At 45.6% G+C, this 103,707-nt stretch overlaps 1 protein-coding gene across 1 annotated transcript; it reads left to right on the top strand.

Annotated features, from left to right (window-relative positions):
• The first annotated feature begins 15,587 nt into the window (after positions 1-15,587).
• On the top strand, positions 15,588-85,927 carry LOC120981045 (malignant fibrous histiocytoma-amplified sequence 1 homolog). The gene is made up of 10 exons (XM_040410512.1): positions 15,588-15,674; positions 44,008-44,881; positions 55,758-56,052; positions 76,031-76,217; positions 78,942-79,129; positions 79,463-79,953; positions 83,530-83,687; positions 84,403-84,571; positions 85,032-85,102; positions 85,681-85,927. The coding sequence occupies exons 1-10, from the start codon at positions 15,635-15,637 to the stop codon at positions 85,764-85,766; spliced, it is 2,559 nt and encodes an 852-aa protein (XP_040266446.1). The 5' UTR covers positions 15,588-15,634; the 3' UTR covers positions 85,767-85,927.
• Positions 85,928-103,707: the final 17,780 nt, after the last annotated feature.

Raw genomic sequence — 103,707 nt, 5'->3', positions numbered from 1 at the left:
CCACCACCCTTCCCTTGGCCGACACGGCTTCCTTGTCTGATCCATCGGACAAGAAGATAGACTCCCTGTCAAAGTCTGCATTCGTGGCAGCAGGTTCCGCTATCCGCCCCGCCTTGCTGCTTCATGGGTGGCAAAGGCCTGTGTGGTCTAGGCCAAACAGCTTGTCCGGTCCTTGCCCCCGGATTCTAATAAGGGGAAGCTCCATCTCCTTGCTTCTCAACTTCTACTCTGTGGCCATTCGCCGCACGGTCTGGCTTTGTTCCTGGGGGGCCGGATGCCGCCTCCAAAAAGGCGCTCAAATCACTCCCCTTTCTGGGTGGTAGGCTTTTTGGGAAGCATTTGGAGGAACTTAGTTCTGAGGCCACGGGTGGGAAAAGTTCTCTCCTGTCCCAGAACCGTCCCCACCGCCGCCCTATGTCTGCGACGCGATCACAGCGTTTTTGCTTCTTTCGGGACGACTCCTCCCATCAGGGCAAAAAGACTGTACGTCCTTCCATCAAGGCCAAGCCCTCCTGGCAGGCCCGCCCTAAGCCTTTCACACCCCAGTCTGCAAAGCCATCATCTACATGACTGTTTTCCCCCCGCTTAAGTCGCCCCCTCGAGTGGGGGGTCGTTTGCTCTCCTTACTGGAGCGCAAGCGTGTACAATGCCTGGGTTCTGGAGGTAGCTTCCTCCGGATACAAAATAGAATTCTCCGCCCTTCCCACAGGTCGGTTCTTCCAATCGTCGCTGCCCAGGTCCCCCTCCCGGGCGGCCACTTTTTTTCAGGCCATTCATTCCCTTCACACGCACGGAGTGATTGTTCCTGTCCCTACCTCGGAACGTTTTCAAGGGTTTTACTTGAACCTCTTCAATGTTCCCAAGAAGGACTTTTCTCTTCACCCCATTTTGGATCTAAGGTGCTCAATTATTTCATCCGTGTCTGTCCCTTTAGCATGGAGTCCCTCATGTCGGTGATTGCTTCCCTCGAGGTGGGCGAGTTTCTGTCGTCCATCGACATCCGGGATGGTTATCTGGATGTCCCCATACAGTCAGTTCCATAAATATTGGGACATCGACACAATTCTAACATCTTTGGCTCTATACACCACCACAATGGATTTGAAATGAAACAAACAAGATGTGCTTTAATTTGAGGGTATTTACATCCAAATCAGGTGAACGGTGTAGGAATTACAACAGTTTGCATATGTGCCTCCCACTTGTTAAGGGACCAAAAGTAATGGGACAATTGGCTTCTCAGCTGTTCCATGGCCAGATGTGTGTTATTCCCTCATTATCCCAATTACAATGAGCAGATAAAAGGTCCAGAGTTCATTTCCAGTGGGCTATTTGCATTTGGAATCTGTTGCTGTCAACTCTCAAGATGAGATCCAAAGAGCTGTCTCTATCAGTGAAGCAAGCCATCATTAGGCTGAAAAAAACAAAACAAACCTATCAGAGAGATAGCAGAGATTAGGCGTGGCCAAAACAACTGTTTGGAACATTTTTAAAAAGAAGGAACGCACCAGTGAGCTCAGCAACACCGGAAGACCACGAAAAACAACTGTGGTGGATGACCGAAGAATTATTTCCCTGGTAAAGAAATACCCTTTACAACAGTTAGCCAGATCAAGAACACTCTCCAGGAGGTAGGTGTATGTGTGTCAAAGTCAACAATCAAGAGAAGACTTCACCAGAGTGAATACAGAGGGTTAACCACAAGATGTAAACCATTGGTGAGCCTCAAAAACAGGACGGCCAGTTTAGAGTTTGCCAAACAACATCTAAAAAAGCCTTCACAGTTCTGGAACAACATCCTATGGACAGATGAGACCAAGATCAACTTGTACCAGAGTTATGGGAAGAGAAGAGTATGGAGAAGGAAGAACTGCTCATGATCCTAAGTATACCACCTCATCAGTGAAGCATGGTGGTAGTGTCATGGCGTGGGCATGTATGGCTGCCAATGGAACTGGTTCTCTTGTATTTATTGATGATGTGACTGCTGACAAAAGCAGCAGGATGAATTCTGAAGTGTTTCGGGCAATATTATTTGATCATATTCAGCCAAATGCTTCAGACTTCATTGGACGACGATTCACAGTGCAGATGGACAATGACCCAAAGCATTCTGCAAAAGCAACCAAAGAGTTGTTTAAGGGAAAGAAGTGAAATGTTATGCAATGGCCAAGTCAATCACCTGACCTGAATCCGATTGAGCATGCATTTTACTTGCTGAAGACAAAACTGAAGGGAAAATGCCCCAAGAACAAGCAGGAACTGAAGACAGTTGCAGTAGAGGCCTGGCAGAGCATCTCCAGGAATGAAACCCAGAGTCTGGTGATGCCTATGCGTTCCAGACTTCAGGCTGTAATCGACTGCAAAGGATTTGCAACCAAGTATTAAAAAGAGAAAGTTTGATTTATGATTATTATTCTGTCCCATTACTTTTGGTTCCTTAACAAGTGGGAGGCACATATGCAAACTGTTGTAATTCCTACACCTGATTTGGATGTAAATACCCTCAAATTAAAGCCCACAGTCTGCAGTTAAAGCACATCTTGTTCGTTTTATTTCAAATCCATTGTGGTGGTGTATAGAGCAAAAATGTTAGAATTGTCGATGTCCCAATATTTATGGACCTGACTGTAGCTCTGTCTCATCAAAAATACCTTTGCTTCGCAGTAGGTTCTCTGCATTTTCAATTTGTGGCATTGCCCTTCGGCTTGGCGTCTGCTCTGAGAGTCTTTACAAAGGTGTTGGCTCCCGACGTCACACTTCTCTGTACCAGGGGGATTGCAGTGATACCCTACATGGACAAGCTTCAGGAGGTGGCTGGTGAACCACTCCAAGTCCTCCCTTGTTCCCAGCCAGAGGATGGAATTCCTGGGCATGGTCCTCAACGCTCGCCCCGAACGAGTGTTCCTTCCCCAGGACAAGGTAATGTCTCGCCTTCACGAGCCATCTCCTCTGTCTATCAGGGCATGCATGCGCGTTCTGGGCTGGATGGTTGCTGCCTTCGAGGCAATTCCTTATGCCCAATTCCACACCCGGTCCCCCCAGCTTTCAATTCTTGCCCGGTGGAACAAGTCTCCGTCAGGCCTCGATCCACCTTTCCCCTCAGGTCCACCGGGACTTGCTTTGGTGGCTTAACCGAACAGTCTCCCTCAGCAGATCCTTCCTTCCCTCCCATTGGCAGGTGATCTCCACCGATGCCAGCCCGGCAGGCTGGGGGCAGTCTTCGATCTCTCACAGTCCAGGGTCAGTGGTCAATACGGGAGAGCTCCCTGCAGATCAGTATCCTGGAGTTCAGGGCCATTTACCTAGATCTCACCTGTTCCTCCCCTCCTCCACTGTCATCCTGTCCAGATTCAGATGGACAACTCCAGTGACAAACTGCGGTGGCTTATTTGAACCACCAGGGGGGCATTAGAAGCGCTGTGGTCCTGCAGTAGACAGAGAGACACGTTCCCGCTCTCTCTGCTGTGCACATCCCCCAAGTCAACAATTGGGCAGCCGACTTCCTCAGTCGCCAACGTCTCGACCCAGAGGTGTTTCAACAGCTCTGTCAGCGTTGGGGAATCCCAGACTTGGCTCTTTTTGCCTCCCGTCTGAATCACAAACTTCTGCTTTATTTCCACATGTCTCTGGATCCTCAGGCTCTTGTGTTGGATGCCTTGGTGCGCCCGTGGTCCCAATTCAGTCTCCTGTATCTCCCCCCCACCCCCTACCTTCCACTTCTTCCTCGAGTACTCAAACGCCTCAAAATGGATCGGGTCCCGGCGATCTTGGTGGCTCCAGACGCAGTGCGTGGTACGCAGATCTCATCTTCCTGCTCGCCGACGCTCCATGGGGGCTACCACTGTGTCCCGACCTCCTTTTGCAAGGTCCACTGTTCCACCCGAGTTTACCTCGGCTTCATTTTAATAGCGTGGCTGTTGAAGCCTCGGTACTAAGGTTCCGTGGCCTCTCCGAGTCAGTCATCCAAACCATTCTTCACACACGTAAACCCCAATCGGCCAGGATTTACCATTAAAGGCTTATTTTGCCTGGTGTGAATCCGGCTAGGTTCACCCTCTCCTTTTTTCCGTCCCTTTCTTCAGGCCGGGCTTGAGAAAAGTCTCTGCCTGGCCTCTCTCTTAAAGGTCAGGTCTCGGCCTTGTCTGTTCTTTTCCAAAGGCCTTTTGGCTTCTCGTTCCCAAGTGAAAACCTTCCTTCAGGAGGTGGCTCATCGAGTCCCTCCCTTCCGTTCTCCAGTGGAACCATGGGATTTGAATCTTGCTATAACTTGGGTTGGGCGGCACTCCTCTTGTGTCGTTTCGTACGGTGCTCAATGGTAATGGAGATCATACAATGAGAAGTAAACCACGGCACTCGTAATTGTAATTCAGAAAATTTGTATTTTCATATTTTCATTACATTTTTCATATAATTTATCATTTCATTTGCATCCAGGAATATTAGCAAAACTGGCCAACGTTTCGGTCCTAACACAGGACCTTGTTCACGGCCTTAGTTGTATGTAGCATGTAGCCTCTGGGATGCGCATCCCAGAGGCTACATGCTACATACAACTAAGGCCGTGAACAAGGTCCTGTGTTAGGACCGAAACGTTGGCCAGTTTTGCTAATATTCCTGGATGCAAATGAAATGATAAATTATATGAAAAATGTAATGAAAATATGAAAATACAAATTTTCTGAATTACAATTACGAGTGCCGTGGTTTACTTCTCATTATAGGATTGTCACGGCCACAGTTATGGTCGTGACTCCTTGGGAGTCGCATACAGTTGCCCGCGGTTTTGGTTGTTGTGTCAACCGCAGCTGAGGCATTATGTAGTTGGCCTCGGTGCGGTTGCCGCGGACAACAGCCTTGTGTGCGGTTCCCGGGGAGTTGTTTTGGATGCACGTTTGTATGTCTGGTGTGCACTGTGTTTTATGTTTGTGTGCGCACGGACATCATTCCCCGCACTGTGGTTACCCGTGGCAACCTTAGGTGGTATTATGTACATGTGGTGGCAGTGTCCCGGCCTTCGGGCTGATTCCCTGGACACGTGTGCCACCCATGTCGTTGCTTGCGGCAACGGCCACAGTGTGATCTGTTGGACACTTTTCCTGTTTGTGAGTTTCCCTTCTGTGGTGTGTGTAGGGTTAACTCCCTTCCCAGTGTGTGTGTGATGTCACTGGGTGTGTCCTTCCTTTGGGTGTGGCCACTTTGGGCCTATATAACCTCTCTCTGTGGCAGGGCTCAGGAGGTTGCTTCAGCATGCTTGCTGATAGCAGCCTCCTGTGTTTTTCCATCTGCCTGTGAGAGCCACCACTGTGGTCATAGATTTAAGTTTATGTTTATGCTTCTTGTATGTCATGTTGTGTGTGATGTTCTGTTGGGACCTTCCTTGTCACTTTTGTGCAGTTTACGGTTCTGGATTCCTGTTGCTCAGGGATCCAGTCAGCAAGGCTGTGGCAGGTTGGAGGAACTTCTAGTTCGCCTGCCATACCCGTAAAACTGTTTGTGTTCCCCTTTTTCCCAACAGCTTGGCCAGTGAGACTCCTGCTCCTCCGCGTCTAGGAGGAGTAGGTCGTCTTACCCTGACTCCTAGCGCAGGGACCGGACGGAGGGTGAGTTAGGGATCCGAGGTTCCTGCGCATGGGTCCTCCTACCTTTAAGGTCGGCCCATGCAGTTAGGAGTTAGGGTCAGGGTAGGGACGCTGTTAGGAGGTGACCTGCTCCCTATCCTGTTCTCCTGGCCGAGTAGGCCTACAGCATCTGGCATTGCACGGCTGAGGATTTCCCCCATCCTCAGCCGTGACAGTATGACCACAGCGGCATCTCATGTGGCGTTTTTCCCTCGAAAGAGGGTAGAGCATGCACCGCTATCTACGGATGGGGTGCATGCGCGCTCTTCGGAGGTAGAGCGTTATGGGGGGTTTCGCCGCTTACGGCGCGGTGAGTGGCTTTTCCCCGCCCTTTCCTCACCGTGTTCGTTTGGCGTCCCCTGTTGTTTTTTATCCCCTCACCCTGGTGTTTTTTGGTGTGTGGGTGTTGTTCGGTATGCGTGTGCTTACTTTCGGAAGAGGGTGCAGCATGCAGTGCCATACCCTTGTGGCCTGCATGCGCGTTCTCCGGAGGGAGAGCGTCCCTGGGGGTTCTCCGTTAACGGCACGGTTGGTGGCTTATTCCCCGCCACCTTACCTTCCGTGTCCGTGTTGGGGATCCCTCGTCCCTCTCCATGTTCCCATCTCTGGTCGTCTGCTGGCAGCACTCCGTAAGTGGTCCGGCTGTCTGCTGGTTAGGAGTGTCTGCTGGCAGCGACTGGAGTGGGGACGTGTGTGGAGAGTCCCTTCGTCCATCTCTCAGTGGTTCTTTCCCCTTTGTTGCTGGTGCGGGCTGCAGTCCTCGTCGGACTGGCTAGTGTGAGCCGGGAGAGGATGCAGCTGACAGCGACCCCTTTTTAGAACCGGTACTGAGAGTGGACGTCCCCTTCTCCTATCCCCTTGTCTGAGTCCCTCACGTATTTTTTTTTTGGTGGGGGGGCTTTGAGGGGTGGGAGTGTCACGGCCACGGTTATGGTCGTGACTCCTTGGGAGTCGCATACAGTTGCCCGCGGTTTTGGTTGTTGTGTCAACCGCAGCTGAGGCATTATGTAGTTGGCCTCGGTGCGGTTGCCGCGGACAACAGCCTTGTGTGCGGTTCCCGGGGAGTTGTTTTGGATGCACGTTTGTATGTCTGGTGTGCACTGTGTTTTATGTTTGTGTGCGCACGGACATCATTCCCCGCACTGTGGTTACCCGTGGCAACCTTATGTGGTATTATGTACATGTGGTGGCAGTGTCCCGGCCTTCGGGCTGATTCCCTGGACACGTGTGCCACCCATGTCGTTGCTTGCGGCAACGGCCACAGTGTGATCTGTTGGACACTTTTCCTGTTTGTGAGTTTCCCTTCTGTGGTGTGTGTAGGGTTAACTCCCTTCCCAGTGTGTGTGTGATGTCACTGGGTGTGTCCTTCCTTTGGGTGTGGCCACTTTGGGCCTATATAACCTCTCTCTGTGGCAGGGCTCAGGAGGTTGCTTCAGCATGCTTGCTGATAGCAGCCTCCTGTGTTTTTCCATCTGCCTGTGAGAGCCACCACTGTGGTCATAGATTTAAGTTTATGTTTATGCTTCTTGTATGTCATGTTGTGTGTGATGTTCTGTTGGGACCTTCCTTGTCACTTTTGTGCAGTTTACGGTTCTGGATTCCTGTTGCTCAGGGATCCAGTCAGCAAGGCTGTGGCAGGTTGGAGGAACTTCTAGTTCGCCTGCCATACCCGTAAAACTGTTTGTGTTCCCCTTTTTCCCAACAGCTTGGCCAGTGAGACTCCTGCTCCTCCGCATCTAGGAGGAGTAGGTCGTCTTACCCTGACTCCTAGCGCAGGGACCGGACGGAGGGTGAGTTAGGGATCCGAGGTTCCTGCGCATGGGTCCTCCTACCTTTAAGGTCGGCCCATACAGTTAGGAGTTAGGGTCAGGGTAGGGACGCTGTTAGGAGGTGACCTGCTCCCTATCCTGTTCTCCTGGCCGAGTAGGCCTACAGCATCTGGCATTGCACGGCTGAGGATTTCCCCCATCCTCAGCCGTGACAAGGATTTGAATCTGGTCTTAGAAGCCCTTCAGTCCTCTCCCTTTGAGCCATTGAAGGAGATCTCCCTTTCTTACGTCTCTCATAATTTTTTGCCACTGAGTAATAAACCCATGCGGTTTTGAAACGCGTCTGGGTATAAGAACTGAATTCCTATAAAATCCTGTGATATACCTTTAGAATATCAAATCCCAGATTACTGCAAAGAAGATACAATTTGGCGATTGGAAAGTTAAAGTACGCATGTGCAAATTTCACTATCGGAGAGAAACAACGCCGTGAGCGTCCGGAAACTCGTACTGCGCAGGCGCGCAGTGTCTCCATCAGCCAGAGATTACCCGAGGAGCTGCCGATGTACAGCTTGAATATGAACAGGCGTCACTCCGCAGATACCCACAAGTATCTGGTAAGAAGCGCGTAGCGCTATACACCACGCGAAAGGAAAGCTATCCAGTAATCCCAACTGTGAAATAAAAAGTTCCATGGAGCTTGGGTAAGTGTCCAGTATATTTGCGCACAGACGCATTTACGTCTGTGCGCAAATATACTGGACACTTACCCAAGCTCCATAGAACTTTTTATTTCACAGTTGGGATTATATCAATACAGAAAATTACAACAAAAAGTATAAAGAATTGCAGTCATAATATGAAATTGTAAGCTGCGAGAGCTCCGCAGCTTATTATAAAGGAGGGAACGTGACTATTGTAGGCACACTGATATTTTACATTTATATTACTTTTATATTGCTATATGTGTATACTTATGTCATTATCTTTTGGTTCACTATTTATACACTGCTCAAAAAAATAAAGGGAACACTTAAACAACACAATGTAACTCCAAGTCAATCACACTTCTGTGAAATCAAACTGTCCACTTAGGAAGCAACACTGAGTGACAATCAATTTCCCATGCTGTTGTGCAAATGGGATAGACAACAGGTGGAAATTATAGGCAATTAGCAAGACACCCCCAATAAAGGAGTGGTTCTGCAGGTGGTGACCACAGATAACTTCTCAGTTCCTATGCTTCCTGGCTGATGTTTTGGTCACTTTTGAATGCTGGCGGTGCTTTCACTCTAGTGGTAGCATGAGACGGAGTCTACAACCCACACAAGTGGCTCAGGTAGTGCAGCTTATCCAGGATGGCACATCAATGCGAGCTGTGGAAGAAGGTTTGCTGTGTCTGTCAGCGTAGTGTCCAGAGCATGGAGGCGCTACCAGGAGACAGGCCAGTACATCAGGAGACGTGGAGCAGGCCATAGGAGGGCAACAACCCAGCAGCAGGACCGCTACCTCCGCCTTTGTGCAAGGAGGAACAGGAGGAGCACTGCCAGAGCCCTGCAAAATGACCTCCAGCAGGCCACAAATGTGCATGTGTCTGCTCAAACGGTCAGAAACAGACTCCATGAGGGTGATATGAGGGCCTGACGTCCACAGGTGGGGGTTGTGCTTACAGCCCAACACCATGCAGGACGTTTGCCAGAGAACACCAAGATTGGCGCCCTGTGCTCTTCACAGATGAAAGCAGGTTCACACTGAGCACATGTGACAGACGTGACAGAGTCTTGAGACGCCGTGGAGAACGTTCTGATGCCTGCAACATCCTCCAGCATGACCGGTTTGGCATTGGGTCAGTAATGGTGTCGGGTGGTATTTCTTTGGAGGGCCGCACAGCCCTCCATGTGCTCGCCAGAGGTAGCCTGACTGCCATTAGGTACCGAGATGAGATCCTCAGACCCCCTGTGAGACCATATGCTGGTGCGGTTGGCCCTGGGTTCCTCCTAATGCAAGACAATGCTAGAACTCATGTGGCTGGAGTGTGTCAGCAGTTCCTGCAAGACAAAGGCATTGATGCTATGGAATGGCCCGCCCGTTCCCCAGATCTGAATCCAATTGAGCACATCTGGGACATCATGTCTCGCTCTATCCACCAACGTCACGTTGCACCACAGACTGTCCAGGAGTTGGCAGATGCTTTAGTCCAGGTCTGGGAGGAGATCCCTCAGGAGACCGTCCACCACCTCATCAGGAGCATGCACAGGCGTTGTAGGGAGGTCATACAGGCACGTGGAGGCCACACACACTACTGAGCCTCATTTTGACTTGTTTTAAGGACATTACATCAAAGTTGGATCAGCCTGTAGTGTGTTTTTCCACTTTAATTTTGAGTGTGACTCCAAATCCATACCTCTATGGGTTGAAAAATGTGATTTCCATTTTTGAATTTTTGTGTGATTTTGTTGTCAGCACATTCAACTATGTAAAGAACAAAGTATTTCAGAAGAATATTTAATTAACTCAGATCTAGGATGTGTTATTTTTGTGTTCCCTTTATTTTTTTGAGCAGTGTATGTACGATTGGTCAATTATAGGCGTGATTTTACAAGTTAGGAATAAATAAGTTTTATTTTACTTTACTTGGCCATTTCTAATTTGTTATATACGATTAGCGATGGAATGGTAGCAGGCCGTGCTCTTTTCTGGTGAGCTTCCCATAATCATTTGTATATATATTCTCTTTTAAGGTTGCCTTTGAGCTGGCGGCGCTCTCTTGCCGGTCTCCTTTTTTGTTTTTTTACAAGGTTGTCCTGCACCCGGGTTCCCTTCTTTCTTCCCAAGATGGTTTCCTCCTTCCACATTAATGAGGAGATTGTACTGCCGGCTATTCTGTCCCAACCCCTCTCATCCCACAGAGCGGTCTTTCCACCGTCTGGATGTGGTTCGGGTGCTCCGACTATATCTCCAGTTAACGGAGTCCTTCCGTCGTTCTAACTCTCTCATAGTTGTCCCTGAGGGCTCATGTTTGGATTGCAAGGTTCTGCAAGCAGCGGTGCGTTAGGTTTTTCACATGGCTGTCTCTTACCACCCTCGGGCACTGCTTTAGGACATCCCATAATGCTGTGTCCCCCAATGCCATTCACGAGAAAAATTTATTTTTGTACTTGCCATAAAATTATTTTCTCGTTGGATGCATTGGGGGACACAGATCCCACCCCTGTTGCTTTTTCTTCGTTCAGTTTACCGAGACTCTTGGATATTGGCCCTCTTCCTTGTTTAGGCCATGTTGGCTTAATTTTTCACACTGGATTTTGGTGCTCCTACTGCTTTAGTATCAACTTGTTAGTTTAGTGTCTGTGCAGAGGGTATAGCCCATCTGGGTGGAGCCAACACTTTTCCTTTCTAGGGTCAGCCGGGCATATACCCATGGTGCTGTGTCCCCCAATGCATCCAACGAGAAAATGATTTTACGGGAAGTACAAAAATCCAGTTTTTGTGTAGCTGTCAGCATCAGGCTTGATGTTTAGGAGAGCAGAGAAAACAGTGTTTCTCCTGTCCATGGATGATGTCTGGTATTTCAGGCAACCCCCCAGCATTAAATGAAATTGGGTAGAACTCAGATCATTGCATTACTTTCACACTTTGTTCATAAAGTGTGCACCATGAGAAAGAGTCCCAAAAAGAAATACACACTGAGGATTGTATTCTAAGAACAAGCTGGATTTTTAGCTAAGGCCTGATTCCATACTAAATCTTTATTCTTTGTTGTCCGCAGACTCTGTCTTTCAGCCATATACAATACGTTATCTTGTTTTAGGTCCAAGTTCCATACAGTCCAGAAGGTCACAAATGCAGGCAGAGTTCAGTGCAAGCACTTGTTCAGCTGCAACTATTTATTCAAAAGGAGGTAGAGCAATGTCAGCAGAGTTCTTCATAAATAAAATATACCATTACACTACATGACAGATAATGGTTTTCTCACAGCACAACTGAGATCACCCTACCCTGTAGGGATGGGAAAAATACACTTAGAGGTTAAAAGTCCCCTCCAACTTTGGTTATTTATTAAGCACCTCCAAAGCAGAAGTTAGGCCAATTAAAGTAATACTCAAGTCAAATATAGGTGCGATAGTGGAGCCTTTCTGAAAACCATTACCTTTTAAGCGTAATTGTATTTTTCTCATGTCATCTCCACCACAGCACCACTGCGATATACAAAAGAAAATATGAGGAGGGACCAAACAGAAAGGCATGCTGCTGCTCAAAAAGAGTGCTTTTTTTTTTTTTCTCGTGTAAACCCAGCGGCCGAGGTACAGAGGAAGAAGAAGAAAAACACGCCGATAGAAAAAAAGCTAAGGCTCACAGGCACCAAAAGGCCACAGTACAGAGGCTGAAGGCCCAGAACCAAGTGGATCTTGAGCCTGGTTGCATAAACTCACTCTGGAGCGCTGTGAGGGGTGAAGACTCCACCCCACCCATGGAGACTAGCATTGGTAGTGATGACTGTCCATGAAATGGGGAGGAAGGATTTTCCAAAGCTCACTGCCGGAGACCAGATCCACTATATGAAGGAAGGAAGAACAATGGGGCGCTCCTGGGAGGTTGGATTCCGGTCACATCTCTCCAAGATTGCACGCTGGATGGGGCGGGTGTGAAACTGGGCAAATTGGATTGCCTTAATGGAGATAACCATCGCTCCCAAGATCCGCATGCAGAGACTAATTGACGAACGTTTCAATTGAAGAAGAAGCTTGATGGTCCACTGGAGAGACATCCGTTTGTCCTGGACGAGGAGGACTTTGGCCATTGTGGTGTTGAAGTCCATGCTAAGGAAGGTTCTTCGTCTGCTGGGATACAGTGACGACTTCTGGAAATTGACCATCAAAAACGTGCCAAGGTGATGTGCAGGCTGTCCCTGTTCTGAGAAAAGGAGCCTTGATGAGAATATCGTCTAGATAGGGGATTAGTGATATCCCTCAGGACCAAAGGGCATCAAAGAGGGGGGCGAGAATCTTCGTAAACATGCACGTAGATGTCCCCTTACAGAAAGGTAAAGCGACAAACTAGTAATGGCAAGAAGACCCCGCAATGTGGATGAAGTGCCTAGGCTGCACAACAATAGGTAAAGTGCATCTACCTCCTCTAATTATATTTATCCTGGAGATATCACACCATTGAGCACCCCTGTATCTCTTTTCCCTGAAGGAGAAGGGAGTGCAATGCATGAGAAAAGGCAGAGGCCTGAATCCGATACCTTGGGGGGTTAGACAGGAGGAAATGCTTAGAAGGTATGGAGGAGAATTCTATCTTGTAACCAATTACAAGTTCGATCATCCAGGTGTCATCTACGAGGGACTGCCAGACTTCCTGGAAGAGAAGGATCCTGCCCCTAACCCAAACGGGTGGGGGCGGCCCTTCATGCAAAAGGGTTGGGAACAGGAATCCCAGGCAGGTCAACTTTTGAAGGAAGGCTTCTTTTTCTGGTCCGGTGTAGGCGTTTTGAAGGCCGTCCCTCCAGAAGCATGGGAGCTGGGAAGTTGACAAAAGGACAGGAAGCCAGTCTCTGAACTCCTGGGATGAGAAGGGTATCTGGGTTTGTTCTGGGGGAGATGCGTACTCTTGCCGCCTGTGGCCTCAGAGAAAAGAGCAACCCTGTAAGGGAATGCTTTCAGGTAAGATCCACTAGCCAAACTTTGAGCCAGATCTCACAGCACATAGTGACTGTGGGAACAGTTAAGCGGGTAATTAGGGTGTTTGCTTCCAGGGAGGCCACACAGAGGTATTTGCCAGACTGTGAAATTTGTCGTGCCAAAGATTATAGACAGCAGCGGGCATTACAGAGGAACTGTCCTGATGAGGACAAAGGGCCCATTCAGCCTTAGCAACCCATGCCAAAGTGAAGACAGGACGAAGAGTGGAGCCTTCCGCTTCAAATGTGGTCTTAGCAAAAGTGACATTCCACCGGAACCCAAATGGAGGCCCCACCTGCAACCAGGATAGTGGTGTGTTTGTCAAGGGCAAGGGTTGACTGATGGGTCAACCTTTGGAGCGACCAATCATTTAGAGACCAGATCCACTGGAAAGGGATATAGGAGGTCTAGGCGCTTTGAGGAGGCGGTGGTCCAGATAGTCCCACCCTTTATCAATGTCGACTGAAAAATCGTCATGAAGAGGGAAGGCTATAGGAATGGGCCAGGATCAGAGAAAGGAGACACTCTGGTGGCTAGTTGAGGGGGAGTCATCCTGGATCTGAAAAGTGTTGTGAATTGCAGTGACTAGGCTGTCCACCAAAGACGCAATATTGCTCTGGGTCTAGATCCGAATCTGAATCTAATAGTTCTCCCTAGGACTGAATCTTGCCTTGAAAGGAGAAAATGCCTCATTAGGCCCCTGGTGGAGGCAGAGAAACTGAGGAACCTGAAGAGGAATGATGTCTTGTTCAGGTCTGTTTATTTGAATGTCTGCCCCTGGGTTAGTCAACTGACAAGGGGGTCTGAGTCAGCTGCGTGAGAAGCCTTTGATTGACCAGCCAGCACATCAGGAAGAGGCTGGACTGACAGACCTTAGAAAGTTTAGCCATGGCTAAAGACAAAACCCGGGCGCATTCCAGTTCCATTTGGTCAAGGTGGGAGGGTAAATGCTCAGGTGGCAGAGAAGATTGTCTGGGAGCCCGGCAAGCAGAGCAGAAGGGGTCCAGCTGACCGTGGAGGAACGTGAGATCACACCTGATACAGGCGTAATAGGTGGGGGTGGGGGTGGATGCTGGACAGGCTGAATCACTTAGGTTTGGACATGGCTGAGTGGTTAAGACTGCAAGAACCTACTAGCTCATCTTGGGACAAGAGAGGAACGGTGGGGAGGGAAAGAAAAATACTGTCCTACCAGGGAGCAGGTTGGAGAAAAGCAGGATGTACCCAGGTCCTGATGTCCCTGGAGAGAAAATGGTGAGGCTTTGTGCTTTGGATGTAGCAAGAGGAGAAAGAAGGAAACAACCCCTTGCTGAAGCCTGGGAATCTGAAGCTCCACCCCACAGAGGAACATATAGTGGTGGCAGAAAAAGAAGATCCTACCTGCAGGTAACGGCCTGAAGGCTTTGGCCTAGTAGGTCGCAAAAGCCGGGGGCTTGAGTTGCAGGCAAGCCAACCATAAGTAACTTCCAGTCTGCCAGGAGACACAGGCCCAAGTGGCGGGCCCCAAATGGAAGAGCACGCAAAAGGCAGGGGGTTTGATTTGTTTGGCGGGGCCAACTGGAAGTTCAGGATAGCACTGGAAGGATTAGAATGACCCGATCGAGAGAAGACCGTAGAAGCGGGGGACTGGAGTTACTAGCGGGGCCAACTGGAATGAACTTCTGGTCTGGCCAGGAAGCGTCGGCACGACAGAGCAGCAGCTGGCCCTGAGGACAGGGGAAGGGGGGGGGGGGGGGGTAGCAGGGTAATCAATAGAGGGCTGAGGTACAGGAGTAAGCCAGTGAGGAACCAGTGTAAAGGAAGAGGGAATAGAGGTGTCTACTTATCCAGGCCCAAGTTACTCACCCTCTCTTCATCTTGTTCACTTCGCACTCTCTCAGTGTAACAGCAGGGTTACCTCTTCAGCTGCTGGCACCAAAGTGGTAGCAAGCTGGAGTGGAGTGAGGGACTGCTGAGATACAGGTGACCCCCATGGCTGGTGGGTGACAGGGGAGCTGGACTGCCCTGTCCCAATTTGTCTTCTTGGGGGAGGTTAGAGCGGTGAGGGGGATTGACTCGTTCATCCTCCCTGGGTGAACAGGGAGACGAGGTGACCCTGTTTTCCACCTATAGAGAAAGAAAAAACAATAAATAAAAATGAAAAAATGATAGAAAAAGGTGCCCTGCATAGCAGGGAGGTCTGCGGCCTATGACACTTTTTTATATTTTTTTTTAGCTTAAAGTCACCTCCTAGTGGCAGAAGCTATACCCACTGTCCTGTGTCGCCCAATGATACGAGTGAGAAATAAAGAAGTCATCACTCTTGGACTTAAAAAAATGACTACAACATTAAATACATAAGTTATCTTCCACTGGCTTATATCTAATACATGAAAGTAAAATACATTTAAAATACATGTTACAGATTTTCTCAGTCCTAAAGTAATAGGATATATTATACTGTAACTCCGTGAGAGCTGGATTTCATAGTCTTGCTTAAGCATTTGCTGGCATGATGACAGAAGTCGTTAGCTGTTAAAAGCAGTGAATCTGTAAGGAACTGAAACTTCATGTGTAAGAAATGGAGCCTCGCCTAAAAGATGAATCCATGGAAGCAAAAAGTAAGTAATTCAGTAATCTACGTACTAGTTAGCTGGTGGTGCTGATAGATCATCTGAATTAGTAAAGCCTATTGTGATAACTGATTTATAAAAGTTTAAAGGGAATTTCATTTGCGTACTAGGGGCAGCTATCTATGAGGGCTTCGCTTTGAAGTAACTTCCTTCTAAAATGTGCTTTACGGAAATTTAAAGCTCAAGAATTCATTCATGGAAGGGGTTGTCTGCTTTGCACAATTCTTTTTTTTAATTTTATATATATCAGAAGAGTCCATTGAGGATAAGCTGATCATGGATTGTCCTGCTGTTGGGAGCCCTACAGATCAACAGTAATCTGTGGGGGAAACCAGTAGTTCAAACATGCACCAGGGGTGAATGAGAGTTGTACACAATCAAGTGCCACTCGAGTGTTTCCACCTGCTGCGGATTCTTCCTCCTCTTTTTATTTTTCGGAGGAATCCAGGATGATAAGTATAACCCAGGAACAGAACATATACACCCTCCCCTACTGCAGGTTACATACATCTCACCTAAAGAATTATTAGGAACACCTGTTCTATTTCTCATTAATGCAATTATCTAGTCAACCAATCACATGGCAGTTGCTTCAATGGATTTAGGGGTGTGGTCCTGGTCAAGACAATCTACTAAACTCCAAACTGAATGTCAGAATGGGAAAGAAAGGTGATTTAAGCAATTTTGAGCGTGGCATGGTTGTTGGTGCCAGACGGGCCGGTCTGAGTATTTCACAATCTGCTCAGTTACTGGGATTTTCACGCACAACCATTTCTAGAGTTTACAAAGAATGGTGTGAAAAGGGAAAAACATCCAGTATGCGGCAGTCCTGTGGGCAAAAATGCCTTGTGGATGCTAGAGGTCAGAGGAGAATGGGCCGACTGATTCAAGCTGATAGAAGAGCAACGTTGACTGAAATAACCACTCGTTACAACCGAGGTATGCAGCAAAGCATTTGTGAAGCCACAACACGCACAACCTTGAGGCGGATGGGCTACAACAGCAGAAGACCCCACCGGGTACCACTCATCTCCACTACAAATAGGAAAAAGAGGCTACAATTTGCACGAGCTCACCAAAATTGGACTGTTGAAGACTGGAAAAATGTTGCCTGGTCTGATGAGTCTCGATTTCTGTTGAGACATTCAAATGGTAGAGTCCGAATTTGGCGTAAACAGAATGAGAACATGTATCCATCCTCTGATGGCTGCTTCCAGCAGGATAATGCACCATGTCACAAAGCTCGAATAATTTAAAATTGGTTTCTTGAACATGACAATGAGTTTACTGTACTAAAATGGCCCCCACAGTCACCAGATCTCAACCCAATAGAGCATCTTTGGGATGTGGTGGAACGGGAGCTTCATGCCCTGGATGTGCATCCCTCAAATCTCCATCAACTGCAAGATGCTATCCTATCAATATGGGCCTACATTTCTAAAGAATGCTATCAGCACCTTGTTGAATCAATGCCACGTAGAATTAAGGCAGTTCTGAAGGCAAAAGAGGGTCCAACACCGTATTAGTATGGTGTTCCTAATAATTCTTTAGGTGAGTGTACATCTCACAACAGACTTAATAACTCTTTCTTTACTGAAGAGAATGCAGCAAATAAATCTCTGACAACTGAAACAGCTTTATATGCCTATAGACAGTCTTTGTGTGTTTTAAACAGCAATCAGGATAATATAATGCCTCAACAGTTTCTGCAGTAAAGCAGTCATAGGACAATTTCAGAACAGTATTGTCCTCATACATCAGGGCACCATTTAAGGGGCTTGTCCTGCAGAAAGCCCAGGAGGAGCACAATCACAGTGGCCTTCCTCACACTGTTGCTCCCTAGGGTCTTGCAGTGAGAGGAGGGCACACCCTTTCTTCCCCCAGGGCAAACCCTGAAGTTGGTGCTCCTGCCTGATGATATTTGGGGTGCCAGAGATATTAAGTGTTTGTATGGGTGCAAGGCATTGTGTGTAGAGTGCAATGGCCTGCGTATAGTGCAGGAGTCAGTGACCAGGCCAGATGTAGCAGAATAAATGTCTCTCTTTACTGAAATGCAAAACAGGAGTTGTATTATATCCAACAACAACAGCAAAACACAGTTACAACTGTACACAGCCCATTTCTTCCCAGAAAAAGATGTCTGGATTTAGGCAAGGCTTGGGAGTTATGCCCTCTTCTCTCTGTCTCAAGTCTTTTCGTGCAGAAATAATGGTGGGTGTCACAGCGGGGACAAGTGAGATGCTGATCTAGCCCAACCACTGTCCGTAGCTATTTAACATAGTAACATAGTTTATAAGGCTGAAAAAAGATATCTGTCCATCCAGTTCAGCCTGTTATTTTGCAAGTTCATCCAGAGGAAGGCAAATAAGTAAGGTAGAAGCCAATTTTCTCCACTTTAGGGGAAAAAAATTCCTTCCCGACTCCAATCAGGCAATCAGAATAATTCCCTGGATCAATGACCCCTCTCTAGTAACTATAACCAGTAATAGTATTACACTCCAGAAATACATCCAGGCCAACTCTTTTAGTGAGCTCACCATCACCAGCTCTTCAGGCAGAGAGTTCCATAGTCTCACTGCTCTTCCCGTAAAGAATCCTCTTCTATGTTTGTGTACAAACCTTCTTTCCTCCAGACGCAGAGGATGTCCCCTCGTCACAGTCACAGTCCTGGGGATAAATAGATGATGGGAGAGGTCTCTGTACTGACCCCTGATATATTTATACATAGTTATTAGATCTCCCTTCAGTCGTCTTTTTCTAAAGTGAATAACCCTAATTTTGATAATCTTTCAGGGCACTGTAGTCCACCAATTCCAGTTATTACTTTAGTTGCCCTCCTCTGAACCCTCTGCAGCTCTGCTATGTCTGCCTTGTTCACAGGAGCCCAGAACTGTACACAGTCCTCCATGTGTGGTCTGACTAGTGATTTGTAAAGTGGCAGGACTATGTTCTTATCACGGGCATCTATGCCACTTTTGATGCAACCCATTATCTTATTGGCCTTGGCAGCAGCTGCCTGACACTGGTTTCTACAGCTTAGTTTGCTGTTCACTAAAATTCCTAGGTCCTTTTCCATGTCAGTGTTACCCAGTGTTTTACCATTTAGTATGTACGGGTGACTTGCATTATTCCTTCCCATGTGCATAACCTTACATTTGTCAGTGTTAAACCTCATCTGCCACTTCTCTGCCCAAGGCTCTAATCTATCCAGATCCATCTGTAGCAGTATACTGTCATCTACTGTGTTTTATTAATTTACACTTTAGTGTCATCTGCAAAAATTTATATTTTACCGTGCAAGTCTTCTACAAGATCATTAATAAATATTTTGAATAGGATAGGGCCCAATACTGACCCCTGAGGTACTCCGCTAGTGACAGTGACCCAATCTAAATGTGTGTACTGTTAATAACCACCCTCTGTTTTCTATCACTGAGCCAGTTACTTACCCACATACACACATTTTCCCCCAGTCCAAGCCTTCTCATTTAATATGTAGTCCCCTAGAGCAGGGAGTACTTCTTACTTTTTCTCTTGAAAGGGTTAACTTATACTGTTTAATACTGTGTACCTGCATTTTATATGTTGTGATATATATCCTGTTCATTATCACTGTATTCACATGGCTCTGTGGAAAGGGTTAATAAATACTGAGAGACTGTTAGGGCTTTGATTGAAAAGCTGGTCACTTTCCACAGCTGCCATAGGGTTTAAAGAAGACCATGTTTTGGAGGGAAATACCCAGAGTTGTTAACCACCAAAAAGCAGACAGCCTCTATGAGCTCGCTCCACACAAAACGTAGAGAGATCATAATCCGCTCCCAATGTTTGCACCAGCCACTTTTGCACAAAGTCCGCTGGGTTCTCTTGTTCCACCCCCTCAGGAAACCCTAGCAATCTTATATTGTTCCTCCGAGATCTATCCTCCAAATCTATCAATTTATTTTTCAACCCAAGAGATTCCTGCTCCACATCCTCAAGACGTTTTTTTGTTAAACCCAACTCCTTTTTCACAGCCCCCGTCTCCAACTCCAAATCTTTCACTTTTGCTCTTAATTTTGTGATTTCATCCCTAATTATGGTAATATCCCCCTGTAATGCTGCCATTGTAGTTGTTAATTGGAATACGGTGCTATTAGTCATATTCACTGCCCCCAAAATTTCAGCTAACTTTTTGTTAACACTCAGCAGACCTTCCCTATCAGCCTCCCCAGTTTCCGTAGGCAGAGGCAGGTTTATTTCCTGCCGCTTCAAGGTGGGCAGCGGCCTTTTGGGATCCACCCCTAGTTTTGGGGGTTGGGGACCTCAAAAATGTATCTAAGCGTGCCTGAGGGCTACTCCCAGGGCCTCCTCTCAAGGGGCTTACCCCCCCCCCCCCCCCCCGATTTCTGAAACTTAGGGGCCATTATACCTAAACTACACCAATGAAGAACGCGCCACAAAGCCTGAAAAAAAGGGGGGGAGTTCAGCTCATACAAATCGAATCGAACAACACATAGCTCTAAACATAATTTCTAGGCATAATAAAAAAACACATATTACAGAGATAATGAGAGATGGACTGGGTTAGGGGTTAAATATTATTATAGCAGGGATATAGACAGAGCAGTCGGTCCAAGTTAATCTTTGTTAGTGAATGTAGTATGTTCAAGATTAGATAGCTGAAAAAGTAGAGGTCATACATCCAACATCACAACAGGGGAGAACCTCTGCAGCTCTCACCAATCTTCAGCCCTTTTCTCCGGTTTTCAACGCAGTGACAGTATAAAGACTGTCAAACGGGCCTGAAAAATTCAGACAATATATTCAATAAAGTTCAATGCTGTTCAGAGTAACACAAGCAGGAGAGAAAGTGCATGCAGGTTTCTCCCTCTCTCACAGGGATCCAGTCTTCTTCCCCGTCTGGGGTGATGCGGAGGACAAATTAGTATGTTAGTGTGTTAGTTGTACAGCTAAACCAATACCGGGAGTAATATGTCTGCTCAAATAAAGGAAAGTTACTGCCGGGTAACGCCACCAAAGAGCACGGTGAGGCACCACCAGATCCAGCTATATGCTCACACCTGTAGCCGGGCCTCCACAGCCTCAAGTCAGGTGCCTCAGAGTCCAGCGGAGTTACCACCTCCTGAAGCAGCTTAGTGCTTATTGTAGTAGAGAGTTTATAAGGCAAGGAGATGAGAAGAGACAGCAGACGAACTGCCCCCAGTCATCAACTACCATACGGGGGGCAGAGTTGCATATAACAAACATATAGCCAACAGCAGGAGGTCATCTGGGCACCCAACCGGCTGCATCAGACAGCCAAAACGATTGAGGCAGTCAAGCACCTGTCTAGGGGGATGGAGCACTGTGCAGCGGCCTCCTCATCTTCATCCTACGTCCGGCATCCAGGCATCCAGCATACAGCATTACCCAGACGCTCAGAGAGGTGCGGCGGAGCTGGGAGCGGAGGTACGGGGGCGGGGCGCAGCCCCTTCCCTCAGGCGCACCCCCTCATGCCTTAATAGCTAGACTGGTTTGTTCCAAGGATCGGGATTGGGTACTCAGACGTAAAAGAGAACTCCATAAAGTTGGTTTTGATGGGAATGATATTCAAATATACCCTGATTTTTGCAGTGATACACAAAATAAAAGGCGGTCTTTCTTTGACGTTAAAAAAAGATTAATCTCCGCACATATAAAGTACGCAATGCTGTATCCGGCTAAACTCAGGGTGGTCTATAATGACTCTGTGCAATTTTTTCCCACACCTACGGAGGCTGCACGATGGCTTGATTTGGCCGGTCTGTAGCCTCCGTAGGGATTTTTCATCTTTTGAGTATGTTTACATTTCTATATGCTGGTTATATGGTGGTGTGGAGGGAGGAGTGGGGTTTGATCGGGAGTGGGGTTGGCGAAGTGAAAGAGGCTGACGGGGATTATATTCTCTGTGAGTCAAATGGTGGGTTGGGTAATGGTATGGGTGGGGGGTGGCTATTAGTGATTGGGAGGGGATGGGGGGGTTGGCTGCTGTCGCTGGGCCTCGGGGGCCCCGCTTCCCCCTCTTGCCTGCCTGCGGTGCGTTTTGGTTTCGGATAGTTTAGAATGACGCGTAGGGTTTTGTGCTGGAATGTGCGAGGGTTGGGGGATAGAGTTAAATGGACAGTGGTGTTTGATCTTATGGCTCGGCACCTCCTGGCAATTGTGGCCTTATTGGAGACGCATGCAACGGCTGATAAGCTCCCCCAATTAAAGAGGCGTTGGGCAAAATTTGAATACCACTCATACCTCTCATCATACTCGAGGGGTGTGAGTGTGTATATTCATCATGGGGTTGATTTTCAGCCGCTGGATGTTAAGGTGGATAGGGAGGGCCGATTTGTTTTCCTCTATGGCCAGTGGAGTGGACAGGAGACTATCTTAGCCTTTGTCTATGTCCCCCCCTTTCGCCTCCACTGCTCTATCTTTGCTGTCTATGTTTATTTGTAGTAAACCCTCGTGCCCGTTGCTGCTGGTAGGGGACTTTAATTCGGTATTGGATCCGAGACTGGACAGGTTATCTTTCTCCCCTGAGCAGAGGCACTCTCGGTCTCTCCTGTGTAGCATTACCCAGGAACTGGCATTGGTTGATGTTTGGCGCCATTTGTATGGAGAAAAAAGAGTTTATTTATGCTTTAGCCGGACGTATAGTTGAATGTCAAGAATTGACTTAGCATTTGCAAACGGGGCTATGTCTGATCAAGTGGTGAAGATGAAATATGAATTGCATGGAATTTCTGACCATTCCCCGGTATTGCTTCTGCTCAGGGAAGTGGGGATGAACATGGGCCCCAATAGAACCTTCAGATTGAACCCCTATTGGTTGGGAGTCATTGGTGAGAGGGATTTAATCAATGCGGAGATTCTCGAATTTTGGCATCGAAACGAGGGCTCCACCCATATTCATTTTGTATGGGACGCTTTGAAGGCCTATATCAGAGGCCTTTATTGCGTTAAAATAAAAAGACAACAAGCGGAGTTTCATAAGCAGGAAAACGCATTGAGGGAGACAGTTAGGAAGTTGCAGGGGGCTTTGACGAAATACGGTATGGATTCACTACGTATAGAATTGAAGGAAGCCAACCAACAATATAAGACTTTTATGGTAAATAAGGCCCAACATAAACTCTTCTTTCAAGGACAGAGACGTTTTAGTGAGGAGGGGAAAACGGGGAAACTGTTAGCCACACTGGTCGCAAGTCAAAGGGGTAGGACTAAAATTAGGCATATTAGAAACACTCGGGGTCAGATAGTTAAGGATTCAGACTTGATCAGACAGGAATTCGCCGAGTATTACTCTGGTATATATAGATCTGAAACGGCATGTAGTCCCTCAAAAATTGACGATTATCTGGATCAATTAGAAATGCCCTTCCTCTCGCCTCAGGAAACCAGAATGCTCGATCATCCTATACGACAGGCAGAGTTATAGGATGCTCTTCGCTCGGTTAAATATAACTCCTCTCCTGGGGCAGATGGTTTGCCATTTGAACGCTATAGGTACCACGCTAAGGCACTTCTCCCTATTCTGCTGCAGGTTCTAAATTAATCATATAGCTACGGATCCCTCCCTCCATCCTTCAGGGAGGCAATTATCATTTTAATTCTTAAAAAAGATAAGGACGGTAGTGAGGTTGTGTCTTATAGGCCCATATCACTCCTCAATACAGACTATAAGATTTTTGCAAAATCCTTAGCAAACCGTATTAAATGAGAACGGTAATTGGTTCATTCTAATCAAACAGGATTTATTCCCGGGAGACAGATTCAGGCGAATCTTTACAGGGTGTATCTGAACCTGTCGGTAGGGGGGGGGGGGGGGGTCCGGACCACTCCATCTTGTCATTGGATGCTGCTAAAGCGTTCGACAAGGTGGAGTGGTCCTTCCTGTGGCGAACTATGGCACATTTCCGATTAGGGACCACTTTTATCGCAATGGCTAAACTGCTATACACCCAACCAATAGCCCGAGTTAACATTGATGGGGTTCACTTCTCTATAATTGAGCTTCAACGCGGTACGAGACAGGGTTGCCCGCTCTCTCCCCTCTTATTTGCGCTATTACGGAGCCGTTGGCTTGTAGCATCCGTTTGAATGATCAGATTCGGGGCTTCGGGGTAGCGGGAGAGAGTGATAAAATTAGGCTTTATGCAGACGATGTTATCCTCTTTCTGGATCAGGGCTGGAAAGCCGTCCCTCATTTTATGCAGGTGATAGAGGAGTTTAGTCTACTTTCTTGTTATTTAATCAATTGGGCTAAGTCCTCACTCCTCCCTCTAAATCGAAATGCCCCCAAAGGGGGTTCCCGGGTCCGGATGCTGTCTTTGGATGACTCTCTGGACTATCTGGGGATAAAGATAGGTGTCCCTATAAGTAGATTTTACGACTTAAATCTTTCCCCGGTAATAGATAAAGTAAAGGGGAAAATCAGAGCCTGGCAAAAATTGATAATATCGCAATCCGATCAACTGGCATTAGTTAAAATGATCATATTACCTCTGGTTTTGTATCCGATCTGTGCCTCACCCATCTGGATAGAGGATGCCTTCTTTTATAGACTAGAAGCTTTAATAAACGACCTAATTTGGAGGAGGAAGAGGGTTTGTATAAAGCAGAGGTACTTGTGGCTGGCCGAGTCAGAGGGGGGATTGGCACTTCCTTTCTTTCAAGGGTATTTATTTTCTGTGCAGCTACAAAGATGCTGTAACTTTAGAGAGAATGCACTTGGGCAATATTTAACTAGGGTAACTGGTAGGTCACTTGATAATATTTTTTCGCACTTAGAAACAGCACAGTTTAGAGGTTTGGACACTAGTTGTTTGATCCCGAGAGCTCTCCAAGAGTGTCTGGGATACATTGAAAACGACTCTGCAGGTGTCACATCTGCTTAATTTTACCCCGTTGTGGGAGAATCAGAACTTACCAGAATTTTTGAAAATAACTGATTACACTTATTGGAGTCGTAGGGGTATCACTAGAGTGGCACATTTGTTTGTTGCAGACCGTTTTAAGGTATTAGGGGACTTCAATTTCAGAAATATTTAGTTTTTAGACCAGTTTATGTATGCACGCTTAAAACATGCATACGAAGCTACACTTAATAAAACATATATGATCACCCAACAACACTTACTTTTTGATTATTGTTTTTCTCACTTAGGGAAAAAGATAAAAATGGCACAGATTTATGTGAAATTGCGAGTTTCACTGTCCACGGTGACTTCCTTTAAAAGTATGCCTAAATGGGAACGGGAGTTGGGAATCTCCCCTCTCCCCTGGCCACAGATTTTTAAAAATACGAAAAAGGTAATTTCTGCAACCAGTTATAGATTGATCCAGTTAAAAATTTTGCATAGGTTGTATTATACACCACAAATGCAGGCTAAGTTTGCTAATGACAGAGGTCGTGAAATTTTCTGTCGAAAGTGTGGCAGCCCTAACGTCGGATATATCCATCTTTTATGGGAATGTTGTGTGATAAAGCGTTTTTTCCTGAAATTCGTATCGAATTCCACTTCGTCAGCTTCGATTCGCTCATCTCTAGTCATTGCCATTGAGTATCATTGAAGCTCTAATGTAAGTCTATACCAGACGGGAGCTGAAACAATGTATCTGTGCTGAGTTTCTCCACTCCACCTCCACTAGAAGGCTCTAGTCTAACAAAAACTGTTTATAAGGAGACCAGTCCGAGCCCCTAGGCTGCTGCAGTTAGGGACCAGTGCTTGGAGGGGAGACTCATGCCAGCCTGCATGAGTGATCAGAAGAAGACTCTGAGATGGGGGACACTGAGCCACAGACCATGGGTCATTAGCCCTGTGACCAAGGAGCCACCCGGACGACTGACCTACAGACCGTGGGCCCTTGACCAGGATGCCAGCCTTCTGAGAGAGAGAGGGACAGCTAGCTCAGGCCTTTCCTCAGCATCAAACCCTTATTCTTCCAGGGAGGATACTCTGCCAGAGTGACCAAAAGAAGACGCTGAGACTGGGATACGCTGCCACAGACCCTGGATCACCAGCCTTGGACCAGGGTACCAGCCTTCTGAAGTGAAAGATGGACAGCTAGCTCAGGCCTTTCCTCAGCATCAAACCCTTCCTTTGCCAAGGAGTAGACTGGAGAAGCCAGCCCAGTGCCTCGGCTGTATTGTTTTGTACCTGAATTCCTCCAGTAAAAAAGCACCCTGGTTTACTGCAGACCCTGACTCTCTGGACTTATTTCCCATTGGGTGCACCACGCCTTACCATCCCTTCCGGAGAGCAGCAACACATAGTGACACCTCAATGGTGTCCGGGAGTCCCAGCGTAGCGTTGGGGCCACCTCCAACCCGGCCACTGCATATGTACTAACCTTTTTTGTGGTACAGTGTCAAATGCTTTGGAGACTTGCACAATTCGTTCCTAGTTGATGACCCACAACTGGTCGACAGTCCCTTATTAATTAAATGCTGGGGCCTATATGGGAAGGTACAAAGGGGATAAAATAATAAACTACTGAAAGATCGGCCAAAGCTGAGTAAAGTCAAAGCAGAAACAGATAACAGGCAAACAATGCACAGAATCAGAAGACACAAATCAGTAACCAAACTACATCAAAGTCAATACCAGAAGAGGCAGACAGGACAAAATTTTGAGAATAATAATCAGAAACAATACCAAGCCAGGGGTCAACACCAGGAAGTCACATCAGGGTCCAAATCGTCAGGAAAAGGCTCAGTGTCTGAATCCAAAGCCAAGTCCAAAATCCAAAAGGTCCAGAGCGGTATAGAAAGGCTAGTGTGGATCTTCTCAAAATAAAAAATAATCACAGGCAACTGTGGGCAGCAGTTGCCTGTTTAAAATAGGTTGAGCTACCGTCACATAACGCATCTGGTGTCACGTGACCCTGACGTCACTATGCCGGACCTGTCGGCATGATCCCCAATTGATCGGCTCTCCTGCTTGCGGAGGCCAGCCTGTTACCCCAGTCTGGTTATAAGAGTGGGCAATGCTAGTCTTGCAATGGTGGCTGTAATGTCCACTGAGAGATACAGAGTTTTAGAGATATGACTGGCCATGTAATGTCCAGGTGTGAAGAGTGTGTGTCTTAACAGTGTCCCTCACTGCGGTCCACACCTAATCTCCTACAAGGACTGAGCCTTGGCTGTTAACCCCTGATTGTGCTATCCATACATGGTTATACTGGGTACAATACATAGCATGACGCAATATTAGATTACATAACATAAAGAAAATAATAATTTGCAGATACCCCCTTGCTCTGGGGTACTGCAGTCCGTCTCAGAGATAAGACTTGTCTGTGTACTCCAGTAATGCTGAGGCTGGTGCACTCTTTGCCAACTTTAAAGGGGTTGTCCGGGCTTTTACTATTGATGACCTATCTCAGGATTGGTCATCAATAGTAAAAGCCTGAACAACTTAATCAATATTAGCTCATCATATCAGGCTGACAAGACACCTTGCATTAAATACCACCTAGGTACACTCTACAACTGATGGCATTCACAGGTTAATAAAGCAATCTAGGTAACGCTTCTTCTAAGGTCATGGAATTGTTAGAACACAAGAAGGCTCTTATTAAAGTAAAGTTTTAATATATAAAAAAAGGACAGTGCATACAAACAATGGGGTTATCATATAAAATATACAGACATATACATATAGTGCGAAATAACAGTTTGGAAAATAAAATGGATGAAAACAGAACTTAATGCATTATATGACGTTGCCTGGGAAAGCAAAAATATTGCATGTGTTAAAAAAGGGTCTGTAGGTTTTCCCCACAAACTCCTACATCCCCCTCCCCGGCCTGTGATATAAGAGGAGACCAGTGAGTATGGTAATGACCTTTTATGACAGTTTTTACGACCTCTGCTGCCCATCAGGTCTGCCTCAAAATCTTTGTATTAAAATATCTTTTCGGGCATTTATCCTAGAAACTTCATATTACCTCCATCCACTCCATCCTAATGTCCCACACACTGGCGTACCAAAGATGGAGGAGGTAATAGCAGGATAGCTTGAGTTGTATAATTTCTCCCTGTTACTGAGCTGGGATCGATTTCATTTTGATACCGTAGACGCATATACATGGCCTGAGGCTACTTCGAAATCTGTGCTTTCCCTTTCCGCTATTGAGATCCGTCATTTAATCTCAATAGCGGGGAAAAACACTTCCGTTTTATCCCCATTTATTGTCAATGGGGACAAAAATGAACTGAACGAAAGAAAGTGCACCAGAATGCGTTCCGTTCCATTTGGTTGCATCCCCATTGCAGACAGAATAACGCTGCAAGCAGTGTTTTTCTGTCCGTGATGTGGTGCGGAGCAAGATGGATCCATCCTGACACACAATGTAAGTCAATGGGGACGGATCCGTTTTCTCGGACACAATAGAAAATGGACCCGCCCCCCATTGACTTTCAATGGTGTTCATGATGGATCCGTCTTGGCTATTTTAAAGATAATACAACAGGATCCGTTCATAACGGATGCAGACGGTTGTATTATCAGAATGGAAGTGTTTTTGCTGATCCATGACGGATCCAGCAAAGACGCTGGTGTGAAGGAGGAAGCATGTGGCCACGTATTTCTTTGATGTATATCGCAAGATAGGGGTTTCATGTGTGACCTCGGCTGGAAAGGATGCTAGCTTGTTCCTGACCCCTCTAACGGTTCTGGTCTGTGAAAGGTTAGTGTATGGCCATCATGCTATTTTCAGGTTTTATGATAGGAGTCTCTGGTCTCTATGAAGTGCTTGCCTACTCCTAAAAATAATTTTAATATCTGGATACCTCTATCATCACAACACCATTTTGATATCTGTGATTAGGCTTGAGCGAATCTAGCTTCCGATCATAGATCCAAAGTCGATTTGTTAGAAAACTTTGTTTGTAATACCGTTTCCGTACAGCATTAAAATATATGGGCTCCGTGTAGCAAAACTTCGTCTCAGCCGAAGTTGCGCAAGACTTTGGTATTTCTATCTGCATATTTAAAAACATTTAAAAATAGGAATCCAAAATCATCTTTGGTACCGAGGTACCAGCCAGTACCAAAGCCCACTTCAGTTTCCTATTTTATGTTTCAATGGGGTATTTTTTTAAAAGATTTATGTAAGAAAAATCATGTCAATTCATAATAGAATATGTTGTAAACATGAACATAAGTTGAGGATACAACATTATTGGGTGGCATTCCTATTATAGCATATACATTAGTTAAAGAAAGGTATGCAGCATCAGCGATTTACATAGCCAATATGCAGTACAGTTTCAATTGCCAGGAATTCGAAGAAAACATCCAGCTAGGTTGATATCAATCACAAAGTAATGCAATAACGGAGATCTGTGGAGTGGGAGGAGGACAGCCATGGCTCCCAGAACTTTTCAAAAGTAATGAAAGTATCCATACGAATAAATTGCTATTCGGAATTAGTGACTTTTAAAAATACCTTTATTTTGTTATAGTGTGGGTATAGGTATGTTCATACCAAAAAAGGTGTACTACAATTTCAAAAGGATTTATATATAAATTTCCTTTGACAGGGGAGTAGTGACCCCTGGTAAACACATATGCTAGTGACACAGAAAAAACTGTCAATCAATTCAGGCGGATCGAGGATCAAATTGAAAAATAGTACACGGTCTGAGGAGGGCAGGGCAGACAAGATGCTTACCCTAAAAGCCCTAAAAACTGCTCAGCCCAGGGTAACCCCCTGATGGTGGAGGTTCCCTGTCCCCGAACCTAGGACTGTCAAATCCCTAGATTAACCCTGACCAGGGAAAGATAATGGAAATACGGTGACAGTATCAAAAAATAAATGTATATATAACGGAGGGGACCGGTGGTTCAGATGACCAGGGTCACCACCCTTCCTCTCCGGAATTCAAAAATAAATACAAACAAGTGGGTGGCAGGGGGTCCAGATGCTCTGGGGATCACCATTCCACTCCAATACACAGTACGCACGTTTTAAAATATGCCCATCTTATAACACAGACCTCAACGCGTTTCACCTGTATACGAACAGGCTCATCAGGAGGTGGTTAAACATTTGGACAAAGTCCAGCAAAGATGTAGATGTGACCAATGATACAAAAATGACAATATAATTAAACCGATACTTAGCTATAGATGGTCAATGGAGGGAGCGTAGATATAGTATTACCAAGGGCAAGATAACTACATCAACACGTGATACCTAGAAAGAAATACGTATAAAGGGGACACTTCAGTATAAAATAAAATAATATAATCAGTCACAGCTCAGTAGATAACTCTCAGGAGATATAAGAAGTATAGCAAAACTTACATAGTGCTGGTGCTGGCCAAAACTCCCCCAGTAGCCTGCTTTGGGCCCAGGTAAGGTGCCAGTCAATATAGAACCCATTTATAGGGTCTGGTCGATGCGTCCGGACGCCGGAAAAAGCACTTCCGGTCTCCTGGAACGCATAATGGAACGCATAGGACTTCCGGTCCGCGTCACTTCCGGTGCCGTGGAACGCATCGTGAGCCGCATAGGGCCCGATGCCGGCACCGGAGGACAGCAGAGGCCGTGCTATCAATGCAGAATTGGTCATAGGGGGTTTAGATTGGAAGAACGGCCAGTATGTTAACACTGAGAGTGACGGCTGTGAGTAAATATGTCCGAAATAAAACTGTGCTAACGGATCGGGAAAAATATACCCTGGGGGCACAGTTATTTAAAGAAACCCACAGTAACAGCCTCCAAAAAGGGACAGACAAGAATCACAGAGCAGACAGTATATATAGGATATCAATCATGATGGATGACAACCTGCCTCTTTATTAATATTGATAAAATTTAGGAGGTAACAGGTAGTATTTACAGATATGGGGGAATCAGTCTTGAATACCCCCCTTTTTTTTAAATAAAATGTGGTGCTTTTCGCACTGATCGGCACAGAGACCAAGGGTCACATACCAGTGATACTGAGAAAATAAACTTACTGAGGAGCGTCATGGATTTAAACACGAGACAAGGAGGATATTAAATAAAGCATGCGAAATTGAGTCTTTCATTGAGACCGAGGGGGGACTGGGATTGGAAACGGTAAATCCAGGAGGACTCCTTTTGAAGAATCCTTCTGTCCCAGTCGCCCCTCCTCTCAGGAAAGGGGACCACCTCCAACACCGAGAAACGAGCAGAGCTCACATCTCCTCTGTGGCAATTATTGAAATGATAAGCCACCGGGGTATCCTTTAATTTTTTAATATCGTTCAGATGTTCACAAATTCTTCTCCGTAATTCCCTCTTAGTTTTACCAATGTAGTCGAGAGGACAGCTACATTGGCAAATGTATACTACGCCTTTGGTTTTGCAATTGGCGAAGTCACGAATCGCAAAGGATCGTTGAGTTACCGAGCAAGTTATTGTTTTAGATGGGTTTATGAAGTTACACGCTTTGCAGGAACCACACTTAAAGACACCAAGGGGCCTACGGTCTAGCCATGTGCCTTCTCTCTTTGGGCCATACGAATAGCCGATCATATAGAAGGATCCTATTAATCCTATCTAAAACTGCTTGATAACTAAGTGAGGGAGATCGCCATTTGAAAGCTAAATGGATTCTTGCTGCTAGGAGTATGAATTGTGAGCCAGGAGGGTTTGTCTCCTAGGAGGCATAATTGGAGAGATGTAGGGTAAACACAACCCAATACGGATGTTAATAGGTTGCTAATCTGGTTCCAAAACCTCCTAACTATCAGACACGTCCACCAAATGTGGAGCATTGTACCATCCTCCTCACAGTCCCGAAAGCATCTGGGAGATACTTCAGGATCAGTTTCCTATTTTAAAATGTTTTTAAATACGCAGATTGGAATACAAAAGTCATTCACCGAAGTCTCGCCCAACTTTGGCCAAGTCAAAGTTTTGATACACGGAGGCCATACATTTTAATGCTGTACAGAAAGAGCATTACAAACAAAGTTTTTTAACAAATCAACTTGGGATCTATGATCCGAAGCTCAATTCACTCAAGTTTATTTGTGATGGATCACGACTCCCAGCAAAATAACCCAAACCAAAGATTGGGAAGCAAATGCACAAAAAATTTCTTTGGGTGTGGACAAAGCTTTCATATCACATGACTATAAGACTCACCGATGACACACATGCTGACATAAATTCTTTCACTGCCTCCCATGTAAATCTATAAAGAGGAAATTAGGCTTATAGCTATTAAAGAGGCACTGAAAATGGCAAACTACTGACTCACAAAGAGTCACCCTTCAGCCCTTGGGGGAAGAAAACCTCTAGAGAACCATGTCTTAATAATAGCCCCTCCCTTCGGCTTAGAGGGCTGATGCCAACATGTGTGCAGAGACGCATGTTACCATATTTACAGTAAAAGACATAATACGCACCCATTATAAATATGATAGTAGCAACATAATAGTGGAGAGGGTCCCCGTACAGTGTGAGAAGAGCAGCACTGTTTGGACAGAGTCAGACACACCCGCTACTAGTAACACCAAGCAGTACCTTTACTGCAGACTGCTGGCAATTTATTTGTAAACTACTAGCAGGAATAATACAGGAATGGCACATCACAGAGTCATAAGAATAGATGCTCCAGAATTGGTATCACATGGAGAATGCAGCTTAGGAGCTAAGAAGTTGCAGTATCCACCAGGTGCCTGCTGTTTTATACAGTAGTCACTTGGAGGCAGAGTCAGTGATTGGCGATAACGCCGATCACAGATGTTTAATCCCTTAGATGCCATGGTCAATTGCGAGCATGACATCTAAAAGGTCTTTCCCTGGGGGCCAGCACTCTTAGTCCCATTTAAGTGAATGCGGCTGACCTGCAATACTAAGCATAGCCTGTCACGGTTGTAGTAGGGGAGAACACCAAAAGACAATCAAGAAGGAAGGGGAAAGACACGGCCTCACCGCTAGGGAAGCAAAAGGGTCACCACCTATAAAACCCTGCTCCTGGCCCTAACTCCTATCCGTATGGGCACCTCTCGATGGTAGAGATACCCATACACGGGGACCTAGAAAACCCTGGTGACCCTCAGATGCCCTAAAGATAATGACAGGGCGGAGACCATCCGTTCCTTCCCTGGTGAAGGAAATAGTATCTCACTGAGGCCTAGTAAACAACCAGGGGGGGGGAATACAAAACACTACAAGCGGAACACTTAACTTTAGAGGATGAAGGATGAACAGGACTTCAATACGAACCACACTCCAGCTCTTCCAAGACTAAATGAAGCTATTCCAAGCAAGGAGTGATGGGGAAAGTCTGACTAAATAGGGCGAGGTAAAGGTCACATGATCCACACCTGAACAGGAGGTGTGGACATACCAGCAACACACAGACAAAGTGAAACCAAAAGAGGCTGTCAGATCACTAATGCGTAGATAATCTTTCAGACCTTCTGAGACCTGTCACAGATGTGCCAGTACCCCCCCTTCTACGGGTGACCTCCGGGCACCCAGGACCGGCCTTATCAGGATGAGCTCTGTGGAATGCTCTCACCAGACGACTAGCATTAACATCGGTCGCTGGAACCCACATCCTCTCCTCTGGTCCGTACCCTCTCCAATGAACGAGATACTGGAGGGATCTCCGGAGAACTCGGGAGTCCCCAATCCTGCTGATCTGAAATTCTAAAGGACGGCTCAACAGGTTCGACACATTTATTTAGCAACGATTTATGAAATACGTTATGGATTTTCAATGCCTGAGGAAGTTCAAGACGGAAGGCTACAGGGTTAACAATGGCAGTGATCTTATATGAACCAATAAATCTTAGGCCCAACTTCCAAGAAGGTACCTTAAGTTTAATGTTTCTTGTACAGTTGTGGCCAAAAGTTTTGAGAATGACAAAAATATTAGTTTTCACAAAGTTTGCTGCTAAACTGCTTTTAGATCTTTGTTTCAGTTGTTTCTGTGATGTAGTGAAATATAATTACACGCACTTCATATGTTTCAAAGGCTTTTATCGACAATTACATGACATTTATGCAAAGAGTCAGTATTTGCAGTGTTGGCCCTTCTTTTTCAGGACCTCTGCAATTCGACTGGGCATGCTCTCAATCAACCAATTCCTGACTGATAGCAACCCATTCTTTCATAATCACTTCTTGGAGTTTGTGAGAATTAGTGTGTTTTTGTTTGTCCACCCGCCTCTTGAGGATTGACCACAAGTTCTCAATGGGATTAAGATCTGGGGAGTTTCCAGGCCATGGACCCAAAATGTCAACGTTTTGGTCCCCGAGCCACTTATTAGTTATCACTTTTTCCTTATGGCACGGTGCTCCATCGTGCTGGAAAATGCATTGTTCTTCACCAAACTGTTGTTGGATTGTTGGAAGAAGTTGCTGTTGGAGGGTGTTTTGCTACCATTCTTTATTCATGGCTGTGTTTTTGGGCAAAATTGTGAGTGAGCCCACTCCCTTGGATGAGAAGCAACCCCACACATGAATGGTCTCAGGATGCTTTACTGTTGGCATGACACAGGACTGATGGTAGCGCTCACCTTTTCTTCTCCGGACAAGCCTTTTTCCAGATGCCCCAAACAATCGGAAAGAGGCTCCATCGGAGAATATGACTTTGCCCCAGTCCCCAGCAGTCCATTCACCATACTTTCTGCAGAAGATCAATCTGTCCCTGATGTTTTTTTTGGAGAGAAGTGGCTTCTTTGCTGCCCTTCTTGACACCCGGCCATCTTCCAAAAGTCTTCGCCTCACTGTGCGTGCAGATGCGCTCACACCTGCCTGCTGCCATTCCTGAGCAAGCTCTGCACTGGTGGCACTTCGATCCCGCAACTGAATCCTCTTTAGGAGAACATCCTGGCGCTTGCTGGACTTTCTTGGACGCCCTGAAGCCTTCTTAACAAGAATTGAACCTCTTTGCTTGAAGTTCTTGATGATCCTATAAATTGTTGATTGAGGTGCAATCTTAGTAGCCACAATATCCTTGCCTGTGAAGCCATTTTTATGCAACGCAATGATGGCTGCACGCGTTTCTTTGCAGGTCACCATGGTTAACAATGGAAGAACAATGATTTCAAGCATCATCCTCCTTTTAACATGTCAAGTCTGCCATTTTAACCCAATCAGCCTGACATAATGATCTCCAGCCTTGTGCTCGTCAACATTTTCCCCTGAGTTAACAAGACAATTACTGAAATGATCTCAGCAGGTCCTTTAATGACAGCAATGAAATGCAGTGGAAAGTTTTTTTTGGGATTAAGTTAATTTTCATGGCAAAGAAGGACTATGCAATTCATCTGATCACTCTTCATAACATTCTGGAGTATATGCAAATTGCTATTATAAAAACTTAAGCAGCAACTTTTCCAATTTCCAATATTTATGTAATTCTCATAACTTTTGGCCACGACTGTAGACAACCACACAGAATCACCCACTCTCAGGTCCGGACCACTCATACGTCTCCTGTCAGCCACACACTTATACCTGTTGCCCATCTTTTTCAGGTTATTTTGAATTTTCCGCCAAATAGAAGACAAAGAAGAGGAAAATTGTTCCTCCTCAGGAATGCCGGAATTTTGAGCACCAGAAAATGTACCAAACTGTGGATGGAACCCATATGCCCCAAAAAACGGCGACTTATCAGTGGATTCCTGTCTACGGTTTGTGACAAACTCCCCTCTTTTGAGTTTGCCACGAGTACTTGGAGAGGACTAGTTGCCAGCTTCTTACCATGTGATTACGGTCCCATGTTGAATGCACCGGTTTTATGCAATAGTTGCATAGTTATATAAGTTCATGTATTTTGCGGTCTTTTGCTACCATGTGGCTAATGGAGTCTTGCCTCTGTCCTTGGGAGATAAGTGGATCACTTCTCAATTGTCTCCAGGACAAAAGACTGTGTAGAACCAGTTTTGGACAAAAAAGCCATGAGTACAGCCAGGCCAAAGAGACTTTTACTAACTTTTGAATTCCTAGTCTAATTCGTGCCATTTTGGGATGTGTTAAATGTCTATGTGTATTGTAACGGGTGGGACATTGCATATTTGAGTGTGATGTCTGTCCTATTGTCTCCCCGTGTGAATTGGCGATTTCCCTTTGTCCTGAGAGATAATGGAATTACACCTCGGTCGTCTCCAGGACAGAGGACATTGTGTATTGTCCTGCCTGGGATAATTATGTTAACCATTGTGTACCATAATTATATCACAGGCAGAGGGGGGGATGTTATGTGGGTGGTAACCTTTGTGTTATGGGTTAATGTATGTTTATTGTGGGTATCTCCCTTGCATGGGAGCAGGGGATAAAATAAATTGTATGTTTGAGTGCCTGTGTGCTTCCAGTAAACGTTTTCCAGCATTCAGCTTTGGCTCATGTATGGACTTATAGGGCGATACCGGCGATACCAGCGATAATAGCGATTTATTGCTCTGAGGATTATTTGGCGGTGCTATTACATGGGAAGAAGGGAATACTAGACGGTGACACAGATGATACCGTCACACGGTTATTTATAGCAAACTCAGCTAACGACAAAAATGAAGACCACTCTCCCTGATTCTCTGAAACAAAACATCTCAAGTAAGTCTCCAGATTCTGATTAGTGCGCTCCGTCTGTCCGTTCGACTGAGGATGAAAAGCCGAAGAGAAGGACAATTGTACACCCAGACGAGTACAGAACGCTTTCCAGAATCTGGAAACAAACTGAGTCCCTCTATCGGACACCACATCAGAGGGAATGCCATGTAGTTTCACGATGTTGTCGACAAACACCTGTGCAAGAGTTTTAGCATTGGGTAGACTAGGTAATTCAATAAAGTGTGCCATTTTACTAAAACGATCTACAACCACCAGAATCACAGTTTTTCCTGAAGAATTCGGTGAATCCGTGATAAAATCCATGGACAAATGGGTCCAAGGTCTGGACAGGATGGGCAATGGAAGCAGAGATCTGGAAGGCCGAGTATGTGTCACCTTAGCACGTGCACAGGTACCACAGGCTGACACATAGTCCTCAACACACTTACGCAACCCCGGCCACCAAAATCTGCGAGAGATGAGATCGACAGTCGATCTGCTCCCAGGGTGCCCAGCAAGCACCGTACAGTGATGTTCCTCAAACACCTTGTGACGTAATTCGGAGGGAACAAACAACTTCCCCGGAGGACAAGAGTCCGGAGCATCCTCCTGTGCCTCCAACACCCTGGCCTCAAGATCAGGATAAAGAGTGGATATGACTACCCCTTCAGATAAAATGGGACTAGGGTTATTAGACGCACCCCCCCCCCCTTCCTGGAAAGCTACGCGACAAAGCGTCCGCCTTGACGTTCTTAACCCCAGGGCGGTAAGTGACGATGAAGTTAAATCTGGTGAAAAACAATGACCATCTGGCCTGCCTTGGGTTCAGTCGCTTAGCCGACTCCAGGTAGGCCAGGTTTGTGATCTGTAATTACCTTAATAGGGTGAATTGCTCCTTCCAACCAATGCCGTCATTCCTCGAATGCCAACTTAATGGCCAGCAATTCCCTATTCCCCACATCATAATTCCTTTCAGCAGTAGAGAGTTTTTTTAGAGAAAAATGCACATGGATGCCATTTACTAGGTGAAGGACCTTGCGACAAGATTGCTCCTACCCCTACCTCGGACACGAACAACCTCAACAATAAATGGCTCACGTCCGGTTGCATCAGAATAGGGGTCGAAGCAAAACATTCTTTCACAGCAGAAAAGGCCTGTAATGCCGCATCAGACCAGACTGAAATATCCACACCCTTTTATCACGGTCGGCGTGACTATCACATACGTGACACAGAGGGAGGGAACAAGGAAGGCCCTGCCCAAGTGAGAGGGAAGGTGGTGACCCCTGACTCACCTAGCGGCTGGCACCTGGCTGCCCTGACGTCCCTAGACGGGTTCCTCACCCGTACGCCGATCACGTGCCTAAAGCCCTGGCTTTCCCTAAGCTGAGCCCTAGATAGTGAACAGGGCGGTGGGAACACTAGTCCGCACCACTAGCTCTAAAGGAAAACACCAAGGGAAGGACAGACAATACAAACTCAACATATAATCCCAGGTGGGCGACAACAGGAGACAACAAGAAGCCCCAACAGGGATCCGGAGGGTAGCACTCTGGAACGACAACCAGGATTCACAACTCCAGTGGGTCAGTATAGATGTCCAGGCAGGAAGCTCTATAACTGGCAACTAGAGAAGTGTGAGGGGAGAATATAAGGAGGTTGGGAGTGGCAGACAAGAAACAGCTGAGGAGGAGAAGCTACGGATCCCTGATTGAGACAAAAAGGATAGCAAGGCAAACACAGAAAACAATCCCTAAGAAACAACGTGATCTTTAGATATAGAGCGCGCAGCCACCCGCTGCGACCTCCTGACCCCGGGTATAACGGAGTCAGACGTGGCTCTTGATACCCTCGTGACACCTTTCTAGTGATGTCTGTTAAAGGTTTAACCACCGATGAATAGTTCAAGATAAATTTACGGTAGCAGTTGGTAAACCCCAAAAACCGGGATCCATATGAAAACAGCAAATACACACTTTTCCATCTTAGCATACAACTTATTCTCTCTTAGGATCTGTAACACCTGTCTCACATGATCCTGATGAGTCTCCATATTAGGCAAATGAATTAGTATGTCATCAAGGTATACAACGACAAACCTCCCCACCAGATGATGAAAGATGTCATTGACAAAGTGTTGAAAAACCGCAGGAGCATTGGTTAACCCAAAGGGCATGACCAGGTTTTCAAAATGACCCTCAGGGGTATTAAATGCGGTCTTCCACTCATCCCCCTCCTTGATCCTTACCAGATTATATGCCCCCCTCAGATCCAACTTAGAGAACACCTTGGCACCGACAATCTGACTAAACAAATCAGGAATCAAAGGAAGGGGGTAAGGATCACGGAGGGTAATACGATTGAGCTCACGGAAGTCCAGGCATGGTCTCAGGGTACCATCTTTTTTTTTTACAAAGAAAAACCCAGCAGCCACTGGGGACTTGGATGGTCTAATATGTCCCTTTGCCAAACTCTCGGTAATATACTCTCGATTTGCCTTTCTTTCGGGTTCCGAAAGATTATACAACCGACATTTGGGCAATTTAGCTCCGGGAATAAGATTGACGGGACACTCATACTCCCGGTGCGGAGGCAACTCCTGATTACCACTCTCAGAGAAAACATCAGAAAATTCTGAAATGAACGAGGGTACAGTTTTACTGGTCACCATAGAGAATGATGCATTAAGACAGTTGTCCATGCAAAAATCACTCCAATCGAGAATCTGTCTCGCTTGCCAATCGATGTTAGGGTTATGTTTGCTTAACCATGGTAAGCCCAACACCAACGGAGCAGGCAGACCCTCCAATACATAACAGGAGATAGATTCATGATGCAAATCACCTACTCTTAAATGAATGTCATTCACTACCTGCGACAGGCATTTTTGGGTGAGAGGTGCTGAGTCAATTGCAAAGACAGAAATACTTTTCTCTAATGCATTAGTAGTCAACCCATGAATGCGTACAAACGCTCCATAAATCAAGTTAACTCCTACCCCACTGTCGATAAATGCTTTGATTTTCACAGTTTTGGACTCTAGCGCCACCTCGGCAGACAGGAGAAAATGGGTACTACCAGTAAAAGACAAAAGTAGGTTTTCTTGCTTCCCATCCACACCACCAATAGTAATTTGGGGATTAAAAGTTTTTTTCTTTTTGTTTACACCTTGATGCTGCAAGTACGGACAAATATTTACAAAATGTCCCTTCTTGCCACAATAAAAGCAGACTCCTTTCACATGACCCAAGCTTTTGCCAGGAGTACCTCCTCCTAATTGCATAGGCTCATCACAAGGTGCAACTACCAGTGTCTCTTCACCATAAGTGTCAAAGGAAGCAGTACCCTTATTGGACAGTACGTCCTGAAGGTGAGGACCCCTAGATCTATCCCTCAGGCGTCTATCTAGACGTATAGCAAGGGACATAGCTGCCTCCAATGACACAGGATTTTCATGAAAGGCCAACACGTCCTGCAGTCTCTCAGAGAGACCCTGACTGAATTGGCTACGGAGAGCAGGATCGTTCTACTCGGTATCGGTAGCCCATCTCCTAAATTCAGAGCAATAGGTCTCCGCGGAACGTTCTCCCTGCCGCAAACTCCGTAACTTGGTCTCGGCCTGAGAGATCCGATCCGGGTCATTTTAGATGAGACCCAAGGCTCTGAAGAATTCATCTACCAAACGGAGGGATGGTGATCCGGTCGGCAGAGAAAAAGCCCAAGATTGGGCGTCCTCTTTAAGCAATGAAATAATCATACCCACACGTTGACACTCATCCCCAGAAGAGTATGGACGCAGCTTAAAGTATAATTTACATGACTCCCTGAACCGGATGAAATTGTCACTACCCCCGGAAAACCTGTCTGGGAGAGCCACCTTTCGGTTCAGAACAGGCCTGGGACCCACCATCGGAAACAGCAGCCTGTGGACTCTGAATCTGCAAGACAGTTGCGCGGAGGTCTGCTACCTCCAAAGTCAGATTCTGCATCTGTTCGACCAGTGCAGACATAGTATCCATAGCTGCACAGATCAGAACAAAAATGGCGGTATCGGCTTGGGATAATGTCACGGATGTAGTAGGGGAGAACACCAAAAGACAATCAAGAAGCAAGGGGAAAGACACTAGGCCTCACCACTAGGGAAGGGAAAGGGTCACCACCTATAAAACCCTGCTCCTGGCCCTAACTCCTATCTGTATGGGCACCTCTCGATGGTAGAGATACTCATACACGGGAACCTAGAAAACCCTAGTGACCCTCAGATGCCCTAAAGATAATGACAGGGCAGAGACCAACCGTTCCTTCCCTGGTGAAGGAACTAGCGTCTCACTGAGGCCTAGTAAACAACCAGGGGGGGGGGAATACAAAACACGACAAGCGGGACACTTAACTTCAGAGGATGAAGGATGAACAGGACTTCAACATGAACCACACTCCAGCTCTTCCAAGACCAAATGAAGCTATCCCAAGCAAGGAGTGATGGGAAAAGTCAGACTAAATAGGGTGAGGTAAAGGTCACATGATCCACACCTGAGCAGGAAGTGTGGACATACCAGCAAAACACAGACAAAGTGAAACCAAAAGAGGCTGTCAGATCACTAATGCGTAGATAATCTTTCAGACCTTCTGAGACCTGTCACAGATGTGACATAGCCGCTGTCCAATGGATGGTGCTGTGCTTATCGAGCTGCGAGGGGGCTGTGGCACTCACTAGAGTGCTGCTGCCTCCTAAATCAGCTGCTTGGCAGGGGTCCTTGGCACTCGACCCCCACCAATCTGATATTGATGAACCATCCTGAGGATAGTTCATCAATATTAAACATCAGTAGCTCATCTACTCCAGTCTGTAAGCGAAAAAGAAGACATCCACCTAGCCAACCAGATCATCCAAACTAGCCGGAGTGATTAATGGGGTGACATCTTGCAGCCAGATCTCCTTAACAACCAATATTAGCTGATTTACCATTATATGTCAGGTCTGCAGAGGTCAAAATTAGCTAATATACAGGGGTACACAAGACCCCTGATTTACCCCTAAATGAGTTCCCCAGCCAGTGGGACATGTGAAGCGAAACATACTTACATACTAGGCTGACTGCACTGTACTTCTGCTCCTCGTTTGTCAACATCCACACAGACAGGGTCACATGTGTCTCTGCAGCCAATGTAGTGTAAATGCTTCAGTCAGTTCATAGTCTAGTGCAAACACTGCAGTCAGTCAGTCCATAGTCTGGTGTAAACATTGCGGTCAGTCCATAGTCTGGTGTAAACATTGCTGTCAGTCCATAGTCTAATGTAAACATTGCTGTCAGTCCATCCATAGTCTGGTGTAAACACTGCAGTCAGTCCATCCATAGTCTGATGTAAACACTGCAGTCAGTCCATAGTCTGGTGTAAATACTGCGGTCAGTCCATAGTCTAGTGTAAACACTGCTGTCAGTCCATCCATAGTCTGGTGTAAACACTGCGGTCAGTCAGTCCATAGTCTGGTGTAAATATTGCGGTCAGTCCATAGTCTAGTGTAAACACCACGGTCAGTCAGTCCATAGTCTAGTGTAAACATTGTGGTCAGTCAGTCTATAGTCTAGTGTAAACACTGTGGTCAGTCCATAGTCTAGTGTAAATACTGCAGTCAGTCTATAGTCTAGTGTAAACACTGTGGTCAGTCCATAGTCTGGTGTAAACACTGCGGTCAGTCAGTCCATAGTCTGGTGTAAATATTGCGGTCAGTCCATAGTCTAGTGTAAACACTGTGGTCAGTCAGTCTATAGTCTAATGTAAACACTGTGGTCAGTCAGTCTATAGTCTAGTGTAAACACTGTGGTCAGTCCATAGTCTAGTGTAAACACTGCAGTCAGTCCGTCCATAGTCTAGTGTAAACACTGCAGTCAGTCCGTCCATAGCCTGGTGTAAACACTGCTGTCATTTAGTCAATAGTCTGGTTTAAACGCTGTAGTCAGTCAGTGCATAGCCTGGTGTAAATGTTGTCAGACAGTCCATAATCTAGCATATAGCTGCGTTCAATCAGTCCATAACATAGTGTAAATGCTGTGGTCTGTCAGTCCATATTCTGGAGTAAATGCTGAAGTCAGTCCGTCCACAGTCTAGTGTAAATGCTGTGGTTAGTCGGTCTATAGTTTGGTGTAAATGCTATGGTCAGTGCATAGTCTAGTGTAAACACTACAGTCAGTCCACGGTCTAGAGTAAATTCTATGGTTAGTCAGTCCACAGACTAGTATAAACCTTGCAGTCAGTCAGTCCATAGTCTGGTGGTCCACTCCTTCCTTCTTTCCTTTTGTTACTTTTAAATAAAAGATGTGATAAGTTAGGAAATTCTTGTATAGTTGAAAGTAAGTTAAGAATTTATAAACATATGACAATTTACACATAGAAAGCAAGGAAAAGCTCTCTACCACTTTGGCTCCTGCTTGCATTTTGTCCCTCAACACTTTGCCCATGATCTTCTTTTCTTTGTCATCCTCATAGTCTTGAGGACTGATTTGATGACTATATGTTTTTTACCAAATTTCTTTTCTTATGACATCAGACACTAACTATTTCGATACACACTTCAGGCAACAGAAGATGATGGTACCATTTAAATACATAGTAATAATGATGTTCTTTCTAATGTTTATGAAATTTGGGTAGGTTCTGAGCAAGGTGGTTCATGCCTGTGCGTAGAAGTTGTTACAATGACATTATACAGTATTTGCTAACTTAATGCATATATTTCATAATGAATGATTTCTATGCGAAATGTATTAGACAAAGGGAACCTGATTCAACTAATAAGAAAAGTTTTTTAATAATTATTGCATTCATTTAACCCCTAACCCAGCGATTTTCTGTTATTTCCTTTTTGTTTTTTACTCCAGAAGCCATAGTTTTTTTTTATTTTTCTGTTCATATAGCTGGGCTTGTCTTTTTTTTGCAGGACAAGTTGTACTTTCTAATGGCATCATTTGCCATAGTTTTATGGGCTTGATTTTTACTGCAGTCCCTATGCGGTAAAAGTGTTAGCTTCATTTTCCGGGTCAGTATGATCACAGCAATACCACATTTTTACATTTTTTCTTTTGTTTTAATACTTTCTAATAAAAATTAATAAATTTTCTTTGCATGCTATATTCTGACCCACAATAACTTTTGTATATCTATGTTTACAGAGCTGTGTAAGGGCTCATTTTTTGTGGGACAATCTTTAGTTTTTAATAATACCATTTTGGGGTGTATGACATTTGATCACTTATTAGATTTTTTTCTGGGAGGAGAAGTAACCAAAAAATGTCAAATCTGATATTTAGATTTTTTTTCTCGGTACACTATTCATGCTACAGCATAAATACTTTTACATTTTAATAGTATGGATGTAATGATGTCAATGATCTTTATTATTGTTTATTTATTTATATTTTTAAATGAGGAAAGGGGCGATTTGAATTTGAACTGTTCTGTCTAGGGTAGAGCAGCGCTCCCAGGATAAGATTGCAATTGACTATCGCATCTGAGGGGTTAAAAGTCCATTATCGGTGTAATCGCTAAACACACACTCTGCCACTAGGTGTCTGATGTGTAAAACAGCAGCAGGCACTCAGTGACTATGGCACCTGCTCAGCTCCTAAGTGGGTACCATCTTTAAAGACCGAACATGCACTGTATATGTCCAGAAGGGGTTACAGATCAAAGCACTCATATAATCCATGTGATAAACAACCTTCTCTCGAATAACCCTGTCTTCCATGTTCCCAAACAGGCAAAGAAATGCTGCATCTAAAGCAAATAGACTTGTCTCTCAGGAGATTGAAGGTCATTCCATCAGACATTTTGGTGGACACCAAAATTCAGACCCTTAATCTTGACAGGAACAAACTTAAAGGTGTCTCTGGAATATGCCATCTTCAGGAGCTCAAGATTTTAATTCTCTCCAAAAATGAGCTAACTGATTTCCCCATGGAAATCCAGAGTTTGATCCATTTAGAAAAGTTGGAGCTAAACCAAAATAAAATACAGACCATTCCCACTGGTATATTTCCCAACCTAAAGGATCTTAAACATCTGAAATTAAATAACAACCGTCTTTCAAAGTTACCAATGGACTTGGGTAGTTGTTATAAACTACAGTACCTAAACATATCCCACAATCTATTTACTGACTTTCCTGAATGTATCTTAGAAATAAAAAGTTTGAAAGAAGTCTATCTGGAGAACAATAAACTACGAAAACTGCCTGCTGAGCTCTTCCTTGGTCTATCCTTGAAAAAGTTCAAGGTTTCCTGCAACCATCTGAGAGAACCACCTGATGAAGTATGTGTGGGTGGCCTCAAACAGATCCGCAGTTACTTCCTTCAACTACAAGAGACCCAAGCCAAGGAGGAGAAGAGGGTGAAAGTTATTTTTATAGGTGCAAGTATGGCTGGGAAGACCACAGTAAGCCGGAGCCTCACACAAGGTCACACTGTTCCTGTATCTCTGAAGGAAAGAACTGTAGGAATAGAGATTAGTGAATTTCACATTCAAGACGTTGCATTTTTATTCTGGGACTTTGCCGGACATCTAGAGTATTATGTCACTCATCATGTTTTTATTACTCCATATGCCCTTGTCATTCTTGTTGTTAATCTACGTAGGTAAGTTGAGATGAAAAGCAAGAAAGATACAGAAAAAATGAGATTGAAGTTTGAATTTTTGAACTGGATCCTTACTCCTCCCATAGGTTTATAATGGGTTGTGTCAGGTTTCTGCTAGTTTTGATGGCAAGAATATTGCCGTAGATCAGGATATTCTTGTCATCAAAAATACCCAAATAACTCACAGAAAGTAAATGATGCCTGTGTGAACAGAGCTCAAAATTATTACCCTATTTTCAATGAACTAGCAGAGGGTTCTAATCAGTGTCCTCGGTGAGTTTCCTATTCTCTCCAAGCCTCAGTATCGAGTTCAATCACCTGATCCCTCATAAGACATAAGAAGTGATAGCTGCGCTGTTTTGCAGTGAGTGCAGAAATTCAAAACAGTTACATGTGAATAGACTGTGATAATGTGATAGTCTGGTATAGGAAGTTGATATGTATCAGATAAATGGAGAAAAAAGCATAAGGTATATTACAGAATCTATTATTTTTGCATGCACAATTGATTTATGGAAAAAATGAAAACAATAGGTACACTTTACAGTTATACATTTACAACGTGACTGTTTTACCATGCGTGAATTCTGAGATCTGGGAATAAATAGCTTCCTAAACTATGATAAAATACATTATATATATTGTAGGGATTTGCTCTGGTAGGCAGGGTAAGCGGACGCAATACAGAGGTAAGACCACGGTTGAAAAACAAAAGTTCAGCGTTTATTAACACCAAAACAAGCAGAGAAGGAAAAACAACACTTTACAGGGTCTTGGTGTTAATTCACACAGCAAAATTCCACAAATCACCTGGCAGTCCACAGCAGGCTGCTCTCATGCGGCTCTCAGCCTGGCAGCGTGGCGGGTCTCCTCAGCTCCCAAAACACAGAGATTCCACAGCTTCAGTATCACTTGGAGAATCACACCACACCCAGCTGAGCTGCTGGTTGGGTTTTTAAACCCCAGCCCAAAACCTGGCCTGGACGTGGGGAACAGCCACCCACTCTGATCTATGGCTGCTGCCAATAAGAACCGGCCCAGATTGGCTTTACAGCCATACTAAGTACAACAGTGTCAGCGAGCACTAGCTGCCGCTGACACACAAAATTACTGGTTCTTATCTCACCGAGGCCAGGTGATATGTACCTTCCGTCAATGACGGACCCCTGCGCCTTCCTACAATATATATATATATATTTTTTTACATTATATTAACATAGAGTAAAGTAACAGTCACTTGGGCCATGAACAAGCCATGAAGCTTATGAACTGCTAAACTACAGACTCCATACACATTTCCGTATTGTTGGCCATACTCCCTGATTTTGACTGGGCCGGATTTTAATTGAATGAGTATGTGGAGCTACCGACTCTCTCCCCCAAAATTGATTGCTGGGGGAGAAAATAATTATATGGGTGTGTTGAATTTCAATGCCCAGCCGCCACCAAAGGTGTCTGGCCACAGCTTTCTACTCACTTATTGAGAATACATACACACTTGACCGAACTGAATGTGTATTTGTATAGAGGAGTTAGGGTACTTTCACACTTGCGGCAGAGGATTCCGGCAGGCAGTTCCGGCCCAAAACGTATGCAAACTGATAGCATTTGTCAGATGGATCCTGATCCGTCTGACAAATGCATTGAAATGCCGGATCCGTATCTCCGGTGTCATCCGGAAAAACGGATCCGGTATAATTTTTTGCACAGACCAGAATGCCGGATCCGTTTTGCCGGAACACTTAACGACGGGTCCGGCACTAATACACTTCAATGTAAATTAATGCCGGATCCGGCATTCCGGCAAGTGTTCAGTCTTTTTGGCCGGAGAGAAAACTGCAGCATGCTGCGGTATTTTCTCCGTCCTGAAATGGCAAAAAGACTGAACTGAAGACATGCTGATGCATATTGAACGGATTGCTCTCCATTCAGAATGAATTAGGATAAAACTGATCAGTTCTTTTACGGTATAGAGCCCCTAGGACGGAACTCAATGCCAGAAAAGAATAAGGCTAGTGGGAAAGTACCCTTAGGAATGATAGGTGTAATATACACAATATGAATGAAAGTATTGTGACACACCTCTCAATCATTAAATTCAGGTATTTCATTCAGTCCCATTGTCACAGTTGTATAAAATCCAGCCACTAGCCATACAGTCTGCCTTTTTAGACTTTTGTCAACAAATGGCTTGCTCTAAAGATCTCACTGAATTTGATAGTGGTATTGTAAATAGGTGTTATGCCCCACTCTGACGATGTGCGGAGGTCAGCCAGGATTGCAGCACAAGTCTAGTATTTGTTTTGATGCTGTGCTGGATCCGCCCCGCATCAGGTGCACTGGGTGGAGTCATTAGTTTAAATAGTCTCCAGCTAAAGTGCTCTGAGCGGATTATACTCATCATTGTGGTCTTGGAAGCTAGGAAGGAAGGTTGGCTGTTTGTTCCTGCTCTCAGCAGATAAGTGTCTTTTCTTGTTTGGTTGTTTATGTCATCTTACCCGTCCAGGTTCTGTGCGAGCTGGCAGCTCCTTTCTCCCCACTTCACCATCTCAGGGAGTTCAGGGTTCTGTTATTATAGGCTGGTGGACACAGCAAATCTACCATCAAGATTTGTCTGTGGGCTGAGCATTGTAGGGAAAGAGGTCAGGGATAAATTAGGAGGTGACCCTTCCCCTGTCTCTCGTCCAGAGCCTGGTTGGTGTGTTATCTGTTAACTGTGCACGTCCGCCGTGACATTATAATCCGCCCAGACTGTGACTGCCATTGCTCAGCGTTTATGTGATGGCGTCAATTGATGCACTGGTTGACCGCATGCAGGGTTTGTCCCTGGAGGTTGCGGATCTGCGTAGTACGGTCACACAGTGTCAGAGGGTGTTGGCTTCAGGTACAAGTCAAATTGTTGGGGAGCCTAAAGTCGCTCTTCCGGAGAAATTTGCAGGGGGTACTGATGATTTTTTCCGTTTCAAGGAATTATGTAAGTTGTACTTTCGTTGTGCCCATTTTCATCAGGTGATGAGGATCAGAGGGTGGGTATCGTCATGTCTTTGCTGAAAGGGGACGCGCAATCCTGGGCTTTTTCCCTGCCGCCCGGTTCTCTGGCTCTCCGGTCGGTGGAGGAATTTTTTAAAGCCCTGGGATTGATTTACGATGACCCAGATCGAGTTTCAATGGCAGAGTCAAAATTACGTAACTTACTACAGGGTAAACATACTGCTGAGGTTTACTGCACAGAGTTTAGGAGGTGGGCTACTGAGTCGGGGTGGAACGACCCCGCGTTACGTAGCCAGTTTTGTCAGGGGTTATCTGAAAGGTTGAAGGATGCTCTGGCTTTTCATGAATACCCTGATACTTTGGAAAATGCAATGTCTTTGGCGATACGTTTGGATAGACGTATCAGAGAGAGGGGTAAGGGTCCCTCTGTGCAGGGGATTCCTCCCGCGTGTAGTTTTGTTCCACCAGGGAGATATTGCTTGTTATTCTGGCCTAGGAGAGGAACCCATGCAGTTGGGTCAGATATCTTTCCATTCGGATAATAGAGACTTTCGTAAAGCGCACAATTTATGTTTCTTTTGTGGAAAGAGGGGTCATTTTGTTTTTTCTTGTCCGTATGTTGAACCACAGGGGAGAGTGATAAAGAAAAAAGAAAAAGAAAAAAAAAACTTCCCTCACACTTGGTAGTATGAATGGTGTGGTAGAGCAGACTGGTATGCAAGTTCCCTGCAGTTCCCGTTTTCTCCTTTCAGCTATGGTGGCGCTAGAGTCTCGAAATGTGTTTGTTGATGTTTTTCTTGATTGTGGTGCTGGGGTAAATTTAATTGACTTTCTGTTTCTTGAGGGTTTGGGACTAAGTATTTGCACGTTAGAGAACGAGATTCGTGTTTTTGCCATTGATTCTTCCCCTCTTTCTCAAGGGAGCCTTACTCACGTTGTTCATGATATTCATGGTGGGTGATTCACATGCTGAGATTATTTCCTGTTTCGTCATGAAGGATTTGCCAGCTCCAATAGTTTTGGGGTTGCCATGGTTGTCTAAACATAACCCAACTATAGACTGGCAGGCGAGACAAATCATTGGTTGGAGCAAGTTTTGTTCGGATAATTGTCTTGTCACATCTATTTCTGAAGTGTCCGTTACGGCCTTGCCTCAGTATCTCTCAGATTTTTCGGACGTGTTTGCGGAGGGTGGGGCTCAGGAATTGCCCCCTCATCGTGACTATGATTGTCCTGTGAATCTCATTCCGGGGGCTAAGTTGCCTAAGTCTCGGCTCTACAACCTCTCTCAACCCGAGAGAGAGGTCATGCGAAAGTATGTCGCCGAGAGTTTGGCAAAGGGTCATATTAGACCATCTAAGTCTCCAGTGGCTGTAGGTTTGTTCTTTGTGAAGAAGAAAGATGGATCACTGAGACCGTGTTTGGATTTCCGGGAGCTGAATCGTATTACAGTCCGGGATCCATATCCCCTGCCTTTGATCTCTGATCTTTTTGATCAGATTGTTGGAGCCAAGGTGTTCTCCAAGTTGGATTTGAGAGGAGCATACAATCTGATCAGGATCAAGGAGGGGGATGAGTGGAAAACGGCCTTCAATACGCACGAGGGTCATTTTGAGAACCTGGTAATGCCTTTTGGGTTGACGAATGCGCCAGCGGTATTTCAGCGATTCGTCAATGATATTTTTCATCATTTGGTGGGGAGGTTCGTAGTAGTCTACCTTGATGACATTTTAATTTATTCTCCTGATCTGAAGACCCATCAGGATCATGTGAGACAGGTTTTGACGATCCTGCGGGAGAATAAGTTATACGCCAAATTGGAGAAATGTTTATTTGCGGTGCAAGAGCTTCCATTTTTGGGATACATGCTTTCTGATTCTGGTTTTCGTATGGACCCCGAAAAGGTTCGGGCGGTTCTGGAGTGGGACCGACCGGAGAATCAGAAAGCTTTAATGCGATTTTTGGGGTTTACGAATTATTATAGAAAATGTATTTAGAATTATTCCACGCTAGTCAAACCTCTTACTGATATGACCAAGAAGGGCGCTGATGTCTCTGTCTGGTCGGATGAGGCATTGCAGGCCTTTTCGGCTATTAAGGAGCGTTTTGCGTCTGCTCCCATTCTGGTGCAGCCGGATGTATCTCAGCCATTCGTGGTCGAGGTCGATGCATCAGAGGTGGGGGTTGGGGCGGTGCTTTCGCAGGGTCCTTCTCCTGTCAAGTGGGTCCCGTGTGCCTTCTTCTCCAGGAAGCTCTCGGTCGCTGAGAGGAATTATGATGTTGGAGATAGGGAGTTGTTGGCGATCAAATTGGCCTTTGAAGAATGGCGTCACTGGTTAGAGGGGGCTTCTCACCCCGTTACTGTGTATACAGACCATAAGAATTTGGCTTACCTGCAATCTGCCAAGCGTCTGAACCCTAGACAGGCCAGATGGTCATTGTTTTTTACCAGGTTCAATTTCGTGGTCACCTTTCGCCCAGGGGTCAAGAACGTCAAGGCAGATGCCTTGTCTCGCAGCTTCCCTGGGGGAGGTGATTCAGAAGATCCAGCGCCGATTTTGGCGGATGGAGTGGTGGTCTCCGCTCTGTACCCTGAATTGGAGATGGAGGTGTTGGGAGCTCAGGAGGGGGCTCCTGGTTCGTGTCCCCCAGGGAGGTTGTTTGTTCCTGAGGGCCTACGATACAAGGTGTTTAAGGAACATCACGATACTGTTCTCGCTGGACATCCTGGTGGTAAGTCCACCTGTGATCTGGTGTCCCGGAGGTTCTGGTGGCCAGGTTTGCGTAAGTGTATTGAGAATTACGTGGCAGCTTGTGAAACCTGCGCTTGGTCTAAGGTTGCTCATACTCGACCGCCTGGTTCACTTCTTCCATTGTCTATTCCATCTCGTCCTTGGACACATTTGTCCATGGACTTTATTACGGACCTACCGAGTTCCTCCGGGAGAACAGTGATTTTGGTGGTAGTCGATCGTTTCAGTAAAATGGCTCACTTTATACCACTAACAAGTCTGCCTAATGCTAAGACTCTTGCGCAGATTTTTGTGGATAATATTGTTAAATTGCACTGTATTCCTTCGGATATTGTCTCTGATAGGGGCACGCAGTTTGTCTCCAGGTTTTGGAGGGCGTTCTGCTCTCGACTTGGCATTCAACTTTCTTTCTCGTCGGCTTTTCATCCACAGTCGAATGGTCAGACGGAGCGTACCAATCAAAACCTGGAGACCTACTTGAGGTGCTTTGTGGCTGAGAATCAGGAGGACTGGTCCTCATTCTTGCCCTTAGCAGAATTTGCATTGAATAACCGTAGGCAGGGACCACAGGTAAGTCGCCATTTTTTGGCGCATACGGTTTCCATCCTCAATTTGGTACCTTTTCTGGGCCTGGTTCCTCCGGGATGCCAGAGGAGGAGAGATTCTCTTCTGCCTTATCCTCTATCTGGCGGGGGATTCAAGGGAATTTGGAGAGGATGGGTGAGAGGTATAAACGAATGGCTGACAGGAGACGTGTGACTGGTCCGGACCTGTGTGTGGGTGATTTGGTGTGGTTGTCCACTAGGAATATCAAGTTGAGAATGCCATCTTGGAAACTGGGTCCAAGATTTGTTGGTCCATATAAGATTTCTGCTGTGATCAATCCTGTGGCATTTCGACTTGATCTGCCGCAGACTTGGAGGATCCACGATGTCTTCCACAAGTCTTTACTAAAAAAATATGTTAAACCGGTGGTACCATCGCCATTGCCTCCTCCTCCTGTTCTGGTCGAGGGAAACTTGGAGTTCGAGATCTCCAGGATTCTCGACCTTAAGAGTTCTGCGGGGTTCCCTCCAGTATCTGGTTCACTGGAGGGGGTACGGTCCTGCGGAGAGGATGTGGGTTCCGGCGTCAGATGTCAACGCCAGCCGTCTGGTGAGGGCCTTTCATAGGTCCCATCCGGATAAGGTTGGTCCAGGGTGTCCGGAGGTCACCCGTAGAAGGGGGGGTACTGTCATGCCCCACTCTGACGATGTGCGGAGGTCAGCCAGGATTGCAGCACGAGTCTAGTATTTGTTTTGATGCTGTGCTGGATCCGCCCCGCATCAGGTGCACTGGGTGGAGTCATTAGTTTAAATAGTCTCCAGCTAAAGTGCTCTGAGCTGATTATACTCATCATTGTGGTCTTGGAAGCTAGGAAGGAAGGTTGGCTGTTTGTTCCTGCTCTCAGCAGATAAGTGTCTTTTCTTGTTTGGTTGTTTATGTCATCTTACCCGTCCAGGTTCTGTGCGAGCTGGCAGCTCCTTTCTCCCCACTTCACCATCTCAGGGAGTTCAGGGTTCTGTTAGTATAGGCTGGTGGACACAGCAAATCTACCATCAAGATTTGTCTGTGGGCTGAGCATTGTAGGGAAAGAGGTCAGGGATAAATTAAGAGGTGACCCTTTCCCTGTCTCTCGTCCAGAGCCTGGTTGGTGTGTTATCTGTTAACTGTGCACGTCCGCCGTGACAATAGGATGCCACCACTGCAACGAGTCAGGCCGTAAAATGTCTTTCTTCCTATGTATTCCACAATCAAATGCAGGGGCGTTGCTAGGTTAATACATTCGGGGACTGGGCCCCTGATATTTTGTCCCAGACCCCGAATGTCCTGCCTTCCTGCTAGATACAACTGTATTGCCGTCATTTGAATCTAATGCACTGGAAGATCTCAAGTACCTATCATGTGACCAGTGCAGGAGAGGAGATGTGGTGATGTCTGCTACATGAGGAGAGGTAAGTGTGTGTGGGGAGGGGGGGAGGGTATGGGGGGCACAGAAATGCTGGGAGTTGTGGCTATTTAACTGGGACTGTATGCTAGGGCTGAAGGGAGGGATGTTATTTACATGGGACTGAATGTTGGAGGTGGCTGGGGAGGTGGTGATGTTATTTAAATGGGACTGTATGTTGATGGTGGCTGTAGGAGGGAGTGATGTTATTTACATGGGACTGTATGTTGGAGGGGGCTGGGGGAGGGAGTGATGGTATTTACATGGGACCGTTTGTTGGAGGTGGCTGGGGAGGGGGTGATGTTATTTATATAGACTGTATGTTGTTGGTGGCTATTGGAGGGATTGATGTTATTTACATGGGATTGTATGTTGGAGAGGGCTGGGGGAGGGAGTGATGTTATTTACATGGGACTGTATGTTGGAGAGGGCTGGGGGAGGGAGTGATATTATTTACACGGGACTATATGTTGGAGGTGGCTGGGGAGGGGGTGATATTTACATGGGACTGTATGTTGAAGGCGGCTATGGGAGGGGATTATGTTATTTACATGGGACTGTATGTTGGAGGCGGCAGTGGGAGGGAGTGATGTTATTTGCATGGGACTGTATGTCGGAGGGGGCTGGGGGAGTCAGTGATGTTATTTACATGGGACTGCATGTTACAGGGGTCTGAGGAGGGCGTGATATCATTTACATGGGACTGAATGTTGAGTGGCGATGTTATTTACATGGGACTGTATGTTGAAGGTGGCTGGTAGGGGGAATGATGTTATTTACATGGGAATGAATGTTGAGGGTGTGATGTTTACATGGAATTGCATGTTGGAGGCGGATGGGGAGGGGGGTGATATTATTTACTTGGGACTCTATGTTGAAGGCGGCTGCGGAGGAGTTGATGTTATTTACCTGGGACTGTATTTTGGAGGGGGCTGTAGATAGAGAGGGAGCTGGAGAGATGGTGTGCTGTTATTTACATGGGACTCTATGGAGGATGGATGAATATAGCTACAGGGGGTACTGCAGGGGGCATTATAAATACTGGGGGCACATCAGGGTGAGCATTTTAACAGTAGATGGCAGTATAAATACTGGGGGCTCTGTAGGGGTATTATAAATCCAGTGGCATTATAGGCGTTCTTATTACTACTGGGGGCTCTATAGGAGGGACTTATAGCTCCGCCTTATTTCTACTAAGAGCACTATGGGGGGCTTATTACTACTGAGGGGTCTGTAGATAGCTTTATTACCACTGGGGGAACAATAGGGGGGCCTTATTTCTACTGGGGGCTCTGTGAGGGTATTATTAATACTGGAGGATTCTTCTACTAATGGGGGCACTCTTGGGGAGCGTTATCACAGTTGGTGGACTGTAGGGGGAATTATTACTAATGGGGGCATTCTTTGGGAGCGTTATAACGGTTGGGGGCACTGTAGGGGGCAGTATTACTAATGAGGGCTTTCTAGAAGGGAATTACTATTGGTGGGACTATGAGGAGCACTATTACTATGGGGGCACACATTTTTCTTCAGGATAGTATTTGGGTGTATTGGGGGGCACAGCGAGCAGCAGGATAACACTGTGGGGACTCCAGGTTGTGAGATGAAGATAGAAATGTGAGGAAGCTAAGATGTCTGTGTATCACACGCTGCAGAGACGAGGCGGTTGAAAGAAATTGTACAGACCAAATGGAGAAGATGATGACAGATAAGATCTACATCGGAGGAGACGTCACCTGGAGGCTCTGGAAGTGAGAGGTATGTGCTGCTTTATAGCAAATACAGCAAAATGCGGTGTGCAGGGGGAGGGCGACTTAGAGAACTGGGCCATATTCATTGGTGCTCGGGCCCGGATCTTCTGAGACCCTAGAAACACCCCTGATCAAATGTGAGTGGTATTATTGCAAAGTGGAAGTGTTTAGGAACCACAGCAACTTAGCCATGAATTGGAGACCACGTAAAGTTACAGAGCGGGGTCAACAAGTGCTGAGGCACATAGGGGCACATTTATTAACACCGGCGTTTTAGACGCTGGTCTTAATAAAGCCCTAAGCCGACGATGGATCCGCTGTAGTTATGAAGAGGTGCTGGCTTCTCCATTACTTTGGCGCATCCAGCGCCAGCTCTAACTGTAAGACAGCTTCTGAGCTGTCTTACATTTAGAACATTTTCTACACGGCCACTTATTTAGACCTGACGTGAGTGGGGCGAAGTCGCAGATTGCGACTGCCACCCTTCTCTATCTGACAGTCTGATGGACATGTCTGCGTTTGGCGATTGCCAGGAGAATATTACCTGCCTGACTGCATTGGGCCAGCTGTAGTTGGGTGGAGGATAGATAATGTTAAGGGGTTGTTTTTCAGGGGTTAGTCTAGGCTCCTTAGTTTCAGTGAAGGGAAATCTTAATGCTTCAGCATTCCAAGGCATTTTGGACAGTTACATGCTTCTAACTTTGTGGGAAAATTTTGGGGAAGGCCCTATTTTGTTCCAGCATGACTGTGCCCCAGTGCACAAGGTAAGTTCCATAAAGACATGGTTGGGTAAGTTTGGTGTGGTAGAACTTGACCTTCCTGCACAAAGCCCTGACATCAAGCCCATCAAGCACCATTGGGATGAACTAGAATGGAATCTGTGAGTCGGGCCCTCTTGTCCAACATCAGTGTCTGACCTCACAAATGCTTTTTTGGATGAATGGGTAAAAATTCCCACAGACACCCTCCAAAATCTCATGGAAAGCCTTCCCAGAAGAGTGGAATCTGTTTTAGCATCAAAAGGGGTGACCCACTCCATATTAATACCTATGGGTTTAGAATGGGATGTGAAGATGTGTAATGTGTAGATGTCCCAGTGCTTTTGTCCAGTGATGGGAGTGTATTGCTGATAGCCTTTGAAGGTGTATGGGCACCTTAAGCTAAACACTGAACTTGATCAAGCAAAATTAACAGTTTTGACAATTTTAAAATTACAAAATGTTGGGTGGTTTAAGTCATATATGGGAAATCAGGAACCATTATGCTTTTCTACAGTTCTGTATATCTATTTTAGTGAAAATGAAATGCGCTCATTGATACAAGGTAAAATACACTAACATCAGTGTTGGTGAAAATTGCAAAAAAAGCTAATTTGCATTTTTGTATTCACACAGGTACCAGGTCGCCGATGAACGGATTTTTATGGATCTTGTTGGATTCTGGATTAAAAATCTGGTCATGCGGGTACCAAATTCTGTAGTTCTTACTGTGGGCACTCACACGGATCTATGCCAACCAGGGGAAGTGGAAGAGAAGTGTAAAGACATTGAGGAAAGGATCTACAGGTTGCTTGATGAACATAAGGCCAATCTCACCCATTTTATAAACAATCTGGAGGAACGTCAGGACTCCGAGCTCTATCTGGAACAGACAGATAAGCTGAGAGAGTTATCTAATTGCACGGTAAATGTATGTGAACACCTCTTTTCATACTTAATGATTTGTACAGTTACAGCCATGCAGGGTGTATACTTTTCAGGGCCGTCTTTAATATTAATTGGATCCAGGGCAAGAATTCACTTGGGCCCCCTTGATCCCGCCTTCCCACACCCTAGCATACAATCACGCCCTCTACCACAACACACACACAAAAGAAAAAATCCACACACTTCGTAGAGTACAGTGAATAGTTCTGAAGACTCCAGCAGGCTCAGGATCAGTGCTCTGGGCAGCTGGGCTCAGCTGGAAGTGGGCACCGTTCTGCAGGAAGGAGACCGGGGCTCGGCTCACCCTAGCACCCCACAGTATGCAGTATAGCACCCTATAGTATACAGCACCCCACAGTATGCAGTATAGCACCCTATAGTATACAGCACCCCACAGTATGCAGTATAGAACCCTATAGTATACAGCACCCCACAGTATGCAGTATAGCACCCTATAGTATACAGCACCCCACAGTATGCAGTATAGCATCGTAGAGTATACAGCACCCACAGTAGCAGTATAGCACCCTATAGTATACAGCACCCCACAGTATGCAGTATAGCATCCTATAGTATACAGCACCCCACAGTATGCAGTGTAGCATCCTATAGTATACAGCACCCCACAGTATGCAGTATAGCAACCTATAGTATACAGCACCCCACAGTATGCAGTATAGCACCCTATAGTATACAACACCCCACAGTATGCAGTATAGCACCCTATAGTATACAGCACCACACAGTATGCAGTATAGCATCCTATAGCATACAGTATAGCACCCCACACTATACAGCACCCCACACTATACAGCACCCCACACTATACAGCATACAGCACCCCACACTATACAGTAGAGCAGTATAGCACTCCACAATATACAGCACCCCACAGTATACAGCACCCCACAGTATACAGCACCCCATAGTATACAGTAGAGCCGTATAGCACCCCACACTATGCAGCACCCCACTATACAATAGCTTACAGTATATTAGCATAACAGCCCCTGTCACCTTTTCCTGATGTAATCTTTACCAAAAAATGCTTCACAATCAGTGGCGTAACGTTTGTTGCCAGAACCCGGGGCAAACCAAAAATTGCGCCCCCCTCCAGCCTGTGGGCATGCCTCTTTTAACAGATAATGTAGTAGATCACTTGAAGTCCTATGTAACACCACAGATAGCACAGTGATAACTCTCCGTGTACAGATAACGTAGTAAATGGTACCTGCAGTCCTATGTAACACCACAGATAACAGTGATAACTCTCCGTGTACAGATAATGTAGTAGATGTCACCTGCAGTCCTATGTAACACCACAGATAACAGATGGACATTATTATATACAGTAGAATACAGCACCATACCTGTTACATCCAGTGACATTGAAAATTCATTTTAACTGCAATTTTGTGGATGCACATAATATTGTAACAATAATCAGCTGATGCATCCATAGTACCCGAAAACTGGGGGTACTGCAATTTCTAAATAGTTTTATATTATAATCTTTTGTATTATTGTATGTATTTGGCCGTATTTTCCGGTTAAGGATATGGATGGTAAGGGTTGACAGGGAACAGGCCTAATCACCCTGTTCCTCTGCTTTTGGTAGGAGTGGGCTGGTTCTTCTTCCTGCCAGGAGGGGGGAGTTCCTGCTGAGACAGGGATGAGCGGAAGCACAAGCCTGAGCTCCTGCTCCAAAAGAGGGTTCTCGGGAGAGAACAACCAACCATTACCCTGAAGTAAAGTCTTCGACAAGAAATTCGATTAGTGACAAAGTACTTTGTCATGAACTGCCTTCCATTGTATGTCGCGGGGGCAATGACAGAGAATGGCAATCGTGCCGCCCCCCGTCATTGACCCCTCAGATGCCACGTTCAACAGTGATCGTGGCATCTGAGGGTCACATTGAGGCCTTTCAGGGGTTCATCAGGGGTGAAAAAAGTGCATACTCACCTCATCCATTTGATCACGGAGAGGCTGTCACGGCCATCTTGTTGAAAAAAACGAGTCAAATCTTGTGCACACTAATGTGATGACATCACCACTGATGACGTCACTGTGCCTGGCCAGCATGATGATGTGGTAACGTTACACATCAGCACACGTGAGATTTGGCACGTTTTCTTCAATCAAGATGGATGCCACAGACTCTCCACAAGCAAATGGATGAGGTAAGTATATATGAAATTCGGATCGAAGTCCACTTCGTTAACTTCAATTCGCTCACCACTACTTGAGACACTAGACATAAGAGTGAACTGCTACAACCAGCATTAAAGACACCACTGCAAGGTGATTACAGCTAAGACATCCATCACCCAGAAAGTTATTAGTAGCGTTAAGCAAACCTGAACTGTAAAGTTCGGGTCCGTACCGAACCTTGCGAGTTCGGGTACCTGTACTCGAACTTTGCCGGAAAAGTTCGGGCTCGGTGTTCAGACATATAATAAAGCTTTTGAAAGGCTGCCGGGCAGCTAGTCAACAAGCTTTTAAGCTGTGGGCAATTAGAAGACATCACAGCCATGCCTAGTGATGGCATGGATGTGATTGGCCGGTGCATCATGTGACCCAGCCTCTATACAAGCTGGATCACGTGTAGCACCGCCTATCAGCTCTGAGTAGTTCAGGGACAGGAAGCAGGCAGCTGAAGCGAGGGAGAGTGTTAGGAATCTGGCTATTTGTTTTGTGGGTGACCTACAATGATTTTTTATGGGTGCAATACACCAGCTTTGCACCCCTGACACAGAAATATAATAGTAAATCTGGCTGTTAATTCTGTGGGTGACCTATAGCGATTTTTTTTGTGGGTGCAATGCACCATTTTTGTACTCCTGACACAAAATTCGAATAGTTAATCCGTCTGTTAGTTCGATGGGTGACATATACCATTTTTGGTGTGAGATACACGTGCACTTTATACGTGACAGGGAAATTAATATAGTTAATCCATCTGTTAGTTTGGTGGGTGACATATTCACATTTTTGGTGTGAGGTACACCTGCACTGCATACGTGACAGGGAAATTAATATAGTTAATCTGACTGTTAGTTCGGCCGGTGACATATAACCATTTTTGGTGTGAGATACAAGTGCACTGCATATGTGACAGGAAAATTAATATAGTTAATCCGTCTGTTATTTCGGTGGGTGACATTTTCCCATGTTTGGTGTGAGGTACACCTGCACTGCATACGTGACAGGGAAATTAATATAGTTAATCTGTCTGCTAGTTTGGTGGGTGACCTCAAACAATGAGGAGAGTATCAAATAAGGGACGTGGCCCTGGTCATGGTACTGCTGGTGGAGCTCCTGTTGCAGGGAGAGGACTTGGTTGATCTGTGCCAGCTACACGCCCAAATAAAACACCTTCCTCAGGTGCACGTAGGCGACAGGATGTTCATTTTGTAGGCCCGAATACCGGTGTACGAATGGTGAGGCCAGAACAAGTAGAGGCAGTACTAGATTGGATAGCTGACAGTGTCTCCAGTTCCTTCACATTGTCTCCCACCCGGTCCCCTGTGGAAACCGCAGAGTTGGCACCTGCAGCCCATGGGTATCTGTCTTTCACCTCACCCCCTTGCAAATCAGCCAAGCAGTCTCTTATGCTTTTTGATGACTCTGCTGGTGGGGTTTCCATGGGCCATCCACCTAGCCCTGCCCGAGAAGTGGAAGAGATTGAGTGCACTGATGCCCAACCACTTATGTTTCAGGATGTAGACATGGGAGGACCACCGCAGCACGTCTGTGATGGTGATGACGAAACAGAGGTGCCATCTGCTGCGGCTTTCTGCCATGTGATGGTTCCTGGCTTCCATCGACGTTGAGGCCCTGTATTCTTCCATCCCCCACGACAAGGGTCTTGCAGCCACTGCCCATTATCTGAGGGCTAGAGGTTCACAGTTCACGGCGCACAATGAGCTCGTTATCCATCTTTTGAACTTTGTGCTTACGAGCAATTGCTTCCTTTTTGACGGACGCATCTACCACCAGCTCAGGGGCACCGCGATGGGCAGCTCCTGCGCGCCATCGTATGCTAACTTGCTCCTGGGCTGGTGGGAAGAGACCACTGTCTTCAGTGACGTGCCTGGGTGGTACACGGAGTTCATCGTCCTCTGGGCCCGCTACATAGATGACATCTTCATCTTGTGGAGCGGCTCAGAGGACGACTTCGGTAGGCTGGTGGAAGAGTTAAATCACAACAGTATTAATCTGAGGTTTACTTCATCCATTGTACAGAACAACCTCCCCTTCCTTGATCTATGTATATCGAGAGACACTAAAGGGGGTTTACAGACCACCATATACCGCAAGGAGAGCTCCACCAATTCCCTGCTTCGCTGGGACAGCTGCCATCCCGTCCCTTTGAAGCGGGGTATCCCTGTGGGCCAATACTTGCGGCTCAAACGTAACTGTTCTGACCAGCAAGAATTCACACGGCAGGCAGGTGAACTGAGAGAACGCTTCTTGGCACGGGGATACCCAGACAACACCCTCAGACAGGCCTACCAGCGAGCACAGCAGACGACGCGCACTAGACTGCTGCATCCAACTGGGGACCAGAAAGTGGAGAGTCCTAATATACTAAGAGTTATAGGTACTTTTGACACTGCTGCAGCCAAAATTAAAGAGATTCTTGGACGGAACTGGAGCACCCTTTTGATGGACCCTGACCTGGTCGACGCAGTTAGCCCCCACCCGTCAGTGACCTTTAGGAGGGGGACTAATCTGCGAGACCGTTTCGTCCACAGCCACTATAATCCCCCTAAGAAAAATACGTGGCTGCCTAGTCCAGTCCGTGGTTGTTTTAGGTGCGGCCGCTGCACCTTCTGCAAATTCATCATACAGTGTAAGTCCCTGCCAGCGGATGCGGAGAGCTTTATCCATCATATCCGCGATTTCATCAATTGCCGCACCACTGGGGTTATCTACCTTCTAACCTGTGAGTGCGGCATGAGATATGTGGGCAAGACCCGCAGGGAGCTGCGGGTACGCATAGGTGAACACATGGGGGATATCCGCAAGAACAGGGATACCCCAGTGGCAAGACACGTTCATTCTGCCCACGACGGACGCCAATCAGTCATCACTTTCATAGGCCTAGAACACATTAGGAGACCACCAAGAGGGGGAGACTGGGACAAAAAGATCCTCCAGAGGGAGTCCTGGTGGATTTTTAAACTTAAGACCACCCAACCCCTCGGCCTGAATGACCAATTACAATATGGCTGTTTCCTGTGATCCCCTCCTAGGTCAGCTTACTGTACATTATATACAGCATTAGCACACAGTCTTTTTAAGATTGGCTACCTACAGCATGGACCATATACACTTACCGCTTGCATACTTGTCTCCCCTCCCACTGGGACCTTATGTGTCTGGAGCCTTACCCTTAATTATCTCCACCATGCCTAATTCGCATATCGCGGTTTCCATCTCTGACCCCATACATGCCAGATATACCATGGGCTGATTTCTCATGGTACGGACCAAATCAACCTGGGGGCCGCTCTGCGATATGCGATATTGGATATGTCATCACTATTCTAGCAGGGGGAAGTTATATTCCAGCTATGCCCCCCGTTTGATGGTTTGATTGTCTGTTTGATTGACTTTCATTCGGTAGCGACTCTCTGTAGTTAGTCTCCTACCCTAATGTATAGCCGTGCGCTGTTTGGCCTATATTGCTGTTATTATTTCTTTCTATGCCCGCCAATGGACTGCCAAATAAGTCCCCTCCTTGGTCCCATGCTGGGGTGGATTGCCACTCTCTTCCCCCAGCATCGGTACGTATGCTGTTGTAGGGGCTGGACTATGACACATAGCAGCCACTCCCATACTTACAGCTGGACAGCTCCTGCAGCGATCCGTCACTGCCACGCCCCCATCACATGACTAATATGGGCAGGCGTGACGTAGTGAGTTCACTACGTGATGCGGCTGCCAGCTCTATTATCTGCGCATGCGCATTCAAGGACGCGTCCGCCCGCGTCACGTGACACCTTCCCAAGCACGTGAGCGGCGGCGGCGCCCACTGCGCATGCGTTCAGGACCTCCTACCTCACATTTAAACCTCTCAGCGCGCCCTTTTGCGCTGTCAGACGCCAGGCAGATGGTCGGCACCTGTATCTGCTGTGCCGCATCCTATGAGGAGAAGTCACATGACCCCCATGCCTAACAGTGAGTAACTTTATTCAACATGCCATCAGACTAAGTGCCATACTATGCAACCATATCTAGGTATTGCGCGCCCCAGACTGACTGCACCACTATGTGTTTTCTCTCATTTTATAGGATTCTGGGTTATCTAGGACTGTCTAGTCCCGTCAAGTCTGCGCCACTTGCATTTTCTCCCTCCCCTCCCCCATATCTGTCCTGATCATACAGATAGGTTGCGAGTAGGGGAGGTATACTGTACCCTTTACCCCTGTCCCCCGACGAGTTGTGGGGTTTGCCATAGGCAACTACCTATAGTTCCTTTATTTTAGGACATATATAGCATCCTTTTACTCTCCAACGAAACGCGTAGGGACACAGAGTATTTATCTACACTAGTGTAGGATTTCCTTACACATCTATCCAAATTAGCACCCATATCCCCTTCCCTCTCTCTCTCATTGGCTGACCCAGGCCATTTGAGCCCCATAGGGCCTTTCCCTTTTCCCGTCCTTACAGGGCTATCTAGGGTCACTGTTTTTAGGGCTAGGTTCCGGACGGGGCCACCCCTTGCGGGGATCGGACCCCGTATTAGCAGGCACTTTAGGGCAGCTTTAGGCCAAGTAGGGCAACACCAGGGACAGTTTCTTCCCTGTGGCCCTCCTGCACTAAGTGACCATCATCCTGCACAAAGGGACGCATCCATACGTGCGAACATCTCCCCTAAGGGCACTGGACCGGCTGGTCCTCTTGCCCATCCACCGGTAAGACCTACCCTTTCTTTTTTGCCTCCCTGGCATGCTTATAGACCACGGCACAAGCCACGGTCTTCAGTACCAGCGCTATCTTGCTTACTTACGCTTATTGGTCAAACACTCACGTCCCGCCCCACCCCGGGACGTGCCTGTTCATTTGACCATTGGGTGTACCTGTCACACCAGGTCCCCTGTTCTTTTGTGTCTATGTTTTGTTTGTCAGGTAGGGGTCCTTTTCCCAGTTGGGATTTATAACTATCCTATTAAAAGTTAGGTTTTAAAACGTCACTACCCCTTTTTTCACATTTTTTCTCCCACCCGGTCCCCTGTGGAAACCGCAGAGTTGGCACCTGCAGCCCATGGGTATCTGTCTTTCACCTCACCCCCTTGCAAATCAGCCAAGCAGTCTCTTATGCTTTTTGATGACTCTGCTGGTGGGGTTTCCATGGGCCATCCACCTAGCCCTGCCCGAGAAGTGGAAGAGATTGAGTGCACTGATGCCCAACCACTTATGTTTCAGGATGTAGACATGGGAGGACCACCGCAGCACGTCTGTGATGGTGATGACGAAACAGAGGTGCCATCTGCTGCGGCTTTCTGCCATGTGCAGGCCGGCAAGGAGGGCAGGGGTGAAGAGTGGGTGGAAGATGATGTGGAGGATGATGAGGTCCTAGACCCAACATGGAATCAAGGTCATTCGAATAAAGTGTTCAGTTCGGAGGAAGAGGTGGTGGTCACACAGCGCCAGCCGCACAGCAAAAGAGGGACAGGGTGCAAAAGCAGAATTGCCGTCCCCTAGCCAGTATGCCTGCTACTGCCCACTGCACGCAGGGACTGAGCACACCAAAGCCAGCTCCAAGGTGTTCCCTGGTGTGGCAGTTCTTCAGACAATGTGCTGACGACAAGACGTGAGTGGTTTGCACGCTGTGCAATCAGAGCCTGAAGCGAGGCATAAATGTTCTAAACCTGAGCACCATTCGTACCGAATTTTGGGGTGTCCGTGACACGGACCCGAACCCGAACATTTTCGTAAAAGTCCGGGTTCGGGTTCGGTGTTCGGCGCTTTCTTGGCGCTTTTTGAAAGGCTGCAAAGCAGCCAATCAACAAGCGTCATACTACTTGCCCCAAGAGGCCATCACAGCCTTGCCTACTATTGGCATGGCTGTGATTGGCCAGTGCAGCATGTGACCCAGCCTCTATATAAGCTTGGGTCACGTAGCGCTGCACGTCACTCTGCTGATTCAAGCATAGAGAGAGGTTGCTGCTGCGACGTTAGGGCGAGATTAGGCAGATTAACTCCTCCAAAAGACTTAATTCAGTGATCGATCTCCAGCTGTGGATCATTGAAGTGCTGATATTGAATTGCTCACTTTTTTTAGGCTGCCCAGAGCATTTTTATATCACTTTTTTTCTGGGGTGATCGGCGGCCATTTTGTGGCTTGTGGTGCGCCAGCACAAGCTACCACCAAGTGCATTTAACCATCAATAGTGTGGTTATTTTTTGCTATATCCTACATCAGGTGCAGGCTGAGTCTGTGTCACCCAAGTGCATTTAACCATCAACAGTGTGGTTATTTTTTGGCCATATACTACATCAGGTGCAGGCTGAGCCTGTGTCACCCAAGTGAATTTAACCATCAACAGTGTGGTTATTTTTTGGCCATATACTACATCAGGTGCAGGCTGAGCCTGTGTCACCCAAGTGCATTTAACCATCAACAGTGTGGTTATTTTTTGGCCATATACTACATCAGGTGCAGGCTGAGCCTGTGTCACCCAAGTGCATTTAACCATCAATAGTGTGGTTATTTTTTGGCCTTAATACTACATCAGGGGCAAGTTGAGCCTGTCACCCAGCGCCTAAAAAATAGACCTGACATTTATATTCCTCCAAATCAGTACTGTTTTAGCTGGTCAAGTTATTTGTAGTGACCGTAAAAGCACAGTTTTTGTTCTGGGTTGAAAAACTATTCCCAAATTTGCCATTCTCAAAATTAGTAGTTTCTGCTATATCAGGCCTACTTTAAATCTATCCCAAAAAGGATATCTTAGATTGAAGGTGCTGATAGTGTCATTCTGAAAAACTTAACACACACGCTACCGTGCAGATACAAGTCTAATTCTGTGATTAAAGGTATATCTGTCACATAGCGCGTAAAAAATAGGCCTCACATTTATATTCAACCAAATCTGTACTGTTTTAGCTGGTCAAATTATTTGTAGTGACCGTAAAAGCACAGTTTTTGTTCTGGGTTGAAAAACTATCCCCAAATTTGCCATTCTCAAAATTAGTAGTTTCTGCTATATCAGGCCTACTTTAAATCTATCCCAAAAAGGATATCTTAGATTGAAGGTGCTGATAGTGTCATTCTGAAAAACTTAACACACACGCTACCGTGCAGATACAAGTCTAATTCTGTGATTAAAGGTATATCTGTCACACAGCGCGTAAAAAATAGGCCTCACATTTATATTCAACCAAATCTGTACTGTTTTAGCTGGTCAAATTATTTGTAGTGACTGTAAAAGCACAGTTTTTGTTCTGGGTTGAAAAACTATTCCCAAATTTGCCATTCTCAAAATTAGTAGTTTCTGCTATATCAGGCCTACTTTAAATCTATCCCAAAAAGGATATCTTAGATTGAAGGTGCTGATAGTGTCATTCTGAAAAACTTAACACACACGCTACCGTGCAGATACAAGTCTAATTCTGTGATTAAAGGTATATCTGTCACACAGCGCGTAAAAAATAGGCCTCACATTTATATTCAACCAAATCTGTCATTACTTGTGTGCCTGTATTAGTGTAATACGGTACCTAAATAGATAGCCCGACAGTGTTAGGTGTCTGTAAAAAAAGGCCTGAATTTTAATTCAATACATTGGCCCGAATAATATTTTCTTATTGTGGGGAACGGTAACAATGAGGAAAACAACTAGTAAGGGACGCGGACGTGGACATGGTCGTGGTTGTGTTAGTGGACCCTCTGGTGCTGGGAGAGGACGTGGCCGTTTTGCCACAGCCACACGTCCTAGTGTACCAACTACCTCAGGTCCCAGTAGCCGCCAGAATTTACAGGGATATTTGGTGGGGCCCAATGCCGTTCTAAGGATGGTAAGGCCTGAGCAGGTACAGGCATTAGTCAATTGGGTGGCCGACAGTGCATCCAGCACGTTCACATTATCTCCCACCCAGTCTTCTGCAGAAAGCACACAGATGGCGCATGAAAACCAAGCCCATCAGTCTGTCACATCACCCCCATGCATATCAGGGAAACTGTCTGAGCCTCAAGTTATGCAGCAGGGTTACCCAAGGGCATCCACCTAGCCCTTCCCCAGGGGTGGAAGAGATAGAATGCACTAACGCACAACCACTTATGTTTCCTGATGATGAGGACATGGGAATACCACCTCAGCACGTCTCTGATGATGACGAAACACAGGTGCCAACTGCTGCGTCTTTCTGCAGTGTGCAGACTGAACAGGAGGTCAGGGAGGAAGACTGGGTGGAAGACGATGCAGGGGACGATGAGGTCCTAGACCCCACATGGAATGAAGGTCGTGCCACTGACTTTCAGAATTCGGAGGAAGAGGCAGTGGTGAGACCGAGCCAACAGCGTAGCAAAAGACAAAGAGGGAGCAGTGGGCAAAATCAGAACACCCACCAAGAGACTCCGCTTGCTACTGACCGCCGCCATCTGGGACCGAGCACCCCAAAGGCAGCTTCAAGGAGTTCCCTGGCATGGCACTTCTTTAAACAATGTGCTGACGACAAGACCCGAGTGGTTTGCACACTGTGCCATCAGAGCCTGAAGTGAGGCATTAACGTTCTGAACCTTAGCACAACCTGCATGACCAGGCACCTGCATTCAAAGCATGAACTGCAGTGGAGTAAACACCTTAAAAACAAATAAGTCACTCAGGCTCCCCCTGCTACCTCTTCTGCTGCTACCGCCTCGGCCTCTTCTGCTGCTGCCGCCGCCTCGGCCTCTTCCTCCGCCTCTGGAGGAACGTTGGCACCTGCCGTCCAGCAAACATGGGATGTACCACCAACACCACCACCTGCGTCACCAAGCATCTCAACCATGTCACACGGCAGCGTTCAGCTCTCCATCTCACAAACATTTGAGAGAAAGCGTAAATTCCCACCTAGCCACCCTCGATCCCTGGCCCTGAATGCCAGCATTTCTAAACTACTGGCCTATGAAATGCTGTCATTCAGGCTGGTGGACACAGACAGCTTCAAACAGCTCATGTCGCTTGCTGTCCCACAGTATGTTGTTCCCAGCCGCCACTACTTCTCCAAGAGAGCCGTGCCTTCCCTGCACAACCAAGTGTCCGATAAAATCAAGTGTGCACTGCGCAACGCCATCTGTGGCAAGGTCCACCTAACCAGTGGACCAGTAAGCACGGCCAGGGACGCTATATCTCCCTAACTGCACACTGGGTAAATGTAGTGGCGGCTGGGCCCCAGGCGGAGAGCTGTTTGGCGCACGTCCTTTCGCCGCCAAGGATCGCAGGGCAACATTCTTTGCCTCCTGTCTCCTCCTCCTCCTACTCAGCTTCCTCCTCCTCTTCTTCCACCTGCTCATCCAGTCAGCCACACACCTTCACCACCAACTTCAGCACAGCCCGGGGTAAACGTCAGCAGGCCGTTCTGAAACTCATATGTTTGGGGGACAGGCCCCACACCGCACAGGAGTTGTGGCGGGGTATAGAACAACAGACCGACGAGTGGTTGCTGCCGGTGAGCCTTAAGCCCGGCCTGGTGGTGTGCGATAATAGGCGAAATCTCGTTGCAGCTCTGGGACTAGCCGGTTTGACGCACATCCCTTGCCTGGCACATGTGCTGAATTTGGTGGTGCAGAAGTTTATTCGCAACTACCCCGACATGTCAGAGCTGCTGCATAAAGTGCGGGCCGTCTGTTTTCGCTTCCGGCGTTCACACCCTGCTGCTGCACGCCTGTCTGCGCTACAGCGTAACTTCGGCCTTCCCGCTCACCGCCTCATATGCGATGTGCCCACCAGGTGGAACTCCACCTTGCACATGCTGGACAGACTGTGCGAGCAGCAGCAGGCCATAGTGGAGTTTCAGCTGCAGCACGCACGGGTCAGTCGCACTGCGGAACAGCACCACTTCACCACCAATGACTGGGCCTCCATGCGGGACCTGTGTGCCCTGTTGCGCTGTTTCGAGTACTCCACCAACATGGCCAGTGGCGATGACGCCGTTATCAGCGTTACAATACCACTTCTATGTCTCCTTGAGAAAACACTTAGGGCGATGATGGAAGAGGAGGTGGCCCAGGAGGAAGAGGAGGAAGAGGGGTCATTTTTAGCACTTTCAGGCCAGTCTCTTCGAAGTGACTCAGAGGGAGGTTTTTTGCAACACCAGAGGCCAGGTACAAATGTGGCCAGACAGGGCCCACTACTGGAGGACGAGGAGGACGAGGATGAGGAGGAGGTGGAGGTGGAGGAGGATGAGGATGAAGCATGTTCACAGCGGGGTGGCACCCAAAGCAGCTCGGGCCCATCACTGGTGCGTGGCTGGGGGGAAACACAGGACGATGACGATACGCCTCCCACAGAGGACAGCTTGTCCTTACCTCTGGGCAGCCTGGCACACATGAGCGACTACATGCTGCAGTGCCTGCGCAACGACAGCAGAGTTGCCCACATTTTAACGTGTGCGGACTACTGGGTTGCCACCCTGCTGGATCCCCGGTACAAAGACAATGTGCCCACCTTACTTCCTACACTGGAGCGTGATAGGAAGATGCGCGAGTACAAGCGCACGTTGGTAGACGCGCTACTGAGAGCATTCCCAAATGTCACAGGGGAACCAGTGGAAGCCCAAGGCGAAGGCAGAGAAGGAGCAAGAGGTCGCCAACGCAGCTGTGTCACGGCCAGCTCCTCTGAGGGCAGGGTTAGCATGGCAGAGATGTGGAAAAGTTTTGTCACCACGCCACAGCTAACTGCACCACCACCTGATACGGAACGTGTTAGCAGGAGGCAACATTTCACTAACATGGTGGAACAGTACCTGTGCACACCCCTCCACGTACTGACTGATGGTTCGGCCCCATTCAACTTCTGGGTCTCCAAATTGTCCACGTGGCCAGAGCTAGCCTTTTATGCCTTGGAGGTGCTGGCCTGCCCGGCGGCCAGCGTTTTGTCTGAACGTGTATTCAGCACGGCAGGGGGCGTCATTACAGACAAACGCAGCCGCCTGTCTACAGCCAATGTGGACAAGCTGACGTTCATAAAAATGAACCAGGCATGGATCCCACAGGACCTGTCCATCCCTTGTGCAGATTAGACATTAACTACCTCCCCTTAACCATATATTATTGTACTCCAGGGCACTTCCTCATTCAATCCTATTTTTATTTTCATTTTACCATTATATTGCGGGGCAACCCAAAGTTGAATAAACCTCTCCTCTGCCTGGGTGCCTGGGCCTAAATATGTGACAGTGGCCTGTTCCAGTGGTGGGTGACGTGAAGCCTGATTCTCTGCTGACATGAAGCCTGAATCTCTGTTATGGGACCTCTCTCCTCTGCCTGGGTGCCTGGGCCTAAATATGTGACAGTGGCCTGTTCCAGTGGTGGGTGACGTGAAGCCTGATTCTCTGCTATGACATGAAGACTGATTCTGTGCTGACATGAAGCCAGATTCTCTGTTACGGGACCTCTCTCCTCTGTCTGGGTGCCAGGGCCTAAATGTGTGACAGTGGCCTGTTCCAGTGGTGGGTGACATGAAGCCTGATTGTCTGCTATGACATGAAGACTGATTCTCTGCTGACATGAAGCCTGAATCTCTGTTATGGGACCTCTCTCCTCTGCCTGGGTGCCTGGGCCTAAATATGTGACAGTAGCCTGTTCCAGTGGTGGGTGACGTGAAGCCTGATTCTCTGCTATGACATGAAGACTGATTCTCTGCTGACGTGAAGCCAGATTCTCTGCTATGGGACCTCTCTCCAATTGATATTGGTTTATTTTTATATATTTTATTTTAATTTTAATTCATTTCCCTATCCACATTTGTTTGCAGGGGATTTACCTACATGTTGCTGCCTTTTGCAGCCCTCTAGCTCTTTCCTGGGCTGTTTTACAGCCTTTTTAGTGCCGAAAAGTTCGGGTCCCCATTGACTTCAATGGGGTTCGGGTTCGGGACGAAGTTCGGGTCGGGTTCGGATACCGAACCCGAACATTTCCGGGAAGTTCGGCCGAACTTCTCGAACCCGAACATCCAGGTGTTCTCTCAACTCTATTTGTGATCTGAAATAGAGACACGTTCGTATGCATAAGTCGGTAGGCAGATTTCATCCATAATGCTTATATCATTGATGCATGGATGAACTATTTTTTGTCAAATGAGTATTGCAGTAGATGTTAAGGAATACCAACATTTATAACCTCCCAGACCCGCTTATCTTTCTGTAACTCTTATAGGCATCATTGGAGACAGCAGTACACATTTTCAGTAAACTGCAAAAGTCTCTGCTGATGAGACCCTGTTTTCCAGATAAATGAGGGTCCCAGATATACGGTAGGAATTTTCATACCAGGTATATCCCTTTAAAGCAACACACGTCTGTAAGATGGAGAAACAGCCACTAATTCTTGAATGCTGTTTCTGAAACTGTCATTTGGCATTTTGGGCACTAGAAGCCACTGTTTTGAAGCTACAACAAGCACACTCTGAGATTTGAATATGCAAAAACAGATGATGACTCATGCTGCTGTGTGTGCCAGAGAAAGAAGAAATGGTGACATGAGGAGACATGTTTGTGCAGAGGCTGAAGACAGGATCCAGTGCCATCCTCAGGTCTGTGGGACTTTGAGCGGTCAAAGTCACTGTCAGAAGTGACTGATGCCTGTCAGCAATGCAGATGTTGTCAAGGAAGAAAGGATCGGTTCCCGGAAGGTCAGTTGGACCGTGGAACGTGGTTACAGACCTTGTGAGGCCTCATGGGGGATGGAAGGACTTGCGAGTTGGTGTAAGTCGCCATTGGATAAGGACCAGGCCAGGGTCAGCGATCCAGAAGGCTTCCCAGAGAGAGAGAGAAAGGACTGGGTCCCGGAAGGCTGGAAGAGCCGTGGAACGGTTGGAGCTACCATGAGAGGAGGTGTTGCTCAGCTTGGAGAAGAAGAAGTCCGCCATTTTGTGAGCTGCATGAGAGAACCGTGTGGATCCGAATTCTGTTCGCAGGAATGAGTATCGGCGTCAGGAAGCTGATCGGAACAGAGGGTCAGAGTGCAGGGTCACATGTTGTGGCAGGGACTTGCTGTCTGTTTGGAGCAACCAGTGAATACAGGACATACCCAGGTCAGTGACTTAGCGGCACGGTTATTGACTTGTAGGTTCTGCCGTGTGCGCCATCGGTCAAGTCCGTTACCCTGTGGCACAGTATCGACTTGCGGGCTCTGCTGTGTACGCCGCCTTGGGTACGGTTTTTCTGTTGGGCTGGTACTGTGACTCTGAGCCTGGGGTATAGGGTATTCTGGACACTCCGTTGTTGCTACACTACAAGGCCACTCCAGCGTCTAGGCTGGGAGTATTCAGGGCACGTGAACAGTGTCATTTGGGGGCAAGAGAAAGGAATGTGACGTGTTGTTCATTGTATTTGATACTGTGTGTGATATACTCTCTGTAACTACTGTTATCATTACTGTTAGTACTACTGTTCAGTAAAGTTACTGTTATTGCATAAAGAGCTGGTGTCCGTGTCGCTTTCCTTATTCCATGACTCCGTGCTGTATCCTGGGGGTCCCTCTCCGGTTCACGGTCTTACACTTCAGTTATTTTATAAGTTATTTCCATTCAATGATTGTAAACAAAAACCAGGATTGGAGCCTCCGCAGACATAAGGCAAGATCTGCACCTGTTCTGTGTTTAGAGCTGCACCTAGTTTGGGCTCAAAATAACTGATAGAAATAACTGACCAAATAAGTGAAGTGTCAACTCAGCCTAAGGCCTAATGCCTTGTGTGGCCGTTCCGTGCATTGCGGTCCGTGCAGTGGACCGGACCCATTCAACTTGAATGGGTCCGTGGTCTGTCCGCACCGCAACAAAATGACATGTCATATTTATTTGCGGTGCGCAACAACGGAAAGAAACACCACGGAAGCACTCTGTAGTGCTTCCGGTGTTCCATTCCCTGACTCCGTTCCGCATCTCCGGAATTGCGGACCCATTCAAGTGAATGCGTGGTGCACACGGCCGGCGGCAGTGGATTGCTGACCCGCCGTTTGAGGGCCGCAATACGGCCACGGCGCCCAACGGCCATGTACATGAGGCCTAAGTTGAAAATAGAAGTATATTAGCGAGTGTAAATGTCTCCAGGGCCGTCTTTAATATTGATTGGACCCTGGGCAAAAATTTACTTGGGCCCCCTGGATCCCGTCTTCCCACACCTTAGCAGGCAATCACGCCCTCCACCACAACACACACGCACAAAATCCACACATCTGGTAGAGTACAGTGAATGACTGTAAATACTTCCAGTTCTGAAGACTCCAGCGGCTCAGGATCAGTGCTCTGGGCAGCTGGGCTCAGGCTGGAAGTGGGCACCGCTCTGCAGGAAGGAGACCAGGGCTCGGCTCACCCTAGTGTTACAGTGCACCCCAACACCCCATAGTATGCTGTATAGCACCCTATAGTATACAGCACCACACAGTATGCAGTATAGCACCCCACACTATACAGTACCCCACAGTATATAGTAGAGCAGTATAGCAGCCCACAGTATACAGCACCACACAGTATGCAGTATAGCACCCCACACTATACAGTACCCCACAGTATATAGTAGAGCAGTATAGCAGCCCACAGTATACAATGTCGGGTGGTAATAATTCAATTATGAATTATTAATTATGGTCATAAAAATAATTAATCATAAAAAAATAAAATTTATAAAATTTGTTATAAATTCTTAAAATCATGACCTGGTGAATTGTAGACAACCTAATTGATACAATTCACATCTGAGTCCGACTATTTCCTCAGATAAATAAGTTCTTTTTGACGTGAGATGACGTTAATGATAAAATGTAGTTCTGCATTATACAATAATACACAGGCATTATAAAAATATGCAGATTTATTGGTTACAAGATTATAAACATATATAAGTAAATAAACACAATGATACATGCAAATGAATATATATATAGTGTTAATATAAAGCATTACAAGCTTAACAATACATGTGAGTGGAAATAACTTGTCACATTATAACAAAGCTATTATTAGGTTAGGATATCAAAATATGAACATAAGTTATATACATTACTTCTGTTCAGAGAAAACCTCATGATATCAGGATGGGTATGTCTAATCCTAGACATCAATATAGAATGCTAAATACATTCCGCCCCCCTCTAACCAACTACACATCACATGACTTCAGGATGGGCAAATCCATCTAAGGATATAACTTAGAAGAGATAACCATATCCTTCCGCCCCATCCTGGACTATTTTCACATACATGACTTTGGTAAGACTATTAAGACAAATAACAGGGATCTAGGATTTTGCTAGTCCATATCTTAAATGGGAAGGATTTGATATAAGTCCTTCTTGTGGGAATCCATCACTTAGCTTGGCGAAGAATGTTCTATTAATATATATATATATAAGCAATTAGTTAATGCTTTGCTAGATTATGAGTCCAGATTCTTCTGCAGGTAGAATGAAGCCTCACAATATCCTAAAACTACATCTCAATATGGAGATGATCAATTAATTTAATTATTTATTTATTCGCCAATCTAGATGGTATAATTTCACCCACACTATCAAATTAGTCTTAATAAAATGAAATATCATTTTCTGTGTCTCTTACCAAGTCCTAGTAGGAATCTCACTTCTGCTCCTAGGAAAGCTGGGTGGTCCATCATAGCATATCTCACCATGGCTTTCATCTTGATAGACCTCAACTTCTCCTCTCCTTCCTCCTTTCTTTCTCACTTTCTCTTACCTTCTCCTCTTTTCTTACTGTGTATGGCTTATGATCACAAACTTATCAGTTAGACACACCTTCCTACCATTGATAAAAATTGTGACATCATAACCCTTCCCAGAATGCACTTTTGCTACTGTTGTAATGTCACCTACTGATACCTAGGTGGCACTGCTGTATAAGCTATCTGCATCATAGTATAAAGGGTTAACTTATATAAGTCTGAATATACATTTTGACCTTAGAAGCTTTAATTCAAAGCCATAGGGATTAATTCTGACACTTGTAGCAATTAGAGACAGACCTCTAGGCGTCTCTTTTGAATGTTTTTCACACTTAATTTATGGATCGTAAATGGCTTGTTTTCTCACAGAGATATCAGTACCTCCTGTCATACCAAAGATGTGATTAATTGTTACAAAACACACATCTTCACAGACACTCTTCTAATGAGAAATATATACAATATACTGGATACATGTTGTCTTCGTAACATATAACAATATAATATAAACAAATATATATATATATGTCCTACTGATTGTCTTATGCTAAGGACTAACTAAGGCTCATTAAATGAATACATACATATTATATATTTTGCTTCATTAATAAATGCCTAATTGTATAGGTAATTATCACCAGCTGCACAGAGCTTATCTTTATTGCCCGTCATAAATTTAAAAGTAAACAAGGATGCCTCTTCTCAGACTGGTATATTCATGAGAAGAATAACATTAAGCTTTGTGTGACCTTAATTTGGCCTACTCAAGACATACAAAATTGTAACTATAGTCGAGCATGGCTCTTAAAGGCAATGAACATCCATCTTGACTATAATGAATTGGATATGAATGCATTTACCTATGAAAAGGCACAACAACAACACCTCACACTATACAGTACAGCAGTATAGCACCTCACCGTTTACAGCACCCCAAACTATACACGATACAGCCCCCAACACTATACAGCCCCCACACTATACAGTACAGCAGTATAGCACTCCACAATATACAACACTCACAGTATACAGCCCCCCACAGTATACAGTACAGCAGTATAGCACTCCACAATATACAGCACCCACAGTATACAGCCCCCCACAGTATACAGCCCCCCACAGTATACAGTACAGCAGTATAGCACTCCACAATATACAGCACCTACAGTATACAGGCCCCCAGTATACAGCCCCCCACAGTATACAGGCCCCCACACTATACAGCACCCCACAGTAGTTTACAGTATATTAGCATAACAGCGCCTGTCACCTTTTTCTGATGTAATCTTCACAAAAAAAGCTCCACAGTTAAGGCAAACTTCTACAGCAACACTCCTGGTAGAAAGGACCTTGATGACCTCATAGCCATGTGACCAGTAATATTGCTAGGTTACTGGTCACATGGTGATGATGTCATCTAAGGTCCTAGAGAATCACAGCTCTCACAGTACGTTGCCTGGAGTGCCGGCAGGCATGGCATGGCAGCACCCCCTGTGTAGCTGACAGCCTGACACCCGGGGCAGTGGCTAGCAGGGCTCAAGAGGCAGCTGCCTTGGGCCCCCCAGGAGCAACTGGGCCCGGGGCAGCTGCCCCTTTTGCCCCTTGTTAAAGACGGGCCTGAATGTCTCCACTTAACTGCCCCGAAAAGCATCAAACTGTGGCAGAAAAGAAAGTACTTCTTGGTTCTGCAGGGTCTCGTAGTGATCCCCCCCCCCAGTCAGCAGCTCTGAAAAACATTATGTGGCAAACACATCATAAATCCAAAGTCACATCAGACAGTGGGTTAGTCGATGTAGACATTGGAAGTAGTTGCTGTATGAGTGCTTGTAACAAAAGAAGGCTATGTTCACATTTGCATTGCGTCTTCCTGCTGAAGGACGCCATTGACGTATAATGTGTATCATCAGGTCACACTACGGCGTCTGATGTTTTGACGTGAACCGTTGTCACTATTTTCCCCATACAAATAACAGAATTTGTGACATTGGCTCCATACAGAAAACATTATATATAAAGGAAATTAATGTATTTTATATTTGATGTGTTTTTATGTGTTTTACATTACATAGGTTTTGAATGTATTCCCGATCAACGGAACAAACTACAATGACATTGAAAAGCTTCAGAATCATATCTTAAATACTGTATGCAAGGAAGAATTATTTCCCAATATAATTAAAATGCTGCCTCCTATCTACAAAGAGGTGGAAAATGCCATAATTGAAGTGAAACAAAATGAAGAGACTCCACAACATGGTAAGTAACGTATTAAAGGAAGTCTGTCACCTACCTGACCGGTTTCAGGTGACATTTTTCAGTGGGGCACAAAGACATGACCCAAATGTTACCCGTGTTTAGTTCTTCAGATGCTTCAAATCGCCCAAAAAGTCGTCTTTATAATATGCTAATGAGCCGTCGCAAGTGCCCAGGGGCGGAGAGTTTTCTGAAAGTGCCCAAGTTCCCCTGCCTCACTCGCGCCTAACTCCGCCCCTCAGTAAGCTCAGGCCAGCCCTGTGGCTCTGTGACATCATATTTCCCTATAGGCTGTTCGTGCATCACTGTCGGGCCCGGGCATGCGCAGTGTTCTGCCAACTGTGGGCAGAGGGACAGGGATATGGAGTGCGCATGCACCAGTAACTGGCGTGAAATTGGCGCATGCGTACTGCATATCTCTGTGCCTCTGACCACAGTGGACAGAACACTGCACATGCCCGGGCCCGGCAGTGATGCGCGAACAGCCTATAGGGAAATATGATGTCACAGAGCCACAGGGCTGGCCTGAGCTTACTGAGGGGCGGAGTTAGGCGCGAGTGAGGCGGGGGAACTTGGGCACTTTCAGAAAACTCTCCTCCCCTGGGCACTTGCGACGGCTCATTAGCATATGATAAAAACTACTTTTTGGGCGATTTGAAGCATCTGAAGAACTTAACACGGGTAACATTTGTGTCATGTCTTTGTGCCCCACTGAACAATGTCACCTGTTTGAAACTGGTCAGATAGGTGACAGACTCCCTTTAAGATACCATCCCAGGTAGTCTTGACCAGATAAATATGAAAGACTGTTAGCTCAGAAGCCCAGCTGGGAAACCTTGTGTCCTGCATTCATGTGGATGTTACTTTAACACATATCACTTAAAGGGGTTTCTTGGGATTTTTTAGCTGACGACCACCAGTCCTCTGGATAGGTCATCAGTATCGGATCAGTGGGAATGTGACACCCAGGACCCCTGCCGATCAGCTGTTTGAGAAGGCACCAGTGCTCACAGTAACGCCGGGGCCTTCTCCCAGCTTTTCCTAGGCCGTATGACGTCATGTTCATCGGTCAAATGGCTTAGGGGCAACTTAGCCCCATTGAAGTTAATGGGGCTGAGATACAATTACAAGCACAACTGCTATACAATGTACGTGCTAGGAGAGCTGAGAGAAGGCATTGGCGCTACTGTGAGCGCTGGTGCCTTCTCAAACAGCTGATTGGCGGGGGTGCCGGGTTTAGTACCCCCACGATCAGATGCTGATGACCTATCCAAAGGATAAAAGTCTTGGAACCCCCCTTTAATGCAAGCATTAGAACATAGGAACCTCTTGCTTTTAAAATAGTTGTCTGGGCTGCAGATATTGATAGCTTATCATCAGGATAAGTCATCACTATCAGATCTAGGGGGGTTTGACACCCAGCACCCCAATCGATCAGCCGTTTCATGCAGTTGCTGGACTAGAAATTATACTGTGCACAGAGCAAAGCTCTGCTGGTGCCGGGGATTGTAGGCCGGCTCCTATTCCACAGAATTCCGCCTAGCAGTGTAAAAAATAAACAAACAGCCCTTGCCCTGTGTGATACAGAGCAGGGCAAGGGAGAGCATCGGAGCATGAAATGCTCCGATGCTCGTATCAGAGGGCCTGCCTGGGTGAAAATGGGGATATGTCTGGGTTCAGCTCTAAACCCGGTCAACCCCTTTGATGAAAGAGAACCTAGACCCGTTTGGTTGTATACTACTCTAGGTGATGGGGGCTCTTCTCTCCAGAGGAACTGCATGGAGGCCAGTTTGATCATTCCTATGTCCTTGTCAGGGACGTTCCCGTGGCAGGTACCAGGAGATCGGAGAGACTGGCAACTTGTGGGTTAAATTGACAAGTTCACTGTGGATCTTATCGTGTCTGTGTTTTGGTGAATGCCACAGCCCTTGCTTTAGGTGTTGCTTGTTGGTAAGCTACCTTCCCCATAAGTAGCCGCTTCTCACTCTTGGAGGTGCGGTTTATAGATTTTCTTCCTGCCTTCTAACTAGCTGGTCGGTTGTACTCTGTGGTGCTTCTGGAGTTGCCAATTTTCTACTTTCAGATAAGTCTAGTCTGTTCTTGTTTTGTGTTTGTTATATTCCCTGTTGTTTGTATCTGGGGTTGAGACAGAGACTTCCATTGGTCCATCTGGGGAGGAATGGGTTGTCTCTGGTCCTAACCTCATTCCAGGGCATTATAAGGATTTAAGGGCCAGGTATACAGCATATGAATATTCCTACCTTCAAGGTCTATTCATATTGATAGGTAGTTAGGGCCCGGATTAGGGTTGTTTAGGAGGTGACCTGTTTATTCCCTAGTTTCCAGGCCCAGTTACTGTTCCTCTTCCCTCCTGTGTTTAGTGTGGAGTTTTTCCCCCACACTGTTAGTGACAGTCCTCTCTTCTATGTATGACAATACACTGTATGTAAAGTTTTGATGTAATGTAATTTTAAATCAATGTTTAGGAAAATAAAAAAAACTTAAAGTTGCATTGCTAATGAAAAAACAGATCTAGGTTAGTGCGCCCAGTGTATTAGAGTGCCAACTCTAATACTCAACTGGAGTCAGTCCATGGACAAGATCCTTTTTCTTGTGTGCTCTACAGGTAAAAAATTTGACACTTCCTGTACATGGATCTGAATCAAAATCTCTGATGTTTAACACTAATAATTTAACTAACCACTACCACTTTTATTTGTCTCACAGGAATAATGGATTTAGATCATCTTTTAAGTGAGGTCATGCTAAAGACCACCAGTGACCTGTACAAAAATCTTCTCAAAGATATTTTACGGTATCTCCATAGAATTGGCCTCATTGTGTGGTATGAAGAGATCAAGCCCTTGCTAAACACTGTATTTCTGAAACCTTCATTCCTCATCACGGTCTTCAAGGTTTGCCTCGATCATACAGTTTGTTGCTTCTGTCTATTTACTGTCTAGTAGCTCAATTTATAGTTTTTATATATTGCAGCATTATTTTGTCTGGGAGAATGCTGCTATTCATGCTGGAAACCACATGGACCCCATTATAGGTAATGGGAGCCTTCAGGTGCCAGTGATGTCCATCATATGCCGGATACGGAAATTCTGGTATTCTGTTTCTGTGCCAGAACAGAATACTAGAATGGTGATTGCAAATGTGGACGTAGCCTAACATTCCTGCCACCAGTTTTTCTACAGTATCTGCTTTTTAACATTGAATATCCAATGTCTGTTATGTTACAGATACTTGTCAGGCATGATCTCTACAACCAACTCGGGGCAATACCAGCTGAAGTTCTGATTTCAGAAAGAGCCTTTAAGCGTGATGTGCTAAAATGGCAAGAAATGCTACAGTCTAAAGCTATGATTCGTTTTCAAGCCATTCGGGTTTTAGTTAAACACCAGTTAGAGACCCTTTGTCTTCAGGATACAGAGGAACTCTTCCATGATCTCACTGGACATGGAACCCAAAATGGAAAGCTACTAAGTCTCCTCATGCATTTCCAGATCTGTATGTCTGTTCGGAACGTAAAGAAACTGAATCCAAGAGCCCCTGAGTTTTTACCTGGGAATCAATGGTCTGTAAAAGACTCTCATAAAGAAATGTGCTACCTTTTTCCTACGTATCTCAAAAATTTCATGGAAGTTACTGAAAGGTGGGGAGGAGACCACCATGAGGACATTCACATTAGAGTCTACTTTTCTCCTCTAGTCCCAGAAGGATTTTTTCAAAGGTATGGCTCAATTTTATTATGGTTGTTATTAATTTATGTGGCTAAACCAAGAGACACAAAAACAGGTGTCCACCTTCCAATTCTACACAATGCTCTACACTACTGCAGCTGACTGAAAAGCTTTGGCAGCAGCAAGACCCTTGTGCTCTGTCTCCTAGCCATCCATAGCCAGCAGAAGGCCTCTACTGAATAGTTCCTACTGACTTAGGATCCTGCTGGCTGCTTAGGACTCTACTGCTGGAGCTTTCCATCAGTTACAGGAGTGTCTTTGCTGCTGGAGCTAAGAAAGGAGGTGGACTCTGCTGATCATCTACATGTAGGTACTGCAGAATATATTTGCTTTAATTTATAATTGGAGGTACATTTTACTCTTCAAGGGAAGGTCCTTAAAGAACCACTTCAGCAGATAACCTTTATCACCTGAATAGGTGATACATTTTTAGATTGGTGGCGGTCCAACCACCAAATATCAGTCACCTGTATATACTGTATAATCACATGATACACACATGAGATAACTGCAAAAAATATTGTTCTGACTGTGTTTTTTTCGGTCTAAAGTTATATACATCCTACTATCTATTTTATCTATCCTGTATTTAACAAAAAAAGTTACTCTGCAAACTCTGATGTGGCCATCATTTTACAAAGGCAGAACCTACTTTCATCACTGAACACTATTGTTTGCTATTGATGGCTTTATCAGAGTTCGCAGAAGGGCTGGAGAGCATCTGCACAGTGTTGAGACACACAGGACCAACACCAGGTGTCATGATGTGGGGCACCATAAGCTATTATGGCTGTTCCTGTCTGGTATTTGTAGAGAGAACACTGACCAGCCTTTATGTCCAGAATATCATGGAACCAATCCTACCGCCTTTTGTTGTCTCAGGAGACATGGTGTTCCAACCAGATAACGCCTGTACACACACTGCCCGCACCACACAATGTGCTCTTCAGGGTACCAGCAGCTCAACTGGCCATCTTAATCACCAGGTCTCTCTCCTATCGAGAATGTCTGGGACTGGATGGCAGGGATGGACTGGGAAAATAAAGTGGCCCTATGTTGTAGGTGGATCCAAATTGACAGAAGGCAGGGAAGATATAAGTAGGTAAGGCCATCCAAATACTGCCCCAGCAGAACCAAATACCACAGTACAGCACAAAACACTGCCGTCCCCCCAACTGTATCACCGTCCTGAGGATAGCAATACAGTTTAATTCAGGAGTACACCTGTGGCCATCAGCCCGCTGCATAAGTACTTGATGGCCCTAGCATTCATTAACCCCTTCACGCCCAGCGCCGTACATGTACGGTGCTGGGCAGGTGTTTAAAGTTAGCGCCAGCTCCTGCCCGCGGCTCCTAGCAGACACCCGCGGCTAATGTCCACAACCGGCAGTAATGCCGATCGCGGACATTTAACCCCTCAGATGCCGCGGTAAATTTTTTTACAACTTCCCACTACATCATATGCAATATTAAATGGTGGAGTTGGAAAGTACAACTTGTCCCGCAAAAAACAAGCCCTCATATGGCTATGTCAACAGAAAAAGAAAAAAGTTATGGCTCTGGGAAGGCAGGGAAAATGGAAAAAAAAATAAACTCCAGGCTAAAAGGGGTTAATGCTGAAAGCATCAGATCATTATTTACCTGGTCAGTGGCCATGAGGAGGGCTCAGATGGCCCCCTGGTTGTCAGCCCTCCAGACAATTTCTGGATGGGCTACAAATCTCACATGTATAGCAGCCAATAACCACCTTGGCTATGGGTCCAAGTTGAAAGAGCTTGGCATGACATACCACAGGAAGATACCCAGCATCTGTATCACCGTTACCGTGCCAGAGTGGCCACCTGTATCACAGCAAGGGAAGATGCTACCCAGTATTAATGTGGCCCTGCCTCAACATATACCCTGCTACAGAACACAAAATAAACCTTGGTTATGTGATTATTGACCAAGCACCACTAGCAGTTTATGCTTTGTCAATCTCAGCTCAATCACATTAAGTTTTCCAGGTGTTCTTTTTTCATGTTTCAGTGGTATAATTGCTTACATGAATATGTTCACCAGAACAAATATTTCCACAGCTGCAATTACATAGTGTGCACAAATTCTGGATGTTGTGATTTTCACAAAATCACAGCAAAACACAATTTTGCGAAAGTCCTAGTAAAAGCTACCATATGAATATACCCTATTGTTATTGTAACATAGTAACATAGTACATAAGGCCGAAAAAAGACATTTGTCCATCCAGTTCGGGCCTGTTATCCTGCAAGTTGATCCAGAGGAAGGCAAAAAACCCTGTGAGGTAGAAGCCAATTTTCTCCACTTTAGGGGAATAAAAAATTTCTTCCCGACTCCATTTAGAATAACTCCCTGGATCAACGACCCCTCTCTAGTAGCTATAGCCTGTAATATTATTACGCTCTAGAAACACATCCAGGCCCCTCTTGAATTCCTTTATTGTACTCACCATCACCACCTCCTCAGGCAGAGAGTTCCATAGTCTCACTGCTCTTACCGTAAAGAATCCTCTTCTATGTTTGTGTACAAACCTTCTTTCCTCCAGACGCAGAGGATGTCCCCTCGTCACAGTCACAGTCCTGGGGATAAATAGCTGATGGGATAGATCTCTGTACTGACCCCTGATATATTTATACATAGTAATTAGATCTCCCCTCAGTCGTCTTTTTTCTAAAGTGAATAACCCTAATTTTGATAATCTTTTAGGGTACTGTAGTTGCCCCATTCCAGTTATTACTTTAGTTGCCCTCCTCTGAACCCTCTCTAGCTCTGCTATGTCTGCCTTGTTTACAGGAGCCCAGAACTGTACACAGTACTCCATGTGTGGTCTGACTAGCGATTTGTAAAGTGGTAGGACTATGTTCATATCACGGGAATCTATGCCCCTTTTGATGCAACCCATTATATTGTTGGCCTTGGCAGCAGCTGCCTGACACTGGTTTTTGCTGTTTAGTTTGCTGTTTATTAAAATTCCTAGATCCTTTTCCATGTCAGTGTTACCGAGTGTTTTACTATTTAGTATGTACGGGTGACTTGCATTTTTCCTTCCCATGTGCATAACCTTACATTTGTCAGTGTTAAACCTCATCTGCCACTTATCTGCCCAAGCCTCCAATCTATCCAGATCACTCTGTAGTAGTATACTGTCCTCTTCAGTGTAAATTACTTTACACAGTTTAGTGTCATCTGCGAAAATTGATACTTTACTATGCAAGCCTTCTACAAGATCATTAATAAATATATTGAAGAGAATAGGGCCCAATACTGACCCCTGAGGTACCCCACTAGTGACAGTGACCCAATCTGAATGTGTACCGTTAATAACCACCCTCTGTTTTCTATCACTCAGCCAGTTACTTACCCACATACAGATGTTTTCTCCCAGTCCGAGCATTCTCATTTTATATACTAACCTTTTATGCGGTACAGTGTCAAATGCTTTGGAGAAGTCCAGATATACGACATCCATTGATTCGCCGTGGTAAATTTGTATTTCTACAAGTTCTCAGTCTAACCTAATAAGACAGACTTTTCTATTTTTGTTACAGGCTTATGGTAATGGCTTGCTCGTTTTTTTCTACACATTGGATAGAAAAAGACAATTTCCTTTTAGTAAACAATGGAAAACCACTGTTGGTGAAGCAGTTCAACCAGAGAGCAGATAGTTATCTTGAGATTCGCAGCCGGAAACCAGAAAGATCCAATGGTGAGTCTGAATTTATTTACTTTTGCTTGAAATCATGAAAGTCAGTCTTCAACCTGGACTAGGAGATCCCCTCTTCACCTTCAACCTCAATTCTGTATGGAATTGAATTGACTGCAACACTTGGTGCCACAGAATGTCCCTCAAAACTGTTTTTGGCTGTGTAGTCCCTATGGATTATATTTTGGAATTCATAAAATAACCCAAGCTGCAGTTTATTAAAGGGGTTTTTGAAATATCCTTTTAGCAAATTCTGAGTTAATAGCGAAGAGTCCTTAATTCGTCATCCTAATTAATTATCCAGAGTGGAGGCCAGTTACAAAGAGGGTCTCTTGTCGTGGAGGTCCATGGCATCCCGTTGATTTCCATAGGAACTGTGTAATACTTTACTTCCCCTGTGGTAGCGCTGCAGGGGATTTGAACACTTGCTGCTGTATCGTCCCACAGATTATAGTTGATTGCTGAGGATCACAGCAGTGGGACACCTTTCAAACATAAAAGGATTGTTAAATGAAAACAGTCCTTTTAACCGGTAATTGTTCAGTGGTGTCTTTTCAATTTCTCCTCACAGAATTGCAGGTAAAGGTGAAAAGCTGGTTTCCATTCCCAGGTAGAAGAGTCATCCTTTGGTTCTTAACATTTATGTCAGACCATCGTGAATCCCATATAAACTAACAATTACTACATATAATGTGAAAAATTCTCTGTAAATGTTCAGATTTCCAGTCTCTTTGGGACTTCAACTTAACTCTTCTGTCTATTGCGGAGAAACTTTGCAAGGAGTGGCCTGGACTTTTCTACTATATCCGATCACCATGTAGGACAATTGGATGTCCAGATGAGTTTGAGTGGCCAGATATGGATGAGACAGAATCGATCTACGATATGTATGTACTCATGTAATTGCAACTTAACTCTTGAAACTGATCTTCAGCACTAAGGATGATACAAAGCCCTACTCTAAGGAACCCAACATGTCTGTCCATTATACAGACAATTTATTGATTTAGACTGGAATGGTGTAATGCTTTATTTTCCCAGTAGGGGCACTGCAGGGAAATGTGGTTCCTCCATACATTTTAGCTTATTGCTGAGGATCTCGGCTTCCCTTCCTGAGTTTGGGCCCCATAGCAGACTCTTCCATGGTAGCTACATCCCTGATCTGCTTAGCTCCTCCTGCTCTATGCCATTCTTCCCACAGACAGGACAATGTGACAGACCCTATTTAAACAATTCTTCTTTAAATGGATTGTTTAGTGTTTAAAGACATGCCTGTGTGTGCTTGATCTAAACTATACATTTTTAATAGCCTGATTTGTTAGTTATTTCTTCATCTACATCTATTAGGATAAAAGAAGATTTTAAAACCTGTGAGACATGTTGTAATACAGTCAATATGGAACTTCTCTTACCAAAAGGTAATGTTGGAGAGCAAGCTGAAAAAACTATACTGATCTATATATAATAATCACATAAATAATTAAGAACATTTTGGGGATATACAGTAGCTTGGACTAGCAATAAGGAAATTCCCTAATAGGAAAAGACACAGATGCGCCATTTAAGTAATAGAACTTGTTTGGCCTCCAGCGTTTCCACGTTGCTGTAAAGTTAGCTAGTCCATAGTAAATACACAGAGCCACACTTACCATTATATGCTCCTCTGCTATGATTTTGCTGTGTGACAAGAAGTTTGGGTTGGCCTGCTTTGTCTCCTGTTGAGAAGAAGGTTGCTGCTGAAGAAATCTTCCATCATGGTTCCGTCTACAAGTATGTATGAAGATGAAGGCAGATTCTCCAATGAAAAGACAGGGACCTGATTGCTCTGACAACTTTCTACATGCTTATTTTTCCCCCAGAGCTTGCACAGAATCTTGCAGGACAACAGATATCTTATATAACATTTGTAATAACTGTTCTGAGATGTTACTTCAGTTTTAGGACCTTGATTAACCTAAAGTACTAACTTTCCCCCGATATGTCTTTCTATACACAGCCACAGGCCACATCAAAGATCCCTTTCTGCCACCAACAATTCATGTCACTAATTATGGAGTAGCGTCTATAGTATCACACCAGTAAAAGGCAGAAGAAAGTTTTATGCCATGTGATGTCTACAAGGAAGTCTCAACTGTTTAAGCAATAGTTTATTGAAGCAGTTCCATTGTTTATTGATATTCTGAGGCTGAAATGCTGTATTTCTATGTGGAAATCCCTAAATCCTCGTGATCTGAAGATATATAATGTTTATTGACAAAAATAAAAAAAATACCAAGGAGTTGGAATTGAATTCATATGTGTGAATGCAATGATGATATATTGTGCGATAAGATAGTTTTTTGGGGAAAACTGTACAATTGAAAGGAAGTTCTAGGACCCTATTGGGCCACCTCTAGCCTGGATACAAGATGAGATACGGTTGGGCATGGAGCCATACAGGTGCCATATGGTGTCCTGCACCACATTTGCGCACAGATGTTACACTCATGGCTCCCAGCTGGTCCCATAAATGCTCAATTGGTGATAAATCTGGAGACTTTGAAGGCCAAATGTCTGGCAGAGACATTCCTCATAAACCCTTGCTGTGTGGGTGTGCATTCTTTGTGTCCTCCCTACATAGGGGTAACTTTGGTGATGTGTCTATACACACCTGTGATCAACAGGGGGTGGATATGTTAGTCTAGCCTTTTTAAATGAGTTGGAATGAATACATTATTCAGACCAGTTGTGGATCATATTTTTAACTTGGATTCAATAATTTTTTATGGACAAGAGCTCTCAAAATTTGTTATATGCAAGTGGTTTACCAGAAGCCAGAATGAAGAAGCTGAGCACCGCTCTGATCTGTGAGACATAGGGCTGTGGTGAGCTGGAACATTTCTATACTTTTGCATTTAATGTGGGTGAGCATTACCTTGCTGAAAAATGCCAGTTGGAAGCTCAGCCATGATAGGCAACACATATGTCCTCAGGATGTTCAGCACATATATAAGCATCCCTTATATCAATTCTAAGTATAACAGATTGTCGTATACGATGGCTTCCTACAACATCACACCAACAGTTGGAGCAGTGTGTCGCTTCACAGCAAAGGAAGGATTGAAGCGCTCACCACGAGGCCTCCATTCTTGAACCTGATTGTCGTGGGATCCCAAAGAGAACTTGGATTTGTTGCTAAAGACGATTTGATACGGTAGCAAATCAGGTTTCTCATTCACGATATCACTGCAAACAAGTGCTATATTGACACTGATTAGTGTGGCCAGCTTCTGTATCCCCAGCATGCTGAGTAACTAATGAGCCGCCGGAAAATGCAGGGCAGATCATGCAGTCAGCACTGGATATTGAGGAGGAAAGACAGGGAGTAGCTGATTTACAATATATAGAGACATTATATACTATAAATCAGCTACTAGAAGTGGCCAAAATCATTAAAAACAAAAAGATAGCATTTAGGAATTATAAAAAAAAAAAAAAAAACGAGGATGACAGACAAATTTATAAGATTAGGCAGAGAGAGGCCAAACAAGTTATAAGAGCTTCTAAAGCACAGGCAGAAGAGAAATTAGCTCAGTCAGGGAAAAAAGGCGATAAGACATTCTTCAGATACATAAATGAAAAAAGGAAACAAAAACAAGGAATTACCAAATTAAAAACTAAAGAAGGAAGGTATATGGAAGATGATAAAGAACTAGCTGACTGCCTCAATGAATACTTCTGTTCAGTTTTTACAAAGGAAAATGAAGGAGAAGGACCTCAGTTGGGAAAGAAGACTAATGAATCTTTTGACACATGTGTCTTTACAGAGGAAGAGGTTCTAAGTCAACTGTCTAAAATTAATACAAATAAGTCACAGGGGCCTGATGGGATACACCCAAAGCTATTAAAAGAGCTCAGCGGTGAACTAGCAAAACCATTAACAGATTTATTTAACCAATCACTGGCAACAGGAGTCGTCCCAGAAGATTGGAAATTAGCAAATGTTGTGCCCATTCACAAGAAAGGTAGTAGGGAGGAATCGGGCAACTATAGGCCAGTAAGCCTGACATCAATAGTGGGGAAATTAATGGAAACCATACTTAAGGAGAGGATTGTGGACCATCTAAAATCCCATGGATTGAAAGATGAAAAACAGCATGGGTTTACTTCAGGGAGATCATGTCAAACTAATCTTATTGATTTTTTTGATTGGGTGACTAAAATAATAGATGGAGGAGGTGCAGTAGACATCGCTTATCTAGACTTTAGTAAGGCTTTTGATACTGTCCCACATAGAAGGCTTATCAATAAAGTGCAGTCATTGGGCTTGGACTCCCATATTGTTGAATGGATTAGGCAGTGGCTGAGGGACAGGCAACAGAGGGTTGTAGTCAATGGAGTATATTCAGACCAAGGTCTTGTTACCAGTGGGGTACCTCAGGGATCTGTTCTGGGACCCATATTGTTTAATATCTTTATCAGCGAAATTGCAGAAGGCCTCAATGGTAAGGTGTGTCTTTTTGCGGATGACACAAAGATTTGTAACAGGGTTGATGTTCCTGGAGGAATACACCAAATGGAAAAGGACTTAGGAAAACTAGAGGAATGGTCAAAAATCTGGCAACTAAAATTTTATGTTGATAAGTGCAAGATAATGCACCTGGGACGTAAAAACCCAAAAGCAGAATATAAAATCAGTGATACAGTCCTAATTTCAGTATCTGAGGAAAGGGATTTAGGGATCATTATTTCAGAAGACTCAAAGGTAGGCAGACAATGTCACAGAGCAGCAGGAAATGCTAGCAGAATGCTTGGGTGTATAGCAAGAGGAATTACCAGTAGAAAGAGGGAGGTGCTCATGCCGCTCTACAGAGCACTAGTGAGACCTCATTTGGAGTATTGTGCTCAGTACTGGAGACCATATCTCCAGAAGGATATTGATACTTTGGAGAGAGTTCAGAGAAGAGCTACTAAACTGGTACATGGATTGCAGGATAAAACTTACCAGGAAAGATTAAAGGACCTTAACATGTATAGCTTGGAAGAAAGACGAGACAGAGGGGATATGATAGAAACTTTTAAATACATAAAGGGAATCAACAAGGTAAAAGAGGAAAGAATATTTAAAAGAAGAAAAACTGCTACAAGAGGACATAGTTTTAATTTAGAGGGGCAAAGGTTTAAAAGTAATATCAGGAAGTATTACTTTACTGAGAGAGTAGTGGATGCATGGAATAGCCTTCCTGCAGAAGTGGCAGCTGCAAATACAGTGGAGGAGTTTAAGCATGCATGGGATAGGCATAAGGCCATCCTTCATATAAGATAGGGCCAGGGGCTATCCATAGTATTTAGTATATTGGGCGGACTAGATGGGCCAAATGGTTCTTATCTGCCGACACATTCTATGTTACTCCCTATCTGTCTTCCCCAGTGCTGACTGCACGATCTGCCCTGCTTGCAGCGTTTTTCTTCTGGTCGATTCTCAACATATTATAGTTAACTTATACTGTAGTTAATGGGCCTGGACAGAAACGTTCAAGCTTCCGGCAAAGCTGGAATGCAGAGAGATCCGGCAGGCTATTCCCTGCCAGAACAGCCTGCTGAATCCCTAGCGCTAGTGTGAAATTAGCTTTACTCAGCGCACCAGGGATACAGAATAATTGTTCACTGTCAGTGCTGGCCGCACTGATCACGATCAATATAGCAGGAGGGCACATCAAATATATATGCATAGTACAGATGTTAATTTCTAGAAATATATAGGAGCCAGCAGGGATGGAAAAAGAATTAACCCCAGCCGTCTTCACAGTCAGCGCTGCTCTGTACTGTGTCGAAGGACATGCCTCAGCAACGCTCATTTACAGAGCACTGCAAAGGGACATTTCAGGGCAAGTTCTCTCATATACAGTGAGGAACAGAAGTATTTGAACACCCTGCAATTTTGGGGGGAAAAAATTAAGGAAAATCACATTGTATGATTTTTAAAGAATTTATTTGTCTTGCACTGCTGAACATAAGTATTTGAACACCTGAGAAACAGCAAGAATTCTGGCTCTCAAAGACCTGTTACTGTGCCTTTAAAAAGTCCACCTCTGCTCCACTCATTAATCTAACTTAGCAGCACCTGTCTGAGCTCTTTAAAGACCCCTGTCCACCCCACAGTCAGTCAGATGACAACTACTACCATGGGCAAGACCAAAGAGCTCTCAAAAGACACCAGAGACAAAATTGTGGACCTCCACAAGGCTGGAAAGGGCTACAGGGCAATTGCCAAGCAGCTTGGTGAAAACAGATCAACTGTTGGAGCAATTGTTAGAAAATGGAAGAGGCTAAAGAAGACTGTCAGTTTCCCTCGGACTGGGGATCCATGCAAGATCTCACCTCGTGGGGTATCACTGATGATAAGAAAGGTGAGGAATCAGCCCAGAACTACAAGGGAGGGGCTGGTCAATGACATGAAGAGAGCTGGGACCACAGTTTCAAAGGTCACTGTCGGTAGAACACTACGGCGTCATGGTTTCAAATCATGCATTGCACGGAAAGTTCCTCTGCTCAAGCCCTTACATGTCCAGGCCCATCTGAAGTTTGCCAATGACCATCTGGAGGACCCAGAAGAGGCATGGGAGAAAGTCATGTGGTCAGATAAGACCAAAGTAGAACTTTTTGATCTAAACTTTACTCGTCGTGTTTGGAGGAAAAAGAAGGATGAGTTGCATCCCAAGAACACCATCCCTACTGTGAAGCACGGGGGTGGTAACATCATTTGGGGGTGCTTTTCTGCGAAGAGGCAGGACGACTGCACTGTATTAAAAAGAGGATGAATGGGGACATTCATTGTGAGATTTTGAGCAACAACCTCCTTCCCTCAGTCAGAGCATTGAAGATGGGTCGTGGCTGGGTCTTCCAACATGACAACGACCCGAAGCACACAGCCAGGATAACCAAGGAGTGGCTCCGTAAGAAGCATATCAAGGTTCTGGAGTGGCCTAGCCAGTCTCCAGACCTAAAGCCAATAGAACATCTTTGGAGGGAGCTGAAACTCTGTGTTTCTGTAACGGTCACGTCCACACACCAACGGGGGGGGGGGGAGGATAGTGACCACTGTGCTCCACCCTCACCCCTGGCCCTGCCTACTTGCCACTCGAGTCCTGATGACAGGGGACAACTGGACGGCAGTCCCTAACTTAGAATATGTGCATGGAAGACTGACGTGTCAAAATACGGAGCGTGAACGGACCAGGTCAGAACCAAGAGAGCTACGCAGTACAGAGGGTTAAGCAAAGAATGGTCAGGAGAAGCCAGGGTCAAATACCAGGAGAGTAGAGAAGTACCACAGGAGTCAGCAAAGAGTAGTCAGGTGGGAGCCGAGGTCAAAATACCAGGAGGGATGCACAGTACAGGAGGAGCAGGCAAAGGATCGTCAGGGAACAGGATCAGGTAAGTATTCAGGAGTCAAACAAATCGGCAGGAACCTAAAATTAACAGGCAACCTGTGGCCAGCAGGCTGCCTGTTAAATACTGGCTAGCTGGGGTCATGTGACGTGGCAAGCGTCACATGACCCGCAGCAGGAAGTACAGCTGAGCACCAAGTGCCCAGCTCGGTGCTCAGATCCCGCCTGGTAGCTGGGGGAACTGAGGACGCCGGCCGCGTGGAAGAGACATGCGCGGCTGGTCCGACCCCGCCCCTTATCACCAAGGAGACGAGGACGCTGTGCACGTCCTCGCTCCTGTACAGAAGCCTGTTGCTATACTTCATACCTGAACTACGTGCGCTATGTTACGGCGGCGACCACAAAAGACTATAAACTGTATTTTAAACAATAAATGAATTTATTTAACAAATACATTCCTACAGTCTATAAATTCTACTATATCTATAAATATTTATAACAATGGTTATAAATATATATACATATAGACATACACTTCTATACAGTAACAACACTACAATACACCTAAGCTACGCTAACACACAACACAGTTCCAACTACAATTTGACACCACAAACTATCTAAATAACACACATACACACACGTAAATAGCAGCAGCTCCCACCCACCTGGCTACACACTGTCCCTATGGGGAAAACAAGGGGTTAAACACAATCAGGGTGATGATGGCACTGCAAGGGTTAATGCAGGCCAGAGATAGTAGGATCCCCAGGAATTGCAGGGGTTAATGATTGGTGACAATAGGAATATCAGGGCAGCAGAGGTATAGAAGGGGTTTATATAATACAGGGGTAAATGCAGGGCAATGCAGAGCATGGTAAGCAGTGAAGGGGCTAATATATCAGGGAAGGTCATGCAAGGGTTCAGGGATATAATGCAGGGAAGGGCGTTGGTGGTATAGGGTTATATCAGGGTTTCATTTTATGGAGTGGTGGTTCAGGGGTTAATGTATCAGGGACTGTGGTATTGGTGGTTCAGGGGTTAATAATGCTTGTTGGTCTAGGGGGTAAAGGGTTACTTAGCAAGTTCAGGGGTTCTCCAGGGGTTAATTGCTCATTGTAGGTGATGATCCTCGCTTGTAGATGCTCGTCTTGCAGGGTTGATTCTCGTTTGGTTCTGCTCGGCTCAACTGCAGAGCACAGAGCCGCCGGACTATTTAAATCAGGCGGCGCTCACTCCAGAGTGGCCCGGTGTGATGTCACCGCACCAGACCGCGTGTCCTGGTGTGCGCTTCCAGGTGGGGGGATGCTTTGATCCTCCCGCCTGTAAAGTTATTGCGGCATACAAAGGCAGGGGAGCCCTTTGTTCCCCTATCTTTGTAGTGCTAAACATCTTCGGACCTGCCGGAGATGTTATCAAAAGGCAGAGGATCTCTATTGATCCTCTGTCTTTTGAAGTGACCGCCACTGGACATAATTGTCCAGTCATCTAGGCGGCATCAGCTGGGGGGACATTATTGGGCCACATTTATAAGTATATATATATACAGATGCATGTAATAACTGGGGCATACATACATCTCTATATATATATATATATATATATATATATATACACATACACACACCCAAATATACCTGGGGACAGCACAATAAATACAGTCAGGTCCATAAATATTGGGACATCGACACAATTCTAACATTTTTGGCTCTATACACCACCACAATGGATTTGAAATGAAATGAACAAGATGTGCTTTAACTGCAGACTGTCAGCTTTAACCCCTTAAGGACACAGCCTTTTTACACCTTAGGACCAGGCCATTTTTTGCAAATCTGACCAGAGTCCCTTTCAGTGCTGATAACTTTAAAACGCTTTGACTTATCCAGGCCGTTCTGAGATTGTTTTTTCGTCACATATTGTACTTCATGACACTGGTAAAATGAAGTCAAAAAATTATTTTTTTTTGCACCAAAAAATACCTAATTTAACAAAAATTTGGAAAAATGTAGCAAATTTCAAAGTTTCAGTTTCTCTACTTCTGTAATACATAGTAATACCCCCTAAAATTGTGATGACTTTACATTCCCCATATGTCTACTTCATGTTTGAATTGTTTTGGGAATGATATTTTATTTTTTGGGGATGTTATAAGGCTTAGAAGTTTAGAAGCAAATCTTGAAATTTTTCAGAAATTTACAAAAACGAAATTTTTAGGGACCAGTTCAGGTCTGAAGTCACTTTGCGAGGCTTACATAATAGAAACCACCCAAAAATGACCCCATCTAAGAAACTACACCCCTCAAGGTATTCAAAACTGATTTTACATACGTCGTTAACCCTTTAGGTGTTGCACAAGAGTTATTGGCAAATGGGGATGAAATTTGTGAATTTAATTTTTTTGTCTAATTTTCCATTTTAACCCATTTTTTCCACTAACAAAGCAAGGGTTAACAGCCAAACAAGACTGTATCTTTATTGCCCTGACTTTGCCGTTTACAGAAACACCCAATATGTGGCCGTAAACTACTGTACGGCCACACAGCGGGGCGTAGAGTGAAAGGTGCGCTGTTTGGTTTTTGGAGGGCTGATTTTTATGGACTGGTTTATTTACACCATGTCCCATTTGAAGCCCCCTGATGCACCCCTAGAGTAGAAACTCCCTAAAAGTGACCCCATCTAAGAAACTACACCCCTCAAGGTATTCAAAACTGATTTTACATACGTCGTTAACCCTTTAGGTGTTGCACAAGAGTTATTGGCAAATGGGGATGAAATTTGAGAATTTCATTTTTTTGTCTAATTTTCCATTTTAACCCATTTTTTACACTAACAAAGCAAGGGTTAACAGCCAAACAAGACTGTATCTTTATTGCCCTGACTCTGCCGTTTACAGAAACACCCAATATGTGGCCGTAAACTACTGTACGGCCACACAGCGGGGCGTAGAGGGAAAGGTGCGCCGTTTGGTTTTTGGAGGGCTGATTTTTATGGACTGGTTTATTTACACCATGTCCCATTTGAAGCCCCCTGATGCACCCCTAGAGTAGAAACTCCCTAAAAGTGACCCCATCTAAGAAACTACACCCCTCAAGGTATTCAAAACTGATTTTACATACGTCGTTAACCCTTTAGGTGTTTCACAAGAGTTATTGGCAAATGGGGATGAAATTTGAGAATTTCATTTTTTTGTCTAATTTTCCATTTTAACCCATTTTTTCCACTAACAAAGCAAGGGTTAACAGCCAAACAAGACTGTATCTTTATTGCCCTGACTCTGCCGTTTACAGAAACACCCAATATGTGGCCGTAAACTACTGTACGGCCACACAGCGGGGCGTAGAGGGAAAGGTGCACCGTTTGGTTTTTGGAGGGCTGATTTTTATGGACTGGTTTATTTACACCATGTCCCATTTGAAGCCCCCTGATGCACCCCTAGAGTAGAAACTCCCTAAAAGTGACCCCATCTAAGAAACTACACCCCTCAAGGTATTCAAAACTGATTTTACATACGTCATTAACCCTTTAGGTGTTGCACAAGAGTTATTGGCAAATGGGGATGAAATTTGAGAATTTCATTTTTTTGTCTAATTTTCCATTTTAACCCATTTTTTCCACTAACAAAGCAAGGGTTAACAGCCAAACAAGACTGTATCTTTATTGCCCTGACTCTGCCGTTTACAGAAACACCCAATATGTGGCCGTAAACTACTGTACGGCCACACAGCGGGGCGTAGAGGGAAAGGTGCGCCGTTTGGTTTTTGGAGGGCTGATTTTTATGGACTGGTTTATTTACACCATGTCCCATTTGAAGCCCCCTGATGCACCCCTAGAGTAGAAACTCCCTAAAAGTGACCCCATCTAAGAAACTACACCCCTCAAGGTATTCAAAACTGATTTTACATACGTCGTTAACCCTTTAGGTGTTGCACAAGAGTTTTGGCAAATGGGGATGAAATTTGAAAATTTCATTTTTTTGCCTTATTTTCCATTTTAACCCATTTTTTCCACTAACAAAGCAAGGGTTAACAGCCAAACAAGACTGTATCTTTATTGCCCTGACTCTGCCGTTTACAGAAACACCCAATATGTGGCCGTAAACTAATGTACGGCCACACAGCGGGGCGTAGAGTGAAAGGTGCGCCGTTTGGTTTTTGGAGGGCTGATTTTTATGGACCGGTTTATTTACACCGTGTCCTGTTTCAACCCCTCTGATGCACCCCTGGAGTAGAAACTCCCTAAAAGTGACGACATTTTGGAAACTACGGGATAAGGTGGCATTTTTTTGGGGACTATTTTTAGGGTAAATATGATTTTTGGTTGCTCTATATTACATTTTTGTGAGGCAAGGTTACCAAAAATTTAAATTCTGAAATTTCATCTCCATTTGCCATTAACTGTTGAGGAACACCTAAAGGGTTAATAAAGTTTGTATAATCAGTTTTGAATACCTTGAGGGGTGTAGTTTCTTAGATGGGGTCAGTTTTGGGGAGTTTTTACTCTAGAGTGCATCAGGGGGGCTTCAAAAGGGACATGGTGTCAATAAAAAAAGGCCATCAAAATCGGCCTTCCAGAAACCATGTCAGTCCTTTCCTTTTGCGGCCTCCCTTTTACTGATACAGCAGTTTACGACCACAAATGTGGTTTTTCTGTAAACTGCAGTATCAGGGTAATAAATATTAAGTTTTGTTTGGTTGTTAACCCTTGTTTTGTTACCGGAAAAAACGGATTGAAATGGAAAAGTGCCAAAAATAGCGGTTTTGGCACCGTTTTTTTTTTTTTTTTTTTAACCGTGTTAATCTGGGGGGTTAGGTAATGGGATATTTTTATAGAGGAGATTCTTACGGACGCGGCAATACCTAATAAGTCTACTTTTTTTTTTACAATTATTTAGGTTTTTGACTATATTATCTTTTTTGATACAAATCTTTTTTTTGGGTATCTCTAAAGTCTAAGGGTCATTTTTTAAATTTTTTTTTTATCCAATTATCTCATGTGGGGGCTCATTTTTTGCGGGATGAGCGGACGGTTTTATTGGCATTATTTTGGGGGCTATATGACTTTTTTTCCGCTTGCTATTAAACTTTTTGTTATGTAAGGTGACAAAAAAATTCTTTTTTTGCACCTATTTAATTTTTATTTTTTGACCATGTTAATCTGGGGGGTTAGGTAATGGGGTATTTTTATAGAGGAGATTCTTACGGACGCGGCAATACCTAATAAGTCTACTTTTTTTAACAATTATTTAGGTTTTAGACTATATTATCTTTTTTGATACAAATTATTTTTTGGGGTATCTCTAAAGTCTAAGGGTCATTTTTAAAAAAAATTTTTTATCCAATTATCTCATGTGGGGGCTCATTTTTTGCGGGATGAGCGGACGGTTTTATTGGCACTATTTTGGGGGCTATATGACTTTTTGATCGCTTGCTATTAAACTTTTTATTATGTAAGGTGACAAAAAAAAACTTTTTTTGCACCTTTTTTTTTTTTTTTCTTGACCGTGTTAATCTGGGGGGGTTGGTCATGGGGTAGTTTTATAGAGGAGATTATTACCGACGCGGCGATACCTAATATGTCTACTTTTAATAAATTATTTTAGTTTTTTTGGGTGTCTCAGGTCTGAGAACCATTTTTTTTTATCCGATGTCAGTGCTAAATTGGGATATAAATTTAGTACTCCATGGAAGTGTGATACTCCCTGAAGCAACCGTCAATGCAGAGGCCCGGATGATCGGGGCACGTGTCGCACTGAGTAGTCGTGTCCTTCCGTATCCCCCTCCTGCGACACACTCTGCACTTTTTTTGGGTTCGTCCCTTCTTTCCAGTATGTGGGACCACACCTGGAAAGTGTTGGCCAGGGACGATCCGGGCACCTACAGTTCCCGAGGTACTCCGGCCTGCTCTTTCCTGGTCCGAAAAGATCAGGGCCTTGAGGACTGCCTCATAGAACTGGAGGAATGTCCCTGTGCTGCCAGCGCTTCGGGATAGTACAAAAGAGTTGTACATGGCAACCTGCACCAAGTAGACCGCAACTTTTTTGTACCATGCCCGGGTTTTGCGCATGGCATTATATGGCTTGAGGACTTGATCAGAGAGATCAACTCCTCCCATATACCGATTGTAGGCGACGATACAATCGGGCTTGAGGACCGTTGCCGCGGTACCTCGCACAGGGACAGGGGTGATGCCGTTACCATGAATTGTGGACAGCATAAGGACATCCCTCTTGTCCTTATACCTGACCAGCAACAGGTTTCCAGTGGTAAGGGCACGGGTCTCACCCCTGGGGATAGGTACCTGGAGAGGGTGGGCAGGGAGGCCGCGTTGATTTTTCCGCACGGTCCCACAAGCGGACGTGGATCTGGCGGCAAGGGACTGGAACAAGGGGATACTGGTATAAAAGTTATCCACGTAAAGGTGGTAACCCTTATCCAGCAGTGGGTACATAAGGTCCCACACAAGTTTCCCGGTAACACCCAGAGTGGGGGGACATTCTGGGGGTTGAATCCGGGAATCTCGCCCCTCGTACACACGAAATTTGTAAGTGTACCCTGAGGTACTCTCACAAATTTTGTATAGCTTTACGCCATACCTCGCCCGCTTGGAGGGCACATACTGGCGGAAAATGAGTCTCCCCTTGAACGCAATGAGAGACTCATCAACCGCGACCTCCCTTCCAGGTACATAGGCCTCCATGAATTTGGCCCCAAAGTGATCGATGACCGGCCGTATCTTATACAGACGGTCATGGGCAGGATCACCTCGGGGGGGACATGCTGCATTATCGGAATAATGCAGACATTTCCGGATGGCCTCAAACCGGGAGCGTGTCATGGCTGTACTGTAAAGTGGGGCCTGGTATAGGACGTTCCCACTCCAGTACAGCCTGACACTGGGTTTTTTGACCAGGCCCATATGCAGCACGAGGCCCCAAAATGTCCTCATTTCGGCTGCACTGACCGGCGTCCAGCCACCGGGCCTGGCCAAAAAGGAGCCCGGGTGTTGAGCGACGAACTGTTGGGCGTACAGATTCGTCTGCTCCACCATCAGATTTACCAGTGGGTCACTGAAAAAATGACAAAAAAAGTCATATTCAGTGTAGCCCACTGTGGAAATCTGGATTCCTGATTGGCCTACAAAATCAGGAATCACAGGCTCGTATCGCTCTGGGCTACACCAGACAAGTTCACCGGCAGGGGGCTCCGGTGGATTTAACTGGTGGGCCGGGAAACCAGTACGAGCCCCAGAGCTGCTCGTACTAGTGTGGGCCACAGGGTCCCTAACATGGCGGTCCCCTTGCTCCGCCTGGCGGCGTCTCCGCCGCCTTGGGGGCTCATCATCATCGCTAGATGATGAGGAGGATGCGGATGACAACAGGAATGTGGGGTCATCCTCATCCTCACTGGGACTCTCGGAGTCGGAGGCAAGCTGGGCGTATGCCTCCTCGGCCGAGAACGTCCGGCGGGCCATAGGGGAGTGTGTGTCTGCGTGTATATGTGCGTGTGTGTAACTCTTTATTTTGTGTGCGTGTGTGTGGGGGCACGGGTGTTCACGAACTCACCCTAAAACTAACAGAAAAAAAATAAAATAAACTAACTAAAAAAAATGCAAAAAATGTGGGGAAAAAAAATCAAAACCGCTGATCAACCGTCCGAAGTTGATCAGCGGTGGGGTGTGCGATGCGCTAACAGTGGCCGGACACTAAGTGCCGGCCACAATCAGCGTACACAAAAAATAAATAAAAAAATGCACCCCAAAAAAGGTGGGGGGGGGGCAGGGGGAAGGGGGGGCAAGTGGCAGCACCCCTGGGGGGTCTAGGGTCACACAGCTGTGCTGTGGACCCCAGACACCCTAACTTAGGGTGATGCAATAAAAGTTAGAAAAGTTCAAAAACTAACTTTCCCTTTTTTTTCCCTGCCTAAACCAAACTTTCCCTATGCTGTCCCTATGTACCTGATGGGGGGTGCTGGGGCACAGATCGGGTCCTGGGGGCACAGATCGGGTCCTGGGGGTGCTGGCAGACACACGTGCAGGCAGCTCCTCTCTCCTCCGGGTCCGGAACACAAAAGGAGGAAGAGAGGAGCGCCTGCCTCTTTTGAATTTGCCGCCGGACCGCCCACAGACCAATCAGGATGCGATCCTGAGTGGTGATGTCACCATCACCACTCAGGATCGCTGGATGGTGATTGGTGGGGTGAAATCACACCACCATCACCATCCTGTTCCGGGTTATCGGGTCTTCAGAGACCCGAACAACCCGGAAACGCAGAAAACCGCAGGTCTGAATTGACCTGCGGTTTTCTGCGATCGCATACATGGGGGGGTCACCGGACCCCCCGGCGCATTTGCCCCAAGTGCCTGCTCAATGATTTGAGCAGGCACGGGGTTCCGATCACCGCCCGCCGCGCGGCCGTGATCGAAAATACACAGGGCGTACATGTACGCCCTGTGTCCTTAAGTACCAGGGCACAAGGGCGTACCTGTACGCCCTATGTCCTTAAGAGGTTAATTTGAGGGTATTTACATCCAAATCAGGTGAACGGTGTAGGAATTACAACAGTTTGCATATGTGCCTCCCACTTGTTGAGGGATCAAAAGTAATGGGACATAATAATCATAAATCAAACTTTCACTTTTTAATACTTGGTTGCAAATCCTTTGCAGTCAATTACAGCCTGAAGTCTGGAACGCATAGACATCACAAGATGCTGGGTTTCATCCCTGGTGATGCTCTGCCAGGCCTTCACCGCAACTGTCTTCAGTTCCTGCTTGTTCTTGGGGCATTTTCCCTTCAGTTTTGTCTTCAGCAAGTGAAATGCATGCTCTATCGGATTCAGGTCAGGTGATTGACTTGGCCATTGCATAACATTCCACTTTTTTCCCTTAAAAAACTCTTTGGCTGCTTTTGCAGTATGCTTTAGGTCATTGTCCATCTGCACTGTGAAGCGCCGTCCAATGAGTTCTGAAGCCTTTGACTGAATATGAGCAGATAATATTGCCCGAAACACTTCAGAATTCATCCTGCTGCTTTTGTCAGCAGTCACATCATCAAAAAATACAAGAGAACCAGTTCCATTGGCAGCCATACATGCCCACGCCATGACACTACCACCACTATGCTTCACTGATGAGGTGGCATGCTTAGGATCCTGAGCAGTTCTTTTCCTTCTCCATACTCTTCTCTTCCCATTACTCTGGTACAAGTTGATCTTGGTCTCATCTGTCCATAGGATGTTGTTCCAGAACTGTGAAGGCTTTTTTAGATGTCGTTTGGCAAACTCTAATCTGGCCTTCCTGTTTTTGAGGCTCACCAATGGTTTACATCTTGTGGTTAACCCTCTGTATTCACTCTGGTGAAGTCTTCTCTGGATTGTTGACTTTGACACACATACACCTACCTCCTGAAGAGTGTTCTTGATCTGGCCAACTGTTGTGAAGGGTGTTTTCTTCACCAGGGAAAGAATTCTTCGGTCATCCACCACAGTTGTTTTCCGTGGTCTTCCGGGTCCTTTGGTGTTGCTGAGCTCACCGGTGCGTTCCTTCTTTTTAAGAATGTTCCAAACAGTTGTTTTGGCCACGCCTAATGTTTTTGCTATCTCTCTGATGGGTTTGTTGTGTTTTTTTAGCCTAATGATGGCTTGCTTCACTGATAGTGACAGCTCTTTGGATCTCATCTTGAGAGTTGACAGCAACAGATTCCAAATGCAAATAGCACACTTGTAATGAACTCTGGACCTTTTATCTACTCATTGTAATTGGGATAATGAGGGAATAACACACATCTGGCCATGGAACAGCTGAGAAGCCAATTGTCCCATTACTTTTGGTGCCTTAACAAGTGGTAGGCACATATGCAAACTGTTGTAATTCCTACACTGTTCACCTGATTTGGAGGTAAATACCCTCAAATTAAAGCTGACAGTCTGCAGTTAAAGCACATCTTGTTCGTTTCATTTTAAATCCATTGTGGTGGTGTATAGAGCCAAAAATTTTAGAATTGTGTCAATGTCCCAATATCTATGGACCTGACTGTATATACACTGCTCAAAAAAATAAAGGGAACACTTAAACAACACAATGTAACTCCAAGTCAATCACACTTCTGTGAAATCAAACTGTCCACTTAGGAAGCAACACTGAGTGACAATCAATTTCACATGCTGTTGTGCAAATGGGATAGACAACAGGTGGAAATTATATGCAATTAGCAAGACACCCCCAATAAAGGAGTGGTTCTGCAGGTGGTGACTACAGACCATTTCTCAGTTCCTATCCTTCTTGGCTAATGTTTTGGTCACTTTTGAATGCTGGCGGTGCTTTCACTCTAGTGGTAGCATGAGACGGAGTCTACAACCCACACAAGTGGCTCAGGTAGTGCAGCTTATCCAGGATGGCACATCAATGCGAGCTGTGGCAAGAAGGTTTGCTGTGTCTGTCAGCGTAGTGTCCAGAGCATGGAGGCGCTACCAGGAGACAGGCCAGTACATCAGGAGACGTGGAGGAGGCCGTAGGAGGGCAACAACCAAGCAGCAGGACCGCTACCTCCGCCTTTGTGCAAGGAGGAACAGGAGGAGCACTGCCAGAGCCCTGCAAAGTGACCTCCAGCAGGCCACAAATGTGCATGTGTCTGCTCAAACGGTCAGAAACAGACTCCATGAGGGTGATATGAGGGCCCGACGTCCACAGGTGGGGGTTGTGCTTACAGCCCAACACCGTGCAGGACGTTTGGCATTTGCCAGAGAACACCAAGATTGGCAAATTCGCCACTGGCGCCCTGTGCTCTTCACAGATGAAAGCAGGTTCACACTGAGCACATGTGACAGACGTGACAGAGTCTTGAGACGCCGTGGAGAACGTTCTGCTGCCTGCAACATCCTCCAGCATGACCGGTTTGGCATTAGGTCAGTAATGGTGTGGGGTGGCATTTCTTTGGAGGGCCGCACAGCCCTCCATGTGCTCGCCAGAGGTAGCCTGACTGCCATTAGGTACCGAGATGAGATCCTCAGACCCCTTGTGAGACCATATGCTGGTGCGGTTGGCCCTGGGTTCCTCCTGAAACAAAGTATTTCAGAAGAATATTTAATTAATTCAGATCTAGGATGTGTTATTTTTGTGTTCCCTTTATTTTTTTGAGCAGTGTATATAGACATGTATGCAATACTGGGGCATATATGTCTCTCTCTCTCTCTCTCTCTCTCTATATATATATATATATATATACACATATGTACCCATATGCTGGCCCCCCACAATTATACTGGGCCATATATACAGAGGGGATATATGTATATACTGTAATATATATCCCCACTGGCCATTCAGGGCTAATATATATATGCATATTTTAATGGAGACATATATACATACAGTATATATATATAAATCTCCCCCTTCCCTCTACAGTGGTGTTACAGTTACACTTTCACAATGTGGGCCCAGATTTACTAACATGTCTGCACCTAAAATCTGTCTAAAAAGTTGGACAATGTTGATATATTTTGGCACAACAAGGGTTTCTACACTTTTTTCCCTACTTGTTGAAAACCAGTGGGGTTAGCTGCAAAGTCAGGGGCGTGGCCTAATATGTGCCATTTTGTGCCAAAATGACACCACAATTCTGGTGTAAAATTCTGTCTTAAATTAAGCCAAACATTTCATATAGAGTTAGATAAAAGTTTTATCATGCCGCCTCAGTCCCTGTGATAAATCTCGTGCAGTTCTAGACAGTCTGTCTAAGGTTACTCCATCAGTAAATCTGGACCAGTGTGTTAGAAGACATTCACTTTTAAACCACTTTCCCACTGGGCACATTTGATCATTATTTTGCATTTGTATTTTAAAACCAAATCCAGGAGTGGAATGTAAGGCGGTATTGTCACGGCTGAGGATGGGGAAAACCCTCAGCCGTGCGGTATCAGAAGACGGATGGTCAGAGCATGGCCAGGACAGGAATAAGGGAAAAGGTCACCTCCTACACATCCCTAATTCTGACCCTGTCTCCTAGCCATATGAGCCGACCCTGATGGTGGGAGGGCTCATACACTGGAACCTGATATTCTTGCTTGCCCTCAGGGTGGCCCTGGACTAGGAGCTGGGTAGACAGCCTGTTCCTCCTGGACACGGAGGAACAGGAGTCTAAAGTGGCCAAGCTACATAGAAAGGGGAACATGAACAGACATATGGCAGTGACAGGTAAGTGAGACTAGTACCACACTTACCTGCCACAGACACACCACCTGGAACCCACGTGCAAGTGCTGCTGTCCACAAACAACACAAAGGACACCGCACACACAGACATCACACGGGAACCCAGGAAACCATATTCTGCAATAAACAAAGACCAAACAAACATCTACTAAACACCATACATAAACCTATGACCACAAGGGTGGCCCCCACTGGCAGATGGAATAACACAGGCGGCCGCTCCAGCTAACCATGGCTGAAGTACCCCTCAGACAAGTGATATACACTGAGGCTTTATAGGGCCAAGTGGCCACACCCACAGTCAGACACACCCAGTGCACACACACACTAGGAAGGAAGTTAACCCTTCCAACACCAGGGAAGGGAAAACTTCAACTTAAAGGGGAAGTGCACACAACACATATAACACCCCGTGCACACCGATAAAAGGCACACCTATAA

Source organism: Bufo bufo, chromosome 10 (assembly GCF_905171765.1).
Source record: "Bufo bufo chromosome 10, aBufBuf1.1, whole genome shotgun sequence".
Taxonomy (NCBI): domain Eukaryota; kingdom Metazoa; phylum Chordata; class Amphibia; order Anura; family Bufonidae; genus Bufo; species Bufo bufo.
The sequence above is the reverse complement of the archived record's forward strand: the minus strand, read 5'-3'. Positions and strand labels throughout refer to the sequence as shown.

What these genes read in the sequence shown, in the direction of transcription:
- LOC120981045 (XM_040410512.1), top strand. Translation starts at nt 15,635, where the DNA reads ATGGAGCCTCGCCTAAAAGATGAATCCATGGAAGCAAAAA. An exon ending in TGAAGAGACTCCACAACATG is followed by an intron (nt 76,218 to 78,941) that starts GTAAGTAACGTA and finishes TTTGTCTCACAG; the next exon opens with GAATAATGGATTTAGATCAT. An exon ending in ACAGAATCGATCTACGATAT is followed by an intron (nt 84,572 to 85,031) that starts GTATGTACTCAT and finishes TACATCTATTAG; the next exon opens with GATAAAAGAAGATTTTAAAA.